Source organism: Prinia subflava, chromosome 11, assembly GCF_021018805.1.
Source record: "Prinia subflava isolate CZ2003 ecotype Zambia chromosome 11, Cam_Psub_1.2, whole genome shotgun sequence".
NCBI classification, from domain to species: Eukaryota; Metazoa; Chordata; class Aves; order Passeriformes; family Cisticolidae; genus Prinia; species Prinia subflava.
Genome location: NC_086257.1, coordinates 14,645,238 through 14,784,657, shown reverse-complemented (window position 1 = coordinate 14,784,657; position 139,420 = coordinate 14,645,238). Strand labels below are relative to the sequence as shown.

Below are 139,420 nucleotides of genomic sequence, written 5' to 3'. Positions count from 1 at the left end.
TCAAAAGAACAGTTCAGCAGGAGCAGAGTTCGTATATATGTAGAATTTCTACTATATCTTAATATAAAAACATTCATACAAATTTGGAATATCCTACCTATGACATGCAGTGGTAGAAGGCTACCAGGTCATGATGTGTAGAGCCATTTGTACAATATTTCCACTGCTACCTAGAGGTTTTTAAACTGTGGAAGGCTGGTGCTGTCAGGAAGACACTGAACATGAGTAACTAAACAGCTAGGGGACACAGAGGAGTCATGTGGTCCACCTGAACATCAACCTGTCTTCACTTTAGTGACTACAAAGGTCTGGTACCTAGGAGGTCTCTCCCTAGAAAGTGACACTAGACATGCCAATAATGGGCTGCTCCTCACATCTGAAATACCAGATGAATCACTAACCTGCAAGAACTAAAAGAAACTCCCTTTCTAACATCAAACAGATTTTTATTCTCATCTGTTACACTAGATGCTGATCTCAGAGCATCTGATCTAAGTGTATTTATAGCAGACATTTTTCCAAACAATGACAAGATTGTGAAGGAACCAACAGATGCCAGAAACAGGGGAAAAAATGCTTCAAACCTTTAATCCTCGCTCCACATTTATATTTTATATTCCATGGTTGATTCACCACCAATATCTATGAAGGGCAGCACCACCTCTAGAATGGCGTTTGCCTTGCGTGACATACCCAGCCTAGGAATATAACCCAGAACCATGTCAAGCAGGGAAGGCAGACCATATGAGGGTGCATAGGGGGATATAGGTGATCCCTGCTCACCACCCAGGCATTTGGCCTCACCTGGCATCCAGAAAAATGTGGTGCTCTTCTGGAAATGCAGGAGTTGAAACACCATGGACCAAGCAGGCAGCAATATGGATGACCCTGCAGCTGCCTGCCCAAATCCATGTGAAAGAGGTACCAGAGTTTGACTGCTATCCACATGGATGTTTACACTGGATACCATCACTGGTCATGCTAGGGAAAGGCTGTGACTCTAAAATTACATCATAAATGCACCATGCAGGCTCCTTTTGCAACAATGTTAATGACAAATAGAGATGCTGCAGAATGGTTTACAGAAGAATATGACTTGAATTCTTCATAGCACGAGACACAGTATTGGCCAGACATCAGGGGACACAGCATTTACACTGATGTGCCTGTAATCAGGCTAATGATTTGTACTTCACTAAAATGTATCTGCCACAAAGTCATTTGGCTTGAAAACACCAAAGAGTTTTCCAACTCAGCAGTATTTGTTCAAATGAACAATCAGCTTCAGTCTTAATATTGTGCCTGATTGTTGTGTAACCTGGATTTTGCTTCCATATGGGGTGGTGGTTCAACTCCTCTGCAGCAAAGAGACTTTTCAGGTACTTTTCTGTCTGTGGGAGTACTTGCATGCTATTGCCGAATCATCTGACAATCCTTTGCCCACAAAAGAATTGTTTTCCAAAAAGTTTTCTTCCTTTTCTTTACTATTAGTAATTTTCAGACCGTAGGTGGCAGAGTGTCTCTCCTGTTGCCTGGGCTGCACAAGGAAGTGAAGTTCCTGACCTGCAGTGATTCACTGCTTCCCACTGACCCTCTTCTTCATCCCACTGTATCTCAGTGGGAAACGGGACTTGATGGCTTGTCGCCTCCAACACCTTTCCCAAGGAAGTGCTATGGCTGAGGTGCCTCCCAACACTCCACTGGCATAATCTTAGATGGATTTTTTGTTGCAGTGCACTGTGCCTGCTTGGGGCCAGTTCATCAGGCAAGGCAGATCACGTTGCATGCTTGGTGAAGCGGGAAATAGCGATGACAGGCAATCCTTGTTCCATCTGCTGTGGTTATTAGCAAATGATGTTTTATTTATCTCCAGATCAGCCATGAAGACACTGAGACACAGACTCTCATCAGAAACTTGTTCAATAACAAGTTCTTACCTTCTGAGTTCTATAGGTTGATGGGTGAAAAACCAAAACTCTGCTATTAATGTGTGCAGGGTGATGCTTACAAAACATTACCACACCTATGTACCCACAGTTACCAATCAAGCTGGAAGCACTATTGATGGAAAAAGGTCATTTGGGAATATCTGCTCCCAATCAGCCATTTTCACTGGCTACTGCTGATTACAGTGACACCTTGAAATTCCACATGTGGGCAGTTCCATATTGACCAGACTGGGAATGAGCCTGCAGTGAGCTATACAGATTCAAAAGAACTTGAGTTTTCCACTCACAGCAAATTCCATTTCTTTGATTTTTTTTCCACCTCTCCTGTCCTCAAGCAGAACAAAATCAGCCCAAGACAACATCAAAGTTTTCCATGAAAATGGAAAACGTGTGATTGCCATTTAAAATTATATTTTATTTAACATAAACATGTTTTGAAAAGTTCTTAAACAAAGCACAAAATGTGCTATACTGAGAGTGTCAAAATCAGTCTGGTATTTCACTTCTGTTTTGCTTACACCATGCTTTGTTAAGACTAGTGCCTTTTAAAACATTTCAACTTAAATGAAAACAGCATTTTCCTTTGGAAAGCAGATTTCATGATAAACACGTCAGCTCTACATTGGTTATCAAAATTGCCCTTTTCTGCATATTGGCCCAGCACTCTCAGTTTTCAGTATTTGCAGTTTCCCAGTCTGCTGATTTATTAAAGATTTAGGTCAGTGATGTCAAGAGCTCCCTAACCAGCCCTCTAGCAATTGAAAACCCTCAAACTATATTCTTACAACTTGCTGGAAAAAAATCAACATGTTTGCATATCAGATTGTATCAGCTTCTCAAATCGCACTCATGTTTGTGTATCAGGTCCAAGAACTTGGCTGTGGATAATACCTTACTAGCTCTCTCCTCTGTACACTGCCAACACAAATGGGGATGTCTCTGCAGACAGCAATCCATGCCTTCTGCTTTGCTCTCACTCTTTCCATGTACACTGTTGCCAGTGAAAGAAAATTCTGCTCCATTCATGCTTGCATTTTAATTGCATGCTCCTTTCTGGAGGCAAGCAAGAGTAACATCTATCATTTTGTTTCACATCTCTGCCTTGAAAGCATCTGCTCCATTTGGGGATGCAGGAGAGAGCAGCTGCTGGCTCCCATTCAGTGTCAGCCTCCCTGGCACATGTTCATTTACCTGCATTTAACATCAAACAGCGTGTCAAACTCACTCACTATCCATTTCAGATCTGCATACATGGAGAAAACTCACTCCAAACCAGCCAACAAATATCTGGCATTTCCTCCTGATACCCACATCTGTTTTGGCTGGTTTCATCCACTCCAGCAGCACAATACTATCAGAATCCTGTCTGATCCAAACAATAGTTTTGGCTCATTTGGCACCAAGCTGACCGGAATGAGGAAAAGTGAGGCTATCTGGGCTATGTCACCATGTAGCCACTACCCAGCTCCTCAAATAACCATCAGATCCCCTGCTAGGCTGCTCTGTTGGTGCTGAGTCCTAGTTTTCTGCTGGCTTGGCTTCCTGCTCCTTTTTCCCTTGAGGACTTCAAGGCTACAGTTTAATAAATGCCTACAGTGTCATCAGGATCCATTTATACCACTAACTTTAAGCATTTATTAATGCTTTTTTGGGGGGGTTAGATAAAAAGACCTAAGTAACTGGGCTAAGTTACCCTTTTCCGTGGGGACACCTTGCACTTCTGTTTCTTTTTGTTATCAGTGAGCCAGACCTCTCCCACATGCTGCCTCTCACTCCTGCCAAGCTCTACACACAGACATAATTGGGAAGATGCCCAGAGCTCCCTCCAAACTTAGTGCTTTGCTCAGTCCAGCTCAACTGCTTGCAATTCCTCTTACATGAATTCTATGCCAAGGGGGGAACCAAGGTCACCACTTTGTAAAACTAGATCAAGATGATTTAGATTCCCATCTTCTTTTCTAATTTAGCTACCCCTCTGTCCTGCCTGTCTTAATCTGAAGCTTCCTGATAACCATTGCCATGCACACAAGCAGCATCCAAATATTTCCAGCTGCTCTGCACCCTGGCCTGAGTATCAGAGAGAGACTTAGCAGGTGGCTGGGGCTCACCATCTGGCTGTACTCTACCCTAACCTGTTTACTTGCATTCTCTCACTTATTCTTCTCTGTAGTACTGCAGCTTATGTCCTGCCCTTGCACCTTTCTGCTCCATCAGTCTCCAGCATATTCTTACCTCTCCATCCTCCATGGCTAAGGAAGTGTGTTCCAGGTGTCAGGAGACCCCTTCTCTAAAGGGGTTCTACTCTTATTTTTTGCAATCCAGCTGTCTGACAGCAAACTTCCTCAAGGTACATTAAATTTGTTCCCTTTGGCCCTGCTTCCAGTGCAGAGGTCAACACAACAGATGCTTTGGAGCACTGACTTCATCAGCAAGCCTGGCCCAAGCCTGTGTGCAGACGTCTGTCTGCCAGCTACCAGCAAAATGCTGGAGCAGCCAGATCGGAGCAGCCTGCAGGGTGTCACCTCCTGTCACCGCCTGTTTCAGCTGGGTGAGTGGCTTATATTTAGTCTCTAGTAGGTGATCTTATGAAAGGATATGGGACAAGGAAAGATGTGGCAGAGAAAGTAGATCACATCATTCCAGTTAAAAAAAATGTATTCGTCCTGGCATTTCCAGTTGTACTTTTATACTTTTATTTATGATAGGGTTATTTTATTTTCTTTCTTTTTATTTTTTTCTTTCTTTTTTTTTTTTTTTTTTTAATACAGTACTTGGCAGGCAAATAGCAGCTTTCCATTATATTGCTACAAAGTGAAACTGTCACCACTCATTTCACAGAATAAAGGAAACCTTTATTATTCTCTTTTTAGCCAATGCTTTTACAGAAACACTGGAATAAGGAGAGAATTGCCCAAAAGCAAGCTCTAGGGCTTTTGTTGAGAATTCCTTGCTGCCTGGCTGACACCTTAGCAACATTCCCCATTGTCACCTTTATCTCTGGATTGGATTTACTACTTCATTATGTGATTTTCGTCGCTTTCCTCTCAGGTTGGCATTTGGCCTTTCTTTCAAAATACCTTGTGCTGCAACCTCCCTCCTGGTATAACTAGGGAAAGTTTGAAGCTTGCTATCTCTCATTGTCTGCAAAAGCAGAGCAGACTGGATTAATATTGGATTAGTTACATTAATATTTTCCTTCATTTTTGAAAGATAGAAGGCACCAAATAATTTAATAACATTGCTAGTCAGGGAAAATCTTTGCAACAAGTCCCACCTGCAACGACTCCTTTACTGCCTCAAGCAACTCTCTTCAGGTCACCCCATTAAATAATCAGTCAACATTTATTAATCACACCAGCTGGGTCTGGTGAATACAGCTAGACAAGCAAACCCTCACAGAAATGTCTGAGAACTGGGGCTGGATTGAGATACATTATCAGGTCACCAGAGATCACTTCTCCTATGGATCACTATGGTAAATTATGACTTACTACCTCCCTTGATAAAAGGTTTTGAAAGGTGGATGTCTGAGTGCTTCCAGATACCTTAGTCTAGATAATTGCCCCTGGTTTCATGCAGTCTTCATAGCAGAGAGAGAAATTTTTGTATCCATAAAGCTCAGCTTGTTCAGTTGAAATATGACTTCTGTGTTGTCTCTGTGGAAAAACGGAAGAAAAATGTGCTGGTGCTTCCCTGCCAATTTCAGAACAAGCTCCTTTGGGTTTAGGGATCCAGATTCCCAGGAGCTGCACTAGACAAGATTGCTCACTCACGTATCCTCATGTCCTATTGCATGCCAAGTGTATATTTTAACTAGTGAGCTTAACAGCCTTCAGTGTTCTTGCTCCCTCTCCACGTTTTTGTGAAGTTAACCCTATTTATGCAGCTCCCCTACACTAGGAGTTGCAATGAACAGACTATGCTGGACAATCCCAGTCTGGATCAATCCAGACCATTTCTTTTCCTCTCTGGATCCCCTCCTTCCAGCTTTTTACTACTCCTTCTCTCCTGACCTGTTTGGTGTTGAAGAGACATACACAGAATCTTGCCTGGCACTGTGTTCATTACGTGGTCTGCACAGAAGTAGTCAGAAAATCAGTAATTCTAAATACATGGAAACCGTACCAGTGAGCACCTTCCCCATTGTGCCATCAGCCACAGCCAGTAGGGGCTGTTTGACACATTGCCAGTGTATCACAGTTTCCTGAAGTGCCTCTGGGGTGGGGAGAAATTGTGAGTAGGTTACTTTATCCTGTTCTGCATTTTCAGGGATGTTTTGGCTCCTAGTGTAAGGATTAATGTACGAGAGTGAAGGGTTCATTTTGTTTTTCCCTTGTAGCAACTGTGCTTCCCTGTTAACCCTTGCTAAGTTTGCCCTCATCTGTAGAGATTAGTGGTGTTTTCTACAGCTGGAGTCAGACAGGGCCCTTCAGGTGCAGAACAAAAGGCAGGTTATGCCCCCAGGGAATACAACCAGCAGTTCCCTCTGCACAAGGCACATCAGAAAGGTCAGGAGATGCCTCGGAAGGGGCCCTTCAGATAGGCTGGCAGCTCAGGGAGCGTCCTGCTCAAAGATTGTGCTGGCATCTACCCCTTGTGTGCACTGGGCTCATTGATATTTCTGCCACAGCACAGCACTCCTTGCCACTCTGATAAGGCATCTCTGGAGACGTCTTGCTTGCTCTGGACACTCCTGGGTGGAGGCGTCAGCTCCGGCCGCGTTATCGTGCGCATCAGGAGCGCTCTGATATTTGCTCTGTGCTCCCAACAGGAGCTCTGCTAGCTCCCCCCACCTCCTTCACACACAGATACACACACTTCAAGCTGTCCAGTGTATTTCAAGAGAGCAGAAAGTATTTGCTAAAAATATTTATGCAGAAGTTATTTATGGCCTGGCCCACATCAACCCCGTGGCAGCCGTTACACAACGCGGCACAAAGGAGCCCTTATCTGGAGAAGCGCACAGCCAGTTTTGCAGCCCACAAGTCACCAAGAAGCAATTCCAGTGTCTTTTCAATCAAATCAGCAGGCCTGGATATTCAATTTAGATGTCAAGTCTTGTCAAGCAGGCACTGCCAAGCTGCTTTCTCATGCTTCCCAATTTGAAGGGGACTCTAGCAGGGGGGATCAGAAAATGCTACACCATTTCAAGGTATAGCAGCTTTTTCTCAAAAAGCTGGAGGTAGGCAAAGCAGATCTCTTTAGATGGAATTTGGTTCAAGATTAGAATTATTTTCTCTCTCTGCTTGCTGTAGAAAACATCTCAATAGCGCATAGAAGGGAAAGGAAACTTACCCCTTGGCTGACACTGGGCACATACACAAGGCTGGGCAGAGAATCTAGGTCACAAATGCACTCCAGTGCTAGAGCAAGAATTTAGCCAAGGTGGCTTTTGGTTAAAACCCTAATAAAGGTATGGGGAGTTTATAAACCCCTTAATTTAAAAAAAAATTACTCAAAATTCAGTGCAAGGCAGATCCAGCCTTTTGTCTTGAACTGTCTCCACCTTCATATAGGGTTTTTTTTGACTACATTTATGATCTGCAATGGCCTCATGGGTGCTGATCTTTAAAGGTCTGTACTAAAACTCCCAGCCTCATCTGTTATGGTGGGGACGTGAGACATGACCTTGGGCAGGTAAGAAAGCAGGAGATGCTCTCAATATAATGAAACTGGTGGGATGCAAATGTACCAGAGGAATGACAAGAATATCAGCACTTCCCTGCCCGGCTGCTCAGTGCCATGAGTTAGAAGTGATTACATCCCAATTCCTCAGTTAACTTCTGAGGGGGAAAATAACTGAAAGCCAGAATCTCAAATTAGGATCACATATATTGGTTCCCTCTTCTCAGGCCACTAACCTTCTCAAGAAATTCAGGTTGATTTGACATGCTTGTTTTCATCAACCCCCTGGTGCCAGGTCCTTATGGTTTCTTTATCCATTCAGTACTAATGATGGGATGCTCTGTAACCACTCTCATGTCCTGGATCTTGGAAAGGCTAATCCTAGAGCCTCTTTTTTCCCCTCTTCTTAAGATAAGTATTTTGCTTGCCCTTTTCCATTCCTTTGAGACCTCTGATGCTGTCTTTGCCTCCTCAAATGCAATCACTAATGGTTCAGAGGTTTAATTAAGCTAATTCTTTCTATAAGCACTCCAGGGGGAATTTCAGCAGCCCTTGCCAGTTTGAATACATGGAGTTTTTTACAGTCTGGATATTTCTTGAAATCATTCTTTCACTATGCTCCCTCATAGTAACCTATTCCATTATACAATTTGCCCTGCTGGAATTTGCTTGTTTGTGAAAAATTGAACAGGATTAATTTTGAGTCCTTCAGTTTTAATATGCTTTTTTTCAGATGTTTGCTCTTTTCCCTCACAAAGCAGTAAGTCAGTAGCATCTTTTATCACAGCCTATTCCTCTTTGCTTTCCACCTCCAACTCCCTTCTTTTGGATGACAAGCAAACAAACAAACAAACAAAAAATGGGACACAAAGAAACCCTCAGAGTCAGAGAATCAGGTGGGATATACATGCTGATAACACTTGTCTACTCTTGGGAAAATCTTCATGTGACTGCAAGGTTTTATCAGCAGCCCTTAGGTACAGGTGGACAGCTCTGAAGAGAGTTTGTGCCACTTATCCACTTACTAATTTTTGTGTTCTTAGATCTGCCTTGAGAAGATTTCAGCAGTTGACTAAACTTGTCTCTGTGTGTTACCTGGGTTCCTCAGGCTGAGGGGAATGGCATCCTTGAAGCTCCCCCCAGGGAACCTCAGTGCTGCCTCAGCTGTGTCCAAGTCTATCCTGTGGCTCTGCAGAGCTGGAACGGCCTGGCCATACCCATGTTTTTGCCACAAAGGACACAACTGTACATGAAATGGGCATTAAACTGGCCACTTAGGTACAAATATGGGAACTCAGAGAAGAAATGATTCTGATTATCCCATTCTATTGCTTCCTGGCACTTCTGAGCTGGTCTGCAGGACGGCTGTCACTATTCTGAAAAGAACTACACATTCCTTTCCTGATGCTTTTCCCACCTCTTAGAGATGCCAGGAAGATCTAAGAACTCTGATCTGTGAAAATCAAGTGATTCCATTCTAGTTTTTCAGGTCTAAATCAGTTATGAGCTACTAAGATCAGTAGCAAACTAACATGCAATAACAAACTGTATGCCAGAGACTATCAAATTGCTGCTGCTGTGGTTTTCCTTCCTCTGAAGCACTTGGTTATTATCAGAAGCAAGATCTTGAACACTTGGTTATGCAGCAGTCACACCTATGTCTCTAAAGGGTCAAAACCCAGGAAGTTTTTAAAAGTCAAAATCAGCCTATCAGCATTTTCCAGCTGATCTCACTTTGGAAAGGCTGTCTGCCTTAGTGCTTAGTCCTCTGGGATGGTGAAGCCAAGCCTGGATAGAGATCTGCATGTGCTGTAGATGCATGTGAGTGCAGGTAAACAATCTGCCCACAAGAGAGCAGCCCGTGTGACAGAGATACCTTCTGGGTGTGCTGGTTTTAGAGCTGGTTTCCAAGTAACCTGTAAGAGCAGGACGCTACTCGAAGGTCCAGCGCCTCTCTGCAGGCCATCTGCTGGCTGCTGGGGAAAGCTCTCAGACAGCAGCACTGAATTCACACAACAGCCCATCTTTTGGGATTCAGGCAGTGCAAGTAATGGTTATTCTTGGAGTAAGAAAGTTAAAAATCAGGCAAGACCACTCCTAATCATCTACTGGCATGAATCAAGCCACAAATCCATGTCAGACTCTGGCATAGACATGGATCAGCAGTGTTTGGGCAGCTGTAGCCTAGAAAAGCCTAAACCAGCCTAGAAAACCATTTGTGAAAGTGATTTTGGTGTAGAAAAACAAAGAAAAGGAACATCCTTAAAAAACTACAGATGCTAATGTGAAGCTCTGAGTATCCAATATGGACGTGGAGCTGACAGAGAGTGGTTTCAAACATGATTACAGACTTTGTATGAGTCTTTCCCAGTGTCTTCTAAGTCCTGCAATATGTCCAAGCAATTTAACAACCCAAGCCTAACATTTTTCCCCTGTCAACAGTATCCCAGCTGATGACACAGTTTAAAAAAAATCCTATTTAGGCTTGAATGCTTAAGCACAACTGTAGGTATTGCAGTAGTCTAATGAAATACATCTAGAAATCATTGAATGAGCAAATCATTTAATGCAGCCTCTTCTCTTTCATTCACAAATTAGCTAGGGTGGATTTTGTCTTTTTCTTGTTGTTCTTGCTCTGTTTTGTGTGTTGGGTTTTTTCTTACTCTAGTCAGTGGTGTGAGAGAATGGTTCCAGCCTGCCTGAAATATTCCTATTAATCAGCCTTTGCATAAAAGCTCAAGGCTATTTCTGGGCTTAAGTTTTCTGTTAAAAATCATTTATGTTCCCCAGGGGTTTTTTTTGTTGAGTGAGCATTAGAACACAAAATGTCTCTCTTGTCTTAGTATTTGAGAAAACACTAATATCAAAGCATCTAGACTGAATTTGAGTTTCTGTAAAATAGTTTATATACAAATACACAGGCAAAGTATTTTTCAATCACATGATAATAATCCTATTTGTGGTCACAAAAACTGGATGAACGGGAGTCTCCAAATGGAAGTTTTATTTCTTTTAATTTCTGTGATACTAAAGAATTTAACTCCATTTGCATTCTCTGATTATCTTGGGTTGTAACAAAAGTCTCTCTAATTTAGCAAAGATAGACCAGCATCTTTAAAATTGAAAATATAAGAATTTATTCTAAAGTTGAAAGGAAAAGTTTTCTCTACAGTTTTCCAAGAGTTTGCTCTCCATATAGCATGGCAATTGCAAAAATCTAGGTATCTGTTCTAATCTCTCTCTTCCCTTGCTACTCTTTAAACAAAGATCAGTGTTGTTATTTTTCCGAAAAAGAGCTCTTTTAATAGTCACACAGACCTATCTTACAGACTATTTCACAGTGTCTATGGCCCCATAGATCACAAAATATGAGCTCATTTTCTGATGAATTGTCAATTGTTTGCAAAGAGTTTGTAGGCAACATGGCTTTGGAAAGGAATTTGGAGCAACTATTTTTGCATCCATTATTCATCCATTCCTTTTCCCCCCAAATAGTCTCTTTTCAGTTCCAAGGCATGTGCAGACTAGAAATAGCATTAGCCCTGGGGGATTTTCCTTTACCAATCCCTTGGACATTCATTTCCCAATTTAGGGTGTCTGTTCTCAGCTTTTCAGAATAGCATCTCCTTCCCTTGCTCCATCCTGCATGGACAGCAGGGACAGGCTGCCTCAGGAGAGAAATATTCTCAATTGGGCCAAAGAAAGTCAGACCAACCCCAGTGCTTGTCTCCCAGCCAGCAGATGTAGCTGGACATGAATTTTATTGATGGGACTAGATGGTACAAGATTTCCTGGTTTATCCTTAATAGTCACTAGAGGGCAAAGCAGGTCTCCGTAAAGCAAACCTGCAACCCACAAGGGAGGCTCCCTGGCTCTTGCCTTTGTCTCATGAGACTCTGGTGTGGTTCTGTCTGCAGGGACAGAGCTGGACAATCCCAGCCTGACTGCTGATTTACCTGGTTTGGGACATACTCAAGTTTGCCCAGAGAGACTGCAATTCTCATGTGTTTCTGGTTTTGGGCACAGTGTTGGCATCTATGATAATGTTTTGCTCATATAAAAGCATCTTTCAAGGTCAAGGTCCTTGCAGTGCAGCATCCATCCAGTCTTGCATCTTGCTGCTAGGAGATGCCAAGGGTAAAATACACTGAGCTGTTTTCCCTAGAATGTCCTCCCAGCCAACTGTGGCTTAGATAATTCAGGATGCAGAGCTCAGAGATAATTCAGGATGCAGACCTTTGTAGATAACATACAGTTCATTCTTTAACTTCTGATTACTTTTTGCATCCCAGTAGCCCTTAGGTACTTACAGTGCTCTTGCACTGAAGTCATGAACTTTTCTTGGCATTGTGTAAAAAACCCACCTCCTTTGGTCTCTTGTAAACATGCTGCCTGATTGCTTCACACCGTGTCCCCCCAAGCAGATACCAGGAGCAGAAAGCTGCAGCCACCTTTTCATCCTCAGCAAGCCCACTGTGAATTAAAGTAGACGTGCCATGTTCTACCTATTATTTTCCTCTTCTGGGGTGAAAATTCCTAATGTATGCAGTGGTTTGGACATTGATTAAGTCATCCATCTTGCTTGGCAGATCAGAAACCAACCCTGGAAGTCAGTGTGAAGCTAACTGGGGAAAATTTGATTGAGGGAGCATAGGAAGACCTCGAGAGAGCAAAACAGAGATGACAACTCCAGGGCAACAAAACAGTTTTCTTGGCATGGCTGCAGCCTCAAGATGTGAAAACCCACCTAAGCCAGGATAACAAGAGATGCCAATGAAGCCTGAAGTGTCTCATGTGTAGGAGTAAAATCTGTTGACGTTATTCCAAAAGTAAGCTGTTTTCATGTTGGTATGCAGTAAAAGGCCTTTGAGAATGTTTATGCAGCGAGAAGCCCTGACTCTTTAAACATGAGACTTATGCTGCTGAACTTCATGATTCTCAGCATCTTGGTGAATATTAAGCCTTCTGAATTAAAACCAGATATGTTTTGGTGTTTCAAAAATAAATGTTTGGCTTCAAGAGCTGCTGCCTGGAACATGCTTCAATCCAAAGTGTTCCAAATTGGAGTGAAACACTTAAAAACACCTTCCACTGTTTTCATGGATCTGAATTCCCATTTTTCAACCAATTTAGCTGGAAGTTTTTGAGTACTGAAATTGAAATCCATGTTTACAGTCACAGTGCTCTGCCAATTACTAAGTCCTTCTCATGTGTAGAGTGGAGGTTGCTGTGGGCCAGTCTACATGGCAGGGAGAGTTGGGCTGGTGCCACAGAGGTGAATTGAGCCCCACGTGGAAAAAGCCAACCCTGAGCTGACAGGGGATTCCATATGAGCAGCAGGGTTTCCCTTTCCAGAGTGCTGGCCTGGTTTTTGCTGTGCAGAAAGGCTTTTCAGTCCACAGATGTGGTGGCAAAGCTCTTAAACAGCACCTCAGACGAGTCAGTGTTCCCAATTCTGAGCCAAAATCAACAAAGCCTGTGCTCAGGCTTGGCTGTTGGGAAATGATAATTGCTTCTTGAGTTGTGGATATTTAGCTGAGATCTTCTAGTACCCTGAAATGAGCAGAGAGGATGTCATGGTCAGGGAGGTCTGTTACAATCCAGAGGAGGTTGGAAAAGCCAGGACTTTCCAGTCAACAGGATCCCAGGTTTGCTCAAGTGGGCACCCAGCTCCAAGTGGTGCTCTGAGCAGAGGCTGATGAACTAATGGTGAGCAGCACATGTGATGCAGAGTGGGGCCAGAGCATGCAGAAGCTGCTGAGCCACTGGCTGGAGCTTTTGGGAAAGACCAGTGCCCCCAGATCACGTTGAGAGTCCCAGGAAAGTCTGGTGCATCTCATGCCAACAGTGACCATCGTGTCCAGAGATACAGCCACCAGCAGGAAACAGATGAGACAAGTCTCTCTTTGGTTAAGCATGAAGATCTATTTTTATCTTCCCCCCAAGACCAGGGAGGGGGAGGAAGGTGTGGGGGGGGAAGAACGGAAGGGGGAACAGAAGGGGCAGAATAACAGAAAGATCACAGGGGCTGAGTCGTGGGGTTTTATAGGGTGTTGAAGGGGCGGAATTTTAGGGTTTGGGTCAAAGGAGGGGTTAACACAAGGAGAGTTGGATCAGATTTCAGCCTCCTAGAAAAGGGGGAATTCCACAAAAGTCAATGAGAGGATGTCTTTTATTTTGATGTATAGATGTTTGATGTTACTGCAGGAAGGACAAGGATCTAAGACTCATGGGTTTTTTTTACTTTTACCTGTTTAAAGTGGGGTAGCTGAATGCCTAGTCTGGACTTTTTGTGTGCAAAGCAGCCACAGCTCACACTGAGCATAGGGATAATTGTAAGTTCTCATCACTTCTAGAAAATGGGCCATTAAATAGGTCATTAACTATAGCATTAGCTACCTCATTTCAGCCACCCAGGCTGAAGGAATTTGGCTGTTGCAAGGCACACAGAGGCTCGGATTAGTGCTGGCTGCAGGCAGGCTGGCCATGCTGCTGTCTCCTGCTGCACCACAACAGCATGGGCAACCCGGGAGCCTTCAAACAGGTGCCATGAAGTCCACACTGGTATTGAATAAACTCCTTTCTCAGGAGAAATGAAACTTTTCCTGAAACCATGTTTCCAAAACACAGAGGGGATCCACAGCCCCACAGGACCTCTGAAAATGGCAGAGTTTGATGCTTTCAGATCATTGATTCACAACTAGGTCAGGTTGGAAGGTCATTCAAGCAGTGGCTGTTGGTATCCTGCTGTGGAATGAGCTGGCTTTTGTCCCTTCAGGAATCTGTCTACAGGAGAATGCCTCTGTGAGGTACCCCGTGCAAGTGGTCTCCTGTGAGCACAGGGGTGGCCGTACCACCTCAGTCCAAAGATCCAGCTCTTCCAATTTGCTGTATCTGCTAGTGGGTCCATGGATAAACATGTAAGAGCTTGGCAAGGACATATGCATCTCCTACATGCAACTATTTGCTGTTTAGGAAGGGTTAGAGACAGAAGGACTTTCTCTGTCTTGAACAACTCTATAAATTTCTATTTTAGGAAGTTTCTCTGTTCTGCTCCTTCTCACATAGACCTATTGCATCCACACCATCCCTAGACAGGAACAAATCAATCTGAGAATTGAATTGCAGAGAATAGACATGAAGAACAGTTGGAAGCAGGGGGAGAAAGCAAGCCAGCTTTCCTCTGGCTCAATTCCTCCTTGATGCAGCTGTAAGGAGGCCTTTTCCCAACATGCTGAGTCTTCACCACAGCTTTGGATTTGCTAAACCAAATTTGTGAAGAATCAGGAACATACAGAAAAAATCATTAGTGAGGTATTTAGCGTGAATGTGAGCAAAACAAGCCAACTGTGGGGCTATGGGATGACCTCACCCAAACCTGCACGTGTTCCATAGGTCCCGGAAACAAACGTGAAGGCTCAAATAGCATCATTGTGCTACAGTGAGCTCTCTTTTTTGAAACATTTAATGATAAATGTTTAAACAGCTGCCCTCGTAGGATTCAGGGAAGGAGAGCAGTAAGGCATTGTCTTGTATTAAAGCCACAACTGGACTTTGGCCAGAACTGAGGAATTTGTAAGTGACATGAGTATATTTTTCATGCATTTTGCTGAATCCCCTGCATGGCGTAACTTTCTCCGTGGGAGACTTAGCCAAACAGTCTGAAGAAAAGAAAGAAATGTGGACAAACCAGCTTCTGTGATTTATTGCCTCAAAGCCATTCAGTAGAGATTGTCCCAGCTGGTCATAAGCTGGGTACTTATTTCCTACTTCAGTGGAGGGGAAGAAGGGTACTGGATGCACATTTTGCCCAGATAGAGATCTCTATTCTTTAATTTATCTCACACGCTTAGGACAAATGAATAGTAGTGTTGATCTTATCTCATGCCTAATTTCTTGTTTATTTATTTATTTATTTATTTTCTCAGTCTTCTTGCTCCTCCCCTTTTTTTTCTCCCACTCCCTTCAAGATGGGAAGTTTTTAACACTAGCTTTATATGTCACTGGAGAGTTGATAAAACACATAAATTAATAACTTTAGTAACAACAATGCCTCATCTGGCACGATCCCAGAGAATATAAATACTTGAGGACTATTAACTGTGTTTTCCTTCCCAAAAATCAGCTGAGATTACAGATCCATTGATTAAGATTGCTGTGAAGCCCTGAGTATCAGTTCAGATCAGGAGCTCTCTGTAAAAGTAGTTTGGTTTGCATTGTGGTGCCATCTTAAGGATGCTTGAATTACTGTCCCTTTGAAAGAAATTTGTCTGGAATATGTGGTTCCCTAATGCATCCCAGGCACCACTGGGAACCAGACTGTGGATGGCAAGAATTAAAAAAGAGGCAAAAAAACCAAACAGCAAAGCCTCAAGTAATAAAGCCATGAAATGCATTTACTGTGGATCTCAAGTCCTCAGCAAAAATCTTCCTGGTTCTTGACTCTGCTCCTCTTAGTTCAACCTATTTGCTAATGGAAATGTAGTCTTAGAAAATCCACAGGTGATCCTCAGTGAATTTGAAGGCTTCATGGCTAAGCACTTCCAGCATAACCATAAAGTAAATGCACAAAATTAAATTTGTCCAGCTGTGTTGTGTGTTACCTGTCTGCCTGCAAGTTCTGTGAAATGCAACTTTTTTCTGTTGTCACAGACAGGAATTGTTCAAAATATCAGTGTTCTTTTTTATTTCCGTATAGATAAAATTCTTATTTCTACAATAGAGTAAATTGTTGGGGCTGGAACACCCTCACTGGAAAGGGAGCAGATCTGTGATTCTTCTGAGGGACCTGTATGTGCTATGGGACTTCAAGAGCAGCTCTGAATTGTACAGGATTCCATGCCAGAACATTTTCCATATTACTAGAAACCCTTTATCATCAAGGTATCCATCCTTTGGGGTGTGATCCTGCCCACCCACAGCACCAGCATCCCAGCACTGATGATGGTTCTTCAACCTTGAGAGCAAAGATCCACTGATCGTCACACAGGTGCAAATCCCCACGTCCCATCACCTCTCACAACCTTCCTCTCTGCTGCCCCTTTAATTAAATCCCTCACTCATCACGGCCTCCTAAGGTGCAGCAGCTGCAGTGTTCCAGGGGCAGAGGGTGCAGCATGGGGGAGGCTGCACTGGTGGGAGTGGGATTAAAGGTGTTGCTCACTTGGATGCTTGTGCAGCCCACTCTCTCACCTGACTGCACACTTCAGTTTTCTTCTGGTGACAAAGAAATGAAACCAACTCAACTGAGACTGATTCTTTCTAGAGGGAAGGAACAGAAAGCAAGTGAGAGAGTCTGACACACACACACACACCTGATCCTCACACAGCTGCTGTGCAGGCAGGTGGATGGGCAGTGATGATCATGCAAGGTGTCCTGCTCCAAGCTGAGTCAGAGGATGTGGAGGGTAAAAAGCAGAGGCTACCTCTGTCACTTCACTATTCCCAAGGATTAAACACCCCCCAGAAGTGAGCTGCTGGTTCAAGTGTTGAACTGAGCCTGTAGTGGCAGATTGTGAAAGGTTTATTTGTTTGTTCCATGGGGCTTTCCATAAAGCTATTGAAAGCAAATTTCTTTATCTTTCTCTGTCTCACACACACTCGCACACAGGTGCTAACACTCCCACCTGCTGCTGCCCACATTCAGGGAATGAGACAACCACTTTACCTGCAATTTTCTCTATCCCTAAACAATGCAGTTACCATGAATATTTAGAAGGAGGTTCATGATGGTGCTGTAAATCAGGACCAGATCTGATGTCTAGACCTGCAATACATTTTTTATTATAAATATTTTGTAATTGGAAAAAAAAAAAAAAGGGTTATGTAAGACATCAACAGTCCTGCTCTTTTGCCAAACACCCCTTTGGCTGAAAGTTTGCTCTCTGTTAAGATGTGTTACTTCTTCAACAATCCAAGAGTTTAAACGTTCTTTTTGCAGGGCTTTTAAGGAAATTGTGAACAACTAAAATGTAAAGGATTAACAACTCTGAAAAAATTATAACCTGTTGAATTTACATTGTTCTATTTAATTTTTACCTCAGTGAGGCCTCATACACTAAAATTCTGTGTCATCAGCACTCAAGACACTCATTTATTTTATTATTTTTTTAATGTGTTACACCTTCTCTGGGCTAATCTGCAGAGGTCAATGCATGTAAATGCAGTTGCTCTTCAGTAGATCTCTGAATTTGGGGATCTATCCTTTTCCAGATTTGGTAGAATCCTTGTTCTCTTCTTGGCCACTGTTTTACCAGGCCTTTGTGGACACAGATGTAAAGAAAACTGACACAGAGAGAATTAATCAGCCAACTGTCCTTACAGAGATGAGATCTGCATGTGGAAAATTCTTACAAACAGACTTTGAAACTCAGTGTAGGGCTTTGGGATTTAAGGACATATTTGAACTTAGCAGAAATAAGCAACTCAGTGAATATGAATAGTCACGGCCCCTGTGTTTGCAGCTTATGTATCACTTCTGCAAACACAGTGCTTTATAATTGACTGAAAGGAGAAATATATCTTGCAACACCCACCAGCTCCTGCAGCTTGGGTGATTTCCCACCTGAGCACCTCACAGGTCTATTTTTATCCAGTGAAGAGGTTACAGCATCTTGCTGGCCATGATTTCCTTTACCTAACAGGTGCTGGTCATACTTTATTTTGCAAATGAGGCATTTCGTGAACTATCATGAGAGTTAAGAATTACTAGAGCTGAGGGGGTGGGGGTGAAATGGAAAGAAAAGGAAGGAGGGCAAAGAATGACTGCAGACAAATCCTCCGCACAATTGAACCTTTGTTGGCACAGAAAAAACCCCACACATCAGAAAAGTCATGCTTCAGTTCTCTGCTGTTGCATTATCTTTTTTCTTTTCTTTTGCTACTTCAAACTACCTACAAGTACGCTGCCCTCCTTGAAGCCAGCTCCTTGGAAATGAAGTGTACATTTCAAAGACTGTGTACAGTATAACTCTTTGTGTTTGGCTTGGAAAAATATTTGTTGGGTGCAAAGGAAGAAAGGAATTTAGGTAGTTGGTAGTAAGCAAATGTTCCTCCAATACCTGCTCAAAATGCATTGAATTTAAGGACATGTCTTGGCCATGCTGGACAGAAGTTTCCTCTTGTGACGTTAGAAGAGAGTTGGAGCTCTTGACAGGGAGTTGCAAAATTGAACACCCCCAAAACGTGTGAGGCACACATCCAGAGAGGGGTGGGTTCACACTTGTTGGGGTGGCAGTGCCCATGTGGAGGTGACAGCGAGGACTGGTTGTCTCAGCATCTGTCTCCAGTCCAGGGCAGGGTCCCGAGCTCCTGGGGCACCTCTGTGCTGCTGGCAGGGCTGCCATGAGCTGGTCTGAAGAGTGCTACACCCACAGGGGAGCAGCAGTGAAAATATCTCATCTTGTCTGGCAGAGAGCCACTAGAGCAGTGATAATGGAGAAGTCTGGGACACTCTTAACTTCCCAACTGTTTTTCTCTCAGATAAAAGCAAAATATTCTCAGTCATTTCCCTGAAGTGGGGCCATAAAGAACACATCTTTAACATCAATGATGGCTAAAATTGGATGAGGTTGTTCCTGTGTCATAGCAATCAATTCAGCCAAGGTAGGCACTGTCAAATGTGCTGTATTGGCATTTAATTTCCTGTAATTCACAATTAACTGCCATTTCCCTTTCAACTTTTTACTGGCCATACAGGAGACTTATATGGGGAATGGGTGGGAACAACTATTCCATCTTCCCTTAAGTCCAGTATCACTGGGGAAATTCCTTCTCTGGCCCCCAAAGAGGGATTTTACATTAGTTACCTTTGAGGAGATAGAGTGGGGGTGGCAGCTTGCAGCAGGTGAAGTGATGAAAAATCTAAAGCAAAGGTTCACTGCCTGCCCTTTAAGATGTGTGTGCCAAGCCTCTTTATTATCTCCAAACTTCTTTGAGCCAGAAAAACGTTTGAAAAATGTGTACAGATGGGGACCCAGGGCCCAGAGGGAACACTGAAGACTGCTCAAATAACGCTGCCAGTTTGTGTTACAAGTTGCTCTGTAATACCCACTAAAGTTACCACTGGTGAAAGAATGAGAGGGGGTTTTTAATTCCATACTTGACAAATTGATAGTAAATCTCCCTCCCTTATTTTTTTTTTCCCTTGGATGCACATATGACCCCAAAGCTTCTCAAACAAGACTTCTGGTGAACTGGCAGGAGAAACAATGGTGAATTCACCCCCCAGGTTACATGTTCTACCTGCTTTACATTCCCCAGGCAAACCAAAGAGGACAACTGATTTGGATCACCTTTTGTTTGCTGAGCATGTACAGATGAGACGATTAACTCAAATAAGTGGGTAGGACTGAACTTTCTTAGCATATATTTGTTCTGTCCTCATTTCTTTTCCTTTGGACTCAGGTGCCAAAGCACGTTGCCACAATGAATATGTGAAGACCTTGGAAAATTAGAATTAAATATGTGTATTTTTTGTAAGTTGAGACATCACAGAAAAGGCAACTCTAAATCTAGTGTAAATAGCTATCAACATACTTCTGTTTGTTTTTCAGTCCAATTGTCTAAGTGTGCTATACCTCATGTTTTAAAATAATACTTGACTGAGCTGATGGCAGGCTGCATCTCTTTTCTCTCAGGATTCTTAAGCAGCACGTACTCAACCAAGGAGAACAGGATGGGCCCTGGGGTCTGGTGTCCAAAGCTTCCACTCACCACCCACCCAGCACTTCATGGCTGGGCCAGGGGTGAAACACATCAGGATTTTGTGTCTTGCTTGGGCACTGAAGAGAGAAACAGAAAAGCTTTGCCATGCTTTTGTGTTTTGTTTTGTTTTCTTTTTTGTGTTATTTTATAATTTCCAAACTGTCATAATTCTCTGTGAGTTAGCAATTCCCTGGCCATATTTTGGAGTTAGCTTAATAAATTTGAGGTAGCTTGAGGCAGGACTTGAATCCTTTCATCTACATTCAGAGAAGCTGGAAGACTTTTCCTAAATTTGTTTGAAGTCTCAGGTTCATGCAGCCACCTAAAAGAAGTTCAATTTTATGCATGCAGAAGAGGTACCTCAGTGCTTGAAATAATTTCCAGGGAATGACAACTTCTCACAGATTGTTTGATTTTCATCATCAAACAGTCAAAAAGTTACTCAGTTTTTGACTGATTTTGGCCTGAAGCTGTCCCACAGCAGAACTGAATTATCCAGGGCAAGTAATGATTTCAGTATATTTTGAATTCCAGACTAAAAACAAATGTAGCTTTGCTTGAAAGGAGTAAAAAAGCAATTATTATTTAATTTTGAAAGACAATTTGGAAATAAAAAATTCAAATTGTTGAATGTAAAAGTTCTTCAATGGTTTAGAAAATCATTATATTTTTGGCTTTTCTACACTTCCGTTTAGATGAAAATGATATTTTGGTTGACAAGTAGCTCAAGTTAAAAACTCCCTTTTGGCTGTCTGGCTGTCTTTGTGCTGCTCTCCTGACAAAACATGCTCAGTAGAAGGCACAGGAACAACATCAAAAGCATCATCTTGATCTGTCCAGGCAGAGCCTGTATCCTGGGTCCATGGTCTGAAAGACACAGCTCCTGGAGTCAAAGGGCTCCTTCCTTTGACACCTTTGACACCTTTCTTTGACAAATGATTTCCAGTTAACACAAGAACAGCACCTTTCCTGCCCAGGGACTTCTGAAGTGAAGGATTTCTTGCTTGCTCCCAAGGGAAACAGAGGAAGATATGGCCAAGGAAATAAAAGAAACCAAGGCCTAATCTAATTAAAACTATGTTTTCCATTCCAGGAACAATCAGGCTGGGAAATCAGTGTTATTTGACATCATTGTGGTCAAGAATACCATAAGACAGATGAAGAGTCTTGGACTTGACATGAATGTGCATCTATCTCTGCCTGGACACACACACACATCTCCAGAGATATTCTAAGTCATTCTGAGGTATTTGCACATAATAGCAAGCCTTCTGCCACCCTGTTTGTGCCCCAAAGTTATTTAACCCTAATCTGTAGTGAAGATCTAAGTTCCTTTTGAAGTCTAGGAGCCCAGTCAGGCTGAAGGACCCTCCTGTTGTCCTGCTATGGAGTGTGCATTATTCCTGCTCAGTGCTGCAGCTCTGGGCAGAGGTCTGCTGAGCCAGCCTTGATGCCCTTGGAGAGGAAAATGTGCAAGTAAAATCCTGCCCCCCATGAGGCTCATTTTTGGGTGGAGGAGGGCCAGGCTGCCTACACAGGCATCATGTCCATGAGGCAGCAGGTTCCAGTGGAGTTGGGATACCTGGGACCTGCCAAGGATTGTAGGAGCATGTCCAATTTGCAAGTTTCAAAGCCATTGGGAACCAGTGAGTCAGAGGAGGGATCTGATAAATTCTTTGTTAGAGGCTTGTTCCAGTTCTAATTAATCACATTCAATAACAATTTAATTAATGCCATGAGTTAAAAATTACCAAGTTAGCTGCACATACTGAGATGGACACATTCAGGGCTGAGACAAAAATAGTCTGGCAGAAATGAGAGGCATTGAATCAGGCAATGATCTCCTGGGACATTTCTGGAAATTGTTCATGGCTATTTTCCATGTCCTCATTCTCCAAATGCTTCTGGTGTTGGTTTCCTTCTCTGACCTGGCTCTCCACGGCAGATCTCACACACATTTTCTCTTGCTAATGGACAAGAGTGGAGACTACTGGTGTGAGTGGGTGCTGTGATTAGAGAGCAGACTGGAACCTCTCTTAGAAACCCAATCCCACTCTGCTGAGAGCTCTCTGTACATAAAATAAAAAAGAAAAATCCCTGGGAAGATTAGTACAGACAGAACAAGCAAAAGGAATACAATGGAAGAGGATCCATCATCCTGGGAGCCAATGGTCCCAGCAGTTCCACTGCCAGCCCTCAGGCTGCTGGACACCACCCCCATGTCTGCCAAGAGAAATACACTGAACATCACCATCCCTTTGACTTCTCCTATCAGCCATTTATTCATGTATTAATTTCTTTTAGTTTCATGTATTTAATCTCCTAGAGTTTTTACAGCTCTTGGATTGTGTTCACTGCTAATATTGCATCAAATACAATAGAGTTCTGACTTGGATATTTTGGCTGATAAAAAAGGAGGTGAAGTGAAAGTCATCATTCCACACTTTATGGCATTAAAAAGATAGTGATGTTAGTATGATGAAAGAACTGGGAAACTTTTATCAACCAGAAACAAGAAATAACAGAATAAAAATATTCAGTGTTTCTTTTAATAAAATAAAACCTAAACAATAGAAATAATCTTTGGCAAGCTAGGTCTGTAATTTGCTTGAAGTCTTTGAGATGAAATGCCTTTGGTTGTTTTGTTAGGCATTTCTTCCTCCATTTTCCACTTTCTAAGTTCCTTGGGCATGTTTCACCAGAGGAAAAGAAAAGGGAGTATAATCAGAATATCATGGAAATTGGAATTTCACACACACACTCATGCACTGATATCTGTGCTAGGACAGCAGCAATGTGTCATTGCTGTTTCTGTATGCATCAAGCTGGAACAGGTCCTGTAACACTTGGAAGTAGACCCGTGGAGCAGATCCCCAAAAGATGAGAGTGTTGCTGAATATTTCTTCTTGGCTTGTTGAGTCAGTTTTCCTTTATTCTGGCCTGGCAGTGCTGTCATGAAGATTCTTCCCTCAGGTTGTAACATTTCATTTCAAGAATCAAGAGCACTTTTTGTTTCAAACAAAACTTGTCTTGCCTTTATCTGAACTCAGATTTTACTGCTCAAAAAATATCTATCTGGTGTGTAGACAGACAGATCTTTGTACCCAGTGTATCTCAATTCAGCACTTCCTCAGCAAGTAAGAATATTTACCTCTAATCTCATTTTGCATAGAAAAGTACAAACGAATTCCAGTAGCAATCAATCAGAACAATATATATCACTTTGGGTAAATGATTTGGAAAAAAAATTACTGTGAGTTGTTTTCCCATATGTCATCAACTGAGACACAGCTGGGGCAGCGCTGGTGATGGGGCATGCACAACATGGGTGTAACTAATGAAATGGGAACTCTGAAGAGGGAGCAGTGGAAAAAATAAACCTCTAATTCAGCAGCCAGATGAGTAGTGGGAATGATTTCTTCAGCACACAGTGTCTCTGGCTACCAGTACAATAGGTGCTGATGTGCTGCTGCATGATGATTTAAAGTCCACTCCTATAATAGGAAAAGAGCTTTCTATTAATTTCTTTGAGCTTTCCACTTGTCTTACAGAGGCAGCTGTTTATGTTTCAAGCCACAGCTGCAGCAGGCTCTTTCTGGGATAGATTAGAATGGATGTGCACCAGGCAAGCAGGAGGCTGCAGAAACCCCCCAGAGGAATTCCATCACTGTCTTGCAGTGGCCAGTGTCACTGCTGGCAGGAGTGCCACCACAGCCCATAACTGCTGCTTCTGCACACTTGTTGGGGCCCTGACTGCACCAAGGTTCCTCACTGTCCTCACCAGCCCCACCTCCACCCACAGCCCTTGCTCATCCACCCAGGGATCCTAGATAGGCTCAGACTGGGGCACTGAGCTCTGGTTTGAGCTGTGCTGCAGGACTGCGGGGATCTGCAGTTTGGCCATGCACTTTCCTGGCCATGAATCCCACTGATCCAGACTCCAGTGCACAGACTGGCTTCTGCCCTGGCTCTGGATGTGCCTTGCTGCTGTGTATGCCCCTGAATCTGACCTGTGGTTTGACTTCAAAGCGGCCTCATCACCATGGACTCTGCAGCAATCTGAATTCTCAGCTGAGCCTGGCTGCTCTCTGTGGCCTGCCTTGCTTGGGTGTTGGGGATGGCTCCTGGATGGGGAGGCCCAATGCTGCCAGGCAGCCCTTGCAAATGTGCTGGGCACCTTGAACCCAGAAGACTTCTATGCAGTAGCTGAATTTCCTAAATCAATTGATTTAGCCATGGAATCGTCCAGGCAGTTTTCAGTGTGGGTAAGTGCATTGGAGATATGCTTTTACTTTGAGGGTTTCCTCTCCATTCTGACAAAAGGGGATTAAGGAATATACTGCTCCTGCACCCCATGCAGCCCTTGCTTTGGAGAAGGAGGAGTTGCAGCAGCCTCTTTTCAGCCATTGCCTCCTCCACACACTCCCTAGCTGGGTGCAGTGCAGGAATTTGGCCCTTGACAGGACCTTGCACTCACTGAAGGCAGCCTTGGCATGGGGAGTGTCAGCTCTGTGACCCTTGCAGATGTCAGTAGTGGATGAATAGGCATCACCAAGACCCCACAGTATGCCAAGTTTTTGTAAACTCTTTTTGTCAAGGGCTATCTTTTCAGTGCATATGGAGCACCTACCTTTGTGTGGTTTTGGTCATGATTCCAGGTGCTGCTGAAATGTAAATACTTACTAGAGTAATATCCAAGCTCTGGCAGCTTTTGTTTTGCTTTTCATAAGCTCACATACCAGAGAGGGCTGGAATTCAGGATTTACCAATAATGGACCCTGCTCTAAAGGGGATGCTGTTGTCACTGGCAGTGTGTAAAGGTGGGTGAGGTATGTTAGCAGATAGGCATGGTTACTCTTGGGAATAAATAACTAGGATTGCTTCTGTGAATGCCTTGGGAAATGTTTAACTGTCCTGCTTGCTGAAAATACTTGAATTTACATAATCCATTAGGCTGAAATGATCTTTGAGATCATCGAGTCCAACCTTTGATCAAACACCATTATGTCAACTGGACCATGGCACTGAGTGCCACATCCAGTCTTTCCTTAAACACCTCCAGAGATGGTGACTCCACCATCTCGCTGGGCAGCCCATCCCAATGTTTAATCCCCATTTTTGTGAAGAAATTCCTGCTAACATCCAACCTGAACTTCCCCTGGTGCAGCCTGAGACTCTGTCCTCTTGTCCTGTCATTGGTTGTCTGTTGGAAGAGCCTGACCCCACTTGGCTGCACCCTCACTTCAGGGAGCTGTGGAGAGTAAGGAGGTCCCCTCTGAGCCTCCTTTTCTCCAGGCTAAACACCCCACAGCTCCCTCAGCCACTCCTCACAGGATTTGTGCTCCAGACCCTTCCCCAGCTCCACCACCCTTCTCTGGACTCGCTCCAGCACCTCAGTGTCCTTCCTGAATTGAAAGGCCCAGAAGTGGACACAGGCCTCAACGTGTGGCTTCACCAGTGCCAAGTACAGGGGACGTGTTGTCCAAGTTCCTAGTTCTTGAAAGAGCTGTGGAGTTTGAAAAACTAGTTTTTGTTTCAAAATCTATTTTGTCATGTGATTTAAATGAGTTATTTCAAGGGGGAAAATTCCTTCAAATCAACCTATTGTGTTTTGAAACACAACCAGAGCCCTTGCTGTGCAAACAATAGGGGCTGCATTGCCAGCATCTCCCTTGCCTCAGCTGCAACAGACCATGCACTTTATGCTGCTCGACTGGAATCCAAACTGTCGTGTCTGAGTGTTCAGGACAAGCTGGTTAAAGTGGTCTGACATCAGAGAACAAGGCTGAGGGCTGCAGTCCTCCAGGCAGAGGGATAAATCCTGGGTTTCAGGGCGTCCTGCTGGTTTTGGTAGTTGGTAACGTGGGGGTCATAGCACTCTTTGGTGTGCTCCTTCAGGCAGGACTTGCACGGCCATCCCAGTGATGCCAGTCTTTAATTCAGCATCAAACAGACTAAAATCTCAATCTGTCATATTTGACAGAGTTGCATAGTGAGGGAGATAATTTTTTATGAGCTGCTGTTTTATCTCTCTCTTACTTTCCCCATTTTCTTCTGTTTCATCTTCCTCTGACTTCTCTTTTAATTTTTCCCTCTGGCCAGCCTGCTCAGTCCTTATTTTTTGCTTCAAAGTCTTTTACTGTCTGAAAGCTGAATTTGTGGAGCATATGGGCACTTAGCGCAGGCCACCTGTGTGCATCCAGGGACTCTACCCAGTCCATGAATTGTCTGCTTGACAACCTCAGAGTAAAATGTTCTGCGGCCCCAAATGGCAGACATGAGACAGGCTGCTGCCAAGGCATGGTGGAAACCCTAAATTGTTGTGATTCCTTTCTGTCCTGTAAATGTTGTTTATTTGCATAAATTCAGAGAAGCCTCCTGGACTGTCTCAAAGCTGCAGCTGTTTCACTAAATTAATCTCAACCACCTCCACTGTTTTGTGCTGCAATTTTGCCAGCACCCACTGCAGGCACAGCTGTAGGGCACAGCAATTTGTTTCCATATGTTCCTCACACAGCACATGGAGTAGCACCCAGTGGTGCAAAATGTTACTAGTGGGACAGATCCCAAAATTTTATATCTATTTATTAGGTGCTTGGAGCCTGGTGTTTCAGCAATTTTGTTCACAATTTATGCAGTGGAGCTTCAACCTGCAAATACAATGCAAGCAGCAGAGACTCATAATTATGGTGTTAATAAGCGGTGTTTCGTAAGTGGTCTCCTGGCAAGATGTCCCATGTAGGCTGTTATGCAAGCCATTTCTCCTTTATTAATTGTTGCTAATTATGTTTTCACTGTGAATGATCCATTAACTAGCTTAGTATGGCAGAGCTGAACAAGAAAATAGTATTACATTTGCTCAGAGAATAAGTAGTAAAGCCATAATTCTTGGCTGGGTCTCTCACTGCCACTTGCTTCCCTCAGATATGTTCCTTATCACTGTTTATTGCCTTTCAGGCCCCATGGGCTGTATGGTTTGTAAAAGGAGCATTCAGGTTATATCATCTGTCCCCTTTCTCTAGTGCAAGTGATTCAAGGCCTACATTTTTTATTCAAAGCAACCCAGCTTTTGCTAGATGTAAAAGCATATTATAATGATGGCCAAGATGTGATTTGAATGCTTTAACAAGTAACAATGGCATCAATCATCCACTTGGAAGGTGAAGCTGCTTTCAAACAAATCTGGATACAGCCTTTCCTGGAGGTACTCATGAAGGAACTGCTGCAGGTTTCTCTTATAACAAGAACTTATTTTACGGAGCTTGGATGCAATTAATTATCCAGAAAAGCAGTGGCACTAGTGGGTAAAACCTTTAATTGAAGACTGATGTCTCTATAAACATATACAAGAGACAGGCCTAATCTGATTGGGTTTCAACATCCTAATAGTACTGTAAAGTAGTTACTGAGTAAACCAGACTCTATAAACAAGTAGGACTACATGTTTAGATAATCCCCATCTTTGTCTGCTGAACAATTTAAATAATTAAGAAGGAACCCAAAGGGAATGTGGATTTATGAAGATGCTTTTTTTGTAAAGCAAGAATACACAACATATTGTCCTCAAATCCAAGGCTCAGAGAACAAATGGGTCTTTGAAAATATGTCATGGTAAAAGACCACAAGGAAAAGATCAGGGTGTTAACCAAGCCATTACAAACAAGTGGTGAAAAGAAACTGTCTGCAGTTCAGTTTAGCAACACAACTGGGAAAAGAGCAGCCAGGCTGAGACCATTGATGACTGTCATCACTGTCACAGCAGCACATGATGAACAGCACAGGATTTGGAAAATCTGCATGAGCTGCCCCCTCACTGCCAGCGTGTGCTGATGCTCCACAGGAAGGACTCTCTTGGAACATCTGCAGAGAGCACAGGGAAAATGGGCAGTGTGAAGAATGTCTGGGAAAGCATGAGCAGAATTCCAGTGCTGTGCTGCTCTGGGGAAGAATTCCAGACCCTCCCAGTGCACCTGGAGCAGCTCTGGCACTGTACCACTCCTTGACTCAGGTGCATTTCTGCAAGATGAGCAGGGAACTTGCTTATTGCAAATACCTACTGCTATGATGCTTGTGGTTTTATTCCTTTATCCTGCTATATTTTATTCCCTTTGATAAAACTTATTTATGTACTTTGCTCTTTTTGTGTTATTCTATTTTAAATTTCCAGTTAAACCCTCCAACTTGTTTAACTAAAGGCTAGAGATAGGAGAGGTTAGGGATTGGTCAAAAATTGTCAAAATTCTTATAGATTCAAGAGGTGTGTCATGTATAAATAAACAACTGTGTCTCCACTGGGGTGTCACTCATGGCCACAGGGCAGGTGCTCCCCTACAAGGGTGAAGGCAAGCAGAGGGCATCCAGATTTCTTCTTTGTCCTCCACTCTGCAGGGAGAGCTGGAAAAAAGCCCTGTGGACTGCCTCTGTCTGGAAATCTGGAGGAATGGTTGGGTGTATTTTAAATGGACTTTCACTGAAGCAGCTTGGGATAATGTATTCAAGATGGGAAAACACTGGGAAAGGTGAATTTGAGCAATGCTTTTCCACAATGATGCAGAGAAAACTATTCTCAGCTAAGACTAAGAATCTTTCACTTGTGCAGGTGATTCCAAAAGCAGGAAGAACTAAGGACACAGAGAGTCACTTCCCATCCAGTTGTCAGATCAGTTTGATAGTGATCAATCTCCTCCAGATCCTCTCCTATCTGTGTGTGTTTGGTGTATAAACATAAACTTCCAGGCTGACTGGGACTGTAACTCTGAACAGTGGGGCAATAGGTGCACAACCAGACCACTGCAAGATGTGTGGTGCATTTATGCCAAGCCTAATTTGGCCTCTGGGTCAGAAATAAATTATTTCTGTTATTCTGTTATAATTCTGTCTGTTATTGCAAGTGTTGTTCATTGAATATAGATGTACTACCTAGCCCCAAAGATTACAGTTTGCTGGAGGATACTGGTTTGGAAGAAATTAGATTAACTGAAGAGTGTTTTTTAAAGGGTATTTTTCCTTTAAGCATGATGAGGGTGTTGAAATGATTGATAACCCTTTTAATACAACTAGAGTCTGAGAAAGAATTTGGTGGATAAATGCCATTTAAGATAAAGGCTTCAATGAGATTTGCTTTCAAATACTTCTAAATGTATAATTTTTTCACAGGATCACTTTTTGAGCAGTTGTTCCAGCTGGAAGGTGAATCCCAGGTATGAAATCCCAGGTGCTTTCATAGCCTGCCTGCACAGTGGCACATACTGCAGCCAAGCCAGGGCTGCACCTGTGCAGCTTGTGCATGGCACCTTGCATGTCTGTGCCCTACACTGTAGCTTCTTTAGCAAGAGAATACACTACACTGCTCTGGCCAGAAGATGGCAATGAGAAATGAGGTTTTACACTCTATTTTTTTTTATCAAGTATTGTACTGTGGTGCTTCGAGCTGATCATAGTTTATATGTCAAATCCTTCCAGGCAGGTTTTTTTTTTTTAATAATTAAAAACCCCAGCTTCACCTCTACACAGATGAAGCCACCAGTGGGCTGTGTCTGAGCACATACAGCAGGAGGGAATGTAGGTGGCAGTTAAAAATCAATTTTCCCTTGATTGATCTTTCATACCTGGTTTCCATAAGACTGCACAGTGGTTGTAAAGCCCAGAAACATTTGGCAGCTGTGTTTTAAGGACTTTGGGAAGATCGGATGGCTGAAGATTCACTTGAGCACTGGGGCCCAGGGTAGCTTCTCCCCTGGGGCTTGAGCTAACAGGTTTTTAACAGTGTAGGGGAATCTGTTAGATCTGTTAGAATGTGTTGATTTCTAAAGTAAGAATGTAGTTTTAACACAAGGTTCATTGCCAGAAATTCCTCAGCACCAGTGAAAATGAAGCTGTGCAGTTGTCCCTCAGGAGCTGGAGGCACAGGAGAATTATTGCTCACCTGTTCCAGGGATATGAGGGTGTTGTTCCTGGTGTGGCAGCTCTGGTTCCACCACGAGATGTATCCCCCAGAGCACTTTTGCTGCATTTCTTCTGGTTTTACTCTCACCTCTACAAAGACCTTAGTTCTTCATACAAGATAAGAACTTAGTGGAAAACTTCAAAAGATGATGTTTCTCATTAAACTGTTGCTATTGTTTTTCTCATGCTGACTCCTAATACCCATCAGAAGTAGAAGAATGGAGTTGGCAGAGGCAAACTCACAGCGGTAGAAGAGGAAATTTCTCTCCTCCTGCAAAGCTGAGTATCCAAAAGCAGATGGGTTTTACTACTGGGAACAACTCAGAACAGAGCAGTTCTTCTGACCTTAGTGAATGATCAGTTATTTCAATCTTCCCCCTCAAACAGAAACAAAGGTAGTCAAGTGTTTGCAAACTTTGCACAGACTCCTTTGCTGATCCCCAGAAAGTGAGATGTGTTTGCAGGAGGAAAATGGACAGCAGAAGAATACTGAAGAGATCAGACTAGAAGAGAAGTGAGGCCACCAAGGAGACAAGGTCAGAAGTTAAAGAGCCAGGCTGACAGCTTGCCTGATCCATGTTGATTCCCTCAGGTGATCTCCTGAGACAGGAGCTCATACCCCACCATTTCACAGTCCTGCTGAGGTTGTTTTAGCTACACAAACTGACTGTAGTCACATAAACTCCTGGACCTCCTATTCTGCATCTTCTTTTTGGGGCAGGACAGCATTTGAGGCTCTCCCTTTAGGGTAAGGGAGCTTATCTGTGGTGTGTGTTATGCACCATGATGGCAATTTAAGTGCAAGTGACTAATTTTAGCTTCCTTGTTTGCTCTCAATTCAGCAGTTACAATGAAGACTCTCCAGTGTCCTCTGCTGTTCTTTAACAACTCAACCAGGCCTAGTGTCAACAAGGAAGCAGCTAATCAAAGGCTGCTGGCATAAATGACCAGACCCAGGACAGCACAATGAATGCCTCCACAGGTGCCCCATGCCCACTCTGTTTGCCTTTCCTTGGTTTTGCATTAACCTGGCCCTGCCATCCTCCTCCCGTGTGGCCTGATGATCACAACCCTATCATCTGATGGGACTGGAGGTAGCTGAGCACACCATTTTTTCTGCTTGTTATCATTTCCTAGGGCTGAGAGTCAGATTTCTTTAGGGACAGTCTGCAGAGGTTATGTCCCCAGTGAGAAAACTGTTTTAATTGTCCAAATTGATTAATTTGTTTCATGGGACACTTTCTGACTCCCTAATTCATGCTTGGGGAGTGTTGACTGCACTGGTATATGGCAGAATCCAACATGAATGCGTTCATTCTCCTGTGTCACTTCATGTTGAATTGTGATTTTTTTGGAATTAGGTGGAAGCCTTCTTCAATTTTTTTTTGATAGAATAGAGGTGCCAAGCAATCAAAACCTGTTTACACCATGGCAAGTAATAAATGAAGGCTCTGATATTTTAAGCAGGGGGTTGTATAACATTCATAAAGGAAGAATAGGAGTTCTGCCAGCCATGCTGGTTATTCATCATCTTCTCCATCAGTTTAGCCAGTCTTAGGTATTCAGGTTGTTCCTTCCTTCTTTTTATTTCATATTAAGCATTACTTTATTTTCTAGGGAGAACAGAAATAAGAATAGAGAATGAACATAATGATGACAAATGGTTGCTTTGGCCTTCTCTGGGAAGACTGTGATAACCTTGGTCTGGTCTTTGTGTGTTCCTTCTGCCTTGCCATATGAGTTCACTGGGGTGGCCCTAGACTGGCAGAGCTCCAAGCTGGCGTGTGTCTGACATTGTTCAGTGGGAACACTCTGTGCAGACCCAGGCACGCTCCTCTCCTTGGCATCACAGGAAAGAAAACAAAAGGCCTTGGTTCCAAGTTTGTTGGCTTTATCATCACACATGGTTGCCTCCTCTGTCCTCCAAAAGCTGTTTCAACCCCAAGAGCAGATCATTGGTGCTATCTGGCAAATCCCTCTTCGCTTGCCAGCCATAGACAGTTGGCTTCCTTGGCGCTGATGTGTAATGCTCCCCTGCTGCAGGCTGGGTATGGGCATGGAGAAAGAGTTGAACATCCATAAATCACTGATTATTGTCTCTGTCCACCTCCTTGCTCTGCTTAAGCAGAGCTTTTGTGCAAAACTGATTCTTCCAGGGCCTTTGTCTGTGGCCAGCTTGACCTTCCAGATGAGAGAAGATGTAATGGATGCTACTAATTTTGAGAAGAGTTCCAGTCATAAAATGTATCACAAATATGTTTTATTTCAAAGCCTTTGACACAAAAATTCTTAATTTTCCTTGTCAGTTTTTTTTTTTTTTTAAAAAAAAGAAGAAAACAAAAGGTATAATGTCAGTGTCCAGCATTCAGCCCTGTTTTCAGCTTAGCTTTAGGGAGAATCAGTCAATCTGTAAGGGTAAAAATTGTTGCCAGGTTTCTCAGGTTACTACAAGGGATGAATTTACAGTGGAATTTCAGAATAATGCAGTCTGAGGAGGGGCTCGCATCCATGATTATCTTGTGCTGTTAGAAGCTGTCTGAGAGGAGATGCTTCCAATTGTACAGTCTTTTTCCTGTGTTGAACCTATTGGTTGGGTGAGCAACTGGGAAATATTAAGTTGGATGTAAGCATCTGGTGCCTCTGATCTGTGTTAATGGGGGATAGCAAGAGACAAACTATTATTCCACTCACATTAAACATTAAACATGAAAGAGTTACATTAAAATGCCCTAGGAGAAAGGAATTACTCGTGTCTTTTTCATCAGTGGGTGGTTCTTCTAGATTTGACACTGGCATGTGTCTGACTTGGTGCACCCAACTATATTTTTGAACAGAAGTAGGAGTTAAATTATCCTTTCAAAAGGGAATGAACACCCAGCTGGGGTTAATGCAGAAACATCAACAAATTACTCTGCTTTGAGATGCCTGGGGAAGAGCTGCAGTTTCTGGATTCTGCTCCCAAATGCATTTGGACAAAGGTAAAAAGTGTAAGGATAAAAGTGAAAATCCTTAGTCCTGTTAGTCTAAGGCAGGTGGGTGCTGACAGATTTTTACTTGCACATAGATAGTACATGAGGAGACAGCTGATCAGATGTGGATTTAGAATCACTGAACACTTGAAAATCTGAAGATAGAAAGAGACTACAGTGGAACAATTCTGTTCCACATTTCAGCTCAAAGGGGTAACTTCAAAGTTGAATTGGGTTGCTCAGGGCCTTGTCCAGCCACCTGCTGATTATGTCTAAGGATGCACATCAGCTACCTAAATCCTTGCTTGTATTGTGAGGAATTCTGTCTTTATGTAGAAATGTATGTATGTATCCTTAGTTGTTTCTGTGTAGCAAAAAGAGAATGGGGAGACAAAGGCCAACATAAAAATCTCTGAGGGTTTCCTAAAAGGGGCTTGAAACCCTTCAGGAAAGAACAATAAGCCAATGTTGATGCTCAGAAGATGAGTTTCAGCTTCAGGGCAAATAAGAATCAAAGGGAAAGATGTCCTTCCCTTATAGCTAAGTAAAAAAAGATCTTAAGAAACCAAGAAAATTAAAGTAAAATAATCAAATGCCTCTCACAATTCAGTGCTGTTTTTCCTCCATGAGCATTACTCAGTTCCTTGATTCCCTGTCTCTTGGTTTCCTGTTGCCTTAGAGTCAGAGAAGAGAGGTCTTAGGGAAGCACTTGAATTCCATTCTCCACTTCAGGGCCTGCCAGGGAAGGCAATGGGCTTCCAGCTGCCCTGGACAAGGCTGGTTTGCTGACCCCATGGGCTAGTGGCCAGTACATTTTCTTTGTTCGTTGTAGCCTCCATTGGGATGTAAAGAGAGTGCCAGCCATGGATTTCATTAATTCCACCATCAGTAGGTCTGAATTCATTGCCACTAATACAATGCCTTTTTTTCTGTGTGCTGTGCCAGGGGTATTTTTTTTTTGACACCATGTGTGACCTCCTGTTATTTCTCAACAAATGTTGGCAGGCACAGCACAGCTGGCAGAGTAAAGCAGCACAGTGTGTCACAAACTGCTGAGTGCATCCATGCTGAAATGAACAGCCAATTCCAGAGTGCGCTGAAAATTAAATGAATAAGAAAGAAAAATATGCCACTATTGCTCCCCTTTACTCCAGCTTTGACTGCTGCTCTCCATTGCATGTTAACTCTTCTGACTTAGACTCAGGCAATAGCCAGAAAAGGGTTATCACAGAGTTTTAGAGTTATATTTTTATCTCTCTTCTGTCCTTCTAAAACTTCCCCGGACTCCTTTAAAACAGGTGTTTCTAAACTGTTCACAAACAACTTAGCAATTAATTCCTTTCTCAGAGCTGATATTCAGACTCTGCGTTTTGATTTTACAGGAGGCCTTGACCTGTTCAGATAATATATTGCAAATAGTAATTGTAGTGAATGTTCATTGTTTCCAACAGTGGATAACCCACTTTTCCCATCTTCCTTTCTTCTTTGGGGTTCTGTGCCTCTCCCCTGTTGCTGTGGAAGATGAGAGCAGGGTGAAGTCCTGCAGCTGGTCACAGGCAGCCTGAGCTTTGCTGGTGACAGAAGTGGCTGTCATGGCTTAAACTGCTCAGGTGCAGGACAGAGGACTGGGTAGTGTTGCAGAACATGACTTTTGGGGATATTAGGTCTACTTCTTTATTAATAAATCACTTTCATATGTTAGGGAGCAGTTGTGCCATCCTAGGAACTTGCCCTGCACCAGCCAGTGCCAGCCTCTCTTTGCCTCTGCTCAGCTCCCCTCTGCTCAGGGCACAGCAGAGGGCTCAGACCCTGCTGTCAGCCCAGGGCTCACCCAACCCCAAAGCTCCTCAGCTCAGGGTGTTCATGGGTTCAGCCCTGTCCCTCAGGGTGGGTAACACACAATCCACACAATCACATCTGGGCTCCTGTCTTCTAACAGGACTTTATGGAGCAGTTTTATTTTATTATGGTACATTTAATTAGACCTGGTTTAGGGTGACCATGTTAGGAGGCAAATGTTCATGGGCAGGTTTCTGCTGGGACACCCTCTTCCTGCTGTCAGAGGCATGTGTATAATTTTGTGTGCTCAGTATGGCACACTGCACGGGAGAGCAGGGAGATGTATGTTCCCTGCCAACAGGCCTCTCAAGATGGCAAGGCAAAAAGAAATAGCTTCAATACAACTATCCTGCAAGCCTGGTTCTTCAGTGGATTGTCATTTTTTTGGCACCAAGGAGAGCATTTTAAGCTGATGAGAAAATGCAATAGACTGATTTACTTGGATGCTTTCAATGTTTCTTTGACTTTAGCCAGGGGAGCCCAAAGGGGGGGTAGAGAAAACCAAAATATAATGCTGCACAAGGCTTGTTTGTATGCACTGGGGCTTGCAGACACTCACTGAACTTGTACCTGCTTAAGGGCCAAGTGGAAAAAGAGGGCAGACAGAGGGAATTTTTGCTCTTGCTCAGATTAACAACCATTGTCAGCAGCCCCAGGTGAGGCCATGCAGCTTGGAGAAGGAAAGTGTGAGTAGCTTATACCTTCTCCCTCTGCAGTCACACTGCCTTGCAGAATTTCTGATTGTTCTTGGGCCTCTGGCTCACCCTCCTCTTCCTCTCCTTGGGGATGGGTCTGTGGAGCTGGGCCCCCAAGATGGCACTGATGAGATGAAGTGTCCTGTGAGCAGGAAGATAAGTCTTAAATCCAAAAGGATAGAAATAATCCAATTTCTTATCTTTTCATGGGAAAATCTTGCTTTTCTCTTTGCTAAAGAGCCCATTCAGAGCAAAGCTAAAGGTAAGCAGAGACCCCGTTAGGTGCCCCGGGGCAGTGATATGTTGTCAGCAGGAGCATCCCATGCCTTTCCAGTAGAAGCATCTCATTCCTACTCTATTTTCTCAAATTGGCTGGTCTCTTGTCCCCTTGATCTCCCTTTAAAGACTGCAGAAGGGGTCTGTAAGCCACTGGGGTGACACAAACTGTTCCTGTGGCTGAAGTGTTTTGATGGCAGAGGATGGGACAGGCAGAAGTGAGGATGTGAGGATAAACAAGTCCTGACAAACAAGCAGCAGTATTGGTGGCTCTTAGAAATGAGGAAGTGTGACCCATCCTTGTAGCCCCAGGGCTGGCACCAAACCCTGTGCAACAGAAAGCCAAAGAGAGGGAATTGCAGTGGCAGTTCACAGGAGAATGGTGACAGTGACACAGTCCCTGGTGACTGCTGCTGCAGCTGAGCATGAGCCCATGCATTTGCAGTTGTTTTTCTCATAGAAAAAGTCAAGCCCTGGAAGACTTTAACTTTCAATTTGCAGTGCATTGAAGGAACTCATGTCCCTGTTGTGATGGGGACCCCAGTATTGCACCTCTGGAGCAGTGACACACAGCATGGTGTTTCTCATGTGGCAGCTCCAGGACCTTCATTATAGCACAGAAGCCTGGATCAGCCCTTGGATAAGGGCTCACTGCTCTTGTGTTCCATCATGCTGCTGCCTCTAATTATAGTCAGTCCTATCTGATTAAATGAAACTGGAATTTACTGGCTACTCCTTTTCTCTGCTGCCTGTGTCATTAATATCCAGGGGCTCAAACTCAAGAGCACCGGCTTTTGCAGGCCTCTCACATTTCTGGGCACATCTTCTGGAGAACTGGTCCAAAGTTTGGGTGTTGGCAAGTTCTCCCTTCTTGGATGATACAGTAAAAATATCTAGAAGTGCTTCAGGTTTCTAGAGTTGTGATACTGCTAGTCTTCCTTCTATGAATTCTGATTAAATTAAAGGACTTTCTTTACAGGAAATTTTAGGTAATGTCTGCCTGTATTCACAGCTCAGTCATTTATTTGGGTGTAGCCCAGTAGTCTGAATAGCCTGTGATTTACTGCCACCAGTGAAATGAAACAGAATCACTTTCTCTGATTTATATCCTCTATTGTAGTTAAATATTTACACAGTATCAAGATCTTAGTAATTGAATGGCTTACAGATAGGCAGCAAATGTTTATATACCTCTGGAATGGCCACAGGGTCATTGAGGTAATGATATTTCATTTTGATAAAAAGTCTTTTACTAAGAAGAAACTTAAAGCTCTCTCAGCTCCATTTTATTCTCGTGGTCAGACTTAGTCATGCTGATTTCAGTGGGTTACTGCAATCCTTACAGACTGTAAAAGTGACACAGTTCAGAAAAACACTTTTGTTGAAATGAAGCCGTTGTAGTGGAGGAACACAGCATCTTTCCCCAAGCAGTGTTGTTGATTTCTTCAGGTAAGAAGGCAAGAAAAATTATCAGGCTAGTATCACTCTCTGAAGGAAACTGAAGCTGGCAGGTTTGAACAATACCTACCAGTAATAAGTCAGTGTTTCTCTACTCACTTGCAGAAAAGTATCACTAAATATTTCATGACCCATAGCTAAACAAAATTAGCCCTGTTTCCTGAAGCAAGAAGGAATCCTGTCATTCCTACTTGTTCTGGTTGATTCTATCTCCAAGGGAGGGAACTGGAATTCAAAGCAGGTGCAACAATTACAGCTGAGTTTGCATATTGCTGAGCTGATCTTTGCTTTACAGTAATATTCAGATCTTGGGAATGAGCCGACATGGATTACACTGTTGGTGAAGAAAACTTGGACAGTATGTGTATTTCTTATAAAGAAGAGTTGCTTGTGTCTTGGAACTATGTGGTTTTATAACCAAAAGAGATGTCAACTTTTCTTGAAACAAGAGTCTCCAAAGAGGTTTTCCATCAGCTTAGATTTTCCTTTTTTTTCATCATTTTTTAACATTGTCAGATAATTTTGAGGTCCTGGATTTCAGGTGGGACTAGATGAGCAAAAAGTAGGAGAACAGCAGAAAGGTAGTTATTACTATATTCTGTCTCTTGATTACTGAAAATCATTTTAGCAACTGTCTTTCATGTAATTCCAGTGTGGATTTTGGAGAAAAAACAGAAACAATCAATGTATATTTTAGGTCCTACTTATAAGTGTAATTTGGAAAAACCTTTTAGAATGTGGGAGGCTGTTGGGGATCCTAGTCTGAGGGAAGAAGAACAAAATTTACTAGTGATTAACATTTGTGATACAATTTCCTATATAATGGAAACCATATTCCTACCTGGATAGTCTAAATAATCCTATAACATAGAGTGATGATGATTTTTATTCTGTAGTAACAGATGTTTCTGTGGAATCAAGCTCAATACCTGGAGATGGATGCTCAATCAAACATGCAGTGCCTTGGAAGTTACAAAAGATGCACTTCTCAAAGGTCACAGGGATTTCTTGGTTTCTCTGTCCCATCTGGGAGGCAGATGATAACCTCTTTATCCTGTATCTGGGATAAACTGCAGTTCATAACACTGGTAAAAGGGAGCTTTCCAGTTGACACTTCCTCTACATGCAGTGATATGGAGCAGGATACTCTGAAATTACCCTGCCTGTTACCCAGCTGCCTCACAGCCTGGGCAGAGGAGCTCGGCACTATTTGTACCTGTAAAGAGTTATGGTTATCAAGGATGTAGCCCTGTGAACACGGTATTTCTCCCTACTTTTTCACCCCGAGCTGTGTTAGACGAAGATTACCTCAAGATCCAAGCAAACTCATTTTTCTAACCAGTGCCATCACGTATGACTGCGTCCTTCGAGCCCTGGTAGCTGCTGGTAAGGGGACAGGGCTGTCCCAGCTGTGGCACCACGTTTGGGTGGGATATCGCGGCTCTCTCTGCTGGGGACCCCTGCTCGTCCTGATGCTCCCGCACCCGGTGCGGGGCCGAGCGCAGGGGCAGGTTCAGCACCTTGGCCAGGGCCGGCGGCCGCGGGAGCTTCGTGCCGGGAGCCGGCAGCGGCTCGGTGTGCACCGAGACCCCCAGATGTGCACCGAGACCCCCAGATGTGCACCGACACCCCCAGATGTGCACCGAGACCCCCAGATGTGCACCCAGACACCCAGATGTGCACCCAGACCCCCAGATGTGCCAGCCTGGGGCCACAGCCCCGCAGCGAGAATCGTCATTGCTCCACACCTCTGGGTGTAACTGTGCTGCTGCGGCCTCGGCTGGGTGGCTGCTGCCTTCTACAGAGCTGGGCTCGTGTGGCACATCTGGGGCACTGACAGGACATCTAGGACGTTGACAGCACATCTGGGGCACTGACAGCACATCTGGGGCACTGACAGCACATCTGGGGCACTGACAGCACGTCTGGGGCACTGACAGCATATCTGGGGCACTGACAAGCACTAATGGGGCACTGACAAGCACTAATGGGCTGTTAGGCCCCCATTCCCCCAGCTGGAAGCTGGCTTTGATGACATTGTTTGTGCTCCTGAGAGCATCACAAAGCTCTCAGTTCCTGACCCTGTGCTCTGTGATCACTAACCGGGAATAATGTCACGGGGGAAGATGTTACACATGCAAACATTGTTTAGTAAATGAGCATTTAGAGTGGTCTTTGACTAAGAACAGCTTTGGAGGCAGCAGTTGTTGGGAGTTTAAACTAACCATACCAGCACTACAGCCAAACTTTAGGTGGGATTTTTAAAAATAAATTAGGGAAAATGGGAACCTCAGACCTCCCAGCTCTTCATACTTATACTGATTTTCATAATCTGTTCCTTGTGAACTATTATTATACTGATTTCCTTGGGCTGCACTGTGTTTAAGTATTCAGCCTTGAAATAACTCAGTGATGCACAACTAATGAAGCAGAAGAATGACTGGAGAGATGGCATTTTAGGTGAATCACAGCTCATTCCTCAAATTATTTATAGACTGCTCTCTCTTTATGACAGGATGTCAGCTACCCAGCAACAGGCCAGAGTGTTTATGAATCATCTCATAGACTTAGTATGGCTTCTAGATGAAGGCAGAAGAGATTAAGGAAGGCTCACTTTGTATCTTTTCATAAGCAATAAGCCATCTCCATTCCAATGAAAAATCTCTCTAGTCCCAGCTGGTGCATGGTTACCAATAAACCTGCTCATGATCAGAAGGAAAAGTTAATAACTAACACAGCTTTTCTTTGTTGTCAAGTAGAGCTGAGTAGAGGTTTGAATTTTTTAATCAGGCTTTTCTCTCTCATCTCCAGTCTCTTTATGTGACACCTCAGTGCCATTTTAAAATTCATTATTTCAGAGTCAAAATCAGGAGTACTCTAATGAATCAGGTTGTCCTGGATCAGGATGCTCAGCTGCCTAGGAAGGTGTAAGTCTATTAAGTGAGAGAGCCAGATGGTGCAAAAACAACAGACTAAAAGCACAATATTTCCCTCTGTCCTTGCTGTTTGGTAGCATGGCACTTATTCCTGAGTCAAAGCAATAATGGTTTACTGCAGTGTGCTGTGCAAGCCCAGGCTGGAATGAGCACACCTGTGGCTGTCAATATAGCTGGATCTGGTATCATAAAAACATGACATGTCCTTGTGTGGACATTTGTCATTGCAGGAAATAAAGGTCCCTTTCAGTCCTCTGGGGAGCTATGTAGGTGCCAGGTGGATGCTGTGCTGTGTGAGCAACAGCTGCATGGTTTAATGGGTGTTAAAGTGGGCAGAAAGAATTGCATCCATTGGATGTTAAGTTTTATTAGACATAACTTAGTGACAGTGGTAAAATTGACATTTACATATAATCACGGCCTTTTAAAATCACAAAAATCACGAACATCAACATATTAATTGTTAAATTAACTTCCATTTCTGTTAGTGTATCTTTCTAAAAACATGAACTATTTTAAACTATGCAGCTGCACATCACATTCACATAATAAAGCAAAATTCAATTAAAAAAATAAAAAAAATTATGTTAATACAAGATGAATATTTACAGACAAGGAAGTTCACTGCTGCTCAAAGAACCACCCAGGGCTCCATGGCCATTCAAGTTATAGTTCCCCATCCTGGAGTTTTATGGACTGGTACTGATCCTTGGCAAGAGGGAACTTTTCGGATTTTGCAGCATCAAGAGTTGTGTTTTCATGTCAAACAGCTATGAACAGGTCCAGTGGTGAATTCCAGAGAATCCAAAGCATAGAAGCCAAGTGTAAGACCAAAGGCAGTATCAGAACCCAGAACTTTTATCTCCTGGCCCTCACTTCCAGCTGCCCGTTTTTTGAAATTAGAAATACAGTACCAAGCTGCAACTTGTCTCTGCTATCTCCTGCCTACCTAGTTGTAATGGCTGTGTGAAGAAATAGATTTTGTTTCCACTTTTTACTTTCACTGCCATTGATATCTAGCTAGCTCTGGGGCCTAGGAACATGTCAGGGGCTTCCCTGGGCTTTACCTTGGATGTTCCATGAGCAGTAGGGTGGCTTTGAATACCTTTCCCCCCCTGGGGATGGATACAAAAGGACAAACAGGGAGGATCAAGCACAAAACAAGACTGAATGCCCATTTCAAAGCTCCATGTAGGCAAGACCTGTCTCACATCTTTGCAAGCCAAAGAACTGTATCACATTAATGCAGCTTCAGTGCTTCCAGGCCAAGGAAATCATGGGGACACAGCAGTTTCACTCAACATATCCAGCCAGCACCAGCCCAGCCAGGAACTGTCCTCACATCCCACCATGTGACAGTAGTCTGCCATGAGACATCTTCAGCCTCTTATTCATTTTCCAAATCTATTACACCTGTAGGAAGGCAGGATTTTCAGAGGAACCAGGCTGTTTAGAGTGAGGTATGCTGAGCAATGGCTTTCTTTTGGCAATAAGAGTAATATTTATCTAAAGGAATGGTTTGGTCACTGGGCTGACTTGCTTGCTGTGGGTTGGTATTAGACAAATTCTGTTTCTGTTCTTCTTCATGTAAGTCATGAAATACTGCTTCAAATGGTGGTGTCAGGGTAAAACAAATCACTCTTATTTGTTAAACTGCTTTGGGCAACCTTCTGTTTCCCTTCCAGTGTGCTCCCTCTGCTCCAGCAGCATCATTACTGCAGAGAACTTTGCTCAAGCAGTTGCCTATACCAGAATTTTCAGTTTTCATGTGCAGGTCAGGAGCACCCATCAAGTGACAGGAGCAGCACCATGGGATCCTCTACCCAAATGAACTCCAGTAAAGTCAAGCTCAGAAAAAAATATCTTCAACATAAGCTCAGCTCCTTCATACAGACTAAAATCCAGGAACCCTCAGGAAAAGAAGAGGATTCATTTACGTAAATGATTCCCTCACATTCATAATTTATTTGCTATGAGACAAAGGGTCAGTCACCCCTGTACAAAAGGCTAGTAAAGGCTCAAGCATAAGTTTGTTCCTACTGAAACCCTACTTCAGGATTGTACCAAAGATCTGACATTTTTGTTCTGGCTCTCTGCAGGAGAAGTTCTCACATGCAGTGATATAAAAATGTGGAAAGGAAATGTCAGGCAAATGGAAAGCTTTTCTCTCTCTTCAGAGAAAAAACCCCCTGATTTAAGAATTGCTGGTAGGACAAAAGCACTTATTAGTGCTGCTGTCTCCATAGCATTGAAATTCACATGCAATAGCATTCTATAGAGTTAGAAAACCTAAACAGATGTTTCTATTCTTCTGTTTTACAGCTGCTTTCAGAGATGTGGCATCTACAGCTGTGTTGGGTGTGGTCCTCTGGCCACACTGCCTCACTCCCAGTTTGCTGTGCATCCTCTACATCACCCATACCAGGGGTTCCCATCACAAACTCAGGTTAAGTTCAGGTAACACTACCACATACATCAACAAAAACTCCAGTGACAGGAGTATTTTCTTCAATGCTCTCTTACGTAGTGGGGCAAGAGAGAATAATAGAAAAGAAATGCATTGAGAAAAAAAAAAGAGTTGTTTATATGACAGGATTTTTCTTCTGTTTTCACTGAAAAGCAGAAAAGTGCTACATAAACAGTGGTCTTATCTGACCAGTCTTCATCACAATTTTATGGACTACAGCAAGCCTCCTGAACAAATACTTTTATTTATTCTATGAGCACTGCTTGGTTTGGGTTTTTTGGGTTTTACTGAGTTTTTGTCATGGTTTTCTTTTGCAGAGGTTGTTGTACAGATTTGTGGTGGGTTTTTTTTTTTTTAGCGTGGTTGGCTTTTTAATCCAGTGAAATAATGCCTTCATTCATAAACAATCAATGCTTTCGAGTTGCCTATTCTGGAAGTCTGCCATAGTTACTTTACTATCGTGAAATTTTGGGTTTGTTTAAAAGTATGTTTATTTAGAAGTCCTTTGGGAAATCATTACTGCTCCTGATGGAGTGTCTCAAATATTGCAATTCTAAGGCACAACAGGCTTTTAGGAAATACTTTTATCCTCTAAAAATAGAGGAATATCCAGTTTTCTATAGGAAATTAAGCCATTGGAAGAAAATCATCAATTTTGGTTATTTTTACTTAAGTCCTTTCTCGATGCCAGTGACCTTCTCTCAGAGAGTTTTAAAGCACTCTCAAAGTAGTGCTGTTCTTACCCTCAGCCCATCACAGTCTTGCAGACACAGAGAGGCAGGAGCTGACATTGAAGGGTGTGGTTCCCAAAGACCCACTCCAACCACTAAGGGAAACTGCCTCTCCAAATGTAAACTCCCTTTATTGACAGACAAAATACCTTTACAACATATTAGTAAACACATCAGTCACTTAATCACTCTGTAGGAAGACCTACTGCACTTGCCAAATCACTTGTAACTAAGCAGCCTCCAGGCATCTTTTCCTTTAGATGGAAATCCTGTTTTTATTTTGAGGCATCATCAAAGAATGTGACAGCACCATGGAACTGCAGGTAGGTCAGCCTTGTGCAGCACCTAAGGCAACCATGGGTACTTGTTAAATCCAAGGCAATCTGTGTAGTCAAGAGAGTCATAAATCTCTTAGAAACTGCTGTTCCTCAGCCTCCAACCTATGCCTCCTTTGTTATCTGTGGATATCTGTGAGTGAGGTGTATTCCCAAAGTGGTTTCCAGTTTGGTGCATGTGACAGTGATCATTAAAGGTGAAAGCCCTCCAGCCTGGAAACTACCAGTAACAAGGAAGAGCTGATGTCAAAAACCCAGGCAGGTAAAACAAGTAAAAGCAGGTATCTCAACCCAGGCACAAGAGAAAGGAATCCAGTTTGAACATCTGCAGCAGAAAATTGGCCAAGTGCAATCTGGAGTCACATCTGTGAAAATCTGTGAGGGAATGAGGAGTGGGCTAGTGAGAGAGTAGGATTTAAAGAACCCCCAAAGGGGTCCTTTTTTCTGTCTGAACCTGTCCCATGCACAAGGTGAAGTGTGACTCCTACATCCCCTGTGGCTGGCCCTTGCTCCGGAGCATCACTCAGGCTGCTTGGGCACCCAGGTGAATCTCCATCCCCCCTCGTCGTCCCTGCGCACAAAGGCCTGTCCTTGGTGGAAGCTGTGTGTTCTCACGTTGCGGTGCGGACTCAGCGACGTCGTGAAGGCCACTTCAGTTTTGTTGGGTGACAAACCACCAGTCAAATAAGGCAACCCATAGGTTGGGAGGGAGGAAACACTTGGCGAGGAGATGCAGGGTACTGAGGAAAACTCAGGGAGGAAGGGAGAATCCTCGCTGGAGGGATGGGTGCTGCTGCTGGCTGGAGGCACATGGCTGCAGCTAAACACTGCTGCTGCTCCTTCCCTGTGCTCATAGTCCACTGCTCCCCCAGGGCTCAGGCAGTACGTGTCTTTTCTGAGGTCTGGGGACAGGGCACTGTAGTTAGCTGAAGCTTCATCAATGGTGTTCACGTCTTTTAATCCTAAAGTCTGCAAGACCCAGCTGTCCACAGCAGGGCTGGCTTGCTCTTCACAGGCAGTGAATTCATTAAAGAGGTTCCTTCTAGCTTTGGAAGCATGAGGAGCATCTTCAGGAACAAAGCAGTGGTCCTCTTTTAATCTCCTCTTGGTACTTTTGAGGATAGCACAGGTTTTTTGCCCATGGCCAGACAGTAGTTTCTATTTAAAAAACCAGAACAACAAGGTGGAGACAGAAGATTAAAATTTGAATTTCTAGATACCTGATACCTGTTTCTGACCTCAGATGCACAAGATGGTTACTACTTGGTTACTACTGTCCTTACAGAGACACTTTTTTTTCACCTTCTGCTTACTCATAGGGGCATGACCAACAATTTTGTATTTTTACAGTGTCTGCAACAACCCTGTCCCTGAAAGAGAAGAGTGTGACCATGTCAATAAGACCTGTGCTCTGATGGCATTCCCAGCCCTAAGCAGTGTGCCAGCAGTGCTTGGCAGGTGAGCAGGGCACAGGGGGCAGAGTGGCAGCCTGCCAAAAGGGAGGATGCAAAGGTAACTCATGCTGGGATGGGCTGATCCCCACCAGGCAATGCTCAGAGCAGCGGCCTGAGTGGCCCGGCACTCATCAGTTCACCTCAGCTGTCATTAACCCAGGACAAGGGCCCTTCAGGCATCCTGGGATGGTCAAAGAAGGCAAGAATAAACAAGGAAGGTCCCTACCATGTCATGAATTCACTGCTCAGACACCTCCCATGGCAGTTCCACACTGGACCCTTCTCCACAGGACACAGGGGGTGGCCGTGTCTACCTGCTGTGCCCAGTGAGGGAGACCTTTTCTACTGCCAGAAGCCAGGTCTGGCCAAGGGAGGACATTTCACACCATCAACTCATCAACAGGACAGAAAAGGAAGGTCTCCTGTCTTACAGTCATTTTTACCTCATGCCCAATCCACAGAGCTGAGCAAATAATCAATAGTTCAGTTTCATGGGCAAGGCTGGAATAGCAAAAAAGGTCTTTAAGCTGATCAGCTATTTTTGTTTAGATGAGAGACAAAGAATACAAATGTTAAAAAAAAAACCCTTCACACTTAGTTTAACAGAATGTTTCACCCAACCTGAAGTATTTAATTTCGTATTTCACCATTAAAAAAATCGCACACAACTTTTTAATTAATAAACTGGAAAAAAATCCTTATCAAAGGGATAATCGACAAAACAGAGACATTCAAAAATATATATTCAAATTTGAACTTTTTACTGAAAAAAAAAGAATTAGGAGGGAATAATTTTACCTTGACTATATAATCTTAATTTATAGCTAATTAATAAGTTAAACTTAATTATTCCAGGTGCTATACTGTCTCCACAGTCAGAACCTGACAGGTTCTTATTCCTGGAGGAAACTGTCCCCTTTGTGAATTTAAATGTGAGTGTGGGTTCCACTGCAGATTGTCTACACACTTAAGATTTTCCATATATTTTACTGGCCTGTTCCTTCTGCACACATTTGTATGACAGGTTTGAACACAATACCTTGGCTTTTTCTTCTAAACACTTAATCAGGGCAGAATTCAGGTATTGTCGGAGGTTATTATTTTCTTCATGTAACCTAGCAAGTTCCTCTTCCTTCTGAAGCAAAGTATCTTGAAGCTGTGGAATAGAGATACTGATGAATAGGTGTTGACTCTGTAACTTAATAGCAATTGCCCTCTGGTACAAGCTGCTTGGATTTGATGATCTGGGTGTTGCTTTGTGAGCTCAACCCACCCCCTCCAGCCTCTTGTCTCTATAAATCTAAGTGGCATGACTGTTCAGTTCTCACTTTTGACTTCCTTTATTCTTTAAGTGAGTGCTTGAGAAGATTACCCTGAAAAATCCTGCAACCACAGAATAATAATAGAAAATAATTACAGGTAGCCCTGTGTGCAGCCAGAAATGGTCACGGGCATGACAGCAGCTTCAAGATCTCCTCTTGAGCTGCAGCAAACATCCCTTTGCACCCCTCCTCCCCATTAATAGCTGGCTGGTGCAAAAAAGGAGAAGGAGTTGCAAACTAACAATTTATGGGAGTGCAGAAGGAAGATGCAATTGGCATTCTTTATGATACAGCAGCACTCAGTGATGTCTTCAGTTGTGGACTACTGTGCCAGCCCTGGTACATATAGAGTTGAGATAATCCCTGGTCTCAAAAGCTGAACAGGAATGGCAGACACCATGGACATATAGAATTATGGTTTGATTCCAGGGACCTTTAAGTTAATATCTGAATTTTCACTGACTTCACTGCATCAAAACATCATTCCAAGTACTTGATCAGAATCAGCAATGTGGAATTCCTTCACCTAAGACAGTTCAGAGTTTCTCCTGTGTCTTGCTGGGATTTACAAAAAACTGAAAGATAAGAGAAAATAAAGTAAGAAAGAAAACCTGTTGGTCAAAATGACTGATATTCCACGTAATTAGGCAATTCTGGCGGAATCATTTCCCATTAAGTTAAACCTGGTGGAATCAGGAGGACACACACTACCTATTTTTAGCCAACAGCATCATCAGAGCCTGAGGGACCCCCTGTTCATAGCCCTGGTTTTCTTCAGTGCCAAGGCTGCTGCCATATGATGTAAGAGAGGAGGAATGACTAGGGAACCCCACCACAGTTGGTCCAACTTCACAGGACAGCATGGGGGAGACAAATACTTCACATAAGGAACAACAGTTTTGTGTCACTTCTCACATCCGTGCCAGTGACAGGGAGACATGCCATAAGCCAGCCCAGAAGGCGCCATACATGACATAAAGTTCGGGAGCCTCGTGGGGTGAACCCGGGTGTGCCGGGGGGCGAGGAGCCTTTACCTGCTTGTTTCTGTAGAGCTGGGAGGACAGCTGGTCTCCCTGCCACGCCGCGTCCTGTGCCCCGAGCTGCGGGCTGCAGAGCTGGCCTGCGGAGCAGAGCGAGGGTTAGCCCGGCCCGCAGCGCTCCCGCTCCCGTTCCGCGGCCGGGCCAGCGGAGCGCACTCACCCGGCGGCCGAGCCTCCCGCCGGCCCTGGCTGTGCGGCGGCTCCGCGGCGCAGACGGCGGCCCAGGTCTCCGTGGAAACACCGGCGGGGGCGGACCAGGGGCAGGCGCAGCCCGAGCCCCCGGCGAAGTCCGGCTCCGGGCACGGCCGGCCGGCGCTCTGCGGAGGGAAGGGGCCGAGGCGATGGGCGCTCGGCGGGGCCCCGAGGAGAGGCGGTGCCAGCCCGGCCCCGCCGCGCCCCGGCAGAGGCGCCCCGGCAGGGCAGCGCTCCCGCCGCTGCTGTCCCGTCGCGGCCGGGCTGTGCTCAGGTGCCGCGGCGGGGCAGCCCCGCCGCCCCTGCCAGGCGCCGCCGGCCCCCGAGGCAGCGCCCAGCCCTGACCCGGTGCCCGCTCCCCGTTTTCCCGAGGCACCGCTCCGTGCGCCGAGCGCGGGCAGTGCCGCCCCGCCAGTCCCCGCAGCACTGGGGCTCCGAGCACAGCTGTGCCAGGGAGGCGGCTCAGTCTCCTGCAGACCCTTGGGAAATGCTACGGTCCTGAGTGGGCTTAGGGTAAAGTGTCCTTGGCCACCATGGGTGCTCGACTCAGCTCTAAAGCAGCAGCATAGAGCCAGCAGAGTCACCTCCTGGCTGCTCGCACTCTCTTCTGGCCCCTGCAGTTCTGCATGAGTCCCAGACCGCAAAGCCTGGGGTTGTCTCTGGATTCACCCTTTCTCCCTCCGCCAAATAAGCCTCATCTGCAGCAGCTCTAAATCTCTGCGAGGAAGGCAACGGCAGAGTTTGGTGCCTGAGTCAGAGAGTCTGCCCACCCATGGGAAGGCACAGCAGCAGAGACTGCACTGGCAGGTAGAGGAGAGCCCTCCTTCCTCCCCATCTTAAGAGGGCATAAAATCTATTGCACTCCCCCAAGGGAGAGACCAGCTTCTCCTGCCTTGAGGTCGAGAGAAATGCAAAGAGCACTTACCATATTAGTGGCAGAATGAAATGCAGGTCTTGGGAGCACGTTTCTGTTAAAGCCCCAGAGAGGTTTAAATGGCTCTGAAGGAGGGGGAGAGGGGGGAGACCGGGGAGGCGAGTTTAATCTAAAGGAGCTCCCAGTGACGCCTCAGAGCTCTCCTGAAACCCAGCAATCTGATTTGGTGTAAAGCTGTCAAACTTGTGACGTGAATAAACAGCAAACTTGCTGAAATCAAAGTCATTCTGGTCCCACAAATCAACACAAGGAAGGAGGGAAAAGAAAAGGAGGGAGAAGTAAAAAAAAAAGCTTCCACACACTTCAGGGCAGCATTGAACTGGTGTGTCTGAGTTTCACTCCAGGAAATGAACAGGCATCCAGGGAAGCATCCCACATGCTCAGAACAAGGCTGCTGGTGTTGCTGGTGAGTTTTTTGATTTGTTTTGTTTTGAAGCCTTGTTTGCAGTTGTAAAATCCAGCAGGAAGAAACAAGTTTGTCCAACCTGCCTGGCTGACAGAGTGGGTTTTGCATGGCTTCTTGGAGGTGTGTAGAAGCAAATATATTTCAGAGCACTTCTGTGGACAGTTCTGAGGAAGAAAGTGCAGGTGTCAGAACAACAGTCTGCAATTACAAGCTCCTGCAAATGTCTCACTATACGGAGAATGTTTTCTGTCAAGCCCTAGCCTTCCAAAAGATCTCAGGACATAAATGTAGCAGTGGTAAAAGATTTACTGTGATAAAGGATTTACTACCATAATGTTGCAAAAGCCACAAACAGGTGTGTGAAAGGCAGAGATTGTCTACATATAGTCAGTTCTGATTCGTATCAGATTTACGTAGCAATCAAAATCCATGGACAAACTTGAGTTTTATCTGGGGGGAACAAAAAAAAAAAAAAACAAACTAAAAATCTTCACTGAGGGTCTGTCTTTGAATAGGATAGGGGATGGTGGGAATAAAGCCAATAGCAGTGTTGTTCCACCAGGATCCTGTCCCTGCCATGGCAAGGGCTGTTCCAGGTGCTATCCTGACCTGTGTGCAGCCAGCGAGGATGAGGCTGGGCCGAGGGCAGGCTGTGCCGGCATATGGGATGGTCTTTCCTGTCTCCCCTGGAGGATGCTCAGCGCTGTTCCCCCATCAGCAAGCCTCAGGGACAATACATGAGGGACAAACCAAGAGGGCTATTTGCCTTCCACTCTTTTATTACTGGCTCCTTTCCTAGGTTGCTGCCCAAGGTAAACTGGCAGCTATACCAAATTAAACCACTGCCATCTCCTGCCTTTTTTTTTTTTTTTTTTTTTCTTTTACCAACATTAGTGTTTTAAAAAGGCCTTGCACTCTGAACCTACAGTGTCTGGGGTCACCCTTTAGATTTCTTAACCTGCAGCACAGTGTATTTGATAACTGCTGTGATAACCCGCTCCCTTCAGATGCCAACCACACGGCTGTCATCTGTCGGCTGCCAAGGAGCAGGAGCTCTGTCACACGTGCCCAACAGTGCCAAAGCCGAGTGCAGCTCCTCGGCCGGCTCCGGTCCCTGTACGCTCTGCCGAGCCGCTCCTCGGCCGGCTCCGGTCCCTGTGCGCTCTGCCGAGCCGCTCCTCGGCCGGCTCCGGTCCTGTGCGCTCTGCCGAGCCGCTCCTCGGCCGGCTCCGGTCCTGTGCGCTCTGCCGAGCCGCTCCTCGGCCGGCTCCGGTCCTGTGCGCTCTGCCGAGCTGCCGCAGGGCGCTGTGGCACCGCAGGGCGCTGTGGCACCGCCGGCCCCTCACACCGGGCACATCCCAGGCAAGCACCGCTGCTCAGGGGCCCCGCGGGCGGCAGCGCGCTGGGTAATGGCCCGGGGGAGGCGGGTAAAGCCGGGAGAGGAGAGATGCAGGGCGGGCAGGCCGGAGGAGCCCTCAGCGCCCGCAGCAGCCCCGTGCGAGAGGCGAACGCCCCGTGGGTCCCGCCGGGGGCCGCCCGAACCGCGGCCATGCTGGGGCTGCCCGAGACGGCGTCATCAGCCCGCGCCCCCGCCGCGGGGATGGCAGCGGGGCGGCCGCGGTGTCCCCTGAGGGGTCCGGGCTGCCCCGCTCCCGCTGCCCGGGCTGCCCCGCTCCGGGTGACCGGGCTGCCCCGCTCCCGGTGCCCGGGCTGCCCCGCTCCGGGTGCCCGGACTGCCCCGCTCCCGATACCCGGGCTGCCCCGCTCCCGGTGCCCGGACTGCCCCGCTCCCGGTGCCCGAACTGCCCCGCTCCCGATACCCGGGCTGCCCCGCTCCCGGTGCCCGGGCTGCCCCGCTCCCGATACCCGGGCTGCCCCGCTCCCGGTGCCCGGGCTGCCCCGCTCCCGCTGCCCGGGCTGCCCCGCTCCCGGTGCCCGGGCTGCCCCGCTCCCGCTGCCCGGGCTGCCCCGCTCCCGGGGCCCGGCTCCAGGCAGCTCGGGAGGTGCCCGCCGGCCCCGGAGGAGGTGAGGCCGGTGCAGTGGGTGAAGAGCAGGGCTGCCCTGCGCAGGGGGCACCCCCGAGGCACCTCGCAGCTCGTCTGTCGGGGCAGAGCAGAGAGAGCACCGGGTGTCTGAACAGCACATCCAGGGCATTATTAGGGGTTGGAGCAGCTCTTAAGAGGAGAGACTGAGGGAACGGGGCCTCCCCTTAGGGGATCTCATTAATGCATGTAACTATCTAAAAAGGGGGGGTCAAGAGGAAGGTGGCAGAGTCTTTTCAATGGTGCCCTGTGACAGGATGAGGAACAATGGCCATAAACTAGAAGACAAGAAGCTTCACCTCAACATCTGGAAGAACTTCTTTGTATTGGGTGACAGGCACTGGAAGAGCTGCCCAGGGAGGGTGTGAGGTCTGTGTCTCAAACCCACCTGGAAGCCCGTGGCCCCTCCACTGCTGGGTCTGCACGGCTGGTGTGGTCTTGGCTGGGGGCTGACAGTGCTCGGTTTTCTCGGCTCAAGGAATTCAGGTCAACTCACCGAGGCTGATATGCTGGGGAGTGAGAGGTGGGATATGGGTAAAACACAGTCAAATCAGAGCCCTGGTAGGTTTGGGGAGATACCCTGTGGGTGACTGCCAAAGAAAGAAAAATGCTGTTGTTGTAGGAGAGAAATACCTAATATTGCAAAATGGTGCATAGATGGTCACACATGATGATGGAAGAGGTTGAAGTCACAGTAGCAATCCCACACTGATGTGTGTGTGTAAAACAAAACTAAGTAACAAGCATCTGCTATTTTTCCTGTTCTTCTGCAGCTCTTACTGCTTATTGCAGTTAATGATAGACCTCTTTAATTCAGAATAAAGTTCTGGGGCAAAATGTTTATCAAGACTACAATATGCTTCAGTGGAGATTTCACTTTGAATGTCATAGCAGCTCTTTTCTCAAGTTCTGGGAACACACATTTAAGTGTATTGCAGTGTGTTAATTACTGTATGTTTTTTGTTACATATGTTTTCTTTTTAATTTCTATTATTGTTTTGTTTAAACACCAGTGATGAAGCTAATCCTTCAGATTAATATTAAAAACAACAACAACAACAAAAACAAACCAAAACAACAACAAAAAAAACCCCCAAACTTTTTTTCTGGTTTGTCCCTTTTTTATGTAAAAATGGCCTCAAAGTTGCATTTCCATCATAGTGAATGGGCTCTCAGAAGGGATGGTACACAGAAGGAACACAGAAAATAATATTTACAGATAGTTTAATAGAAGTTTTATACCAGGCTTACAAGAGTTACAGTATGGGTTACTTTGCATGCTGACACCTGCCCTGGTGTCCAAACCCACCCCAAATCATCTTTACTTGTCCTGCCACATTACTGCTACAGTGCTTCTCATCCATGTTAAGAGTGGTTAAGTAAATCAGTGACAAAACAGAGGGTCATTTATAACTCAGGATATTAACCTACAGACAGGTACACACACGTATCTGGCACTTGCATGAATCTCTGACCATGCTTGTGAACCAAAGATGTGAGAAATTAAACCTGAAGAGACTGATTTGCAAAAATACTTTTGAAAGGGAATTTATGCAGATACAAGTTCTAGCTGTTTTTCTGATCAGTCTTCCTCCTTGAACGCAGGACTAAAAGGCACTTCCCAAATCCAGTCCCCTGCTGTTGAGACATTCTTAAACTTTTCAATCTCCCTCTTAAAACTAATTAGGTTATTTTCCTTATGTTATTCCCACTGTGAGGCTACACCGTACTCTGAGCTCTGATGGCTGGACACTTTCTGGTTTCCAGGCTGAATGTATTCATAGCAGGTATAATCCCTTTTGTCCTTGTGCCAAGCTCTTGCTCTAGTTTAGACACTTCATCTCCCTCTCCAGTGTTTAGCCTTGATGTCTTTGCAAAGTGCCGTCACACATTTTCTTTAGGTCAAAGAAGGCAGGTTCTTTTATAATCTTTCCTAACCTTAGGAACCCATCTCAGAAAATATTCCAGCTGATATTAACCTGTATATCAGATGGATGACCAAAATTACTCAGGTTGCTGTGTAACACACCATTGTTTAGAGAAAAGCATGGGGAAATCGTTCTCTTTTACATCTTCCTGGTATATTTTAGACCAGTCTTTACCTTTCTCATTGGTCTGTCACACCAGTTACTAGTCTAGAAATCAGTCAGGTAACAGTGAATACACCTGTGGGCTTTATTTCCTGTAAAATGCAGTTAAGTCAAACTGAGTCTTCAATGCTTTTGGGCTCCAGCTCTCCCGTGTTGATACTTTTTGGTAATGTGGAGTTTCACAAGAGTTTAAAATAAAGGAAAAAAAAATGACTACAAGATGGAAAAACTGCAAAACACCTTTCTGGGTTTATCTGCCGTTTCTCACAGCAAGAATGGTGAGTCAGTGACTAGAGGATGGAATTTATCTGAAAGAGCTGAAGGTTTTCGAAATAGATAATGGCACGTTTTATGTATGGAATATCCTTACAGGTGAAATGTTTAAGGACCATGTTTGAATAGCATCTGTGTCATGTGTTGTGTCCACAAGTGCTCCCCCATCTGTTATCACCCCTGTTAACAGTAAATTTTGGGTCTCTCCTGTGGATATAGTTGTTGTTTCAAAAGGAACAGCAGGTCCCTGCTTTGAAGAGAGATCTGTTAGGTAAGCACAGATAACTGCTTGTGAAGATCCAGGACTAGGAGAGACTTGCTCTTGTGATGCTGGTACTGCATTTTACTCTTCAAAAGTTCATTCCAATTTGCAGTCTGACTTTGTTCATGGACATTTGTGGCTTTAGCTTTTTCTGTTTTACCCTGTGTGCCGTTTGATGTGTTATAAACAACAATCTATCCTGTGTTTGTCTGGATTTGTGTAATTGTCTATCTGTTTGGCCAGCCATCTGAGAAGCAGACCGCTGATTGCACTTGATTACAGTCCCAGGTACAAGAATGAGTTTTCCCTGAAGTGGAAAGGCAAATGGAAAAAGTGCAAGTTCTATGAACATAGATTATGTTTACAGAATGCTTGCAGAATGTCACTGAGAGTGAGAGGATTAAAAAAAAAAGTGTATAATTCTGGGGTTTTCTTTTGAACGTTTTCATTAATTCTACTGGGTATATTGACCTCTTGTCACAGAAGGACACTAATTGCACTGGTTTAGTATCCTATGGACATGTTCTCTCAGAACTCATCCCAGGCTCTATTTATTGCCTGTTTCTTGCCCTTTCCTTTGGCTGGAATTTTATCATAAAAGATAAAGGTGGTATATAATATCTGAGGTCCTGATCTCAGGGCTGGGTTTTGATGAGTTGATGTGTTCTCCTGAAAACGGCGAGTGAGAGTTTGTTACTGTTGCCGATCTTATTGGTGTACGGAAGAGAAATATGTTCTACTCCTGAGTGTGATGTACAGTTTTATAGTAGCACTTAAATGCCTGAAACTCCAGGACATCACCATTTACGGTATAGACCTAAGTCAGTCACTGCATCTTTGTTTCAGTTCAGTTCCTCATCTATCAGTCAGGACTGGTGTGTCTGCTTAGATTTCACATTTCTGTAATAAAAAATGTCCTCATGTAGCCCCTGGCCAAAGGAGTCCCTTTGTTCTTGGCTGAGACCAATTGGCTCCAGAAGAGCAAATCAGTTGTGAACTGATAATTTTTCGTGACGTTTGTGGGTCAGTTGGGTGGGAGGTTTAATATAAACCATGATGTAGTTATGGAAGCAAAGCCCCTTCTTGGCTGGCATCAGCAGCACGCTCCTGCTGTCGATGTCCCTCATTCCAGAGGTTCCCACTGCACTGAGCTGCCATGCTGCAGCTAAGTAACCTTTACATCACAGAAAGTGATTCAGCAGTGCAAACAAATGCACTGAGGTAGTCCCAGGGTTAAATAACAGATGCCAGAACAGTTTTTCTTGAGTGTGCTCAGAGTGTTGACCATCGTGGTTTTGGGGAAATTGTTGCGCCTACAAGAGAAATACCCGTGTGCTGAAAAGCCATGTTTTTCTCCATGGTGTTTTCTATTGAAGTCAAACTATGTTGCAGGGAGACCTGCCAGAAAAGCTTAGCTCACAAGTTTAGTCCAAATTAGGATGAATTTTCATTTTCATGAATTTTTCTGAATTTTCAGATGCAGAGCTGACTGGGGCCTCCTGTCTAATCATCCACTGATGTGTGCATCTGCCTGCTTCTAACCTGGCCCATGAGCTCCTCCTGTGTGAACGGTGCTGCCAGTACCAATGTACTGGGCTTCACCTATTTAACAGTGCTTTTCCTCTTGGCTGTGGCTCAGGAGTTGGCAGTCTGGCTTCTCTCCATCTTGTTTTGGGTGTAGAGCTGGGCACTTTCCATTCTTGGCTGGCAGTTGGGATGTTTGGCAGAGATCTCTGATCTGAGTAAATATGTGTGAGGGCATCTCTTCATTGCAGAGCTGTATGGCATTGCCTTCCCTAATCAATAATGAAAGAAAGATTCTAAGACGTGTGTAAATGTGTTGGGGGTCAGAAGGTGAAGGATGTTGTTGTCATGAGCTGAGAAAGATGTCAGGGTTTTTGTGCATACTTTTCAAAGGCTGAGTTAAAGCAATAAGTCACTGGGGAGATATCCTAGTAAAACAGCTCTGTCTGTATACACAAAATTTCCAGCTCCTAGTCCATGCAGGTAGTGTTCGATGAACTGGCGATGAAAAGGAATTAGTTGGCTGGTAATTCATCTAAAAGATTGGCAGAGGATTTTACAGGCTTACACCAGAGCTGGCTGGAGACAATAATCTCTTTTCTCGAAGAATGCCGAGGTCCTGACGCCCAGCTCGTTGGAATGAAACCTGAATGCTTTTTAATTCTCTGTGAGAGATTTTTTTCTTTCCCCTCTTTGGTTTTTGTTTTTAGGAAGGAACAAAATGTTTCATTGTGATTTTGTCAATTATTTTGATATAATGAATTAAAAGAGTAAATGTCTTCCAAATCCCAAAGCCTTTTAAAAGAATTCCATTCAAAACACATCAGAACTGTTTTCTTCTCTGAATTTTTGCTGAAATTTAATTTTAACCAAAAGTTTACACACTTAAATGGCAGCATGACTTCCCTTGTAGCAATGATGTGCGGTGAATAATAACTGCAGACAGCATATTTTTTGGTCTGGATATATTTTATGCTATCCTGGAGGAGAAAGGGGTGGGGGGAGGTTTGTATCCATTTGGCAGCCTCATACTGTGCCAAAGCAATGTAAAAAGGCCTGAGAGTGAATAAGAAACAAGAGAAGTATTTGGTTTTTAACTGCTCCTGGATGAGAGAGCAGGATTCATCCATGCCTTACTGTAATTTCACTATTCCATTGCAAACTGTAATAGTACAGCAGGGAAAGAAAGAAGAGGTTAGTACAGTACAATAGAGCAGGCTTTGGAGCCTTTGGAGACATTCTGCTGGCTCCAGGTTCTTGTGTCTGAGTCTCCTGAAGTGAGTGGAAGGAACAGAGAGTTAAATGGCAGCTACTGAGCTGTCCAGAAGCTCATGTGGATTCTGTATCATCTCTCTTTTCTCTTTCTAGTCAGACAGGAATGAGACCTCTTGCCACTCACAGAAGCTGCGATGACTGGTCTGTCCTCCAGGGCCAGCACTGAAGCTCAGCAGACTCTTGACATGCACATGGGGACCTTGTTGATTCTGGTTGGTTTGCTGACCTCCCCCTTAGATCTAGAAAGATGTACTGTTGTTTCGTAAGTTGCAGCTTCATTTGAACTGAACTAATTTAATCTGGGATTATCAGCTATCAGCTGCTGGAACTTGTTCTGCAAATTTCCACAAATTTTAAGAGAGTTTTATGTTCAGGGACAGGGCTTAGACCTCTGTGTAATCTCCAGCACCCAGGAGATACAAATCTACAAGGAAGAGTCTGGGCAAGCACCCTTAGTGCCTTGGGCACAAAGGAGTGTGGCCCCCTGGAACAAAAATACTTCACTGGGAAACTGAAAGACCCTAGAGTGCTTCATTCTGGGTTGGCCACTAGCCTGCAAAGTGCCCTTCAATTACGTGTTTTTATTGCTTTGTTTACCCTATATGTGTGATAAGGAAGATGCTATGTTAGATGTTCTTACTGAGGAATAGCCTTCTGTAATTGCTGTCAGTTTTATTTTCAAAAGTAACTCTAATTATAGACTTTATTCTTTCAAAGATGTGGTTTGGTACCATGAATTTGGAGGGTTAGCTTATTGCTGTAAATGTTTTGGCTTCCATGCTCTCCTGGACCCTGGGATGTTTCACAGAAGAGTGTCGCAGGTGGACACTAGAGGGCTTGCTGGCATTCCCTCCCTCTGCTCTCGCCCGGGCACAGCAAGAAGGTTCAGCTGAGTAGATCAGGAAGCCCTCACTCAGGGTCTTATAGCTGGATTTAAGTTTTGAGGACGAGTGAAACTGAGCAACATGGGGGAAAGGAATTATTTTATGCTGCATTTTCAAAGTTCCATCGGCTCCAGGAGGATGATAGCACTTACTCTGCCATATGACAATAACCTTTACAGGTGCATTTTCGACCAGATAAAAGTTGGCAATGGGAGCACTGCGAACACAGGCTGTGTTTCAGTTAAACATCCAGGCAAGCAGAACTATCCCAGGATGAGTTAACTACAGGCATTTCTGCATTTAGTTGTGGATGATGTTGAAGTGGCTTGTGTAACTTTGCACATGGAGGTGTGAGAACCATAGGAGAGGTAGGCTCTGGATTCAGGTGTTGTGAATTGCTGTCTTGAAGCCTCCAGCACTCTCCACTGCCCATAGGGAATCTGCCTAAACGCCTGTCAGTGTGAGAGTTGCCATGTGCTTTCCCAGGTCCAGGAATATCTGGCCTGTCACAGCACTTTGCTCAAGTTGCTCACAGCTCTGTGTGAGTGCACTCACCTCGGCAGCTTGCGGTGTGTGCAGCCAGACTCATCCTGCCACCACTGCTGTCTATTGCTCTGCTTTACCTGCTATTCAGGCTGCAGGTAAAAAACAGTGGTTAAAAAACAATTATATCACTGGGTTTCCCCTTCAGCTTGTGCTAAGAAGCCTTCAACCACAGCACCAGGAAATAAGAGGCAGAAAGGCTCTTATTAATTAATGTGCTGCCTACAGGCAGCCTTGCAGCAATGGGTTAAGCAGCTCCATCCCTGTAGACGGTCACTTGCCAAACTTTTTTTTGAGTTGACCTGCTAGGATTTCTCTCTCTCCTCCCTCCCCTTCCTCTTCTCTCTCTCTTTCTTTCTCTTTATTCTTTCCCTCAGGTCTCTTGATTTCATGCTGGCTTTCTAAATTGAGGATAAAGTTAATTCAGTGCACAATGCCACAGCTGGAATGAAATATGGCCAGTTGCCCGTGTGGAGGGGAGGGCTCTGTGCTGCCTGGGGGTGGCTTGTTGCATCTCCTAAGGCCACTATGGGCTGTCACTGATTTATTGCTTCTAGCAATGAAGCAAGAAGTTAACTAATTATGAACATATGGTTCAGCTCATGCTTGACTCAGCAGCCACCTTTTAGCCTGGAGCTGCCTAGGTGTTCAGAAGCAGGAGAGGAGGGAAGTTTTGGGTGGAAGGTGTGGTCCAAAGTCCCACCGACAAGCAGAGGGAGACTTGATTGATCTTAATCTATTCTTTTTGTTAGGAGGCAGCATGCTGCTGTCAGCAACAGCTTGGTAATAACAGATTTGGGGCCTCTAAGTCCTTGTGGTTATAGCCAGCATGCGACACTCGGTCAGCTCCTTGCGTGCTCTGTACTTAATTGGTCTCGATGGTGGGGCCTGAAATGAGACGGTAGTTCAAGGTGCAACACATGCTGTACCTGAAAGTGCAGCCTGGGAGCTGCTGCACAGATGTCAGCTGTTTACCAGTGGGCTTAGCACTGGGGACCCGGAGGGTCCGCACAGAAAGGGACAAGGGGCGTCTGAGAGGACCCTGCCGATTTTCAGTGCTTAATGTGGAATTAATTAGAGGAAAACTTTAGAGGGAAGGAGTGTGACTGGTAGAGGAACAAGAAGGGAGGCGCAAAGAACTTGTTAGGAAGTTAATCAAGGTGGATTGCAATTTTGCCTGCATTGAGTGGTCAGCATGCACAGTCTGGACACAGGAGAGTCTTTAATGGGAATTGATACCAGCCAGAGGGGGGAGGAGGGTGTCTCTTTCTGTCCATCTGTTGGTCTTTCACAAGTGAATTGGTCTGTGCCACAGGATTCAAAGCAGTGCAGTTAGAGACTGGTTGTTTGTGGGCGTACATGGTCTGCAGAAAGAGCGAGCTTATTTCTGCCCAAACTTTTAAAAACTATTTTAGGGTTCTTAGACTTCACTTAACTGCAAATGCTGAGCATAGAAAGAAGACAGTTTTAATAACAAGCATTAAAAAGAACTCCAGGGATTAGTGATTTGACCCAGCCAACAAACTGATCATTTTATGACTACCTAGACAAAGCAAAAGTGGGCAGAGGAGGCTATTTGTGTGATGGGATGCATTAGCAAGACCACAATCAGCAGGCTGAGGGAGATGGTGACCTCTACTAGGCACTGGTGAAACTGCATATGAAGTACTGAATCTAGTTTTGGTCTTCACAGTGCAAGAAAGTTGTTGTCAAACTGGAAAATCAAACAGGAGGGCCAATAAGCTGGTCAGGAGGCAGGAGAATGAGGGTGAAAGAGCTGGGTTTGCTTAGTTTGGAGAAGAGGTCTAAATGAATGTGATGACAGTCTTCTGCTGCTGTGGGGGTAAGTACAGAAGACAGAGATCAACTCAGACATGCACAATGAAATTCACATTCAAAAGCTGGGAGAAGTTATAGATCAATTAGATACAAGAGGAAGGGAAAAAAGTAAAAAAGAAAACCCAGACATGATAAGCTAGAGAGGTCATGAAATCACCATTTTGGTAGGTTTTCATTAAAAATGTTGCCTGGGCTAAGTCCTGAGTAGTGTGATCTAAACTTGGAAAGGATTCCTAATCTTCCTATGACCAGGCTGCAGCTGGAGCACAGCCCAGGCCTGGGACAGAGGCACATGGCTCACATTCTGTTGTGTGCTGCTGTGCTGGCTGGTTTGTGGCTTTGGTGTCACACCACAATGTTCACGGCAATTATCATTGTTGCTGCTATACTGTAATGAATTAGGACAGTTAATTGCTGGGTAAAGTTGATCTGTACACCATCATTTGGAGTATAATTCACCCAGACACAGCAACAACTTTTCTTAGCAGAGGCTGTCCTTTCAGCTGTGATTAGCTGGTTAGAGCTGAAATTATTTTTGAGGCTAAATAAGTGCCTGTCCCTTGTCTATTTCTTGTGAGAGGATGCTGCAGGTGAGTTGAGAATGTGAGTGGACCCTGTGAGATCTCACATTGCTGCTGAAGATGGTTTGAGTTCACCTGGTTGAGCTGCATTGCTGCAGGTTGGAAGCACTGTTGTCACTTGTACTACAGGTACAGTCTACTGATATGTTAATCTCTAGTCAACAATCACCTAGAGGAGGTGGAGAGGTAAATTCTCAGGCTGTTAAATCTGCTCTTACAGTGCATTTCTAGCCAAAGCCTTACTTTGTGTTTGCCTGTGAGGACCTTCTCTGAAATCTTTGCCTGCTGTGTAACCACATAGGAATAGTTACATTAAAGAAAAAGCACAGAGACTAAATGGTCGGCCTTAAATTCTCAATGAATACTTATTTGTATCACTCTAATAGTGTGAGAGGGAGAAATCTGAAGGAATGGGCACTTAATCCCAGCATAACACTTTATAAGCTTGTCTGCATGGTGCAAAACAGCTTTGGAGGAAAGGAGAACCAGGATTTTGTGCTTCCCTATCTGTCTTGGGATAATCTCTGCTGTGTTTCTTACCCAGAGATGCAGTGTACTACAGTGGAGACCTTCTTGAGGTAGTGTTGTCGTTCCTCACTGCAAAATTCAGCCACTGCCTTGGTTTGTAGCAAGTGCAGGTTATTTAAAAAGATGAGACTGTGGTTATGAAAAATTCAACTGAATTTGGCTCAGATTTAAAAGTGACTGGATCAGTTTGTGGTTTTGTACCTAACTCAGAAAGGAAGCTGGGGGTAAAAATTAGGATGTAGATCATAATCCCCAAAATACAGTAAATACTCAGAAACGTGTGAATTTGAAGTCTAATTTCAGACTTGCTGTAAGGGAGACCTCCTAGCTGCCAAGTTAGGAGAAGCTTTTCTGATTTAAGTTTGAAGTTGTTGTGTCAAGGCAGACCTGTAACTCAGTAGCAGCAGTTATTTGGTTTATTTGGTGCCAAATGGAAATTGGGTAGCAATGATCATCTTTTCTGGGCAACTTTTTTCTTTGGAGTTGGCCAAAGAGCGGAAACAAATCTAAGCAGAACTCCCAGTGCCAATCAATGAGACCAACACATACAGATCAAAGGCAGAGGTATTCTGCAGTGAGTCCCTGCAAATTGAAAACCTCTGTTCTCTGCAAGGAACATCATGTTTCTGCTAGAGTGTGTGGAGGACTTGGGGCTTTGCTATATGTTGGTAAAACTCCTGCACCTTGTTCCCTGGTGCAGGAGTTGCAACACCTGTGGTTTTATACTCAAAAGCTTATTTCTTTGTCAGAGAGACCCTTACAGCCCTCCGGATGAGCTCTTCAGGTGCTTTCCCCTAGAGAATTCAGTGATACTGCCCCATCTGATAATTTCTCTTGGCATTGCAGCTGGGGCCCGAGTCCTGCTGCTGTCCTGTACCAGTTGCTGCTCCCTTTCCCGCCACATGCAGCTGCAGCCATCGGGGTGACTCGAATCCTGCTGCACGCAGTCTGCCCGATCTTTACCCTACAAAGGTATTGTTCAAAGGGCTCTGAACATTCTGAACAAACTGGCCTGGCAGGGGGACTTTGAGCTTCCCCTCCTTTATGGGCACAGCAGCCCGTGTTTGTAAACAGAGCCTTAGAGGAGTAGTGGGAGCCACTGGAGGACTGTCAGCTGGTTAATTGGATGTCAGCTCCCTGCCGGGGACGGGGCTAATGAGTCATCCTGCAGAAAGAGAATGGCCTGGAGAGAAAGGCAAGGGATTGCACAGCAACAATCACACCGACAGAGGAGCCCAGAGCCCGCCTGTTGGGATGAAGGCAGAGCAGCATTTGGGGACACAGGGCTCCCCTGTTTGGATTTTGTTAAACAGAGATTAAGCAGGCTCTGAATTTGTAAAGTTGAGATATTATTGCTGGAGCATATGTTTAAACAAGTGCTAGTGTGCATGGGCAGTGATCTAATATGCAATATAAACACTTTCAGTTTAAAGGTTTTGGTGGCCTCTGTTTTTAGGAAAATATGTAAGGAAAGAAATAAAAATAATATGATGACAGGGAGTTTAATACAGGAAGTGTTGAGAGAATCATACAAGGAACAGTGCAATCAGTTTTTCAAATTAGGAACTTTATTTTTTCTTTTGAAAACATAAGTCAAAGATCCTTTTTGCTGAGAACTGTCTTCTAAAACAGTGACTTTTTTTCCAGGAGAGCCTATTGTTTAAAAAAGTGAAGTTTTTTTCAAGTTAGCATTGTGTACATAAGTTTGCTTTATTTCAAAGAACATTTTGATTTGAAAATATTTATCAGTGTAGTTACATGAATAAATAGAGGGATTTTATATCTATTTCAAGAGAGAGGAAACACCTGGTCTGAAATAGTTGAGGAAAAAATTCATTTTTTCTAAAATTGCTTAAATAGTGCATAGTGGCCTGGAACTGGGGGCTTCATGGATAGGGAAACTCTTCTTTTGAGGGCTGTGGATCCCTCACTAGTGGTGACATTCACAGGAACTCCTGTTTGCCCTGACTCCCACTTGTTCCTTCTAAAAGGGTGGCTATTTTGGAGATAAAGGTTTCTAATGAGCTGGGATGTGCAAGAAAAAAAAGAACTTGCAGAGAGTTGTAGGAACAGTTACCCGAGGGAGGATGATGGGCTGTGTCACCTCCTTCCACATGGACAGCATGGCATATTTACCTGGCTGCTGCTTCTGCTAGATCTGATCTGTGGAGTAAAATCAAAAGGCTGTCAATCCTGCACCAAATTAAAACAGAATCATGAGAATTAACGTGCTTTATAAATGCGGGTTAAGCACACTATAAGCACATTGTAATTACAGTCAGCTGCCTGGCTACTGCAATCCAGTAGCACTGGGCTTAGGAATTGACCATACAATTAATAGGAGCTTATATTAAAGACATTAGTAGAGTTACAAAAGCTTTGTAACAAGAGTGTGACCCAGCCTTGGACAGAGACAATAAGGGTTTGTGTGCTATAATTAGCACACACAAAACCTCCCCATTAGCTTGACAGTTTTCCATTTGCCTTTTAAAGAACTGAGCAGTGCAAAGCACCCTCAGCCCGTCAGAGATGGGAGCTGTGCAGTCAGTATGGAAGTATTTGGGATCCCAGTGTTGTCTTTCTTTGGTCAGTACCAGCTGGTCAGCTGAAATACCTGATGAAATAACTTACATACAAGGTCAAACTCTGTCCCTACACTGCCTGAGTGCCAGGACCAGCAGGCAGCTGCTACAGCCCACTGAAGAGATGAACCTCCTTTTCTCTTCCTTGCTTACCTGAAACAAGTGGTTCTCAGTGCAGAGAAATATTTTCAATATTGTTGCAGGGTCTGATGGTTAAGGGAAGCAAATGCAGGAGGGAAGGAATTTTTTCATACGTGAACTGAAGTGTTAGAAGAAATCTCACTTTGAATTAAGACCAATATGTCAGTATTTGTGATCTGTGACAGCTGGAATCTTTGAGGTCACACTGCAAGTCTAGGATAGAACTGGAGAAGGATTGTGGGAATTAAAGGTAATAAGGTAGAGAGGTGTCTGTAGGAACAGATTTATGTAGAATATCTGAACCTCAAGAAAGGCAAGAGAACAGAACTTGACGACTAATGGAAAAACCCTTTTGAGGCAGAGATTATTCAGCAGCTGTTTATCTGCTTTGAATCCCACATACATCTTAAAATTTAGATGATGCTTAACACAGAGTCTTTATGGACAATTATCTGTGTGACCAAGGTGGAGTCTGCTGCTTAAAGAAGAGGAAAAGGATTAGATTTACACCTTCAGCTGGTGTAAATGCGCTGATTTGCTCCAGAGATACTTTACTCATGAGACTGCATCCCTGATGCTGCTGGTCTTTGGGACAGGGCTGGCAGTGTGTGCAGACCTGTGGCAGTGAAGGACATGGGGCTGCCCTGCAGTTCCTAAGGTCTGGGGAATACTCAGGTCTACTCCATTCTTCCACTAAAGACTGATTTATTCTCTTATGTTTCTCTAGGATACTGTGATAAGATTCTTTCAGGCTAAGCAGGATTTCCTCTCTTAAGAGAGGAGAAGTGGCTGAGATCAAGTTAAATGCATAACAAGGTGATTCTGTTCTGGGACAAGCACCTCTGAAACTTGGTAGGCAGATACAGAGATGATCCAGAGAGTGGCATGCAGTTCTTCTGCCCAACCATTGACTCTCCATTCCTTCTATTTGCTGGATGTAAAATACTGTTAATTTCTGACTAAAAGTCTCTCATGGGAGAGATTTTTTCACACTTAATTCGACCTGTTCTTCCCTTTAAGGTTTTGTTTATCTCTAATGCTCCCCACAGGCTCATCTGTATTCCCAAGAGAAACTCTTCTCTGTCATTTTCACTGTCATCCTACAGTTTTGGGGACAGGCATTAATCTAGAGGAATGTTATTTCTGTCAAAACTTTTCTGCTGCCCGACTTTGTACATGGACCTGAATAGCTTTCTAGTGCTTACCTGAGGCAAGATGCAGCCTTTTCTAATTAAAAAAGCAATCTTCATTTTCACTCACTTTTCAACATTTTGCCACTTTCAGAAAAAAATTGTTTCCAAGTGGCCTCAAAGAATATCAGTCATTGTATAAAAGTAATTCCATATTTCTTGGTTTCTCTTCTTTTAACTAAGCAGTCTGTGCTGGGGCTTTTTATAAAGCACACATTGCTGGTGGGCTCTGGCTTTCCTGTAGTGCACTAATATGTAATACAAATGACATCTGTCATGTTTGATTTGTTCTGGTGCTTAAGTTTGGGGAAGAATAGCTCTCAGTTGTGACGGGAAGTTTTGAGTCTCTCCCTCTGAGTTGAACTGCCTTGCAATTTGTTATGGTCAGTAAAGAGGGCTGCTCTTTGCTGAGGCTAAACTAAAGTCCTGCTAGTGCACTGATCATTAGTAGTAAATACAAAGATAATGCTTCTAGAAGTCCCTGAGCTTGAAATTCCTCACAAGTAGAAGAGTATATGGCTGAAGCAGTGCCCTGCTCTTGCATTCTTTCCTGGACAACCTCTGCTAGCCACAGCAGAAGACAGGCTGTAGAGCTAAATGGTTCATTAGTGCTGTTACATCTACATTTTCACAAAGATTATTTGATTGTCTTTTACCCCTTCTCCTCAAAATGAGGGAAGATTACCCAGCTGTGTGGTGTCATGTTGCTTAAATTGTCCAATATGTACCATTCCTTATCCTAAAGTTGGCAATAGCTGGAAGGTTCATGTTACCTGGGGTTATGGCAGTGATAAGTTAAAAAAGATGGTTGAAAATAAAGTGTTCCAGCCTTGCCAATTGTTTGGTATCTCGTTGTCTTGAATACTGAAAAAGCCTAGAGCATCAAAATTCTTATTAAGTGACATTTTTAAAATCAAATTTAAAAATTAATTAGATTTCCTGTTTTTTGGTCTAACCTGCAGACCAGACCAGACATCCTCAGGCTGTCCCCCTTGGTGTCACCTAGTTCTTGGTTTTAATCCCTGCCCAGTGTCACAGTCTGTACTTAGGGTGCAAACACTGTCCTGTTCTTATGACCTGAGGTTTGCCTCATGATTTTTTCCCTTTAAGAAAAATTCTTTCCTTGCCTGAACCTTTCTGTTTCTGCTAATTCTGTCTTTTGTTCTTTGGTGTTGATACAATTAATAATTTCATAAAGCTGTGTGACAGATGGCTTGCATGAAGCATAAGCAAATAACTTATTCCTGTTCACTTAGAATGGTAGAGGAAGCAATGTTTGTCTGGATACTCTGGTGTGCCTGCACTTTTTCTTTGAGCAGTTTATGTTTTTAACATCCATGTATGGACACAGGAGCATACACCAAATCTGCTTTATCACAGCCTTGTGTGCACTCCTGTTGTGTGCCCTGAGTCCAGATAGGTTTCTTACACACGGCCTGACAGTCTGATCGTTGCTATTATGCTTCAGAGTATGTTTTCAAAAATAATTTCCTGCCACATTCCTGACTGTATTTGTAGGCTGAGTTTATCCTCTTCCCTGCTGCTCCATGATCTGCCCCTAGGTTACTAACAACCCCAACAGACAGCCTGGCTCATGCGACCTGCTGCTTACACACAGATTAACTCCCCACCAGCCATATGGGCTACCAACTTCACAAATTCCTCTCCTTTTGCTTTCTGCTCTCAGTAAAGTTAATGGACAGTTTGCTGGTAAAGCAAACAAAACAAACCCCCAAACCTGTGACATAATCACCTGGGTTTAACACGACTGGCCCCTCCATCTGCCTTTACACTGGGATCTGTGCATGTAAAGCAGAATTTAATGCTGTGCACAATGCAGGTTCATCCTGGTGACTTTCCCTTTTGGCACAGGTACTTGCTTACAATACAGTGGAATTAGACATAGGCACTATGCATACACTGCACACACATAAGCATGTATAATTGTATGTTCTTTAAAACATCCCATTGTTTTGGTGGGCTTTAGTTAGCAGTGGCTCTTGTGGTCATTTCTTAAATGCTATTGCACTGGCAGACCACATTTCAAGGTGATTACTCCACTTGACTTTGCAAGATGCATATTTGGGGAGGAGGCATGAAAGGCCAGAAACACAGAGATTTTATCAGAAAACCAAACCCTTCAATGCCAAGTGCTGACTTGAGGATGCCCTTTCTAAATATTATTTCCTGCCCAGGTCTTAGATGTAGGGTATCAGGATGCTCAGGAATGACTGGGCTGAGTCTCCTCAAAATTAAAAGGTTTGCTAATGATTTTTGGGTTCTCCAAATTTTTCAGTCTTTGAAAAGAAGGGAAAAACAAGCCTCCCCAAATTAAAAAAGAACTAAGTATGACCTCTCCAGTGACAGAATGCAAATTGGGATAGAAGGAGGAAAAGTAAGACACTCAAGTAAAAGTAGTTATTATTTTCCAAATGATTGAGAAAAGTAAAATTCTTCTATTACTTATTTTTAGAAAAAAAAATCATTCCAAATATCCCAACTTATGATCACCTTTTTGCTTTCATACTGAACATCTGTAGAGGCAGGTATCATGTGTGAGCAATACTGAAAAAAACTTGGTAGTTCCACATTAGATGGTACATTTGACTGGTCTGATGCTTTGGTTCCTTCCTCAAGCCATAGTTGCTACTTCAGAAACAAGTAACATTAAAATAGAGACAGAATCCATGCTTTCAAATAAATGGGATTTATAAGAGAATTTTGATAAGTGCTGATTATTCTGAAGGAGTATATGCAATTTTATATGCTGTGTTTTGTAAATGGAATTGCTTTTAATTTATCTGTACAATCAGAGGCAAATCTTTCTCCTGGTTTTGTTCAAGTTGGTAACAGAAATGAGGTGAAAGGGATGAGCTGGTTTCCATGTAGATTCATTGACTGGTTCTGCTGGAAGTGTTACCTGAATAAAGACAGGTAGAGCTATCCCTTGTTACTGGGATGCTGGGGAGTTAAATATCTTGGAAAACCCATCCTCACTTCAGGTTCTGTGACCACAATATGTCATTGTTTGCAGCTGGGTGGATTTAACTGTGTCACTTCTGTGACCAGAAGGATCATGGCTTTCCTCCCTCTGAGCTTAATGGTGAAAATCCCTCATTTTCCTCTCAAAACTAGATTAAAGATTTGTGGTATTATTTGAAGTGGCTGGGACTGTCCTTTGCCCTGCCTGTTTTGAGCCAAATGGATCTCACCCCCTTGGATCTGCATGGCTGATCTGGCTGCCCAAGGACACAGGGCAGAAGCAGACCTGAGGGCAAGGCAGGTTGGGAAAGAGAAGTTACAAGGGTCTGTCTTTACTTTTTGGGATTTGGGGATTTTTATTCAATTCTAAGGTTTGACATACCCCTTCAGCAATGAGGGAAGGCCAAGATGCCAACCCGTGGTGTGGCTCTGCAGCCAGAGCAGAGCACCCAGAGCTGGCCAAGAGCAGGAACTCCTTTGGCTATCCCCAACACGAGCAGTGCAGGAGGACAAGGGGGTTGTTGCTGTTTGCTGTGCTCTGCAGGGTGTTTGTGCACCCTCAGCTGACTGATGGCAGGGTCAGAGGAGTCGACACCCTGTACAGTTATTATGCCTTTTCCTCTCTGATAATACCCATTCAGCTTGAGTCCTCTGTCCCATCCTTGTGTAATGAAAATTTCTCAGCAGGGCAGTGATTTGTGCTGTGGCCCCAGGTTTTTGGGAGGAGGGGCAAAGGGGGAGGAAGAGATTTCTATATCAGCAAATACCTTGAGGGTGGATGCAGGATATTTAGGGAGCACGTGCAAGCCGCCATGTGAGCAACAGGGAACCAAAGTCTTAATGAAAGCCTTTGACAGAGGGTCGGGCTGGCTGCCGTGGTCCTGGCGCTCAGCTCTGGTGCAGACGCCAGCCAGGCCCTGCTGACATAATCCTCTTAGGGAAAGAAAGAGTGGAAACCGTTTCCATTTGCTCCATGTGCTCTTGGGACCCAGTGTTCGCCGTGTCCAAGTCTTCTACATTTCTCCCTGTCCTCTGAGGCATGGCAGGACATCTTAGGAAGGGAGAAGCACTACAAGTCATGCCCTTCCTCAAATGGACCTGGATGGATTTGGGATGGAGAGCAATGGGATTGGGTCTGCCTCCCATGAATCACTTTGGGCATGGACTGGCATTCCTTACAGCCTGAATTGCTGCCTCTGTACATCTGTGCTTTATGGCTGCTGTCTTTCTTCTCCAGTGCTGGACCACACTGCTTTTCTCTTGATATTGTTGCCTCCTTGAAGATCTCATGTAGAGTCACTCTGCTTTCCACAAGTTGAAATTTTGATTGTGGCTTTGTACCTCTTGAGATGAAACAGGTGCTGAGATCAGTATTCCAAGATACTTCATTTCTGGTACCAAAATTCCAAATCCAACCACCTGTTTTTTAATGTAGGGAAGAAAGCTCTGATCTAGGTTTGAATTTTGCTAATCACAATATAAATCAAGTCTTCACTTTTTTTTAAAAAAGGAATTACAAAACCAGATTTGCCACCACATCTGGAAAGCCTGAGCAGAGCTTCTCTCTGACCATTATCAAAGAGGCCTGGAGTGATGTTTTGTGCCTCAAAACTCTCTCAAAGGAAAGAGTAATACCCCAAACCCATGGGTAATGGTTTACCATCCTCAGTCTAGAAGGACAGGTCTTTGCATGTTCAGAGCAAGAATCAAACCTTTTTACCCTGATTTTGCTTCCATTCTTAATTTCTAATTTGAGTTTTTAAAATGTTTTTCCCAGTCTTTGACACTTCTTTGCCTTAAATCAAAAGGTTTTTACATACCTGACGTGTGTGGAGCACTGTCCTCTTGCCATTCTGGGAGAAGCTGGCCTTAGTCATGTGGGGTTTGGTCTTTGTCACTGGCCAGGTCAGATGGAGGAGCAGTATGTTCATTTCAATATTAAGCTGTCAGCAGTTTATACCAATATATTGTAAGGAAAAAGAGGTTCCTGAACATTATTAAGTCTTTAGTTTGGGATTAGGAGGTTTTAAGACAGATTTAATTAAACAGAGCAGGGACACCTTTATGAACCTGAAGTTGGGGTTAATTCGCTCCCCTAATGTGCTCTATTTCTTGATTACACCAAGATGAAACAAATTCCATGTCCTACCTGGGGAGCCCTGGATAGGAATATGAAGTTTCATCTCCAGACAGTTCAGTGCCCTGTCAGTGAGGCCATGATTAATAACCATGTCAGGGCACTCTTAGTGCTGGAAAGAAATGAGCTGGAGCCACCCAGGGAGCCTGCATGGAGATCGTGGTGCTGGCTGAAGAGACCAGAGAGAAGAGGCCCTTCAGGGTTCCAGCAGGATGGGGGAAGAGGAAAGTGGGGTCCAGAAGCTGTCAGGAGGTCATGATTAATGGAACCAGACACAGAAGAATTTAAATAAGCACCTGTGTTCTTGGCATCTCTTGGACTGTGATGAGCTCCTTTTCAGTGAAGTGGTGCAATGGGTCAGATGTAAGTGGAGCTTACCCCAGCTACCACCGCCATGGAAACCACACACAAATCCTTTTCAGAGCTGTCTTGAGTTTCTGATAGTTTTTTACTAGATGCTTCCCACTTTGGCCTTTTTCTGGCCCCATGTCTCAGTGTTACAGTGGCACAAGATTTGAAGAGGAGAACACTGTGACACTCTGTGTTACACCTGCAGAGCTTTTCATCTTTAAACCTGTATTCATACAGACATGGATCTGACATTGGTGAGTTTCATGCTAGATGCATGATAAAAAAATTAGGCATGAGTGTATTTTGTTAGGAGAAATAAATAAATGAGATATTTGGGGATATTGCAATCAATTTTGTTTTGTAGAATCAAGTGTTTGCAGAGCTTGAAACCCAGAAGGGACCACCTTGCCTCTGACACCATATAGCTCTGTCAGTTCTCTTAATTCTCTACACTGAGGTTTTGCATGTGGCTAAAACATCCTCTCCCAAAAGGCACCTGCCCTGATTTTAAAGTACTAGAGAACAGTGTCACTGTGTGAGGGACAGTGCCATTGTGTGGGAAACCATTCCAGTGTTTAATTGCTGCTGTTATTTGAAGTTTTCCCCATCTTTCCATTGTGAGTGTAGCTTCCAGCTATTAAATGAAAGGTCCTGTATGTGCCTGGAACTGGAAACATGCTCACATGTGGCTGTTGGTCTCATGCTACTCTTCTCTTTTGCTGGACTGAAAAGAAAAAATAGATGGTCCTCAATCCAAATACACCACAAGTGTTGGACAAGACCAAGGAAAAGCTAGTTCTCTATTCTGTAGTTTCATGTCTCTATCAGAAATGTATCAGCTATCAGCTAAAAATAGCTTCAAATCCTTATTTTTTTTTTTTGTGTGTGTGTGAACTGAAAAGAAATGAACATACAAACTAAGTTCCTGTATCCTTTGCAGTCACTTTGTAATTTCTGATTCCAAGCATCTGTATAGATTTGATGGGAGTTCCTGCTGTGGGCAATCACAGCTGAACACTGAGTCAAGGATACAAATGAAGTCCAGATTTTTAAAATGTTATTTCAGAAGTCCCGTACAGTTAATACACTAAAAGCCTAACAGTTTTCTTTGTTTGTTTCAGTCAGGCCACTTTATACACACAATATTTGGGGAAAATTTTAAGTCAGGGGACAGTCAGGATTTGGCTGTGTGTAGAATTCTGACTGCATCTTGGTGCAGACTTGATTTTTCTCATTGGGTCTTTTTTTATTGTTTTGTGCTGTTTCTGGAATGCCAAACAACGATGCTGTAGCAGTGTTGACATGCAGATCTGGGCTCTGGCCCTGCAGAGAGTTAGGGAAGGGCAATAATGCCACCTTATGTCCTGATTTGTCACTGCCGAGCCAAGTACTCGGTTCAAGTCAAACACGTTCTGAGCAAGGAATGCTGTGTGCTAAGTCCCCCCTGCTTTCTGGAGTTATTTCCACTAGATCAGAAAGAATCTGAGATGAATCTGAAATTACTGGTATTTTGGTAGAGAATTGACTCCTACTTCAGATGAGTTTGGGAACATGAAAATGTGGAGGAAAAAAAGATGATTTTGCCCCAAAGTGCTAACATTAAAACCTGTGAACATAGGGCTACCAGCTTTCAAACCTATAAATATTTACATGAAATGCTAAGGTATTAAATTGCATTACTAATTGAGAAGATTTTGAAAATAAATTACACTAAAAGTGGAACTGCATTGGAAACATTTACAGACAGTAGGCTTTTATTTGCTTTAAACTGTTGCATTGTTTTCTACAAGAATTTGAATTTCTTAGAAAATGTAATTATCTGAAACTTAGCAGGAATGTATTATATAAAAATAGTTCAGCTGGTTGGAGCTAATTGAGCATAGATATGGCCAGATTCAAAATTAACAATTGGTTTGTACTCCCAGTCATTTGGAAGGGGAAAAGTGTGCTTTCAGAATTAAGGAATACAGTGTTTTCTTTCAGTTTCTAGTTGAGAATGATGTGGAGGGCAGTCTGCTGGAAGACCATTACTGTTTTTCTCACATAAAGGGAACATAGTCCTGCCAAGTGGGTGTTACTGAAGTCATTGGAACTTACTGAAATAAGCAGAAGTTAAATATGACACCCTTGGAGAATAAGTGGACAGATAAGGCTTCTTCAGGTATAAGGCAAGACTATTCTTCCCAATAAAGACTTTCTGCTTTTGGTACAAATGTTTTCTCCATGTTATTAATTTTCTGTCGGAAGTTGTTATGCTGCTCCAAACACAGACACACTCAGGAACAAACAGGTTTGGAACACAATGCAATAAGTCAGTAGAAGTACAAAAAGCCCAATACTTAAGGGTGCCAGAAGGCCATAGCTACAAGTTTGTATATATGGGGCTTGCAGAAAGTATGAATTAGATAAAATTCTGTAAAGATTTTGAGAGCAGGCATGTGATCACACTGGATCATGGCAGAGGAACTTCTGCAAGGGTTGGTGACCTTCAGAAAGGAAAGATATCTCCTGTAAGGCAACAAGTTCAGTCTCACCAGGGGACAGGTGTGTGCTTGGTTAACTGCTGCACTGTTGACAGATGTTTAGGCATTTGTCACAGTAGATCTTATTAAAAATAACTTGGCGAACTCCAGCTTTAGTGGTCAAGTGAATGTTCTTGCAGGGGCCAGCTGAATGCCTTGAATGATTCTCTGGAATCGAAAATTTACACAGGACCCTTAATTCAGCAGAACTTCAGAGCAACCAAAGCTGTGCTTCCAGTTACAGGTGCCTGCTTTTCTTTATCTCTTCTTGTTTTCTGGGGGCTGCATGCCCGATATCCCACAGCCCACGGGGAAATACGGCCCTTTTCTGCAGAAATGGGTGCACAAGGAGTATTTCATTTCTCTCAGCAGAAGGAAAAACCCCCAAAAAGCAGCCACAACCCAGGTTTTGATCTTCCTATTACTACAGCATGGGTTTGTTTTTCTTCATACCCAGATCGCATGGTAGGGGGTTGCTGTTGTCTAAGCAACTTCTTTGGGATGGAATCCTTTAGAAAGAAAGGAAAAGAATCCACTCACTCTCCTGCTTTTGTAATCTCATTCCAGGGTTTTGGCATCATCTCCCTGTGTATCTGTTGTGCAACTTAGAGAACATTTTACTCTGCCTTTGCTATCTTTATGCCCTTCTGGGTTCCTTTGTAGGTAACACCTCCTCCTTGGATCAAATTCATTTCATTTGCTTTCCCTCTGAACCCTTATCTTCTTGGTTAAACAGAGTGCTGAAATAGTTGGCAAACTTTGAGCATCTTTAATTATCATTAGCAAATTGTTGAGAACACAGCAGACAATTGGCAGTCTGGTCTTCAGAGTGCCATTAGAAGAGATTAGAAAAGACTGTTTGTGTGCGTTGTACAAATTTGTTTGTTTTCTAGCCCCGAGAGTATAATGAGAATGTCCCAGCCATACTTGGCTGTTGCCGTAGTACCAGTCAAAGCCTGGGACATATGAGGGAGGCATCGTTGTTCTGGGTAACCCAGGACCTCTGGGTTACTGAACCTGGCCCTTCTGAGTAGAAGGCTTGCAGGGCAAAATGAAATCTCAGTGCAGACTGAGTGCCCTGCCCCTCCTCAGCCTGCTGAGGAATGTCTGTCTGAATGGCACTTGTACCTGGATTATGAAGCCACTTGTATATAATGACATCACTTAATTATATAAATTGGTACTGTACAGGGTGAATATCTCTAGTGGATAAATGTATTATGTCCAGAAAGGATCAATAAAAATATTTTTGTTAAGAAAAACAGAAAAAAAAATACAGTCTTTAACATTCTCAAGGGAAGTTTGAGTGGGAGGTAATGAGTTCAGCTCAGCCTGTTCTCTGTTGTGCAGGAGGTTAGGACTGTTTAAGTGTTTATTTTGTCTAATATAAAAAATGCATTCTCATATTCCATGTGCAAGAACTCCTCTAAACATTTGGTGTCACTAATGCCTTATGCCTGAGGAGTTTCCCAAGATAAACCTCCCCAGCACCAGAGTGTGTAGAGAGAATGTGGTGAAACAAGGGTCAGAAGGATGAGGCTCTGCTGCTGCCCACAGGTCCCTGGCTCAGTTTAAACGACTATAGGAAGTTTTTTTGGTTATGTGTGTCCAACAGGAGAGATGCTGGAAACAGCCTTCACACTTCGCAGAAATTCATCTGGCTTTTCCCTTTGCATTACCAATGTGTTTCTCACAATGAATTTGTCACTTCATTTTTGCAGTCACACATGAGTTTGAAATATTGAAGTGAAGCTTAACAAAATGTCTTATATTTCTCACTTTCATCAAAATTCTGAGTGGTTGTATTTCAAATCAGTGAAACTTTCTTTCGGGTTTCCTTGGCAATATGCAGACCTCTAGGAAACACTTGCAAATGTGCCAACTTCAAGCTTCTCGAGAAATCTGGTGGGTTTGATATGATTTCTCACACAGTTTTGCTGACAGATTCACAGTTGTCATGGTTGTGTGGATGTCACTGTCCAAGCTCTGCACAGGTGGATATTGTAGTGTAAGGTGGAATTAGGGGGTGTCTGTCCAGCTGCTCTGGTGGAATATGCTCTAGGATCTCTGATGCTAAGTTTTGCTCAGCTGAGCTGCCCAGTACCTGCTACCACAGCTCATCCTATGAGACAGCTTGGATATGCAGGAGATGGTTTTGATTTCCACACCTGTGAAATGTAGAACACTGTTTTCAATGGAGAAGAACTGAGAATTTCGCAGGCCCTGCAAACCACCAAGTGATCATGTACATCACTGCCTGGTTTTTCAAATAACTCCTAAAGACCTTTCATGTTAGAGACTGGAGTCTCCTTGCCAAAAAATGTTGTAGGGGCTAAAGTTTGAATTGTGCTCAAGGGAAGACTGGAAAAGTTCAGAAAGGCAAAATCCAGCCAGAGTTAACAATCACTGAAAATGTCCCTCTGACTTGGGAAGTTCTGGGCTGAAAATAGTTGGAGAGTGGAGGAATTTAAGGGAGATGTATCACACATCTGTGTGCTCTGTCTAACTACTGAGATCATTGTTGAGTCTGCTTACTTAGGGATGTGTTCACACTGATCCAATGCAGCAAACATTGGTTTTGTATAAAACTTCTTTCTACTAACGTAATATCCTCCTAACCTTATATTCCAGTCTCAAAATGAGTACTGAATTCTCAGATAGTTTGGGTATGAATTGAGGTATTTCCGTCCAGAGCTGAATGAACCCTTTGAAGCTGCAGACTACTGGGCATAGAAGGGAATCTAGATATGTTGCAAATATTTTACTTTCTTGAAACTTCTTTGTTCTACTGCAGAAAATAAAATTTATACTTAGTGTCCCAAGAATTGTGCCCTTTCCTGTGTGACTGCTATGCTTTGGGCTCCAAGGGAAATCGCTGTGTGAATCCTACAGAAAAAGTTGGCAAAGCTGCTGTCTGCAGCTGTGTGGTAGAAGGGCAGCAGGTAACAAATGTTGAGCATTCCTTTTATCCACTTTGCCAGACCAATATTAATTAATCCATTGTTAAACCAGATTTGTGTGGGATGTGGGAGTAGATATTGCAGTGACAGAGATGAGGACACGTTTCCTGCTGTGCAGGCAGAGACCCCAGCTGAAGATCTGAGCAGCTGCTGGTCTGTGTGTGCTTGCTGTCCTCTGGGAAACCACACTGAGAGAGATGTAGAGTGGCTTGATGAGACAATAACACATGACAATATTTGAAGTTTTCAATAATGTCATGGTTGAGTTAGGCAGAGAAACTGTAGCTGTCAAAGGAAGCTTCAGAGGTGGGAGGAAGGCTCAACCCAGGCAGGTTGAGAAGTGAGTTTTTGTCCCTTCCTGCAGCTCCTCAGCCCCATTGCTGCAGTGTGGTTTTGCCCACACCCTGGTGGAGCAGTGTCTGTTTTCACGTGGCGCTGTGCGTGATGCAGTTCTTTGGTTCTTCCTCCTTTTGACCCCCTAATCAATTCTTTCCACTTTCATTTGGGAAGAAACAAAAGGTTTGGTGGGGAGAGAGAAGCAATTTCCTTTTAATTGCTTGTTTGTCCTTGTCTGTTCTCCCATCTTTTCAGATATCTCGGAGCAGGGTTGGGAGTGTTTTGTCTCTCTTATTTTCTCTGGTACCGATGGAGAAGAATGACATTTTCTGCCTGGATAGAAACCAATCACTTCCCCAGACCCCCTTGAAAAAGCTTAATTTGCTCAACTAGTCAGTATTCCATCTTCGTTAAAAAGTCCCAGACTGGAATTTGGATTTAATCCTTGGACTCACGTTTTTCCTTCTCTCCTTTGCCTTCCACATTCCCACTACTTTCCAAAGTACTTTCCTCACCACATTTTTTGATTGCTGTGCACTCAAGTTACCCTTAGCTCGAGAGGGAAAAGGACAGAAAAATACCCCCAAAACAAAAGCAAGTGAAAAAGCCCCAACCAAAGTAAATAAATAAGTAGACAGAGAAAACAGGCTGCTAGTTCATTTTCTTCTGTCTTTCCCTTAAGGCATGAGGTAATGCCAAATTATTCAGTGTGTGATGCAACTGCCTGATGGACATTCAGAGAATCCCAGCAGTGGCAAAAACAGTTTACCCAAGTGCAATTTGGCAGTGAGACCATTTTCTCCAACAAGAGACTATTTAAGGCCACAATGTGATGCATTTTTAACATTTTTTTTCAGCACAGGATTTAATTGCTCACTGACAAACCACCTAGACATTTGTTCCTGGGTGTTTGTGACTGGAATTGTTTGCTATCTGTGGATTGTTTCAGAGCTGTTCAGTCTTCAGCTGCGAGGCTGATGCAGGAATGAGAATTTGATCCCTTTGCACTTGCTGTCTGACACGGATCAGGAAGGGTTTTATCCTCTGGTCATATTTTGCCTCTTCATTTTTTCTCCAGGTATTTCTTCCTAGCAACCTTTACCCCTCTGCCAGCTTGCACACAAAGGGTGGGTGGATAGCATAGGAAGGTGTCCTTGGCTGCATTAGCTGCACCTAGAAATGAGAGCCTGTAGCACGGAGAGGTTGCTGAAGGATGAGGAGGTATCTGTGGCATGGAATGAGGAACAGCCACAGCTCCTGACTCAGAGGCACCAGAGCCTTGGCTGTGCAGATGAGCTGTGCAGCAGCACAAACACAGCACAGCTGGCCTGGCAGAGCTCTACAGCTCTCCCTCAGGCTGGCCCCTATGGATTATGCTGTTAACACAGCCTCTGTAGGCATTTGACCACAGCTGCCCTCTATCCTACACCTTGGTTTTTCAAGCCTTGAAGGAGTGTCACTGCATACCAGAAATGTGTTACATACACTCCCCATCAATGGCAAAATGTGATCCTTGATCATCTGTGCATTTCTGTCTTTGATGCTCACCTGGCTTTTGAGGTTGACTTAACCTCAGCAATTAAAACCCACTAGCTCGTAAAAAATGTGTTGCAGCAAAATGAACTCGTTGTTACATGGGACTTACAGGATTCACACACTCAGCTGAGCTGTGGCCCTGTCTGCTGACTGTTTTGACATCCTTGGACAGAAGTAGCTTCGTGTAAGTCAGTGAAGGATGGTGGAGTTGCACACACAGCCCAGCAGCTTTATTTCAGTAGAGCTATCCAGGCAGTTGAACCCCAGCAGTATCTTTTCAGAGATGTCAGCAGTGAGCTGGCATTTTCTGAAACTAAATCTCCAGAGGAACCCCTTTGTTTACCCATGTGGGTTGTGGGAATCACTGTGTTTTCTGCACTCTTGGTTTCCCCACCTGCTGAGAGGCAGCAGCCATGGTTGTCCTCCTTTGTGAAACACTCAAAGGCTGCTGATCCTGGGCTCCCTGCAGGCAGGCCCTGCCAGCTCCTAGGAGGTTACTGCAGGTACTGAACATCTGAAAATATGGGAGACAAGAGGAGAGCACAAGTAATTCCAGAAAGTCCACTCCCTGTAGCCTCCCTCCTATCACAGCGCACCTTTGGGTGCTTTTTGCTTAAGTATTAATTAAAAAATGAGCCAATGCAGAAGCACTTAAATGATTGTTTTGGTTGGATTGTCCATTGGACCTCTTAGGCTTTTTTCTTTTATTTTTTTTTTTCTTTTCCTCCTTTTTTCTTTTCCTTTTTTTTTTCCAACATTTCAAGGCAATGTGTTGAATGTGGTGACTGTGTTGACATTGCGCAGTATAGAATCACCAGGTCCTGAGCCTGATCCTGCTGCTGCCTGTGCATAGGAAGTCACTGCAGGAGCACTCTGCTGAGACATTGCACTTGGTGCCATCTCGCTGCATGGCAGTCCAGGCCAGCACCCAGGAGTGAGTCAATGTGTGAGATCAGTTTAATCCTCTCTCAGAATCCTGTGATGGGGAGGGGAAGGACAATGTCCCAGTGCCAGCGTTTATTTTGTCCACAAGTTCAGCTTGAATAGGGAGGAGAAGGTGGTGGTGGTGAGGAAAGGAGAGGGAAAAAACCTTTCTGGAGTTCATTGGGTCTGGAGTGGTGCCAAGCCTGGGGGGGTGACTCAGGAATGGGGAGTGAAGAAAAGGAGGGAAAGAAGAGTGGAATGATGATTAGAAATCACAAATGAAAGAATCTTGAAGAGGGGGATGAAGAAAAAAAACCAACAAAAAACCTTCTCTGAGTCTCTGAATATGTGTAGGGAGGAAAAAAATTCCTTGCTTTTTCTAAGAGTCCTATTCATTAGTAAATGCACTGGCCCTGCTGCCAAGGGAAAAGGAGCACCCTGAACAACCTCCTTGGGAGGCACCTACTGGCTCAGCCTTGGTACGAGAAAAATACTGTGTCTGCTGAAGTTTCTCTTGTGTTCATGTTTCTTACAGGCCTCTTTGGTCTCTATCTCCTATTCCAGCCCCACCATGCATACATCTCTAGGCACCCCAGAGATCACTAAGGACAGCCCCTGCAATCTGCTTTGCAGTCTGGAATCACAGGGAATGCTTTCTACTGCCCCACATCTGTGTATTGCTGCCAGTGTGGAACTGTACCACACAGACAGGACCCCTTATCTGAACTCACCAAAATGTAGCATCCAAGTGTAGGTGGGACTTCACATCTTGGATGTTGGGGTGGTTTGAATAACCCACAAGCCCATGGTGTGTACCTGGGCACACAGATGCCTTTCCCAGTGTTTCCAGGGACAGGCTGCGCTGGGTGCCCCACGGCTCTGCCTGGCAGCAGATCACCTGAGCCCAGCTCTTCCTTCTTCTGTAGACACCTTAAAAGTGAGCAAGGATCAAGGAAAGAGGCAGAGGTAACCCTTGGAGGAAGCAGTAGGGCGTGGGTGGAATCCACAGCAGATTTTGAAGGCAGTTTGAGTGGCTGCTTTACAAAGGGGCTGCTTGTGGCTCTGCCTCTGCCACAGGAACCTGTTTAAGGGCCTGGAGACCTCTGCTCCAGTCTTGCCTTTCTTATGGAGTTATTTGATGTGCATTTTACTCATATTTCTGTTTTGCAGGACAACTGAAGTGTGTTCTGCACACAAGCCCCCACATACACCATGTGTACTTGGGCTTAGAGCACTTTATTTTTCCTCTTTTACATATCCTTCCAGCTATTACTAGTCCTTTTAAAACAAAAGAGCATTATGTATATCCTGCTCCCTCCTTTATGCAAAAAGCAGCTTTTAGATGGAGCTGCCTTCCCTGGCAGGCCTCAGTGCAGAGCCCCAGCTGGGCAAGGCTTGCAGCTCCCCTTTACTGAGCACGTCTTGAGTCCCCTCTGTCCCTGCCGTGGGCTCTGTCTCCAGTGCTCACTGCTGCTGATCCTACTCTCCTGTGTCTGAAGTCAGACGCTGTCTGTTGTTTCAAAACGCTTCCAGGAGAGCTCCAGCCTCCCCTCTGTGCTGGGACTCACACACCCTTCGGACACCTCTGCCCGCCGCCTTCCCAGGCACTCAGCGGGAACGTCTCAGCATCAGTAGCCAGCTCCCCTCTGCCTCTGTCCGAGTTGAATCTTGGCTTCCTGGTCAGGACTTCAGCAGGAAAACTGGCACCTGCCATCCTCCAGCGGCAGCTCTGACCCTGGTCCTTGTTTCTCAGGCAGCGAAGCCCCTCAGCAGTGATGCAGAGCGGCAGTTGCTCTTCGCTTCCTGCGCCGGCTGGAAAGGGGCTCCGGGCAGCCTGGCTGTGCAGGCATCAGCCTCAGTGCTGGGTGTCCCTCGCGAGTGCTGCCCCCGTGTCCCCCTGTCCCCGTGTCCCCTGTCCCGTGTCCCCTGTCCCTGTCCCGTGTCCCCTATCCCCATTCCCTGTCCCCATTCCCTGTCCCCCATTCCCGGTCCCGTGTCCCCATTCCCTGTCCCTATCCCTGTCCCTGTCCCCATTCCCTGTCCCTGTCCCCTATCCCTGTCCCGTGTCCCCCTGTCCTGTGTCCCCTATCCCTGTCCCGTGTCCCCATTCCCTGTCCCGTGTCCGTGTCCCCATTCCCTGTCCCGTGTCCCTGTCCCTGTCCCGTGTCCCTGTCCCCGTCCGTGCGCTCACAGCCCCACCTCGCGGCGCGGGGCGCACGGAGCGGAGCGCGGCCGCCTCCCGACGGCATCCCCGGAGCCGCGGGCTCCCAGCGGGACAGTGTCTTGTCTTACGTGGCCTCAGGAGGAAACGATCCAGCCTGGCAGCCCTGGGGAAAGAATTCCCTCCTCCAGAGAGCAGCTCCGGGAGGACAGAGGTTTTTCTTAGTGTCTGAACTCTCCCCTGGCTTTAACCCGTTCCCCCCAGTAGGACACACAGCATTTTCTTTGAAAACATTGTGAGTAAAGATAGAAATTAGTAGGAAATGTATTATCTGGGAAGATAACTGGATAAAGGTAAAATACATCGTAGCCCCGGGAGTGGAACCCCAGGGGAGTGCAGATCTCTGTTTGTGTAATGTGTGTGTGATTATTTAGTTTTCTTTAAACCAGATGTGATGTTTGGATCTGAATTCAATCCGGATCTGAATTTCTTCGCAGATCAGGTTTCTTTTGTTCTGGGACCCCATTTTAATTTGTGGACAGCTAGAGAGGCAGAAACACATGTTTCCTGGAAGCAGCCTGTGTGATGCTGGATCATTAGGTATCAATAGAAATGACTGAAATGCCACATGTGAGTGCTGAGCAGACACAATAACAGTGTATAAACACCTATACTTTATTATAAGTGCCACAAAGAGTGATTGTTTAATCCAGTAGGGCAGAATAAGCGTATTTGAAAACTGGAAGTGTAATTGATGTAGTCCCTGTTCCTGCTGTCTCACCTCAGTGTGCCATCTTGTCAAACGAGCTGCAAGCATTGATTTTTGCCTGTTCTTTTAAATTAATTAGAACTCTTGACCACTTTTTAACTCATCACCTAGGCTCTTTGAGGGTGTCAGAGCTGTGGGATAAGGTTTAGTGGGAGAGCTGTCTGATGCAAGAAAATACTCCCCTGTCCTTCCCAGCCCTGCCAATCGCCCTTACTGCGTTCCTTTTGGTGCCCATTCTTCACTGGCAGCAGTCCCCTGTATTTCCAGCTAAGGGGAATGAGGACTGCAGGAGCCATGCAGTCCCAAAGAGGCTGGAGAGACCTCGCTGCCAGCAAAACAGTTCAGATGTCCTTGCCCATCAGAAGTGAAACCCAGAGCCGCTGGATCCCCATCCCCTGCCTGACGGGACCATGTGCAGTAACACTTAACTGCAGCACACCCCGGTGTGACAACACAGGGCTCAGCTATCCTGCGTTTTCAGTTACTTCACAGGAAGCTATCAGGAAAAAAAATATTCCTGGAGCAGCCCACCAAGTCTAGAGTTGAATTCCTCTGTATATTTTTCTAAAGTGATCTCAGATTATAACTCTTAGAAGTGGAAATCCAGGGGGTGAAATTTGCTGTGCAGAATACAGTACATGAAAGGGGTGAAGAGAGAATTCCATTTGCCTTAGACTGCTCTGCTGCATGCTGAGAGCATGTAAACACAGATTAGAATTGTGCAAGATGTCATTGGTACTCAAACCTGTATCACCGTTCCTGTAACTTTCTTGTGTAGGAAACACATATTTGGGGATCCTTTTGCTTTAGATTTACAGAACTGCAAGACTGACTAATGTTAAAATATGGATCAGATTTTATCAGAGTTTTACAACCCATCCCAAACTATGTGCTTGGCTTGTCCTTGTTTAGCATCCATTTAACTGCTAAAGGAAAATTCCAGTCAGTGAGGAATTGCAGGAAGTGTAAAGCTGCAGGTTTGTTTTGGGGACCATTTTCAGAAGCAGCCTTTACATCAGTGTAAAATTCTGCACAAAAACCAGGCTGTAATTTAGTTCAAACACTGTTATTTTATCTACAAGAAGATGTAAAATCAATCATGATTATCCAGCTCACTCAAGGGAAACTGAGGCAGGAACATACATCCATTGTGTGTTATGACAAAGCAACAGACCTGTGGGAAGGACACTGTGGCTTTAATACTGCAAGCAACATTTTACATTATTTAACTTATAAATACATCTAACTGAGGGCTGGCTAAATATCCACCCTGTTTTCCTGCTGTCTTGTTAGACACCCTGCTCCAGAGTGGGACTGTAGCTACAGCTGTGAGTAACTTGGCCTTTTCTCTGCACGGCAATAGTCTATTGTAACATGTGTCACCTCTCAGATTCAGTGACACAAAGCATAATGCTTTCTTTCTTGGCATGCTAGGCACCTGCAGACCTTCTAATCTGTCACAGTAATAAAGAATTTGCCTCCATCCAGCTCCAGTGAGTGATGGGGTTTGAGTGCTGGGGCTGGCTGCAGATGCTCTATTGCATGTTTAGTGACACTACAGTGTTGCAATCAGTGCCTTTTATTGCAGTAATTATAGTCAGGTGGTTACACTGATTTGCTCTATACCTGATCAAGTATTGTAAATGAAGGTGCAGCCCATTTATTGAGGAAGTTCTTTCACTCAAGTTCTTTTGAGTTCATAAAACAGAGAATTCTGGTTTTCAGGTTTTGGTATTATTTTAGTTGTTGTTTGATGGTTGTTTTTTGTTCAGTTGGGTTTTTTGAAACAGAGTCTTTCCTATGTGCTTAGCAAAATTCTGATGCTCGTTCAGTGTTTATTTATCAAGCTGCTTTTGGTGTAGTTTCTCTTACAGCTGGCACTGGACTTTGTTCAGCTCTAGAGGATGCTGCTGCTGTGGGGATGGTCACAGTGCATTTTTTTGTGTCTGTACATGTGCTTTACCAGGTTCTGTCCCCTCTGATGCAGCCGCACACATACAGCAAAAGGTGGTGTCACTCTGGTGGGACAGTGAGCTGTCTGTTGTAGGTCACAGGGCAGACCCACCTGTGGGGTTGTGAAGATTCCCTCCTGTCAGAAACCCTTGTGGGTGAATCCTGGCCCAGTGAGCAATACCGGGAGTTTTGCCATTGACGTCAGCAGAGCAGAGATTCCACCCAAGGCCCCTAACAAGATGTGATGGACACAAACCAGGACTCTCAGTCGAGCTGTTCTGTATCCCATTACTCCCCTCCCACGCCCTGCACAGCCCATGGCACAAGCTGGGGCTGTTCTGCAGCCTGTGTGTACACGGAATATCCTCGCTGGAAACTGCAGATAATGGCAACCTTGGCTCAGTGACACCCCTTCATGTGCTGGCTCTGTCCTTGCTCAGGCTTCTGTATCCTACAGAACCCTCTGCACCATGCTCTGTGGTTTTCCTGGTGCTCCTTTTGGGAAGCCCAGCTGGCAGCTCAGTCCTTATATTCCTTCCTCTCTCACTACAACAAAGGCTTAGGTAACCAGCACAGGTCTGCATCTTCCTAGCTGAAAACCACAAGCCTTTATTTGAAAAGCAGGTCACTGAGGAGCGTTTATGAGGGCTCAGATTGATTCTGAGAGGTTATAAAGCCCTTCCTAAAGATCATTAAAAACCTGCTGCACAAAGGGAGTTGCAGCTCTTTGAGGAATCATCTCAGAACTGTCACAGAAAGGCAGCTTAATGTGAACTGTCATGTATTATTTAAGTTTGTGAGTGATGGAGGAAGAGGAGATCTGGAAATGGGGAAGGGTGCTCACCTGAGGGAAGCCATGTCCTGGGCTTTTGGCTTTTAAGGGTATCAAGAATAGGTTATTTGAAGGGTGTTAGCCTGGGTGAGCCTATAGGCTACTGAAGAATAGCAGCATCTTGGTAATTCAAGAGTTTCAGCATCAATACATGGGAAGTGATCAGAAATAGGCTGATGTAATTCCAGGAGCCTTCCACTGTGTAGCTGGACTGGCTGCAGGAGAGCAGCATTCTTAAAAATTGGAAAACACCTACAATCAAATAATTGTGGGAAGACTTCCAGCCTGTGTTGAATTTTCTCACATAAGCACACACATATATTTTAGCAAATTCATTTTTCTGTTCTGTTTTCAGGTTTATGTGATTGATTTCAAATTTATTAGGGGTTGAAAAGCTGTCACTGGACACAAAAAAAAATTTCTTTGGTGCAGACAAATGACTGTCAGTTTGATTTAAAGTCTGTTGTGAGTGACTGTTTGCTCCCTACAGCTCCCATATGGGCAGGCAAACGTAGAATTATGTGGTAGATATGCTAAATGTTTATTAGTTTTTCAAGGCTAACCACAAAGTGGAAATTAAAACCAGAAGTGGAATAAGCTCTCGTTCTTGAGGCTTTCCCCTGACTAGTGGAAGGAAATGTCTCTGGGCTGGTTGGTGATTCACTGCCCACAGCAGAGGCCCTGGCCCAGCCTGAGTCGTGGTCGGAATTCTCAGTTGGACTGATCCCATCTGCCCTTCCTGCTTTCCTTACCACAGGGTGCCAACACAAAGTCATTGCTTGTCCTTGTGCTCTGAGCTCTGCTTGCAGCTCCTTCCCCAGCACATGGAGACAGCAGGGATGTCCTCCAGAGCCCCAGATCACCACCCTGTGCCACCCTGCAGGGACAGTCCTGCCTGAGCTTCCTCCCAGAGCTGCTGCAGAAGGTACCTTAGCTTCTGCAAAGCTGCAACACCCAAACCTTCAAAGGGATGGGCAGGCTCAAATGCAGGTGCCTGGTGCATGTTGCATCTACCAGCCCTTTGCACTTGCTTGTCACAAGACAGCTGAGGCACTGGAACCTTCTGTTGCTTCTTTTCTAAGTGACAGTGAGCTGTGTTCTAATTGTGGTAATCACAGTATCACAATTATACACACGAGATACTGCAATGGAAGGTGAAATGTGTCCAGATAGCACAGAATTGCTGCTCTGCCTCCTGGGCTCTGCCAGTGATTTGCTCTGCAGCACCTGCAGCAGGGTCCTTACCCCTGGATTTCACAGGGAATGAGCACCTGGAAGAGAACAGCCCAGCAGAATGGAGGGAGTCTTGCTGGAAGTCCAGCAAGCCTGTCTAAAGGACATTGTGTACCAGGCACTCCCCATTCACAGCACAGGCATTTCTGCAGAAAACAGGACCTGCCCTATAATTACTCCCCTAATGTGTGACTGTCACCACAGTTTTCATCTATCAATTTTTTTTTTCTCGGCTACTTTGCTTAACATTTAAATTAAAAAGGACTTTCATTTCATATCTCAGAAGAATTGATTTAATCTGTTTTCTTACTGAACTGCCATATCTGAGGCAAAAACCATCAGGTAAAAGATATTTTTAAGAAAACCAACACACCAAAATCAAGAGCTTTGACATATTTAAAGCAGTCACAAGTAACAGTTTCTTTGGCATCAATTCAGGAAATTGTTGTGACATGTTAGTGACTTACACTGAAAAAATCCAGGTCCAAGAGAGGGTGGTGAGATAAATGTGAGCTTATGATGGAAACAGACCTTGTTAACAGCGTGTGGCATTTGTGTCCCCTTGGATCTCTGGTTTAGGATCAGAAGCTCTCCAGTGGGAAGCACAACTGCAGTTTTTCAATGAACACCTGACAACACTTAGTTTCGATGACTCTTTTTCTGGCTCTACTGCAGGCTGTGTGTTTTATTTTGGGCATCTCACGTGGTCTCTCAGTGGTTCATTTCCCATAAAGCAGGGATCTCTGTCCTCTTTTATGAGCCTCTGGAAGGATCTGGTGAGGTTGGAGTGGATTCACCAGTGTTAGCCTGCAACATTTATGTGCAAGTCTCTGTCTTGTGTCTAACTGCAATTCCAGCAAAGGTTTCTTATGGAAAGGCAACAAAGCTCAAGTATGAGTTGGCCAAGAGGGGTCTGGGATCTGCAGCACTGAAAGTATCTGGATCAGGTTGACTTCCTAGGATTCCTCCTGGCCCTTGTTTGATCTTGGATTCTGTGAAACTGAGACAAATAGTGATAAGCACAATGATGCCATCCCCTCTGGTTTTCCTACTGTTACCATGGAACAGTTCACAAATGGCCTGTCTTAGATGCTGGGCTTTCTTCTTGCAAACTGAACCCATCACAGGTTATTTATCATCATTAGATTTTTTTATGTGATTTTGAGACTTCTTTTGGTAAACCCAGAGATTAAAGAACTCTGTACTGGTGCAAACTTCTTCATAACCTGATACTATTCATATCTTCAAGGTAATGCCTACCTTTAATAACAATAATGTCTGAAATCAAGGAAATGCAAACAGAAATTTTAGCCATTACAGAAGAAAATATTGATGAAAAGTTCATGAATCCCAAGGCTTTCATTCATTTGGATAAAGATTAATCTTCATCCTGGTTTTAGTTGTATGTATCCCCACCCTGACTGTGACAAGAAAGTCAGACAGGCTCAGTGGAGAATTTTATGTAGACTAAATTAAGTATTGCTGTGGTATCTAATTGACCCAGAAAAATATTTTCTTTTGGCCTCATCACTAGTTGGATACAATATGAGAAAGTTGTAACTCAGCAAGATCCAAGAGGGCCTTCCACTAAATCATTGTCAGTTTGGTCCTGACCATGGACACTCTTGTTCTTACTGTTTTGTTTTATTTTTTTTTAAATTATGATCACATCTTTTATCTCCAAGAATTAATTTATAGTTTCTGCTCCGCAGCTGTTGTGAGGAGCTTAATGGAGTGAGTAATAATTTCATGTTTTCTGCATGTCCCTATCTCAAGACATTCAATTACTCCTCTGTCTTGGCATTACATTCTAAAGGTGTATCTGTCTTGATGCAAACTCTGGTAATGTGGATGAGGTCTCCACCACCCAATCCATGGAAGTAAATAAATATACTTAAAAAAAAAAACACATTAAAATTTGATTAGGAGTAAGTTCTGAAATACTTCATCAGTATTGTCCTGTGTTTAGCTGTGTGAGTGTCAGGGCTGTTCTTGTTCCTTTCAGCTTTGGTACAATCAGTTCCAGTATGTTATCCAACAGATTTTAGGGGATTATAGGAAGTTTCAGTATCAATAGACAACATCTGGCTTTCTGACATTCACGTCTGCATGAAGTAGGATCTGTTCTGCAATTCAGGAGCATCATTATAGTATTTATTTCACTGTTTCACAAATATATGTCTGTTCATCCTCAGTAATTCTGCAGGGATGTGAACTGTTGTCATTGTGTTTTTCAAGTTGCTGTGGTTACAAGGAGATACTCCACTTATTATTTTCCATGTGCCAGATCTGTGCCCTGGCTATTGGCCCAATTCTATGAGGTATTTAATACCTCCTGAAAGTGTCAGAGTGCTGTCAACTCATACATAAACCAAAAGTTACTGAGGGCATTTAGTCAGCCTCGCTGTTTGTGTGTCTGCTGCCAGACATGGAAGATTACCAGCCTGATGCTCCTCTTTGGCTGCAAGTGATGCAAGTGTCAGCCTCAGCAGGAACAATATTTGGGAGAAATCAGGTGGATTGACCTCTCTAACAAGAGAAACAGAGGGAAATCAGCTTCCACCTTTAATATCTAGCAGTTTTTGTTTCTCCGGGCTTTGTTCCGTAATCTGTACCTGGATTTCTTGGCAGAATACCTGAAAGGATAAATTGTGTAGGAGCTCTACAGTTAGAACACACTTGAAATCCAGAGCTAAGTTGGGCACTCAGTGTGAATTGGAAGAGGTGCTTGGCCAAGCCACCCCCTTTCCTTTTGCTGCAGTTGAAGTGAAGTTGCTTATCCTCCTGCAAAACTGCTGCTCATGTGCTTGTCCTGCATGGGTCCTGTCCCAGCCGGGCAGGGTTTACTGGCAGCAGCTGAGGCTGGCACAGCTTCTTGGGAATTCAGTCCTGCCATACCCAGGACACAGAAAACTGTATCAACAGAGACATTTCCTGTAGAAAATCACACCAATTCCACTTTGTCCTGCCAGGCACTCACTGCCCACTGCTCAGGGTAACAGCTGGCTGCAAGACCCGCCAGCTTTGCCTGTGGTCAAAGTAAGGTGAAGTCTTTAACCAAAGCAAGTTCTGCTGCTGCCTGCAGGACAGTACTCTGTCAGTATTGCTGCTCCTTCCTAGCAAAGGCTGAGACTCAAACCGCTCTGCACCACACATGCATTTGTTGGGCCACAGCAAAACTGGTGGATGCTGGGACTGGCAACTGCTGGGCATCCTACTCCAAATCTTTTTATTTTCTGCAAAGTCTGGGAAAATTTTAGGTTCAGATTTCTGTAAAATTCAATATTGATGCCTATTATTTTTTTCTGTGCAGTGGGGCTGAATTTCACTGGGAGCTCTTAAACACTAAATTCCTGTAACCCCAAAGGAAAATGTATGAACAGTGAGGTGCAGTATACCATTTAGAGTGGCACCAGACAGTTAATGGCCTCACATAACTTCAGGGTGTGATGAAAGAGTCTGATTTCTGACCAATATAATTCACAGTTCTCTTAGTGCCTAATATTGAGCTCGATCTCAGGGTCTCACACTCAGATGTGTGTGTATGGAATGAGCATTATAGACCCAAATGGCACCAGAAATTGCAGAATTGTTTTCTTCCCATTGATCACTTACCTGTGCAGAACAGCTTCATGTTGCAAGGTGGAATAATGATTCTCAGTTGTGTAAAACTCTACTGTATTTCCCTTTCAGGAGATTGTATAAGTGCTTTGATAATGTAGCAAATCCTACAACAGGGAGGTCTTGTCTTGCACTGAAATCGCCACACCGAGGTCCCATCTAGTTCTATAAACTACGGCCTGCAATACATTTATTTCTGAAGTCCAAGAAACCCTGGAGTGGACAGCCATGGAATTAGTTATGTACAGCTGAAAATGTATTTTTGGTGACGTGTTAATTTCTAAAAGTACCCTTTCCAAGCTTTGTTATTGCAAATCTGCTGTTAATCTTCATTAGTACAGATTCAGTGCTTTTGGGAGCTATTTAAATGAATGATACTTTTAAAACTCCTGTGGTGGAGCAATCAGACAAGTACTGGTTTTCTGATAAAAGAATACACCTGAATGCTATTTTTCATTATCAGGAGAGGGAGAGGAACCTGGCCTTGGTATTTGAGATTCTGGGAAACTGAAAAACAACTCATTCTGTTGTGCTTTGGGTTTCTTTTGTAACTATTGGGAAACCACTTGAATTAGGATAAATGCTCACATTGCTGTGACTTGACCAATTATTGCAGATCACTGAGTCATGATCACTGTCTTGATGCAGGTGCTCAGCTCTCCCTTCGTGTGAGGTCTTGTTTCCTTAGTGAAGCTTCCTTTATTGAGTGCTGAGCTGGATCTGACTACTTTGCACCTGCAGAGAGGTGAGAGCCTTCACAGGGGTGGCTGCTCCAGACTGGGTGTGCATGGTGGCTTACTGGTGCCACTGGCCACTCTGGGTAAAAAATTACATCAATTCACATTTGCTTCACCCTGGGACTGGTGCCAGATCCAGGAGGGCCAGCCTGAACATAAACCAAGGCTCTGCCCTGCGTGGCTGGGGTTTCTCTGTGTGAATCAGCTGAATTTGACATCCAGGGTGTGAATTGTAGCTGTGTGGGTGATCACAGAGCTTGGCCCTGAGTGTGAATCCACCTCTGGGTTGGGAAAGGTCACATATCCCCAGCAAAGAGGTTAATTGTGAGGAAAAGTGCAGAAAATATCAAGCTCAGAAAACTGTTAAGTGTACTTTAATATTGCCATGAAAAAATCATCCCATACCTATTGTTGGCTCACAGGCTAAGAAGCAGGCCAGAATAATTTCTGCAGGAATTTGAATCAGAAGTAAAGAGTCCTGGTTTGGTTGGTTTGTTGGGGTCTTTTCCCCTCAGATTTTACAAAACTAAAACCCTGCTGTTCCACAGACAGCAACCAACACCAACGACTGGCATACAGTGATCATTTTATTCTGAAGTTAAGGTGAGTGCTTTAAAAAGAAAGTGGCAGCTGCTCTTAAAGGACAGAGCAGAACCTGGATTTAAGACAGAATTGACTGTATTTTTATCTAGTCCAGTGTGTTTTATTGTCAGGCTCACTTGGAGGAAGCATTGGCTAGGGACACAGAAGTCCTGAACTGTAAGATTGGTGGCTGTTCCAGATTAGGTGGATGATCTTAGAGGAGTCACATCCCATCCCTTTGTCTCCATTTCTGGTAGATAATTACATCCCATTGCTGTAAAGTGCAGTGAGACCCTCCAGCAAGAGGTGTTATTATTATCTTTATAACAAACATACCATGTACTGTGTTTAGCACCACAGGTGCTGCAGCTGCAAAGGCCCGGAGCTCTTCAAGGACAGGACACAAAAACTATCCAGCCACAGCTATCATTGCTTACCTTCCAGTTCAATCAAATCCTGATTTCCTGGGTTTTTGTATGGGAAAGGATGGGCTGGGCTTCAGTGATACTCAAGTTAGCTGAGATCATGTCTGGGGAAGGCACATGTTGAATAAAGATCACCAGTGTCACGTTTGGTTTCCGTAGTGATACTACAAACAGCAAAGGCAAGCCAAAGGAGATTGCAGGAGAGCATTAAAGCTGCTTCTCTCTGGTCCTGAGGGTGTGAATTTGTCCAGTTTGGCATGCAGGTGTAGCTTCAGGAAAGCATTAAACACGACCATGGCAGGAGAGCAGCACAGATGGTCCAGCTGCTGCTGAGTCCCCCGAGCCTGGGGCCTCTTGCCCTGGGTGTACTCCTGTCTCCTCGAGATTCTGAGATGCACAGAGGAGTTTGTTGTGATTCTTGTTCTCTGCAATCCCATCCTGTAAGAGAAATGGAAAAATAACACTCTTGGGAGTCCACAGTCTGGTAGCACGTAGATAAAGTAGAGTGAAATTAGAAATATGCAGGAATGAAAGCATGGATAGATGGTGTTGGTCTAAGTCTTCAAGAGGTTACAATACCATGATATCAGCAATTGTTACTTCAGTATAATTTCTATCAATTTAAAATTTTTGTTTTTGTAAACCCTGTTCAAATTGCACCCCAATTTATAACAGGACAAAGAGGGAACAACACTGGGCAGCACCACCTGTGCCCAAGCTGATCTGTCATTCACATCACGGCACCTTTGTGTTCTCATATTCCTTGTAGCTCCTCCTGCTCTCTTCTTGGTGGATGTGTTAATCATCTCTTCATTGTGAGACTAATGAACCTATTACCAGAAATTCTGATGATGATTTGGGAAAATCAATGAAATGAAAAAAGGCTGTTAGCACACTTCCTTGGAAGGTCACTGCTAACAAAAGGAGTTATTTTCCTCTTGTCAGTGGTATGGCTGGAAGCTGTTAATATCATGCACTGTGCTGCATGAAATGAGTGATGTGAAACTTGCCAAGTTTTGTTCCAAGGGCTGGTGTCTGTAGCAGAAACCTTGCCACTCCAGCAAATTTATGGGAAGGAGTGAAAAAGGATGGGAAAAGAATTTTTATACGATATTTATATGTGGTAGTATATGAACTGAAACACCAGTGGCACAGCCTTGGGTGTTCAGACATTGGCTGTTCTCTGCCAGTGTAAGTACAATCCAGGTATATCAGGCAGGTGACCTGTGGAGATAGGGATGTTTTCATGCTCCTGTACAAGGAACTGGTGAGATATCTGGAAATGGAGCTGCACTGCACAGCAGTAAAGCTCTGGAAATTATCTGAGTGCAGGCTGGCAGTGTTTGGGCAGTTCTATAGGTCTGAGCAGGCAGCTTGGGCTGTAAGAGCAGACAGGCTCCCCTGTAGTTTGTCACAGAGTGCCCGGGACACTCTCAGCAGAGCAGCCTCTGCTGCCAGGGAGCTCTGCCCTGCATCCCCGCCTCAGCCTCTGCAGCTGGCACAGAGCATTTGGCAGGAGAACCAGGAGATACTGCAGGAATGCCCCAGGGGCTGTCCTGCCAGCCCAGGGAAACAAGGGACAAGAGAACCACTGAGGTCACAGCTGGACTGAGCTGCTGAGTTCTGCAAGGCTACAGTTCCAGGGCAACTTCCCTGGAACCTCGGCATCGGATTTGGGTAGTCTGCCGGGCTTCCTGTACACCTGTGTGTTCTCACTGAGCATCATGAAAGCCTTTTGGCAAGCACCACAGGTAAAATCTCTCCTCTGTTACTAATATTCTTTTTCCTGCATTTTAATTTAATTTCCCCTATTGTTCCCTCTTTTTCCACTGCACATTTCCCCTTGAAAGCTAAGATTGCATCAACGGATGGATATTTTTTCTCCCCAAGTGCATGTAGCCTTTTCTGCTGTTTGAAGAAATTAACATTTGGGTTGTAGTGCACCTGTAATTCCCATTAATGTAGCAAAGTGAAACCAATCCACTGGTGGAAGGAAAGAAGCTCTGAACTCCCTTCCTCTGACAACAGATCTTGTGAGGAAAAGAAAAAGCCCCAGAAGCTGGCAAGGGAATGTGCTTTCTATGCCTGGGCAGTTTGTAGGGTGTATGGCTGCTGATGGAGCCTGCATGCCATGAGAGCTTTGGTCTGGACAGGAATGCAGGGCAAATCCCTACAATTCTTTAAAGTATTTAACTTGTACTGGTATCACCCATAGATATGTGTCCCAGATGAGCTATAAACTTCTGCAAATGAAGCTGTGTACGTGGAAGCTGTATAGGTTGGAGGAAAAGGAAAAATGAGGGGATGGTGTGAGGGGAAGAAAGTGCCTTCATGAATTTAGTTCTGTTGCTGAGTGGTAGGAGGTTAGCAAGCAACTTCTGCTGTGGTTGTTTATGTCCTGATCAGCCATGTAGGGCATTTTATCTCTTACCCTACAGTTGCATTTTAGGGTTTCTGTTTGGATAGAAATATGTTGCATACCAGTGAAGAAGTCTAAAACAGAAAGGGGGCACACCAAGAGGAACAATGGTAATTTTGCTGCTTAGTAGTGCAATGCTGGGGTGTAATTCTGGTCCCACAATCCAGTAAAAACAAGTTAAATTGTCACGGAATCTGTGCATGATGAGCAAGTGGAAAATAAAAGTTTTAAACAGTTTAAGTCCAATGTTCCAGTCAAATTATTCCTAGCAAAGTGAGTCAAGTTATTTATTGAGAATGCATTTTGTGAGGAAATAACTCCTCTGTTTTGTCCTCATCTATCTGTTCTTTCCCAGTACACTTGTTTTTTGCCAGATAATTTGGACAAGCACAGATGTAGTGTGCTTCTGCTTTTGCTCATGTAAGCTGATCGTTGTTCCATGTTTGTGGCATATCCAGATGATGGAGTATTTTCCTCCTTTCTGAAAGCAGTGACCCAAGTGCTGTGAAACTGCTGGTAAAGCTCACAGAATAACAGTTTAATTTGTGTGAGGAACAAGACAAAGGCCCCAAACAAGACCATGGGTTCCAGCTGGTTTGCATACTGTGTCCTGTTAGTGGATCAAGTCCTGAGAAGTTACTGGGGACAGCAGGGGTGGAGGAAGGCTGTCCATACTGTGCCATGCAATGTATATCTTGGCTTTGCCCTCCAACAAGGCTTCCTCTTCCTGCTGTCTTAACACGAGATTGTGAAAACCCACCTGGTGTTTAGGTGTCTTGCTGGCTCAGGTTACTAAAGATAAAACCAGTTCATTGGACAAGTTTTCTCTTATCCAAAAGGTGGATCTGTTTTACTCAGGGTGCTGAAGGAGCTGACTCACAGAGAAAAGATAAAAGAGTTCAGAAAGGAGATGGCACCAAACTGATTACAAGTGGCCACAGAGAGTCTTTCACAAGAATTGCAGTAAATGGGAATCTTCAGGCTCTCCACCTATGCTATCTCATGTCTTGTTCTGAGAGCATGAAGGCTGGATGTGTCCCTTCAGTCCCTGGCAAGGTAGCTCATGTTGATGAGATTCTGTGGAGGAGCTCACCTTCAGCCCTGATCTAATCATAACAATTATGTGATTGCTATTCATTAGGATCTGTAATGTCCTGCTCTTGCTTTAGCCATTCCCCTCAGACCTCTGCTGCTGACAGTGTCTCAAGATTATTACATAAAAGGGCTTTATTCTCAGCCCTTCTTTGTGGTGGGGGCCTGTGAGATCCAAAATGCTCTTCCAGCTCTCCTTTCTGTGTGCAGCTCGTAGAGAGTGCTGCCTTTCTGCCAGCTGGGGCAGATCCACATCTTTCACCTCACACCCTGTATCTTTTCCAAAGGGCGGACCTCAGTCCTTTGTGCTGGCACATCAGCTGGGGATTGAGCTCAAGGCAGTATTGCACATCTCCATGGTGGGCACAGCCTCAAGAGCCTGCTGCTGCAGCACTCACCCTCTTCTGTGCAGAATCTCAGTCATACTTGCCTGATAGTCTTCACTGTGTCAGGCACCCAGAGGATTTTACTTTGATGTGGGAAGGCTGGGTAGGACAATATTGTACCAATACAGTCTTTGTGAGTGATAGATGTGATGCACATTCATGTAGTTTGAATTTCAGCATCTCATCAGTTCATCTGAAAATAGGCAGAAGGAGCAGAGGAGGCTGCAGCACGGGAAGGAAAAAATGCAGAACAGAATTTCAGCCTGCAAGATAACTGGATCCAAACTATGTTTTTTCTTTCTCTTCCTTTAGAATAGGAAACAAATCCCTGATTCAAAACTGTATTTCTCATATAAACCAGGAGTGGCTGTTAGAGCTAAAAGGGTGCAAACAGCAGCAAACGTGGGCCTTTGCAGTTCAGTGGGAATTGTGAGTGCCAATGAGTGCAGGGTGTTAAAAGCAGGATTCCTGGTATCTCAAATTGCTGCTCACTGTTGCATTGGCTCTCAGCTGCACAGACTGATGCAGAAATGCAGTCTGGGTTTGCAGTTTCTAGACCAGGGTATTTGCAGACCCCAGCAAGCCAGCATGCAGGATCTGAAAGGAGAACAGGGGAAAAGAAAATTGAGAGTGAAGAATAAATCTCATGGTCCAGCTGGCAAATATTCCCAGGCCACAATTGTCTTTGGCACCTCTCCGCCCCCCAAGGTCTCCAGTGGTTCTCTGGCCTCCACCACAAGAAAATCAAGGGTTTTAAAATGCAATAATTAAAGAAAACCTTGGTGTCATTAGGGTTTGGGAGTATTTGGACATTAGTGTTGTGTGAGTGTGCTTGCACGTGTACACCGTGCTTTGCTGAAGCCTGAGCTGTTCAATGGCTGAAATTTTCTACCCTGGGGAGAAGGGAGGATGCTCCCACCTTTCCTCACTCTGAGAATCTGGGAACTAGAGGGATGATAAGGGACATTTTGTGGAAGAACTTTTAAGGTGACAAGTTTACCCCCTTGCTTTGTGCCAGCCCCACCCTGCTGACCTGCAGGGCCTTGGTTCCTTTGGAGGGGTGAGTAAAATGTGACTCATGGCATGTGACACAGTCAGCCTGATCCAGATGAAGTTGCTTGTGGTTCCTTCAAAGGTGTACAGGAGCAGAAAGGTGATGGGGAGAGTTCTGTTTGTACATAACCTGTGCAGCAGGACCAGGCACTGTGCTGGCTGGAGCCTCACCTGTGGAAGGAGGGGACAGCATGCTCCACAGGATCCCTCATCTGCTCTATCCAACACAGTCTCAGCTGCAGCAGGGATCCATTCCCCTTCCTGTCCTGCTGGATCCTTTACAAACAAAGCACTTTTGCCCCTGACATTTTTTTTTTTTTTTTTAATTCCAGAATGGCTGGGGCAAGCAGTTTGGATTTTCCCTCACTCTGGGGTTCCAAAGTGATGGTGGTGTTCACCAGTGCATATGCTGGCATGAAATAGCTGAGTTTTCATTGGGAAGAGCCTTTTGCATCCCTGGCTGACCCATCAGTGTTTCTGCACTGACAGATGGAGGGTCCTAGAGAAGGATGAGCTGTATGAAATACGGGGTTTCCCTTTTTTTCCTCCATTACAGGTGATATGTAGATGGGACCAGATCTCCACTTCTTTCATCTTGTGCTTTTATGAGCTTTAAAACTTTCTTGCTGTCTTTTTTTTCTTTTTCCCCCTGAGGACATCAGCTAGAGTAGTCACCTGCTGGTAGTTTAAAACAGTCTTAAAGCACTAATTGCTGTCAAAAGCCATAGTAAAGCCAGAAGATGACAGAGGGGATAACTGGTGCAGCTCTGTCCCTTCCATGGTACAGAAGGGCACGAGCCACTGTCTCCCAGGGCTGTGGGGAGCTGCCAGGCTGCTGGAGCAGACCTCTAGGAGAACCAGTTCAGCCTCTGGTGCTGCTGCTGGGTACAGACAACTGCTCTCTCTATGGAAGTTCCATGAATGTGGAAGAGTAATTTTACCATTAAAAATACTAAAATCTTCCATATGGAAGAAAGGGTTTGACTTTTGGTGTTTTAATTGCTGTTTGTTTTTCTCGTTGTGCCCTAAATATACACAGCACCATCCAGCTGGCTGAACCACAGAGCAGAATGAAATATCTGCCCCATCTATAAAGGCACAAACCTATAAAGTGCAGATGACAGACTGAAATTTCAAATCTTTGCTCTATTCACATATATGGAAGTTTTACCATGGGCTTTGATTAGGTCAGAACCAGGAGTTGGCTTACATAAAAGGAGTGTTTGCCAAATGAGCACAAGCACATGAGTCAGAAGTTTTAGGTTGATTCCTGCTGTTCCCACTGTTTGGCTGATTTCTTCATTTCTTTCAGCCTCAGTTTCCCCTATTTATCAGTGCATAACAGGCTGAGGATATCTTACCAATTTGCTAATTTAATTAGAATGACAAAACTCGTTTTAAATCTACTACTGCTTTGTAAAAGGCTTCTGAAACTCCACAGGAGGTACAATTTGGTTGGCATAAAACCTGTTTGCATCACAAGCATTATCATCTCTGCCATGAATTTGTTATTCCCTACAGTTGTGTCTACATTAAACCCATGGCATCATTTATCCTGCAGATGTTCAGGTACAAAGAAGCTGCAATCTACTTTGTAGTAGACTGGACTTCTTATTTGGAGTAAGTGTCTGATTTTCTAGAAAAGAATGAAAGCAAGGAGCCTTCCACTCCCCCACAGATTGTAGGTTGGTTTTGTGATGTGTCCAGCTGCAGGGGCCCTGCAGCCACAGCTCCAAGTGAGGCGAGGTCAGGCTGCAGGGCTGTGGTTACACAGACACCACTGAGGCCATCTGAGCACTGCAATCCACATGCAGGGCTTCCTAGGGAAACCAAAGTGGGAGAAGCCACTCAGTGCTATGACTTGGTGTTGTTGTTGGCTGATTTCAGCTTCTCTCTCAGCTGCCATCGTGGTGCCTAGTGCATGGTTTGTCTGAGTGTACTGCTGTGCTTAGAGTGCAATGCACAGGACAGAGGAGTTTGTGTTAATAAGGCAGTAATTTAGTGATTGTTCCTTGATTCAAGCACATCATTTCTACTACTGAGATAGAAGCATTTTTTTCTGGACTACACAGTGTCACACTTCAAAAGTTTTATTTTCCTATTTTTTTAGTTTTATTATTCATGATCCTCAGATCTCCTGCCAGGCTTAGATTATCTTTTTGTATATATATTTATTTGGCTTCCCATTTAAACCATCCATTCATCCAGTTTCCATAAACCCCCTAATAGCTATTTTAAAGTTTTTGTTCTTGGCTCTTTCCAAACCTATAAATGCTGGTTTGAAAACCCAAGATGAGTTCTGTGCAAATAATCCTCTCTACCATCTCTTTTCCTCTGGTTACAAGGGGGTCCTTCAGTGTTTTGCATCCCAGCACTTGTTAGCTATCAGCAGTCCACATGCCTCTTGTTTGGGGGCAAAAAAGTACATGTGGCATACAATCCACTTGACAGGGGAAATATGAGATTTGATGGTTGTCACAAAAAAGGAAAATAGCAGCAGCTAAAGTAGATTAAAACACAGTTGCACTTTTCTCTCTGCCTTACTGCAACCCCACTTTATCATGTGCAAGCCCCTGAGTGAGGACAATTCTGCACTCAGCTTTTGTGTGGCAAACACGAACCAAGCCCACACCTGTGCAGTGGGTGCTGCTCGTGCATGGGGAAAGCCCTGGGGCACTCTGCCCTGCCCCCAGAGATCTCAAATCAGTCCTGGGATGTGTTGGGTGGATGTGGTGAGAGGAGACAGCACTGCCATGTCCAGGGGCTGGCCTGTGCTGCTGTGCAGCTTAGGGCACAGTGTGGAGGGAGAAGCAGCAGAGAAGTTCTAGCAGAATATCAGTGCCTTGGAGACACAGGGCAGGTTTTTAGATGAGAAATCAGCACTGTTACCTTTTTCCCTGCAACTAAGACTTGGCATTGATAGCTAAGATGATGTCTGCTTTGTGTGGGAGAGTTTTGTTCTTGTCAGAGAGCAGAACCTTTCCTGCAAAGCTCATCCCTTGGAGATTTCTTGATGCACTTGTACAAGTGATGGTGTGAGCTAGATCAAGATGCAGATGAGAACTGGCATGGATTTCATGACAAGTCTGTCAGGAGAAGATTAGAATCAGGCTCTTCCCTTTCCTTTGTGTTGTGTTGGCTCTTTGCATTGTGAAGGTGCTGAGATGCTGGCTCCTCATGGCAGTGGAATTGCCTTTACAGAGTCATTCAGGCTGGAACAGACCTCTGAGGCCATGGAGTCCAACCTTTGATCAAACACCACCATACACTAAGTGCCATGTCCAGTCATTTCCTGAACACCTCCAGCAATGGTGACTCCACTACCTCCCTGGGCAGCCAACATTTCACAACCCTTTTCATGATGAAATTCTTCCTGTTTGTGCAGCCATGGTTTACTGTAGCTATCAGAGGCAGCTCTTCACTTAGCAAGTGCCTGAAGGGAGATGGATCCACTCCTCCACTTCAGGCCTTTCACAGAAGCTCAGACTGGTGTCTCAAGCAGGAGTCCAGACCTGGAGCTGTGGAGCTCAATGGAAAGGAATCCATATGTCTTCAGAAGCTTTGGATATGCACCAGACATAAAAAGAAAATCTTCCAATATATTTTTTCTGTGTAGAGACCAAGTGGGGCCTCTGGCCAACATCTCAAAAACCAGGGCCTAAAATTAGACCCCTAAAATACTAAGAGCAGTGCATGGTTCCAACTGATACCAAGTTAGGAAAAAGGGCCTGAAATAAACAGATTCCTCAGTAACCAAGATCCTGTTTTTGAGACAAGTGTTCATTCTCTCGAGTCAAAACAAGAAGAAACCAAAAAGAAAAAAAAGAATGAAAACATCAAATCAAATCCCAGCAAACCAATGATATTATCAGCCAAAGCATGTCTTACTAGAATGTTTTCCAAAATTCCTCTGGGAGTAACAGTGAGCCATGAAGAGGATATTGCTCTTTTCTAAAATATTAACTTGGGGGTCTTTTGGAACACACTCCATTTATGTGACAAATCTGTTTTTCTGTTAGGTCCTGTATCTGCTCTATGATTCTTCTCTCCCTTGTAAAATGTCTTCCTTTCCCAAGCCCATGCTATTATATATATTTAAACCTTTTTTTGTTGTTGTTGTCTTCCTGACTTTATGATGGTTGGTGTGCTAACTTGTTTCTTTTGGCAGGTGCAGTGAAGAAGCACTTAGCTTCAAAAAATCCTTTGTCAAGAGAATAAGGTTCATGTCCAGGGTCTTGCTTTGAGAGGTGTGTGCAGACACTGTTCAGTGCAACCCTGTTCCCTGGCTAAACCTGCTGGGAGTACTGAAATATGAACATCAGAAAACACTAATAGGAATGACAGCAGTCCTGAAAATATCTCTGACTTCTTTAGAAATAGCTGTTGAATCTGGTTTTCAGCCCTATTCTAAACTGGTGGTTTTGTTCCTTTCTGCATATGATGAAAGTGGCCATGGTACTGCATTTAGAATTATCTTTATGTCTCAGTTAGGAATATCTATTTCATTAGTTCAGGATGAATGACCAAGCAATAAGGTATAGGAAGCCTTACAAGATGCAAGATGATTAGCTTTCTTCTTCTTCTTCTTTTTTTTTTTTTTTTTTTTTTTTTTTTTTTTTTTTTTTTTTTTTTTTAACTTTTATACATAATTGTTACAGTGGCTTGAGCACCTAGCATACATTTATTGTTGTGCTTCAATTGTTGTATTGTCCCAGAACCCTGCTTGTCAGACAAGATCTCCTGGTACACTTGCACAACCAGAAGAGAGCTTCTGATCCAGGAAATGAGGCTTGACTCTCCACCAAGGAAGGGAGGATTCACACCAGCCTCATTCATGCAGTTCCCCAGAGTGGGTGTGTGGAGCAGCACAGGCTGATTTGTGCATCAGCCTGTTTTTGGTGTGTATCTGGAGAGAAATTGGGAGAGTGAGTGTGATTCCTGGCTTAGCCCTGAGGTGTTTTTTTTTGTTTTGTTTTGTTTTGTTTTGTTTTTAATTATAGATTTGTATAAGTGGCATCTCTGAGAATATGGCCCATAAAATCCACATGTGAGGAAGCATGTTAAGGGCACCCTGCAAAAAAGCAGCAAAGAAAAAAGATGTCTCTGTGGCGGTTCTGTACCAGAAACACAAATTCACCTCAGTTTTGCAGTCTCTTGACATGGCAAGGCTGTGACCTGTTTTGGGACCACAGTGGGTGACTCAGCTTCTCATTGGCATCTTTCCTTTCTGCATCTCTCATGCAAGCAAAATTGGCTTGTCACCTCCAGCTTTCTGCACAAGAAATAAAATTTATGCTGCTGATCCCAGTCCTTGTCCTCTAGTAGAGGTACAGGGACCTTGTCTGCCTTGCAAGGAATATCCCTGAGAAGCACAGAGGCATGGGTGTGAAACACTAGGGCACAACCCAGCCCGGAGTTGGATGCTGACCCCACACAATGACCATGGGTTAGGCTTTGCCAGCTGAATACATGGCAAAGAAGGGACATTTTAATTAATGTTGGAGCCATTAATTTTTTACCTAAGGGTAGAATAGCAAGCATCCCCCACTCACACATCTGCTGAGCCAGCCCCTTTCTCAAAAGCCAGTGTGCTCAGGTTACATAGTGTTCACAAGTCCTCACTGTTCCCAGAGTATTTCCTCAGCTCCTTTGTCCAGCGAGGGGCACAAGGGAAAGCAATTACTGCTGCAAAGGTGGAAAATGGAGGTAATGGTTCAGCCTCATCACCACCCCACCGTGGAGAAAGCTGCATCTCCCCTAACCACAGAGGAGGTGTTTAGTGCTCAGGCTCAAGGCAAACATTTCCTCTTTGCTCAGCAGCAGTTAGACAGGATGTGCCAAAGCCAGCCAGCTCATGTGGTGTGAGGAAAATGAGCTGCATGGAACTGTCATCAGCAGCAAGAGCCCCAGAGCTGAGACCCAGCTCTTCTCATGGTGCTGAAACACAGATGCAGAGATTAAACAGATCTGAGTGCAGGGCTATGGGCTGGTCTTGCATTTAACTCTTTGAAGATGGCAAATGGCACTTGCACCCTTCTAGCTAAAGTCTAAAAACACCAACCAAACATCCCTTCTGGGGCAAGTGGGCTGGTGCAGAGGATCCCTTTTCCTCCAGTGTTTGCCTTGGTAAAGCATTACCAGGTTTTAGGAGGAGCAAAAGGGTTTTCTTAGGAATGTGCTGTAGCCTGAAAATGTTCTAGCAAGATGAATGTGTGGATGGCTCCAACATGCTTCAGTTGAATTGTGATCAAACTCTTACTCAGACCCAGTGGTGGGGATTTTGTGTATCACTGGAACTGCATTGCTGCAACTGATGTAACTGAGCTGGTTTTGGCTAAAGTATTGTCAATTTTCTTCACAGTACCTGGGATGGGGCTGTGTTTTGGATCTGTGATCATTTCAGATGGGTGTCCTGCATGTTGAATTCTTTCTTCTGGCCAGCAGTAGTTAGGTTCTTTACTTTCTCTCTGGATTAAGTCCCAGAGGTGGTATTTTATTCACATGTAAATTGCAGCTCAAGTCCAGTTTATGACAGAATACTTGATGTAGAGGGTGCTGAAAGAAAACCATACAAGTGAGCCTTCAGGAAACTTTAGTATAACATATTGCTTCTCTGCAGATTGGTCTACAGATTTATGTACAGTGATGCCAGACTGCACTCACATACACTGGCTGTTCATCAGGGATGGATGCTGTGGACCAGCTGTTGGTACCCCACATGCAGTTTTTAAAATCTGTAAGTCCCTAAAAATTACTAAAAAGACCTCACTAATTACAAGGGAATTGTATGAAGAGCAATTAAAAATGTCAGTTAGATATTTGCTATATCAAATGCCAAGCCACATAGTTTTGTTTAATGAAATCAGTTTCCAGTAGAGTTCATAACATCATCAATGACCTAAGCAGAGCACCTGACAGCTCAGCTGCCATCTCAAGCTATAAATCTGGGTAACTAATGGTATATCAAAGAAGAAAAGGTCAATAAATGCAGAAATGTGTGGAGAATCTAATCTTTCCCTGGCACTTGTTATTCCTCCCTTCTCTCTCTCATTCTGTGATCTGTCACATTAAACTAGCCACGCTTGGCCAGAGCCTGATCAGGACAAGTTCCTGATCAAGCTGTGTCTGTTCCTGTCACACAGCTTCAGATGGACAAAGCAATACATGACTGCAGCCCTGGAAACCTCTCTTCTGGAAAAGCAGTTTAAGAAGGAGCCATAAATGTATATAAATAAATTTAATTTGAGAGAGAAGGGAGAGATTACAGAAGTCACTCATCTCCTCATGCACAATTTAAAAAGTTTTTATGAGCTGGGTTTTGTTCTGACTAAAGCTGCTACTGTTGAGAACAGAAATGTCTTAGGCTTCTGAGCAGTAGAGCTGCTGGTCCTTCTGTCTGCCAACACATTTTTTCCCTGCTTAACCCAGTACAGAAAGAAATGACTCAGTCAAAAGGACTTCCTTCCTCTCCCTTGGGTGATTGTTCCACAGCCTATTAGGTCTCCCCATTAGGAAATATTTCCAGCATCATTTTCCCTGCACTTACTTTTAAAGCATGCTTCTATGACTAGAAATTATCCTAAACAGTGCCCTTCCATCATTAGTGTTTCCATTTCTCCTGTGCTCCTCTGTGGTTATCACATGTCCTGTAGCATTTCACTGGAGTTTGGTTGGGCTGCAGATGTTTAATTTAACCTTTCCCTGCATGCCAAGCACAGGACTGGCACCAAGACATTTATCCACCATTAAACAAGGGAGGTGCCTGCTAAATGTAATGACTTTTTTCTGGTGCTTTCATGGTAGAAGTTGTGCTGCAGAACGAGAGCAGCTTCTATTCTAAACTACATGGAAAAGGTGCAACTGCTGGAGAAGAATGACTTATAAACAGACTATATATAGAAATACATTAATTTAGCATCCAGCCGTGATTTAAGTCCATAGGGGAAGCAATTAAATTTAATTGATGTTGGCCTCTCAAACAAAAGTGTTGCATGTATATGTGCACACAAGAAATTCCAACCAAACTGAGGAATATTATTAGGTTTACTAGGATTTAAAGGATATAAAACCACCAGAGTCTTTTAGACTGCGGGAAACATTACAAATGTCACCACATTATGTCTGGATGCATAACATTTATATATTTTCATGTGTTGGTATATTTGAGTTTCTGTAAATTTTAAGATTTTCTCTGAATTTCTTCAGCTCACTTCATGAGTAGTTATTTAATTGCTGTATTGTGTATTACCCTATATTTTTGATATGTGCTATCCAGTTGAACTCATTTTTTTTTTTTAAATTAAAGGTAGGGCTAATACCTCTGTCTCTTATTTAACTTGTAAAAAGTTAACATTTCCCTTTCTTTGGTTGCTTATGAATTGACTAAATTTTAAGTCTTTGTGCTGAAATTTTCCATGCCAACTCTGTCTATTGAACAAAACATGGGGCATGTGTGAATGTAAATGGCCATTTCAGTGATTTATTTTTTTAGGTTTTTCTGAGAATAAGGCAACAGGAAAATGTGATACAAAAGTGCAAGAACAGTCATACCAGGTCAGCCCAGGCGTCTGTCTTGCTCAGAGTGTTCACTCTGACAGTGGCCAATCCTGCAAGCATATTTGACACTTCCTTCCATATTCCCCCAGCCTCCAACAATTTGTGGCTGAGGGATTTTAGAACCAGACACAATATTTTGTACTTAATAGTCCTTGAGGGATTTTCCTTTGGTGACTTTGGTTTTGAATCTGTGTAAGCTTTTGGCATTTAGAATGTAATTTGGTGAGGAGTTCCACTGTTAAAATTCCCTCTGGCTGAAAAGAGGTCCTTTCTGGTTTTTCAGTGTATTTCCTGTAATTTTCAATTCAAAATCCCAAGCTGTTGCATTGGAACCAGTCATTTTGAGAGCCAGGCTCTGCCAAACCCCTCTTGGTCCTCATTTTAGATCAGGAACAGTCAGCTCAAAGCCCTTTGTTATGGAGACAAAGTAGAAGTATTTAGGATTGTTTCTTCCTGTGTGCATCACTTCACATTTATTGACACTGAATGTCATCTGTCCATTCTCTGGGCCAGACAAACCATCTTGTCATCTTCACCTAAATTATTCCATAATCATTCCTTAATACTTTGAAATACCTAATTATTGGTAGCAAGTTTTCTTCTAATTATTGTCTGTCTTTTCTAGATCATTGCACAAAGCTTCTTTTTTCAAGTTAAAAATGCCAAGAGGTTTTTTTTGAGCAGCTTTAGCCACTTCATATGATAAAAAAGAAGAAGGTGGGAGTCAGGACTGTCAGAACATGCATATTGCTATGCCCATGAGCATCCCAAAATTTCATGAGTCATGTAAAATGGAATGTAAATTTATGAGTCATGTAAAAGGTTCTTGACAGCAATGATTAAGCAAAACTGCAGATGTTCTGTTTCAATGAAAGATAAGTACCTTTTATTTATGTAACTTTAAAGGGATGACTTGAGATACCAAAGGCCAATAGATTTTGGTTAAAAAATTAAATAGCAGACCCAGAGCTGACTGAAATTGAGAGTGAAAAACTTACTTAGAAATTAGTAGGGTGCTGTATCATATGTAAAAATAATGTTCCTGTTAAGAATGAATAGGAACTAGTCCAGGAAAAAGTTAAATGAACCTTCAACTGTGTATGCTTGAGTAAAACTTTTCAGTGGGGACACATATTTTGAAATTGAAAACCATACCTAAATCCTTCACTGGACTCTTTGAGGAGTTTTATAGCTGTCTGCAAATATTAAATTTATGTGAATTGTTTGAAATGTATAACCAATCTATAAAAATAACTAATCTAATCTAACAATCTAAGAAAATAACTTCTTTATCAGGGGACTTCTGACTGGTCATTAGTTGTTTGTTTGTTTTTCATGCATCTCTCTGGGGTCTGTCCCCATCAGTCTGGGGTCTGGTTTGGTCCCTGTGGAAGTTAAAAAGTGGCAAAGTTCACCAAAACAGTATCAACAGGATTTTATTTTTCTCCTTCAAAAGAAAGTTTCTTAATCTTCTCCATTCCTTCCCTCTGTTCCTCTCCAGGAGATCCATTCCACACAGACCATGGAATTTTGGCCTCTCGTTTACAGGCGGAAGAAAAGCAAATTTCAGAATGTTGGAACTTCCCATGGATCAGAAATTCCCTTTTCCAGACAGTTCCTCATGAAAGTGTCCTGGTGGCTTCTGTGCCACTTGGCTTCCTTCTGTGGGACTGTCAGGCAGCTGTGGGAATACCTGAAAGGGGGACAAGGAATTGTAGAGTAACAAACCCATCACCTTGGTGAGGTGGAGCTCCCTCGGCATTTGAGTGTAGGTGGGACACTGCTCCTTGTTCTCTGAAGTTCATCTCCTGTCATCATTTCCATGACTAGGAGAATGTGTAAAAACTACAATTTCATTCTTTCTGATTTTTTTGTTTGTTTTCCACAGAAGAAGGCACTTATACTTAAAATTAGCACTTATACAGATGACAACTGCACCAGAACAAATTTTAAAGCACTTTCACAAATGAAAATGATTGGCCTTTTCTGTGAGGGAAAATAATTATAGGAGGCTGAGCTGGGCTGATTTGTTTGCAGCACCCTTAGCCTGAGACAAAGTCCATCACAAAATGTTCTTACAGAAGTTGAGCAGTGAGGAAGGAAATGAAATACTGACTAATGGAGAAAAAAGATATATATTTCCAGTGTGTCTTAAGGAACAGCAAATACCTCAAGGCTCCCTGGATTTTCTACCTTGCACTTAGGGAACATGAATATTTTGACCTTCATGAGCATCTTTGTGAAAGACTTAGCAGCAGTGGTTGAAGGACCTTGCACAGTTCTAGAAGGGAAAAAGAAATCAATCCCCCACAGCAGCAACTTTATTAACGTTTAGTCTAACTTTAAAAATGTTCAGGGAGGAGAGATAAAGACAAAACCAAGGAAATGAGTCAGATTCCCAGAGAGAGGATGTGAGGGATGATGGGATGAAGGTATGTGCCTTTCAGAGCCTTGAAGTGAGGATCAGAAGAGATTCTTTGGACATGCCTTTCAGATCACTGCCTGGCACTATAAACTCTGATTGTGATACCCCAAAACCTAGCTTTGGGGTATCAACCTGCACTTCTAATAGAGCTGTCTCAGAGCTGGCCCTGAGGACGTGATGTTGGAAAGGGAGACAGAAAATGGTTGTTTCCATCTATTCTAGTGCAGATTATCCATGGAAAATACCACTGCTGTTAGGCAGGAGCTGCTTTATATGGCTCAGTCTGCTTTTATCCAGGGCTAACTCCTTGAATTTCAGAATTTTTTGCTTTTCCAATTGACACCAGTACAAAGAGAAGAAAAGCAAGTGATAAAAATCTCTTCCAGTAAGTGATCCTGGAGCTGTCTTTGCCATTAAAGTCTCTCTTCACAGCAGGGTCTTAAGCAAGTTCAAGGCAGGCATGTCTGTCAATTCAGGAACAGGCACAAGAAGTGCCTTCCTGAGCTGCTGCCTTAAAATAACTCCACCAGTGGCCTCTTGTGCTGTGACATTCTGGAAATGTGCACCACCTTGTTAGAAAATTCGACTCTGAGTACCAGGCACTCTGCTCAGGTTCCTGGGATGCCAGCCCAGGATCTCAGCAGCCTTTTCATCTCATCATAGCTCAGAGAGGTGGTTTTTAAACTAAAATCTTTGTGTAAAATAATAGACATTGTGACATGGGAAGCCTCATAAATTGAAAAATGTCAGCTGGTTTTGCAGAGGTTGCTTACTAATTTTCACCTCATAAAGATTTCAGAAGGGATTCTAGCACTCTGTTAAAGTGGTGCAGTGAAATTTCCATGTTTATTCATACACACCTAGTAAACTCCCTGAAGCAGCTGAAGGGCCTGGTTTCATCAGCACACAGCTGGTGACTTTTCTTGTTTTCGTTGTGCTGGATTAATGTCCCTAAATGTGAGCAAAGTGTGTACATAAAATGCAGACAGATGTTGTTCCCAGAGGAGATGTGAGAGCCCAGCTCACCTCTTTAGTCCAGGTGCTCTTGTCCAAAGAGGGCTGATGGTTTAATGCTCTCCTTTGTGTGTCCTAACTTTTGCAGCTGCAGCCAAATCTGTTTTCTTTTTGGAGCTACTGGCTTGATTTCAGCCTCTGTCCCCTTGGCATCTTCCCTGTCACACTCAGCACAGGTGGATCTAGCACTCTGCTCAGAAATTTAGAGGGCATCATCCCAGCCCAACATAGCCAAACTTGGCTCAGCTCCAGCCAGGTTTATTACCCAAAATCTCAGCTGTTGGGAAATTCAGTTGGTTTAAAGTCACTGTGAAAATCTCTGCAGCTCTGCCCAGTGATTTGTTGATTTGTTCCCCCTTTCAGGATATGTGCCCCATGGAAAGCTGCTTAAGCTGGTAGAGTAAAGTAGTGTTTTCTCTGTTTGCAGCTTGTCTCAGAGTCCCCCAGTCCTCCTGAGCCACGTTTTCATTTCAGTTACACCAAAGTAAATGCTACTGAGGACAGAGGAGCTGTAACACCAAAAGAATGCTGTGAGATACAAGAAGCCTCATAGTTATTTTTCTAGTTTATTCTGCACCCTGTGCTTGTGTCCTTGTGTGTCCCTCACCCTTGTCCAGCAGGATCTCCTCGGTGTTCCTGCCCCAGCCTCCCCTGGCAGTGATCCCTCTAAGCCAGGCAGGGGTTTGCTCTGGAGTCACTCACGGGGGCACTCAGGTCCCCCCTCCTGAACACCCCCAAATGAACTTTTGAGGTGATTTCAGTGGTTAAGCTTTCCCCCAGTGCAAGTCAGCAGAAGCCAGCAGAGTGAACAGTTTGAGCCAGTGACAGAAGTGTCAGGGTTAATCTGCAGTGCAGGAGGTTTTTGCATGGGTGTCAAGGGCTGTGCTCCTGCAGACTGAGCCAGGCTGGCTTAACTGTCTGGACAACATCTCCTGCATCTGTGCTGGTTTTCTGCTTCATGACTTTTGTTGAGCCATGTACCTCCCTCATCTGGAATGCCTCCACGGATTTTAGTGAATTTCTCAGGATTTTCATCCCCCCTAAAGAACATTTAGTTCATTGCTCATAGTACTGACACCACCTCAACCCTGCAACCACTGTGGCAGATGGGCCAAAGGCAAGGTTGGGGTAGGCAAGAATATCCTCCACTGGAAATTTTGGGGCATATTTTGCTAGGCTGCTCCCAGCAAGGCACACCCATCCTGCCAGCCCTGAGATCCACCCCTGCCACTCAGATTTGGTGCTGGTCCTTCTGCTGTGCTCAGACTGACTGTGTGGGGCAGGTAAGGAACATTCCCTCTCTCCCCTACTACCAGAGCAGGTGTGACCTCTGCTGCCCCGGTGGAAGGGAATGTATTAATGGCTCTGTGTGGAGAAAGATGATTTTTCCTGGCAGCACTTTTAGGTTTGCTTCCAGAATATGTACAGTTATCATTTACGTGCCTTTAAATTCTTTCCTTTACTCAGAAGAGGTCAGTGCATAGAAAGAGAATTTGGATTATTAGGCTGCTGGCACTGACCTGTATTTTCCACTGTGTGTACTTGGAATACAGGTTACTGCCTCTCCTCATTTGTTTCCTTTTTCCCTTCCCCTCTTTCTGCTCTCTCCCTCAATAAGATTGTTGGATTTCTCTTTGAATGATAAATATTTTAAAATTTTAAGTGATCCATTAAAACACTTCTTTAATTTCTCTGGGAAATTTTTCTCTGAAAGCTGAGATTGGAGCCCATGCATAGACGGGTTTTCCCTTTCCTCTGCCCTTGTCAGGAAGGTTGGAATTAGATCACCTTTAAGGCCAGTTCAACCCAGCCCTTTCTGGGATGCTGGGATGCAGGGTTTTGTCCACACAAGGCTGTCTGTTGTAAAGTGGGATCTGTTTCTGATTTCCCAGTACAGAAGAGAAAAGGAGTTGCCCCTGTACCCCCACAGTGATCTCAGGGCTTGGGAGTGGGGACACAGTGCAGGTACTGCCATAAGAAATGACCAGGGATGCCTATGATGGTATGATAATAAGATGTGGTTCCTATGAACCAGTCCTATTTCAGAGCACACCACAGAAATAATACTGCTTCTGCTGCTGTTTTGCTCTAAAAGAGATATTAATGTAAAAAATAGAGTAATTTAGAAATAACTGTCTTTTCCCAGCTGGCTGTCATGACAGCAAAAGCCCCATAAGAGAGCCATTCCCTGAGCCAAGGTTATTTCTAAACCACTTTCAGTTCGTGGAAAACAATTTGCAAAATTTTGAGTGGTTTGGGAAGAAGAAAAGTCATTTTACAAATCATTGCGTGCTGCAGGAAAAGCAATTGTCATGGACATAAAAACACAATATGGCTGTTTTTAGTGTATCAAGTCATGTGCCAAATCAGAGGGCTACCAGAGAACATAATTTCAACACTGTCAAACAACTTCTGCTCTGCCTGTATGGTGATTATCCTCTCAGTTTACACAGATCTTTGCACTCCTGGGGTGCTTTAATAACATCACTGCAAGCCCCTGACATTTGGGTAAGGTGAGGAGCAGCGAATTCTCACAGCACCTACAGTCATCAGTCACTGCCAGCCCTGGGATGAGATTCTCCTCTCTAACAGTGGGGCTGCAGGGCTCAGACTGCTCTTTCTGACCCTGCTTCCCACGGCCCCAGAGAAGAACCTGGAGAGTCTCTGGGTGTGTGCCTGACTGCCCAGAGCCTGGGGAGGCAGCAGGAGAAGGGAGAGGCTTCAGTTCATGAACCATGGCTGTCCTCAGGGTGACATTGGTCATATCGAGTTCTTCTTGTGGCAGGAGGGTGAGGGACGTGCTTGGGATGGAGGGAAGGGGGGAACTCCTTTTGGTCCAAGGAACTTACAGGACCAGGTGGAAAAAAGAGATGGAAGAAGGGCAGGATTGAGGTGCTTCAGTTGTGACTGTGTGAATAAATGCCTTGAAGAAATGGGATCTGACTTTTTTCTCTGTTCAGTCTCTGCAGCCAGGCTCCGACCCTGTTTGTTCTGGTGTCAGTCACAGTGCCCCTGCTGACCTCAGTGCAATGACAGCATTCTCTGCTCTCAGGGTACTCACTTGAGAGCAGATATGCCACTTCTAATGAAGCCTGAATAGAAGCCAGTCCCTTGTCTGGGCTGGGAAGAACCAGGGATGGGTAGAAGCTGGCAGTTTTTCTGCCTGTTGGTTGTTTATTTGGTCTACTGAGAACTAAAGTCATCTCTCCACGAATCAGGCACTCCCTGCTCCTGAGAGCAGAGGAGCTCTGAGCATTTTGTATGAGCAGGACTGACACCAGTGGCACTGCTGTGTGCCCAGGGGTGTCTGTGTGCAGTCAGGCACGGCAGCAGCACCCAGGGATGAGCAGAGGTGAGTTCTCTGTGGCAGTGCCAGGTCTGTTACTCTCTCAGTAGCAGCCTTAGTAGCCCACCTCACTTCTTTTGCTGTTGTTGTTTAATATGCTCCTTGTGTTTTTTATCATGTGCTTTTATTACCTGTTCTTATTGCAGATTTTGCAAAAAAAGATCAGCCACTTCTTCTACATTTGCCTTAAGCACATCTGATGTTCACAGCTTCCATGGTCTCCCAATGCCATTTTTTTTCTCAAAGACAACCAGGCTTTGCTGTGGCAAGGCTGAGCTGGGGTGAGTGCAGATGCTTCAGATCCCAGAAGGATCCTCTTATGAAGCAACATCCCTCATGATGCTTGCGTTACCTGATTTCAGTTCAGTAGCCTGGTTCCAGATCCTCTCTGAGGATCCTCTTTGGTCACTGCAGTTGTGTTCTTGGTGGCAATGTGCTTGATTTGGGGCTGTGAGGCAGGGATTAGGGTTCTTAGTCAGCATTATCTGTTCCATCTCACTCCTCTGGTTGGTTAGTTCCAAATGTAGTTTGGATACCAAATAATTCCAAAAGAAATTTCTAGAAGAACCTCAGAGACACCGTCCCCAGTGTATAAATTACTGTGTTAATGTGACTGAGCTCCTGTGGCTGAGGTTGCAAACCATTTTCAGATGCAGTCAGCATCTTTTTTTTGTGCTTTGTCCCTGTCCTCCCGTGACCATTGCTTGGAGAGCCGTGTACACACTCGAAGGAATTGCTTTGGGGGGAAGAGCTCAAATATCAAAGCGGAAAAAAAGCATTCAAACCTAAAAGCTGACCATAAAGCCCAGCACATCATTTTCAGGAGCAGAATATTATTGTTACTCTGCTGACAAACTTCTTTTGAGGGCAGCAGCACGGTCCAGCACCATTTTAGATTTGTCTTGAAGCCGCATGCAACCAAAATAAATATATGGTTACATAAGAAACGATATTATATTCTTGCTCCGTGGTTCCAAGTGTAATTGTAAAGTAAGCACAAATGCAGTGTGTCTGCCCTTGTGGAGGCAGAGGCAAACCTCCTTCCACACAAATTCCGTGCATTCACACCTGGGATTACTGAGCCAAGCAAGTGCAAGGGAGGTGGGTTTGTCCCCTCTTCTGAGATGCTTGTGTAAGACGTGGAGGCCTCCTCTGGAGGTGAAGGCAAGGGACAGGTAGGGAGAGGCACCAAACAGGCTCTGGAGAGCAGCCACGTTGCAGGGAGGGCACTGTGTGGCTTTTGGACATGGCCCAGCTTGGTGTGAGTAACTGGAACCCAGAGGATTACAGGCTCACGTGAATCTCTGGTGATTTATGCAGCTGGTTATGCCAGCAGCAATGCCTGCACTTCCAAGGCACAGCCTGCTTCCCACTGCATGCCACCAGAGGAAGAGTTATGCTGTGGAGCTGTGGCAAACCTGCACTTCTAGAGATGGGCTTTGAAATTTGGCAAGGAATCATCGTGCTTCTTTGCCCCTGAACGTGTTGTGAAAATATATGAATCATTGTTTATTTTCAAGGGGCTTGGACACTATAACTTTAAACAGGATAGAAAAACCCATGAAGGAACACAGAGATCTTCATGACAGACAAACCAAACCTTGCAGAGAAGAAAGGTCTGATTGTGTGTCTGGCACAGTGAGAGGTGGACAAGGAAACACAGCAAGAGTAAGCAGGCAGTGTTAGGACCTTGAGTGTTCTGCAGATGTCAGTCTCTCAGTTTGAATCAAGCACCAATTGTTCAGTTCCATGCAGAAGGAACTGGACAATGTTCACTGCCCTGTACTCCCTATGGGATTAAAACTGGGGCTTCTCCCTCACTTTTTGTCTAGAATACAGCAGCCAGAGAGGGAAAAAAGCTGGTAAGATGAAAGGGCATTTTTCATGTCATAATGTTCTGAACAGGACTTTATAGCCCTTGGCCATAGGATATTATACAGTGCTCAGTCCTCTGTCTCAGTCTCTGGACCTGCAGTGTAGTACAATAATGTGAACATAAGCACCCAAAGAAAAGATAAATTAAATAAAATCTGAGGCACCTGAACAGCAGGACAGTGACTGCTATAAAAGTCCACATGGAAGTGAATGTTGCCAACATGAGGAGCCACACATTAAAGGAGACGATTAGATATTTACCTATGAAGGACAAATGAGATAACACCTATATCAGATAAGAGCCAGAGTCTTTTCAGTGGTGTGCACTAAAAAAAGTAAAGGGCACAAATTGAGTACAAGAAATTACATTTAAACATCAGATTTTTTTTTTTTTTTTTTTTTTTTACTGTGGCAGTGGCTGAAGAATGAACAGACTGCCCAGAGAGGTCATGGAGAGCACTGGCAAAAAGTTGCTTTTGTTGACCCTGCTTTGAGGAGTGGTGTTGGACTAATCAATCTCCAGAGGTCCCTGCCAAGCTCCACCACGCTGTGATTCTGTAACAGAACAGAGCTCTCCTGAATCCCAGGGTAATGTTTGAAATGAATTGTTTGCTGGAACCTGGGAATCTGCTCTATTTTGATTAAATACTGCACACAGAAGTGTATGATCAGGCTGCAATGCATGGGTACCTGCAGAATTCCTCCATATGCAGGCAAACCAGCACATCCAGCCAGCCTGTCAGAAGAAAATGTGAAAGATTGCTAAATTCCACCTAGACAGAATTTCCAGCTGGAAAAAAAGAGGAAGGATGTGTCTGGGGAAACCTGGCCATGTGCTATTCCTGCCTTCAGGATCTTGTGTTAAGTCTCTGTACAGAGCAGTTTTTCCCTAAATACTCACCTAATCAAAGAGGGTCTTTGCACACCAGGAGCAGTACATTAATCACTTGATTATGTGGTGGGTTACTTACTCTTCGTCACTCTTTGTATTCCTCTCTTTAAAACTTCCAAGTTGCTCTAGACAAGGGGAAATAATGTGAGTGTGCAGTTGTACAGAAGGGCTTGCTGCTTTTCTCATAGCAGCACATCCAGCCCATGTGGGCACAAGCAGCTCCTGCAGCTGTGCCACTGCTTCGGTTTATGCACATTGCTTGAGAAAAAAATAGGCTGTAACAAAGAGTTTACTTCGGCAGCTATTTTTACTGCTTTCTATTGTAGTTGTATCTTACTGTTCTCTATGTGTTTTCTATGTCTGTGTTCTCTGTGTTTCACTCCTCCCTGCAGCAGGATGGCTGCAAAATGCATTAAGGTAAAATGCATGAAGGCAAAATGCACGAAGACAAAATGCTGGCAGTGGGGTGACCTCGAAAGTGGAGAGGGAAGGAGTAACTGAGGAGAGGGGTCAGAGCTCAGCCCTTTACCCACAAAGCGTACCTGGGTCTGTTCCCAGCAGCCAACACCTCCCTCCGCCTCTTGCGGGAGCGCTCGGCTGCGGGACGGCTCCACTGCAGAGACCCCGCTCGGTCCCCGCTCGGTCCCCGCTCGGTCCCCGCTCGGTCCCCGCTCGGTCCCCGCTCGGTGCGGCCGCCTCTAGAGGGCGGTGAGTGCATGGCGGACCTTGTTCTGTCCCGGGATGATGCCTGGAATATCCCGCACTGATCCGGCTGCGGAGCCGCCGCTGCTCGGGGAATTGCAGCCTCCCTGCAGAAAGGCGCAGAGTCCAGCAGAGTCCAGCAGGGACAAATCTCTGTCCAGCTGAAGCGACAGAGGAGTTGAAGTGGACAAGTAGTGTACCAAAATTTGGCTCAAGTGTTAGGACGAGCTTACAAAGTGGTGTGAGATGGTTAATTCCCAGAAACACCAGAGACCTTCATTTCTGTAACAGCATTGGTTTGCTGCTTGCCTTGTTTGCTGGTTCCCTTGAAAGAACCAATACATAAGCACGTGTATACTAGAGCAAAGCAGGAAAAAAATTCAAATCAACCAGAACAAATTGCTCTGAACTCCTGGGTTTGCACTAACAGCATGCTCTGTTTGGATTCCAGCACAGCACAGTCCTGCTATACAAGCCACCATCCCAGGGGTGGACTTACCAGGAAGGGACAGAACCTTCTTTATTAATACCATTTAGTGCAGGAGTTATTTCCATGGAGGAACAGCTTCCCAGCCCCACCTTTCACAAGACTTCCTTTACCTGCATGTCAGGTAGGAAATGGGTGGTGAGATTTCCTGCAGCATCCTGTGATGCTGTGAGTGGTGCACATGTCTGCCCATCTTCAGCATCTGACTGAAGAATATCTACCCTTCCTATTCTTCCTCTTTTTCCCCAATCTGATCTCATAATTTTGCTGATTAGCTGCTTTCTTGACTTCTGCATCTCTTGTCCTGGTGCCAATAAACAAAACTCCACTGTACTCAGTTCTGCAAGAAAATGGCCAAAGTTGTTTGAAACAAAGTGTGAGGTGAGGACAGAGTTTCAGGGCAGACACCTCTTCTCTTCTCAAGCATATCTAAATTTGAGCTGCTGCTGCACGTTCAGTGCTGTGCTGCATGGCCACGCCTGTGCCTGGCTCTGGAGCTGGTGTGTGCCCTGCAGCCAAGGGGCACAATTCGCTGTTCTGGGCTCTGCGTGCTGTGGCACCAGGGTTCATGGGCCACAAAGAGTTTGTTTCAGTGGCAGGGGCCATCAGCACACAAGTCTTGGACAAGGCAGGCAGTGTGAAAATATCGACACTTCCCTCCTAGCACAGAAAGATGGGGCTGATTCCCAGTTTGTTAACTTTATATTTAGCATTGACTCCAAGGAGCGTAGTTAGAGGGGATGGAAACACAATCTACTCATTCTCATTTCTGTGTTGCCAGCTGAGTCAGGACCAGGCTGACACTGGCCCAGAACTATCACCATTTGCTTGGTACATTGAGACATCTGTGTGTTTTTGTTACCCCTTGTCCACTAGCTCATGGACCACTCTGTCCATAGCACAGAAGGTCCTGTTGCTTTTCTTGGCCATCTTCACTCCCCACGTCCATCCTGGGCTGGCAGCCAATGGCATGGGCACTAGAGATAAAATATCTTTTATTTCCAAACACAAAACCTCCTGCATCAGAGCATGCCTTGCCTTTCAAGAAGCTGTCCTTTTTGGGACTTCTGCTTTGTATTTTGAGAGCTTTTTATGGATTCATACATGTCACAACCCAGCACCTATCGCAAGCACGTAATTCCAGCACAAAGGATTTTTAAAAAGTACATTTATAGATACTGCTAGTAGGAAGACTAACATTCCTAAAGAATGTTTCTGTCTTCAGTGCTATTTTCTACCTTCACTTTGTGGGTTTTGTTTCTCCAACTCTATCTAGCTGCAAGGATTATCTTAAATTGAAGTGACACAGCAAAACCTACTTTGATAGCTTGCAGATTTAAAAATAGCTGTCTTAACATAGGTTTTCCTTCCAAGGTAAAATGTACCTTCTATGGGGGAAAAAAATCATGCACATTGTTAATATAGGGTCTCTTTTCCATAGTCTGTGTTACAGTGAGTCATCTGCTCTCTGGCTCTGTGTATCTACATGCAAATAGGTGGGAATTAGCTTGGTCTCTGAAATTCTCTCTTTTGTATTGACTGAAAATCTGGGGTGGTTATTTTTAAATGTTTCCCATTCTCCAGACATGAACGTAAAAGCAACAAAAGTAATGTTGGATGTTCTCCCTGTACCAATAATGTAGCTGTAAAATGCTGTGTTTTGATTAATCCAGTAGAATGCTATTCCTCTTTCAGACTCATGTCAGAATTGGGCCAATTTCATCTGAAGAGTTTATTGTCTCAAGAAGTAAAAATAAATTGAAGTCACAGCAATTTGGAATATCTCATTTTTTATCTCAGACCTATATGAATCAGTATCAGCTGAGAACCTGGCTCACGGAAATCAGCTCTTTGTTTTGAAGAATGTAGTTTTTAATTTGAAAAGAAAAAAAAAGGCACTTGGATTATTTCTTAGAATTTTGGGGCAAACCTTGCAAACCTGGAAAAATGTCCACTTTTGCTAACTTCACTGTGGTGTTTATTTCCCATGCTAAGCCCAGAACTGGACTGTTCCTGATGACACACTCAGTGTTTAGTGAAATATGTATAGTTCCAGTAATCAGAATGCCTCAGGTCACAAGCCTGTACTCCATCTATCAAACATTCCTGAGTTCTTTTGCTTTGACCATAACACCTGCTGGACCCTGCCCTGTTCGTGTTGCTTGATGAGTGACAGAGTGTGATGCTGTGTGAGGGATCAGTGGTTGCTGGAATGGGTTACACACTTGGAAGAGGCTGGAGGGTGAAGTTCCCATGGGACAATTCAGTGACAGAATGAGGAGGCTCCTGTGGCTTGGATCACAGGGGGGTAACAGCACTGCTGCCCCATTTAGTGGGAGAAGGGAAAGACTAAAAGTGCAAAAATGTCACTCATGGTGTATTCATGTGCCACTCCCAAGCCTTTACAGACAAGGTCTGACATCCCCACATACAGTTTCCACAGGCAAGGGTGCTGAAGAGCAAGAGTGCTCAATGCTTACACAGGTGAACCCCTGCAAACTCCTGCTCTCTGAATCAGAACTGGTCTACTTACGAAAAACAGCCAGCTCAACTGATTGGCAAACCAGTATTGCAAGATTTATGGAAGTTCTTGTGGGGCCATGAGGGCATTAGGGAGGTGAGTTTGTCTTTCTCTTGCATAGTAACAAAAAGAGCTTCATGCCTTGTGTCCTTACCTCCTCCATTTTCCTTTTTTTTTTTTTTTTTTTTGTCCTCATAGTTGAGAAAAATCACATTATATTTGTTTATTCATTCATGATTAAGACAATAAAGACTCTTTCCAAACCCTTGGTTTCCCTAACTTAATTATATTGTAAGTATAATTAAACCACAGTGTTGTTGGGGATATCTGTTCCTCAGATGCTCTGCCAGCAGAGTAACCACCATAAAGCTTTTTCATTGTCTGGGAAACTTCCTTGGCAGTCTTCACTAGGAGGTGTCAAAAAGGTGTTAATAAATCAAAGGCAATTTAGAGCAGGAAATTAAATGTTATCACTCTAACACACTATTTATTTTTATTAGTAATATTTCTTATTTTGTTTTGTTTGTTTTCTTGTTTGCTTGCTTTGTTTGTTGGGGTTTCTTTTTCCCCAGAGAGAAAACCCACATATGTGTTGTTGAAATGTCTTATGCTAAGGTCAGAAGCAGCTCATGAAGATGACAAATTATCCAGGTCTGAGTCTTTCACACCTCCAGTCAGAGTTGATGATAGTTGTTTGTATCAGCAAGCATTTCTGAAATCTTTTAGATTTTGTAGGAAGGATGCAGTGATAAATTGCAAAATACAAAATAAATTTTCTTAAAGGAAGAGCCTCAACCTCAGAATAGGTCCAATAGGTAGAACAAAAGTGGCTGGAGCTTTGCTATAGCATCACTGGTTTATGCAGGGCATAAAAGAAAATTTTGATGCCAGTTCTTAGACATCCTCTTGGAACCAAAGGAGGTGACACTAAGGCTGCAGTTCTGCTGATTTTTCTGCAGTCCTCCCCCTCTCCCTCACTCCTGTGAGGTGCTGAGTTGTAGATGGCTGAATCTCAGCTGTTCTCCAGATTTCCCCCGTTGTGAAACACTGAAACACCTTCACTGCCAGCACTCTGCTCTGTCACCAGCTCACTCACAGTGTCACAGCCCAGGTCTCCCACCAGCCACACCAACACCAAGCAGGGTGGCAGAATGGAGTCCTGCAGAGATTCTGCTTGAAGATTTTAAGACAGGACCTGTAAAAACTTCCAAGAGGAGTAAATGCCTGTGAGTGCCACCTTGTGTCTTTCCAACAGAAGAAGAGGAAACTGAGTGCCTGGAACTGCAGCAGCTGGTCAGCAGCACCTTGTGGTCATATTGTCACTAAGGAACCCCATAAATTAATAATACCTCATTGTCAGATTGTTGTTATCTTTTTTCTTTTTTTTTCCCTGATATCCTTCTTGCTTGTTTTAGACACATCAGTCAAGTATTGCTGTGTCCTTGAACTCCCAGCAGCAAACAACCACCTAAATGCAGTCAAGTGGACCTCAGTCCAGTTCTCTTTTTGCAGCAGCATTTTCAGCTGTGTTTCAGCAGTCTGGTGATGTTTGGCTCTGCTCTTTTGATTCTCTTGCTCCTCCAGTACCCACAGAGCCCATTTGTACTTCTGCAGCTGCCACCACTGCTCTGTCACACCCTGCAGTGGAGAAGAGTCTCAGCCTGCCTGACACTGGTGTGGCTGCTCCTCTGGCCAGCACATTTGTGTATTTCTGCAGGATTTCTGCAGGATTTCTGCAGATCTGCTCTAGGCCACATTCATTCCCATATCAGCCTGTTCTGAGAGATGCTGTGGAAACACAGAATGCCTTGGGTTGGAAAGACCTTAAATATCATCCAGTGCCAACCCCCCTGCCATGGGTAGGACACCTTCCCCTAGACCAGGTTGCTCAGAGCCCCATCCAGCCTGGCCTGGAACATGTCCAGGGATGGGGCAGAAGTCCTTGCTTTGCCTTAATAGGACTAAATTCTCATTTTTCTCTAATACCTTTGATCAAGACAAATGAAATCAAAGCATTTTCTTCCTGGCTGGCAATTTTTTCCCACATGCTGCAAATTTCCTTTTACTGTCCATGGCTTGTAGGAATAGGTTTTGGCAAGTCAGAGCAAAAACCACTTTGAAAGTACTGTGCCTATCTATTTAGGGAATAAAATTACTGTGAATTAACTCTGAAGGAGTCTGCTCTGGTTAGAATTTTAAATCTTAAAACTGGTCTAAAATGCTCCACGGATCTATTAAAACCTGAGATTTTTAAAAAGGGGCAAAAAAAAGAAGATAGACTTATTCTAGGGAGGCAAACAGGGAAAGATAAATCCTCTGGTACTGCCTAGGAAAGATAGGCATCTCCACAACTCATGCTTTACAATTCAATAACTTAACCTTTCAATAACAGAAATGAAGTGTCTGAAAGACTTAAATTCTTGTCACTTGCTTTACAAAGCACACTCTTTTTCTAATGCTTAGCTTACAGTGGTGTTTGGTCTACTGAAAACACACTAATTTCTTTCTGAAGATAATACAGTCCTTCTGATGTCCTCAAGAAACAAAGTTAAAAAAAACCCCTCAGTAATAACTCAGGACATCATGTTTCTGTACTGCAGTTTACAAGAGTGAGAGTTTAGAGGAACAGTGATGCTGCTGAAAATCTTTCTATTCCCATGACTGTCTGAATCTTGAAATTAAATTTAAAAAGGGGGAAAAAAACAGAACAAACCCCTAGACCTTTAATTATAACCTAATCATTTTGATCACAGCAATAAATATAACAAATGTGAGGCAAGTATGTGTGTGAGAGTGCAGGACAGAGAAAGGTTTAGGGCAAGGATCAGTGGAAAATCTTTAGAAATGATGTAAGAGAAAGCAAAGGCAGGGATTGGAGTTTGTAGCTTACACCAGAGACTATAAAAACTCTGAAAGAAAGCTGAACATTAAGGATAAGTTAGGAAGAAGAACATAGCAGGACCATTAAGGTAGGAACTGATTGCATCCAATGCAAGGTAAGAGTGAGGGCAGAATGTGTTGGGGATGTTTTGTGTCTTCTGCTCTCTTTACAGAAGCTTTCTTCCCTTCTGTGTTTTCCTCTTTTTAATGTTTTCTTCAATTTTTTTTTGTTTTATTAATAGACATGAAAAAGGTATAAAGATGCCCAGATCTGATGAGAAAAGCACAACTACTTTTTCCAGTTTGGAATTAAGAAAATAAGGTGCCTATCACCTAGGATTTTTGGTAGTAAAACTGAGCTAATATTCAGTGGGAACTTATTTCCTTCAGATAATCAGCCAATATTTAAACAGAATGTGTCAGTGCATTTTACAACAGTGACAAATTACTTTCATGCTCTCACAGTGCTTTGCAGTAAACTGCTGTCTGTGTATATTGTTATGGATTTCGCTTTTGTGTAAGTTATTGTCAAATGCATATTACTTCTTAAAATAAACTGAAGAGCTGTGATAGAATAATTCTTTTGCATTACTAAATATCATATGTGGTAGACAAGTTTGCTACATCTAACATATTGAAAAACATGAGATAAATGATTTAGGAAAGCTCTTTAATTTATGGATCTGCAAAAGGATTTTACTATATCCCATATTAGACAAACATTGATCCAGATTCTGCTGCATTCCTGCAATAGTAGAATAACTGCAAAAACATTCCTACACTAACAGAGTAATTATCATTATCCAGTGATCTGACTAGTTCAGTTTTGTACCCCTGTAAGTGAAGGCAGACTCTGATTCTGTGATAGTCATTGTAATTTCTCCACTCTGAGTTCAAAACTATTTCACTGGTTTTTTTTCCTCCCACACTGAAGTTGTACAAGTAAATACATGCAAATAACGTTTAGTTTAGATGTCCAGAGGCTACAGTAAAGTTCAGAATCCACTAATTTTTGAAGCATTAGCATGCAGTGCCCTTAGCTTTCCTTGCTGGGTTTTTCAATTTGAAATGATTGTTCTCTCATGGGGAGTGCAGAGCTGGAAGCTGAGGAGCTGAGAGGACATTTTGTGCCTCTGCCCACTGTTTAACTCAGGAAACTTATTATTGCATTTCTCTGCCTCTGCTCACCTGTATTCAAAATGCAGCTCAATCTACTTTTCCTGTAAAATACTTTGAACATTATGAGGAATAACAGGCAAAAACCCCCAGCTCAAACCAAGCAAATCTATGGTGTAAATTATGGGAAAACTGCAAAATATATTTGACTGGACCAGGCATTCTTCATTTTTTATAAATACCTGCCAATCTGATTTCAGCAGATCAGGATTTGTTTTCACTCTGAATGAATGACAAGTGCTTTTCTGGGCTTCCTGAACAGCCAATTAAAACATACAACAGTTTTAAGAGCTCTGTTATTAGATCCTGACAAAGATTTTAAGTGCTTGCAGCTTTCCTTTTCTTCCTACTTAACTCAGACAGATGGGTTACTCTCTAATTTACATTTGCAATGCATTTTCCCCAAGACTTTTTTTCTTTAAGTAATATCCTTGATCAGAATATTTAAGTGTTTATCCAGTAAATCAGTGTCTGTGTTTGAATCTTGTTAAGACATTCCAATGCATTCTTGTCTCTTAAAAATTGATTTTGAGGGATATTTTTATTATACTTTTAGTGGTCTGTTTTTATATTTATAACCTATTTTGCTAATGTACTCTTTATATCTGTTGTGAAGATCTTCTACTTGTCACTCCAATGCTGTTAGGAAGGAAAATTATTTTTCTAATAAAGAAAACCACAATCTATTTCTTGATTTTTCTTGATGGAAAGGTTTCCTATTTTTGCTTCAAATGCTGAAGATGGCACTCTAACAATGAAAAGTTTTTTGCTCTTGTGGTAAAGAAGAAAAAAAGCTGAATGCCAAGTTGTTAGAAATGTTAAGACAAGTTGGCTAGTTTAGTCAGTACATATATAAATAGTGTAGAGTTGAGAGTTTGTTGGCAATGAAGAATAGTCTAATAATGTTTTGTTTTCCATTGTACATACCAGGAATACTGCAGCTCACTCAATTATCTTTTCAAAAAAGGTGCAAATAGGTTTTTCCCACTAAGAGATATTTTCTTGCACTTCATAGAATCCTTCTTTTTTAATAGCCCCTCAGCTTCTAGGTGGGCTTCATCACTTCTGTTTGTCTGTTGCTTCATGGTCTCCTACTTTCATGGTATATATGTGAGATTGGGGGTTTTAATTTGTGAAATCTGTTGCTAAAAATGGATTTATTACACAGGGTATTAATGTAGAAGTGTAGGCAGCTTTGCAAGATGTCCAACCTGTGTCCTTCCTGCCCATTCTGAAGAAAATTGTCCTCATTTGTTCTGTATGACCATTTGGTTTCTTGCCCTGTTTTCAAAGGAAGAGATGAGAACCATGACTGGCTAGACTTTCACAAGTGTTTGTCACCTCTGTCAGTTAATTTGTTCCTGCACCATGATTGTGTCTGCTCAGCAAAGGTGCCCTGGCAGGGCTGTGTTCATTTGTGCATTTCTTGAACTCCTCCTGGGCTTTAGAGGGTCACATTTCCATCCAGGCCAGCCCTGCAGCCACTGAACCAGGACTGAAACCATGACATAAAGCTCTGTTTGTCTGAGCACAAGTGGTAGGAACAGCTCGAGCACCTTCTGAGCCAGAGCACAGCTGTCAAACAGGCAAAGGTGGCTAAGGTGGTGGTATGAGAGCATGCCAGGGCTGAGCACTGGAAATCACGTTACAGGGAATGCAATTATTGAAATGAAGCCTTTGGAAATCAATCAGCAAATCTTGACTGCCTTGAGAAACCTTGAAGAAACTTCATTTTCAGGAAGTGGAACATGCTTGGCCTTGAAATACTGTCTGAAAAAAAGTTTTATTTGGGACACAAAAATACCTAGTCATCTCAAAATAACTAACCATAGGCCTCTTGCATAAGTTTATAAATTTAAAGTTCTCTCTAGTTCCACTAGATGAAGCTACCTGCCTCTATTTATCTATATAATCAGGAAACTGAAAATAGAAGGAAATATGCATTGTAGAAGTTGTCAGTGTCTGTACCACGTATAGCAAAATATATGGCATTGTTTCAAAATCTACGCCTACTCCACAAAACACATTATTAATAACATAAAAGGGCCTGACACTGGCAGCTTACGTTTCATTCTGTCACAAAAGTCCCATGTAGCAGTGTGTACACTGCTTCGGTATCTTTTAGAAAGCAATAAGTGAGAAATGCTCCATATCTTGTCTGTGGGATGAGGACAAAAACACTACTCTAACCTATTTTTGAGCTCTGTTTTTTTTCTGAGGCTGGGATTTGTTTCGATTTTTTATCCCTTTTCCTCAACATTTACCTGACTACAAGATTGCACCTGAGAAACACAGTGTCCTTCAGCAGTTCTGAAATCACCAGGACTGGTGGTAGGGGCAGTATTTTTGGTGATATATATGATCAGAGGACGCCTTTTACAACTTTTAAAAATAAAGCAAATTTGTTGCAGCAGGAGCAGACTTAGAGCTTCACACAAGTTCTAAGAATTTGTTGTTTTGGTAAGATGATCATCCATCATAATTTTTTTGGCCAAGGTATACTTCCATCGGTGTAAAATGTGAGCATAGCAAGGCCAATGTGAGTACTCAATTTGATTAATCAATTCAATTAAGAAAGGTAGCAACAGTTAATATTCTATTTTGTGGTGCTGGAGCAGTAACAAAATAGCTCAGTAAGGGGCTTGCAGACACAGCTCTGGTTTCCCCCAGCTGGCTGGGATCTGCACAGTCCCAGAGACCTTCCTGACCAGCAGGTGAAGAAGGCTTCCCAGTGCTATCCCAGTGCTATAGGAGGAGCATTGGAGGCCAAAGGGGCACAGCCAGGAGCTTCCCAACGCCTGTGGGGGACAGCCAGGCCTTGGCTCTGAATCAGGACATTTTGGTAGCACCCTGGGAAAACCTCAGGGGATCCTAGGCCTGGCCACAAGGTGCTCATGGCAAGAGCAAGGTCCTCGTCTGCAGGTGACCGGGGCACGTCCCGTGCTGGTGTCGCAGCACCAGGCAGAGCACAGCCATCAGCACAGACTGAGCTGGAGTGAAGGATTGCAGTGCAAGGCATGATGTCTTGCCTCGGTTCTCTTGCTAACAGGCCAGTAAGAAAAATAAGTCCCTTGTGATTTATTCTTGCAGAGTAATCTCCTCGGTAATGTGAAATATCGCGGTTCAAATGGGTAAGAGCAATGATGGCTGTTACCATTTCTGACAGGCAATGGGTTTGGAGCTTGGTGATGAATTGCATTCTGTCTGGGGTTTGTTCAGCCCACTTATCTTCAGGATGTCATTTTGGGTTTTGTTTTTTTCTTCATAAGAAAAACATCTTTTAAGTCCTTTGGTTTGATGTTGGAGACTTAACAGTTTCTGTTTGGCAAAGTGTTTTGCTTTCTTATGATCTTTTCTTGGAAAATGGCTCTGCACAGGTTCCTAAGTAAAAGTTTTGTATGTTTATCCTGCGTTGATAAGGTAGAATACTGTTCTTTCTTTTATCTTTAATTTTATTTTAATTGGACCTGCAACAAAGATACCTAATTATATGAGGAATTTTAGTTTTGACACATTTCAGGCTAAAGTATCACTAAGACACATAAATATGTCTGAATTTCAGACTTGCAATTACATTTAGACAAGGGAAAACCATATTTTATGTCAGATAACACAAGACCCTGAGATACTACAGACATGGAATTACACACCAATCCCTTGACCTAGCTCTGTGAAGTTGGTGGTGAAGAATTTTCTGGAAGGATGGAATTTCAATATATGTAATAAGGGTACATCTTGAAAAGCCTGTCAGAGCTTTGCTTATTCTCCTTCAGTAACAAATACTGTCCAGCCTCTCTGAAAGCCTCACTTGGAATGTGTCAAGGTAAAATATGGACAGGGTGAAGCAACAGTCAGAGCATGGCTGGGAAAACCCCTTTTTGGCCAGAGGGCTCTGCTTGGCCAATTGCAACAAATGAGCTCAAGGAGAAATACCAATAACTTCTTTTAATAATAATGTCCTATGACATGGCTGAAGGCAGTAAAACTAAGTCCTAGACTAACAGAAGAAAGTGTGATTTTAATTGTATTTACATAGTCCTCACTGCATCGTTGGTTTTGCAATTGCTTTTGTAAAGCCAAACTGTTCCACTACAATAACCCTGCCTTTTTCTCCTGCCTTGGTTCCATTGCTGCATGGAAATCAGTACAAAAGAGTCCTGCTGAACTTCAGTTTTGCTCCCTTTTCAGTCAGTGACACCACCTCTTTAGCTGCTTATTTCTTTGGGAAGTAGAGCCAAGCTTTAAGTCCTTCCAATTTCCTCCACTTCTAATTTCACTGGCATCGAGTTCTGACCAGTTAATCAAATGTTTGTAGTGTTGCAGGTGTCTTACTGTTTATTTTCATTAGTGTATCAGCTGCTATTTTTAGCTCTTTAGCCTTTGAGCTGAATGAATACCAGCACAGATCTTAAACCATAATAAACATATGTTTTTAACCTTGCCATTTATTTTTACATCTGTATTCAAATAATCAGGATGTGGTTACCTGTGAAGGTAGTAGACTGCTACTTCAAATTTCAGTGCACACCCACATACAAAAATATACATTGTAGAGGGTTACAGCTCTAAAAACACCCAGACAGACCCCTGTGTTTAGGTCAAGCAATGGCTGTTGCTGTCAGACTGAGAGACAGTGATAGTACCTGGCTTGGTGCTGTGACTTTGTCCTTTGATTCCAGTGAACTGTCTGCCTCACCCCTACAGAGTAACAGCAGCTTTCTTCCCAACTGCCCATCCCTTCTGGACAACAGTAATAATAATTATATATGTATATATATATATATATTCATACACTCCTTGTGTTTCTGCTTTTGCCAAGTGGAGAGTCAGCAAAAAATGGCAGAATCAGACTTGAATTATACTCTGGGGCAGGACCTGGACACAGAGAACTCAGCAAACTAGCAGATGCCTCTGGCAAAAGGCCCCAGCCCAGATCTTCCTAACATCATTTGAAACGTTCCCACCTGGGGAATTGGAGACACATCAGATTTTAAGATCTAGATCCAAACAAGGGCTTAAATAATGTAGGCTAATCCCATGTCCAGAGCTAACCAAGCACCTTCCCCATCCTGAGCCTCCCCAAACTCCCTGCATTGTTTAAAGGCTTGATGAGCATCTGCAGTTCTGCAGCTGTGACACATGGTCAGACCATCACCAGCCTCAGCAAGACATCCCTTTGCAAGCTTATTGTGAATAATTTTATTGCCATTGGAAGTTGTGGATCCCACTAAATCGTGTTAAAAACTAGCAAAATGCAGCCTTGCCTTCAAAATGCTACTGGAGGAGTAAATGAGTTCTGTCACAGCTTTAAGCACCTCTCCAGCATGTGGGGAGGTCAGGGTCAGCCTGGGCTAAAAGCCAAAGCCTCCCTGCTTACAAGTGAGTATCCAGTTCATCTGGTTTTAAGGCGTTTGCATCCCCGACTGCTGCTGCTGCTGCAAGGGTTGCACCACTGTGCAGAAAGGAATGCAAAGCTTGGCAGGGCTGTGCAGGAAGGAGCAGAGGAGGGAGCTGACTCTGCATGCAAGGGTGAAGAGCTTTCAGCTGGCATTATCTGGTTGCTGGGTTTTGTGCAGTGACTCTGACAGATAACACTTGTTAGCAGCCATGGGGAGAGTCTCCCTTTGCTTTTACTTCTTTAAAACCTGTGGAACCAGATTCCTCGGGGGATGCAGCTGTGGGGTCATTTACAACTTGTTCTCCTTTGCAGATGCTGCAGCTCCAGCTCGTGGTGGTGCATTTGGCCCTTGTGGTTGCCCTGCTGTGGTGGAACTCCAGCTCCGTGCTCCTTGCAGAGGCAGCTCCCGAGGTGGGTGAAGGTTTCTGGTGGATGTCACATAACTGCTCTTCCCTGGGTGTTTTTAGCCACAGAGTGAGGAAGACACTGGAGTATCCAAACACTGATGAAGGATCAGTATTGACTCTGTAAAGGCCAAGGAGGAGTCTCAAGAAGAATGAGATGCAAATTGCATGGCTCTGGGGGGACAGACTGCATGAAGCCTCACCCAAATTCTCACAGCCCCTGCTGAAACACCTGGGATTTCCTGTGTGTTAAAACATTGTCCAGTGGATAGAGAACTTCCTGAAGAGGGGAAGGAGGTGATGACAGAGGGGAAACTATACTTCTCTGATGTTGAAAGGAAGGTTTAATTCTTCTTTTTAAAGACAAATAATAACATGAGAAAACTGCAGCTTTTAGAAGCTGTAAGGAGATTCCTGGGAGAAGATCACCTGCACAAAAATTACAAATTAAAGGAGGTAGACTAGACCAGGAGGGGGAAGGAGCAAAGTCACTTGCCTAAGCTTGTGTAGAAAAGCAGCAGAGGAAATGGATGAGCTGTCTCATATTTCGTCCAGGATGATATGTAAGGGTTGCACCAGAAAATACTTCTACTGCATTCCCTATTTTTATGTCATCTTGACATAAGGCAGATTTGGCAGGAAAGATATTTATGTAATTGTTTCATGCCATAAAAAAAAAAAAAAATCAAGTGTCTAAAAGTTTATTCAAAGTACCACTCTTTGCCTCTAGGGTTTTTACATGGGTTTTAAGATCAACTTTAACATTAGATGGCTACTGAATAATACTGATGGATCCCCCTGCCTTACTCTCTGTCTTCACAAAAGCATGACCTGATTCTCCAAAAATTCTGTAGCAGCTGCTGTTCTGGTGCCTCAGACAGCCCTGGTATCCTGCCTCCATCAGCAATAGATTTTTGTGAGAAGAATATAAGAGCAGAACATCTTTGCAGACTTCTAGATCCAGAGACCTGAGCTGGATCAGGGTGTGTTTTAGCTCCTGATGAGCCAGAATTTGTTTTTGAACCAGTTTAAAATCTCAGTATCCATGACATTCTTTGGCACTGCATTCCCCTTCATCTGTGTGCCGTGTTTAAAGAGTAACTCCTTATATTTATTTTAAATCCACCATCTGGTGACTTCACCAGGGTGGACTGGGAAGCTCTTTCTCTTGAGGAAAAAATTAATAGTTTTTATTTGTTTCTTTGCTGTTCCTAAGTTTGCAAACCCTCCACTATACTACCTACACCCACTCTCATCTCTGCTAATCCGTGAAATTTGTTCAGTGCTTCACCAGAAGAAAACTGTTTTCTACTCCTGATTATCATTTTAGCTGTCACTTCTTACAATTCCATTTTATCTTTTGAAGACAAAGTAAGTGGAGTTGCAAAGTACTCAAGAGCAGAGGCCCTTTTTGCCCTTCTTGTTTCTACTGTCACTATAGATGTTTATCCCCACTAACCAGAAGGAGGAGTTCAGTCTTTTTCAAAGGCACCATTCAGTTGTAAACCTCTATGAAAATTTTATAACCCTAAAGGAGAACAGGAAGGACAGTTCTGTGTACTGGAGGCTCACAAAAAGCAGAGTCAGGGGACAATGTGAGATCCTTTATAAAGGTTTCAACAGTGCTGCACCATTGGTGTGGTCATTGTGGCCGTGTGCTCCTCCTCATATAAAGGTCACAGTTTTATACACTTCTCATATAAATGTCACAGTTTTATCCACTTCATCACTGTCTGCCACCCATCAGTAGTGGGGAACACCCCCCCCACAGCTGGAGTAGACAAGGATATTTCATCATCCATGTGCTGCCTTCCTGCACACGTGTGCTAAACCCACCTTGTATGAACAGCAGCAATCATGGTGTGCTCCTACAGACAGAATAAAACCTGTTTGAGGGTGTCAGTCATAATGTTTCCATCTAATTCTGTGAAGATCAAGTGATCAAGAAAGTGCATTTCATTCAAAGAGACAATAATTTGAGCTTGTTTTTCTAGCCTAAATGCTGCCCTGCATTTTTCTCTTACATGCAAAGCAACTATTTCACTTTGATTCGTTTCATTTCTTTCTCGATAGACCCCAGTATTCTCAACTATTCTTATAGCAAAGTTTGGTTTTGAAATGGTGTTAAGCCTTATGTTGTAATTAAGGTTCAAGTTGCTGTGTCAATTCAACAGCATGTTCTTTCCTTTCCTCTTCCCCATGTAGTGTTACTACATAATTTCTTTCAGTGTCAGGGCTCAGCAAGTTTTTTGGGGGCATTTTTTTGCATAACAATTAATCTGTCAGATATGAATGGAAACTTCAGCAGAAGTTTTCATTACTACTTACTAGCATTCATTTAAAAAAACAAAAATCAGTTTCCTGAAAACTATCAGAATGGATACTGGAGTTGGGCAATGGTGATTGCATTTTTGAGAAGGATTAAATTACTGAGCTCATGGTATAAGTGATACTAATCACAGTGCTGATTTCTGCAGGGATGGAATGCAGAATTAGGCTTTGTGAAGTAACAAATTTTAATATTTCTTGCAATAATAATGAAAACAAGTTCGGTTCTACAAAAAAAAAATCCAGACTTTGACAACAAAATCCTATTGGTGGAAAAAGGCCACATTTCAAAGAAGGAACTTGGTTTTAAAACATTGTCCTAAATTCAGTGTCCTGGTAGTTCTGTATTTACAGAATACATAGGACTGCTCCTATGACACTGGTTGAATTCTCTTTTTTTCAGGGACTTGAGCAGCCAGCAAACTGAAATTTTACTGCTTTCTTCTGCAGCCTCTGGAGCCTTCTTCTGCTCTGGGCATGGGAGACAACCCCATTGCCAGTGATGAGCAGTCAGCCCCCAACCTGGCAGCCAAGCTGTTCCTTCTGGATGACTTGGTGTCTCTGGAGAACGAGGTGACCGAGACCAAGAGGAAAAGAAGCTTCCCAGGGTTTGGCTCCCCGATTGACAGAATTTCTTCACCCTCTGTGGGTGCTAAAGGCAAACAGAGGTAAACTCTTAAATGTTCCTGACAGTGATAAAGTTGGAGGAAGGCTGGATGCTGATGGGTCAGCTTTAGCCCCCAGCAGGTTTGCTGGTCATTTGTGGGGTTCCTCTGATCAGAAACCATTCCAACAGTGTGTCACCCTTCAGCTGTGATGTATAACACTGCACTAGTTCATTTATCCTCTCAGTGCTGCACAGCTACCAGACAACATTCCAGTATATTTGATTTTCCAGAGCACTTCTTTCCACTGGTGTGAACTAACATTCAGTTTAAAACTACATTTCTGATCATGAGCTTATTTAAAGCAAAAAATGTGCCTGAGGTTCACAAGCAGAAGGGCAGGGCTGGGTGCTCCTGAGACTGGGATGGAAAGAAGATGTGGTGGAGTGGTTGTTTTGAACAGAAAGATGAAGGACACATCATGAAAATGGGCAGGCAGATGGTAGAATGAGCTTTAAGACCTCCACCAGCTTTGGATAAGTCAGGGTTTAATCAATACAGTAATCTGTGTTTGTAGATAAACTTGTTTCTAATCAGTGTGGCTGGGGAGAGACAGCGAGTTTGGGCACAGATTTAGGGGCTGTTCCCTGTATCTTCCCTGTCTTGTTCTGCTCTTCTGGTAACTGTCTCCTCTTGGATGGATTCCCTAATGCCACAAAGTATTTAATAACATGCTTAAAGCTTAATCTGGAAATGGAAAGTACTCACGAGAGCCAGTCCCTATTACAAGTACTTTTTTTCAAACAAAGTTTTGCAATATTTTCTTGTTGTTCTTCCATTTATTCACCCAGTCTGCCACTAGGACTGTATGGCTGCAGTCAAAAGTGATAAAACATAAAATTCTTAAAACTTTAAATATAATTATTCTGTTCTGTCCACCTCTTCAAGATATCAAAATCATCTCACTCTTTGTTTGCTTTTTAGCATGTTTTCCCTTTCCAGGCAAAGGAAAAACAGATCATTTTTGGAGCTATGCTTTTTTTGCAAAGGTACTTGGTACCAAATTTTTCTCACGCTTTTTTGGATGGAAATCTTTCATTCTGTGTGTAGTACAAGGGAAAAACTAAACAAAGAAACAACAACAACAACAAAAAAATCCCCAAAACAATTACAAAAAGAAAAGAAAACAAAACAACAACAACAAAAAAATCCCAAAATACCCCCAAAAACAAAAAGGGAAATTGTGGTGAAAACCAGCTTGTCTCTGAATAATGAGCTCATGAAAATGAGTGACACGCTGCACAAAATTTCCCCTTTCCCAGCAGCATCAGCACAGTTTTCAATGTTGAGTTGGGATTATCACTCTGGAGGAGCTGTTTAGCTTTTAAGTTTGGGGTTGAGCCATTTATTAGAACCCTGAGCTGCTTTGATCACTGCAGTGACAGTCTGATACCACCAGCAGCATGGACTGCAGATCAGATGGATGTTGTGAAAGAGTAATAACTGGCTTTTGATAGAAAAGTACCTTGAGATAGAAACAGACAGAGGTTGCTGCACTAAGAGGAGTAAAACCAGGGACTGAGCACCCTGTCCCAGTCTCTCAGCCAGGAGACAACAGCTCATTCCTGTAACAACTGAGCCGGTCACCTTTAGAGTCCAGGAAACTCATTTGTGAAAGCTGATAAATAGATGGAGCCCCCCGAATCAATGCAGTGTGCACAGTGCCTGGCACAAAGCAGAAGCTTTTGGAAAGAGCAGATCAAATATTAGCCCACTTAACAGCTTGTTCTGACATGCAGAGATTACAGGAGAGCCCAGATCCTGGTCTGGCATCAACATCGGCTTATAATGCTTTGAAAGGAGAGAAGAGAAAGACTCTTCTTTGAAAGAAGAGAAGACTCAGAGGTGACCTTAGCACTCTCTACAACTCCCTGAAAGGTGCCTGTAGTCAGGTGGGGGTTGGTCTCTTTCTTCAGGAACTGACAGAATGAGAGGACACAGTCTTAAGCTGCACCAAGGGAAATATAGGCTGGATATTAGGAAAAAGTTTTTTTACAGAAAGGGTGATAAAGTATTGGAATGGTTTACCTGGGGAGGTGGTGGATTCACCATTCTCTGGATGTGTCTAAGGAAAGACTGGATGTGGCATTTGGTGCCATGGTTTAGTTGAGGTTAGGGTTGGGTTGGACTTGATGATCCTGGAGGTCTCTTCCAACCCAGTGATTCTGTGATTCTGTGAAAGCATGGGAAAAGCGTGCAGGGAGGCAGGAGAGATAGAAAGATCCTGAGGCAGAGAGAGAGAAAGAACCCCCGGGAATCCTAGACTAGGCTGTTTTAAGTAGAAAAAGCCGCGTTGTCCCTGGCAGGCGCCGACACAGGACCCTGCGAAGCGGAGCGCGCACGGCCCCAGGGCACATCCCTGCTGTGACACGGGACATGGCAGAGGACACCTCCTGTGACACAGGGCACGGCACAGCACATCCCTGCTGTGACACAGGGCATGGCAGAGCACATCCCTGCTGTGACACAGGGCATGGCAGAGCACATCCCTGCTGTGACACGGGACATGGCAGAGGACACCTCCTGTGACACGGGACATGGCACAGCACACCTCCTGTGACACAGGACATGGCACAGCACATCCCTGCTGTGACACAGGACATGGCACAGCACATCCCTGCTGTGACACAGGGCATGGCACTGCACACCTCCTGTGACACGGGGCATGGCACAGCACATCCCTGCTGTGACACAGGGCATGGCAGAGGACACCTCCTGTGACACGGGGCATGGCAGAGCACATCCCTGCTGTGACATGGGGCATGGCACAGCACACCTCCTGTGACACAGGGCATGGCACAGCACATCCCTGCTGTGACACGGGACATGGCACAGCACACCTCCTGTGACACAGGGCATGGCACAGCACATCCCTGCTGTGACACGGGGCATGGCACAGCACATCCCTGCTGTGACACGGGACATGGCACAGCACACCTCCTGTGACACAGGGCATGGCACAGCACATCCCTGCTGTGACACAGGGCATGGCACAGCACATCCCTGCTGTGACACAGGGCACGGCACAGCACATCCCTGCTGTGACACAGGGCATGGCAGAGCACATCCCTGCTGTGACACAGGGCATGGCACAGCACACCTCCTGTGACACGGGGCATGGCACAGCACACCTCCTGGAGCTGCCGGTGTCTGAGGAAGGGACAGCCCAAACAAAAGGCTCCCTTCCTCTGTGACGCTCTGTAATTGCTCCATCACTGCTGTGGTGCTCCCCTCACACTGCATGCATCCCCAGTTCCCATTCCCTGACCTCATCTGGAAAGCAGATGGAAAAGAGCCAGGGGGCTGTGGATGCTGGAATGATGCCTCTGGACTGCCCGAGAGGTGTGAGGGAAGGAGCCTCAGATGACACCAAGGGCTGCACGGTTCTGGGTGGGGTGCACAGCCCCAGAGCCCCAGGGTGAGGCAGCTTAACAGAGCTGGCACAAAGCTGGGCTTGAGCACACCACAGCATTCTGCCCTGCTTGGTTCTGTGCAGTTGCCAATTTACAGATCAAAATTCATTTTTATTTATGTTCCTCAACAAGGACAGATAAAGAATTAATCTTCCAGGGCTTCTCTTGGACTTGCATTTCACTGGCAAGGATTTCTGAGGGCAAAAGTTGAGGTTATTCTCAGCTGCAGGAATTCTTGCCATTTCCACAACTAATTAAAATACAACTTCTGCTGGTGGAAAAAATGCTCCAAAAATGCTGAATTAAGATAGGAAAACTTATTATTTTATATAAAAACAACTGCAAAAAATATTACTGTGTAGAAATTCTTTCACACGTTCCTCATGCCCTCATTCATCAAATTGTCAGGAAATTCACCATACACAGGCAAAAAAAAATCAACCCCAAAATATTCCCATTTTCAATCTCATCAAAGGACTGCTCCTATACAATTCTGATGAACACTACATTGACAGAGAACATATATAAAAACTTTACTAGAGCATCTCTGGCCTCTCCCCTCTACTACTGTGCAATCCTTTCTACCTCCTTGCTTATCTTAGCCCCATCTGGCCCTGGAGCTTTCAAAAACTCAGGTAAATGGGTCACCTGCAGCATGTGATGCTGTGCAGGAAATGATTCCCCTTTATAAATGCAGTGTATCACTTTTCTTTTATGAATTGCAGTTAACCTGTGAAGTTAGTTTGCTGCCAAATAAAAATAGGGATAGTGGATCAAGCTCAGCCAGTCTGTAAAACAGCTGCAAATTCAACATTTTGTTAGACAAGTGCAGCATCTTATTTTCAAGCACTCACATCTTTGGCTGTTCCTGCACACTGTTCTATCTGAACAACAAGGTGTTAGTGGGATGAATGGAGGAATCAAACGTGTAGTGGCATTTTGATTATTCATAGATGTCTTTCCCCATTTTTTTCCCTCCCTCTCTGTTTGTTTTCCTCATGCAGGAAAGTGCTTGAGCTGCCTAAGAGAAGGTTTGGAGTTCCTCTGGACCGGATTGGAGTGAGCCACCTCGGCAACACCAGGGGTTAGCAGTTCCTGCAGGTAAGCCAAAGTATTCCAGGCATGGGCAGGCTTGGAGAACCCCCCTGTTCTCTGTTGCTGGAGGAACTCAGTCGTGTCAGCAGGCTCAGGAGGAGTGACTTAGGAATGATGGCTTCTTATAACATAGAATGCCCTGATTTCCCACAGAGTACCTCTCTACAAGCAAACAAGTATTCCTAACATTTTAATCTCCTCTAGTCTACCTTACAGTGTGTTTGCCCAAGCCTTGCATTTCTGACATTGGAAAATATAATGTTTACTGCTTGTTTTTTGCCTGCAGATGCTTCTATTCTGAGTGAGTGATGCTGTATTGGAAACATGACAGAGATATGGAAGATGCCTCACAGCGTGTCTTGTCTTTGCCTAATGATACAGCACTCCAGGAATTGACCTCCTGCAAAATCTGTTTCAAGTTGCATTTTACAAACGTTGCATTTACAAATAATAACATATTCAGTCCATCAGGTCAGAATGCTCTCACAGCTGTGCACAATGTCACTGGTAGGAGGGAACAGAGAATATGTGTATATTTTTATTGCATGGCATTTATCTGTTAAACTTGTAGAATTTTATTATCCTAGTCAGGATTGAGAGTTTTTTGATTGAAAATAAAACTTCCAGAGATGCCAACAGCAGTCCATGAAATGCAGAGAGTTTGCTTTGCACATTTCTTTCTGTAGGGGAGCTGTTTGGTAGATGAAGAGAGGATATAACAGTTATGGGACAAAGCTGGAATGCATTTGAACTGCTGTTTGGGAGGAGATGTTTTCTGCCTTCACTAGGAGTTAGTCTGAATAAGAACAGTGACAAGACCTTAGTATTTGTCCTGATGTTTTGAGTTGTCTCTTTCTTATCTCTGCACCATATTTAGACATGTTTTCATCATATGGCAGATCCTGAAATGTGGTGAGACTTCTGGTTGATGAATACATTTCTCTCCTCCCTATGCATAACATAGGATAGTGTCCAAATATGAAGTCATCCCCTTCCAAGGTCATCTGATCATATGCCTTATTTTAGCCTCTTGATGTGTGCACAGGGCATGGTCAGAATCCAACCCTAAAAGTTCAAGTATTTCTCACTCTGGCAAAATGTACACATGTCCTCTCCACTTCATTTCAGAGTGAAACAGGTTATCTTAAATCCTCTTTCATCCTTTTCACTTCTTTCCAGATTATAAAATACAGCTGAGAAGAGCTGTCTGCTGACATCTCAATGCTCAGATTCCTAGCTGATGTTTTCTAAACCTCACATTCTCTCTCCTTCTTAGACTTGGGTCCATGTCAGCTAAATTCCTCAGATTGCTATTCTTGGGTATAAATCATCCTTAGCATTGCACAAGAATATCCATTGAGAAAGGAATTATACAGCATTAAGGAAAAAAAAGTTATTCTTGCCAAACACCTTGTGTTAGGCAGGAAATAATGCTGGAGATGGGAATTAAGTGTTAATTTCCTGATCTTGTATGAGGCACAAAGCACCTGGCCATCAGCTAGCAAAATGGGAGAAAATAGAGTCAGCTCAAAAAAAAAAAAAAAAAAAAAAAAAAAGTTCTTGGGAAATCAATGAGACTTAAAAGCTTTTGTGAGGGTTGGAAATTTGAGACAATAGCCCTGGCACAGCCATGGTGGCAGATGAGACTCCCATTCAGAAGGGCAGGTAAATCTAATTCATGTGCTCAGACAGAACAGGGGCCTTTCCCATTTTCCTCCTTGCCTACAGCCCTGCCCAGAGACCAAGACTGGCCCAGATATAGAAAATGTCCAAGGAACTTCACTTTTATTGATATTTCTACTATAGGCTGATGCTGCTGAGAGCAGCAGCACAAACCAGTGACTCACATCAAGAAGTGTCCCTGTCTTTGCCATCTGCCAGAGCACTGGAGCTGAGTCAGGAGATCATTCTCCCTTTGGTGGGTGAGCTGTCAGTGCCTGTGTGAGGTGAAGCACTCCAGATTCTTTCCAGACCAAGCTCTCAAAAGTCAGAGGAAAAAAGAAGGCCTGTAAGTCCATAAGTGATGATCTTAAGTTTTTGCTTCCTACTTTTCTCCTGGTCCCACTGGTAATTTTCTGCCTTGAGCTTCCAGGTGAAGGGTCTGAGAACTGGACTCAGTGGGTGTGTGTGGACTGACTGACTCAAGAGTTTCAGTCCATGCTAGGAGCAAGCCTGCAAATGCAGTCCCAGGCCGTCCTCTGCAGGGCATTGCCCCCATCCATCGTGAGCCTGCCCTGCAGTTTAGGGAACTTTTATCTTCTTTCACTGAGCTCATGCAGACAGGCTGCAGATAATCTGCATGCAGGGCAGCCATATGTAGGGGTATGGGCAGATTGTGGTGACCTGACCGCTCAAACAGCTGCCAGTCAAAAGAACCATGGACAGAGTCAGTGTGTAACATATTATTGGAGACTGAGACCAGAGAAATCTAGTGCTAACAGCAATTTTGCAAAGACACTGCTGGATCATAGAAGTATTTAATAAGTGGCAGGTATTAGCTGGGTCTTCCAAACAAAAAGCAGGGTTTTAAAGGCTGAAAATTGAGTGCAGAAATGGCCTTCATCTGAAGGGAAATGTGAAAGCAAAGTAGGACAGGCGAGTGTCTGGTGGTGCCGGTAGAACTGGGAGCTGGAAGCTTCAGTCCTGTTCCCCTTGCACTGCGTGGATTACCTGAGAAAGCAACAATCTTTGTGTTCTTTAGCCTTGTCCATCAATGAGCACACTGAGACTTCCTGTGGCTCAAGAAGCACTCTTTAAAGTCTGTAAATTGGCAAGTGCTGTTTCAAACAGGATGATGTCTGAAAGGCCAAACACCACAATTTCTTTTTGTAGACAATGTTGGATGGCCCCAGCCATTGTGCACAGCATGGAGATCAGCAAACGTGAAATGAGGATAAACTGCAGCATCCATTGCACACCAGACTTGCCCTGTGCTGCCTGCATTTGCAAATCCATTCAGATGTCTGTGAGGATTTTCTTCTAATAAATCCACACGATCTACTAGAATGTCTCAGGGAAATCCCTTTAATTATTGCCTGTGGGTCATTAACTCTAGCAAGAGTGGCTGCCCAAGCATGGGCAGGGTGTGAGCAGCCACTCTGTGGAGGGGAAGGGTTTCTGTTCTGTGTGTTTAGGAGAAAGGACAGGACCCCCACAGTGCCACGTAGAGGGTAAGCCTGGGGGGAACACCATCACTTCTGCTTCTAATTAGTTAATAAATTGCACTCAATACATGCTGATCTCTGCAGCACAAGCAGTTCATACAGCAGCATAGAGTGTCTGTCAGGAAACAGGGGGCAGTTTGGGTACCATGAGCACTTAAATAACTGCACTGATAGGATGTAGCAGAAAATCACTACTAAGCAGCATGATGCATTGCACTCCAGGGAATTCCTGTCCAGGGTCAGAGCAAGCTGTTAAATATCCACAGACGCAGAATTTGTTTTCCTGACTTGCTGATGGGTTGTCACACCGGGTCAGGAAGGCATAGCTACAGCAAACAGGTGACAGATGGAGCCTGCTGCTCTGGCCTTTCCTTGCACTGGGATTTCCTGAAAGCTGAAATCATCTGAGCTCAACACCAGCTTGGGGCACTCAGTGCAACTCTTGGAACACACCTCCCTTTCAGCTGGAGGACTAAACTTTTAAAGAAAGAGACTATTCTTGTCCACAGGGTATAATTTTTTTCCTGGATTTGGTGCCAGTGTGAGGGTATGTGGAAGTGTGCTCCCACGTACCTTTTCACTCACACAAAAGCAACAGAAAATGGGAAATGTGTTCTGAATCACCACCAAAGAAATAACAAACAACTAATGGTAACAGGAAACTGTATTTTGCATGTCATTAGACTTCAGTGATACAATCAAGCAAGCTGGCTTTATTCCCTGGATGCTGGTTTTGGCCTGCAACAGGATGAATAGGTTTCCTGTTAATGAAGTACATGCAAGGTACTGCTGTGGTAAGCATGTGCTTCTTGCCAGAGCCCAAGGCAATGAGTGTAGGATGGCAATTACAGCTTTGGGAGAGGTAACTTTTGGAAGAATATGTAATATGCAAGCTGCAGTTAAATCACATGGCTCAACAGAGCTGGAGAGACAGTTCAATGCTGGTCAAAATCATTCCACACATTCACAGTGGCTACCAGATCCTGCTCTCATTTACGTTGTTGGAAACCTCAGAATTAACATCAGGATTTATTTT

At 44.0% G+C, this 139,420-nt stretch overlaps 2 protein-coding genes across 6 annotated transcripts; one reads left to right on the top strand and one right to left on the bottom strand.

Moving 5' to 3' along the window:
- Positions 1-43,089: 43,089 nt before the first annotated feature.
- Positions 43,090-49,015, bottom strand: GMNC (geminin coiled-coil domain containing). The gene is made up of 5 exons (XM_063407944.1): positions 48,864-49,015; positions 47,907-48,063; positions 47,741-47,826; positions 46,424-46,540; positions 43,090-45,088 (listed from the first exon to the last, which is right to left on the bottom strand). The coding sequence occupies exons 1-5, from the start codon at positions 48,864-48,866 to the stop codon at positions 44,450-44,452; spliced, it is 1,002 nt and encodes a 333-aa protein (XP_063264014.1). The 5' UTR covers positions 48,867-49,015; the 3' UTR covers positions 43,090-44,449.
- A 117-nt stretch (positions 49,016-49,132) lies between these two features.
- On the top strand, positions 49,133-135,858 carry OSTN (osteocrin). Of its 5 annotated transcripts, XM_063407946.1 has the most exons (6): positions 120,819-120,857; positions 126,597-126,667; positions 127,628-127,726; positions 130,498-130,715; positions 135,130-135,226; positions 135,507-135,858. In XM_063407946.1, exons 1-5 carry the CDS (start codon positions 120,851-120,853, stop codon positions 135,212-135,214), a joined length of 480 nt encoding a protein of 159 aa, XP_063264016.1. In that variant the 5' UTR covers positions 120,819-120,850; the 3' UTR covers positions 135,215-135,226; positions 135,507-135,858. The 5 variants fall into 5 exon arrangements, with proteins under 5 accessions (XP_063264017.1, XP_063264015.1, XP_063264018.1 ...); XM_063407947.1 differs by lacking the exons at positions 120,819-120,857; positions 126,597-126,667 and adding an exon at positions 49,133-49,278; XM_063407945.1 differs by lacking the exons at positions 120,819-120,857; positions 126,597-126,667 and adding an exon at positions 109,116-109,321.
- Positions 135,859-139,420: the final 3,562 nt, after the last annotated feature.

Bases quoted from the DNA above. Each gene is read 5' to 3' on its own strand.
- GMNC (XM_063407944.1), bottom strand. The intron at 47,827-47,906 runs GTGAGTGCGCTC...TCTGCTCCGCAG, and splicing joins GCGGGAGGCTCGGCCGCCGG to GCCAGCTCTGCAGCCCGCAG. The intron at 46,541-47,740 runs GTAAAGGCTCCT...TCTATTCCACAG, and splicing joins AGCTCTACAGAAACAAGCAG to CTTCAAGATACTTTGCTTCA.
- OSTN (XM_063407945.1), top strand. From the start codon at position 109,145: ATGGGCCAAAGGCAAGGTTGGGGTAGGCAAGAATATCCTCCACTGGAA. The intron at 127,727-130,497 runs GTGGGTGAAGGT...TTTCTTCTGCAG, and splicing joins TTGCAGAGGCAGCTCCCGAG to CCTCTGGAGCCTTCTTCTGC. The intron at 130,716-135,129 runs GTAAACTCTTAA...TTCCTCATGCAG, and splicing joins GGTGCTAAAGGCAAACAGAG to GAAAGTGCTTGAGCTGCCTA.